General features: G+C 41.4%; 1 protein-coding gene across 4 annotated transcripts; it reads left to right on the top strand.

Moving 5' to 3' along the window:
• The first annotated feature begins 33008 nt into the window (after window positions 1–33008).
• On the top strand, window positions 33009–100923 carry CXXC4 (CXXC finger protein 4). Of its 4 annotated transcripts, XM_072118892.1 has the most exons (4): window positions 33010–33504; window positions 35274–36356; window positions 98125–98160; window positions 100700–100923. In XM_072118892.1, the coding sequence occupies exons 2-3, from the start codon at window positions 35529–35531 to the stop codon at window positions 98143–98145; spliced, it is 849 nt and encodes a 282-aa protein (XP_071974993.1). In that variant the 5' UTR covers window positions 33010–33504; window positions 35274–35528; the 3' UTR covers window positions 98146–98160; window positions 100700–100923. The 4 variants fall into 4 exon arrangements, with proteins under 4 accessions (XP_071974970.1, XP_071974993.1, XP_071974983.1 ...); XM_072118882.1 differs by lacking the exon at window positions 98125–98160 and having other exon boundaries at window positions 33011–33504; XM_072118869.1 differs by lacking the exons at window positions 98125–98160; window positions 100700–100923 and having other exon boundaries at window positions 33009–33504; window positions 35274–38537.
• Window positions 100924–144179: the final 43256 nt, after the last annotated feature.

Raw genomic sequence — 144179 nt, 5'->3', positions numbered from 1 at the left:
GTGTTTGTTATTTTTGTGCTATGACATCTATGTGCATATTATCCCTCTACTGTCTCATCTGTCTCATATGGAAGAAAACAGCAACACACCTTGGCTAGTAGTGAAGATAAAAGTCGCTCTGTTCACCTGGGATTGTAACATTGTTGTCTAAATGAGCCATTGGATCTAGGATCCCTGTAACCAGGATACACACTGAAGGGAACTGAACCATAAACACATGAGTATAATAAAAGTGCTGTCTTTTTCTTAAACGTTTATTCCAGTACTGTGACAAAACTGCGTTTGATATCCTTGTACTATGACATCACTATTAGCCTAGGATTGTGACATCACGGTCTGTTTTATCACTATACAGTGAGATCTCTGTGTCTATTATCTCTGTACTGTGACATCATTGTCTTTATCACCTATGTAATGTAAGGCTCACCTAAGCTGAAAGTGCCACGTGTGGCTTATTTTTTCCACAAGCAGATTAATCAGCACATGGGCAAAAAAACATTCCTTTTTGGCAACCCCTCTTACAATCAAGCATGACTTTTTCAGAAAGCCTAAGAACACACTCAGCGAAACACTACTGCCTACAGTTGAGAGTCTTTTCCTTATGCATAAGATATACTGGATGGGTTATTATTAGAGATAAGCGAACATACTCGTCCGAGCTTGATGCTCGTTCGAGCATTAGCGTACTCGAAACTGCTCGTTGCTCGAGAACTGCTCGTTCGCCCGCTCGAGAAAATGGCAGCTCCCGCCGTTTTGCTTTTTGGCGGCCAGAAACAGAGCCAATCACAAGCCAGGAGACTCTGCACTCCACCGAGCATGACGTGGTACCCTTACACGTCGATAGCAGTGGTTGGCTGGCCAGATCAGGTGACCCTGGAATAGACTAGCCCCTGCCTGCGCTGCTCGGATCATTCTGTGTCTGGATGCCGCTAGGGAGAGAGCTGCTGCTGGTCAGGGAAAGCGTTAGGCTGTTCAATTAGAATAGTGTTAGGCAGGAGTGATTCAACAAGAACCCAACAGCCCTTCTTAGGGCTACAATAACGTTATACTTTTTTTTTTTTTATTTGCAGCTAGTACCATATTGTGAGGAATTTGCAGGGGGACTTGCTACCGTTGTGTTTAGCTCTTAGTGACTCACATATCCACCTCAAACACCAAAGTGGGAAAATTTATTAGGGGTTTGATTTCAATTAGGCACAGTCTGCCATTTACTTTTTATTTTACGTTTATTTTTTCATAACTCAACGTCATCTCATCTGGCATAGCAGTGTGCTTTCATACTTGGCTAGAAAATAGCCATAGGAGAATCCAAACGGCTTACTTAGGCCTACAATAGCGTTATATATATTTTATTTCTGGTTGATCTGCTGGTGGCTGTCCTTGCTGTAGTGCATCTACTACCATATTGTGAGGAATTTGTAGTGAGACTTGCGACCGTTGTGTTTAGCGCTTAGTGACGCACATATCCATCGCAAAGACCGAAGTGGGAAAATTTATTAGGGGTTTGATTTCAATTAGGCACAGTCTGCCATTTACCGTATATACTCGAGTATAAGCCAACCCGAGTATAAGCCGAGGCCCCTAATTTTACCACAAAATACTGGGAAAACCTATTGACTCGAGTATAGGCTGAGGGTGGGAAATGCATTGGTCACAGCCTCCTGATATAGCCAGCCAGCCCCTGCCCCAGTGTATATAGCCAGCTTCTGCCCCAGTGTATATAGCCAGCCAGCCCCTGCCCCAGTGTATATAGCCAGCCAGCCCCTGCCCCAGTGTATATAGCCAGCCAGGCCCTGCCCCAGTGTATATAGCCTGCCAGGCCCTGCCCCAGTGTATATAGCCTGCCAGGCCCTGCCCCAGTGAAGATAGCCTGCCAGGCCCTGCCCCAGTGTATATAGCCTGCCAGGCCCTGCCCCAGTGTATATAGCCTGCCAGCCCCTGCCCCAGTGTATATAGCCTTCCGCCGCTGCCGGACAGATCGCACAGAAGATATACAGGGGTCGCCGGAAAGGTGAGTTTAGATATATTTAGTTTTTGACTCGAATATAAGCCGAGTTTGGGGTTTTCAGCACATTTCTTGTGCTGAAAAACTAGGCTTATACTCGAGTATATAAGGTACTTTTTATTTTACGTTTATTTTTTCATAACTCAGCGTCATCTCATCTGGCATAGCAGTGTGCTTTCATACTTGGCTAGAAAATAGCCATAGGAGAATCCAAACGGCTTACTTAGGCCTACAATAGCGTTATATATATTTTATTTCTGGTTGATCTGCTGGTGGCTGTCCTTGCTGCAGTGCATCTACTACCATATTGTGAGGAATTTGTAGTGAGACTTGCGACCGTTGTGTTTAGCGCTTAGTGACGCACATATCCATCGCAAAGACCGAAGTGGGAAAATTTATTAGGGGTTTGATTTCAATTAGGCACAGTCTGCCATTTACTTTTTATTTTATGTTTATTTTTTTGTAACTCAGCGTCATCTCATCTGGCATAGCAGTGTGCTTTCATACTTGGCTAGAAAATAGCCATAGCAATAGGATAGCATCGTTTGGTTTTAAAAACTAAAAAACACAAAAAACACAAAAAAAAGTTAAAAAAAAATTAAAGTTATAACTTTCATTTTCAAAATGTTTAACCCGAGGGCTAGGGGTAGAGGACGAGGGCGGGGACATGGGCGTCCAACTACTGCAGGGGTCAGAGGCCGTGGTCCTGGGCGGGGTGAGACACCACCTGCTGATGAGGGAGCAGGGGAACGCCGCAGAGCTACACTCCCTAGGTTCATGTCTGAAGTTACTGGGACTCGTGGTAGAGCACTGTTGAGGCCAGAACAGTGCGAACAGGTGATGTCGTGGATTGCCGACAATGCTTCGAGCAATTTGTCCACCAGTCAGTCTTCCACGCAGTCCACCCATGTCACCGAAATCGGCACTCCTCCAGCTCCTGCACCTCAGCCTCCTCCCCCCCCAATCTGCCCCCTCCCAGGAAAATTTTGCATTTGAACCGGCATACTCTGAGGAACTGTTTTCTGGACCCTTCCCACAGTCACAAACCACTTGTCCGGTTGCTGCTGAGCAATTTTCCGATGCCCAGGTTTTCCACCAGTCGCAGTCTGTGGGTGATGATGACCTTCTTGACGTAGTGGAAGAAGTGTGTAAAGAGGTGTCCGACGATGAGGAGACACGGTTGTCAGACAGTGGTGAAGTTGTTGTCAGGGCAGGAATTCCGAGGGGGGAGCAGACTGAGGGATCAGAGGATGATGAGGTGACAGACCCAAGCTGGGTTGAGAGGCCGGGTGAACACAGTGCTTCCGAGACGGAGGAGAGTCCTCGACCAGAACAGGTTGGAAGAGGCAGTGGTGGGGCCAGACGGAGAGGCAGGGCCAGAGCAGGTGCATCAGCGCCAAATGTGTCACGTAGTGAAGCTCCCGTGGCGAGGGCTCCCGCGGCGAGGGCTAGATTTTCAGAAGTCTGGAGGTTCTTTAAGGAAACACCGGATGACCGACGGACTGTGGTGTGCAACCTTTGCCAAACCAGGATCAGCAGGGGTTCCACTACTACTAGCTTAACTACCACCAGTATGCGCAGGCATATGAATGCTAAACACCCCACTCAGTGGCACCAAGCCCGTTCACCTCCGGCCGTGCACACCACTGCTCCTTCCCCTGTGTCAGCTGATAGTCAGCCCCCTGCCCAGGACCCTGGCACAAAAACCCCATCGTCGCCTCCACGATCCTCCACAGCATCCACCAGCGTTCAGCTCTCCATACCCCAGACGCTGGAGCGGAAACGGAAATATAGTGCAACCCACCCGCACGCCCAAGCCCTTAATGTCCACATCTCCAGATTGCTTAGCCTGGAGATGCTGCCCTATAGGCTAGTAGAGACCGAGGCTTTTCGCAACCTCATGGCGGCGGCCGCCCCTCGGTATTCGGTCCCCAGCCGCCACTACTTTTCCCGATGTGCCGTCCCAGCCCTGCACCAGCACGTGTCAGACAACATCATCCGTGCCCTGACCAACGCCGTTTCTGACAAGGTCCACCTGACCACGGACACGTGGACGAGTGCTGCCAGGCAGGGCCACTATATATCGCTGACGGCACATTGGGTTAACTTGGTGGAGGCTGGGACCGAGTCTGACCCTGCGGCTGGTCATATACTGCCGACGCCGAGGATTGCGGGGCCTACCTCGGTCCAGGTCTTTCAGGCCTACTATGCCTCCTCCTCCTCCCACCCCTCCTCCACCTCCTCCTCCGAACTACCATCCGTGGGCATGGCGCCATCAGTCGCTAGCTCTAGGCACAGCAGCAGTGCCGTCGCTAAGCGACAGCAGGCGGTGCTCAAACTGCTGAGCCTAGGCGATAAAAGGCACACCGCCCAAGAGCTATTACAGGGCATTCCACATCAAACTTGTTAACTTTGTCGCCACCCTGCTGTGTAATCCACAAAATATACTGGCAAACTTTTATCATTTACCGATATTATTTCAGCGCTTCTTGCGCATCTGTTTACATTCCCCTCACCCGCCATATCCCAAACTTATAAGAACGCTACTACACTTGATCTTATACAAAAGGTTCTTAGAAGTGCTGTTTGGGGAGTAGCCTAGAGACAGGGGCTTGGATTGGCGAAAGCTCGCCTGGAAGCGGAGCGCCAGCTCCATCCCAAGATCCAACTAACATAGTTTTAACTGCAGCACCTTTAATCTACTACTAGTTCACTGCCTCCATAATAATAATAATAATAATCTTTATTTATATAGCGCCATCATATTCCGTAGCGCTTTACAAATCATAGGAAACAAATACAAATGTAATGTAACAGAGCACAACATTTGTATGGAACAACAGGAGTAAGGTCCCTGCTCGCCAGAGCTTACGGTTTATGAAGATGATGGGGTAACACGAGGTAAAAGAATATTTAATGGTCAAGCAATTCTTCTTAGGGAATAGAACAAAATATAATAAATGGAATTGCTGTCGCTTGAACCACTCAGCCGTCATCTTATATACCAGGTCCAGGGTGAATGGGACTGCAGAGAAGTCTGGTGCCTGTTGGTTGCTGGATAACAGATGGGAGGACGACACAGGACGGGTTAGTAGAAGAGTTAAAACTTCATGCAGTTAATGAGTGTAATAGGCTTGCCTAAAGAAATGGGTTTTAAGAGCACGTTTGAAACTTTGGAGGTTAGGTATTAGTCTGATAGTCCGGGGCAGAGCATTCCATAGAATTGGTGCAGCTCTAGAGAAGTCTTGGAGACGCGAGTGGGAGGTCCGCACTAGGGTAGAGGTTAATCCAAGATCACTGGCGGATCTAAGAGCACGGGTTGGGCGATAGACTGAGATAAGAGAGGAGAGGTAGGGGGGTGCAGCATTATACAGAGCTTTATGGATGAGGGTTATTATTTTAAACTGTATTCGAAAGGAGACTGGCAGCCAGTGCAGCGACTGGCATGAACTGTAGGCATACATGGTCCCCTTATCAAACGAGCTGTGTCAGGCAGAATTTTGGGTTGTTTTCATGGCTTCCACAACAAACTTGTTAACTTTGTCGCCACCCTGCTGTGTAATCCACAAAATATACTGGCAAACTTTTATCATTTACCAATATTATTTCAGCGCTTCTTGCGCATCTGTTTACATTCCCCTCACCCGCAATATCCTAAACTTATAAGAACGCTACTACACTTGATCTTATACAAAAGGTTCTTAGAAGTGCTGTTTGGGGAGTAGCCTAGAGACAGGGGCTTGGATTGGCGAAAGCTCGCCTGGCAGCGGAGCGCCAGCTCCATCCCAAGATCCAACTAACATAGTTTTAACTGCAGCACCTTTAATCTACTACTAGTTCACTGCCTCCATACATGGTCCCCTTATCAAACGAGCTGTGTCAGGCAGAATTTTGGGTTGTTTTCATGGCTTCCACATCAAACTTGTTAACTTTGTCGCCACCCTGCTGTGTAATCCACAAAATATACTGGCAAACTTTTATCATTTACCGATATTATTTGAGCGCTTCTTGCTCACCTCCTTTGGTTCCTCTCTGCCACCCATTGGTTTTAAGCCTGAGTCCATTTGGGGTATGTTGCCAAGACACTCTCTAGCCTGCCGCTGCTGCCGCTGCCTCTGCATGCCGTCCCCTATAGTGTCAGGGTCAATTATTGGATGTTTTAGATGCTATCTAGCCTCATTCTGTCACTCTGTCATGGCCATGCTGTTGCCCATAATTTTGGCATAATGGTGCGTTTAAGCAGCCTCAGAGGCATCCATGCATGCTGCCCCTGCTGTTTCCTGTCCATTTCCGTGGTGTTTCCATCCTTTTCTGAGGTTTCCAGGTGTTTGGCCAAGCTTCCCTGTGCAGAGCCTTGGTCCCCTTGAAAAATGCTCGAGTCTCCCATTGACTTCAATGGGGCTCGTTATTCGAGACGAGCACTCGAGCATCGGGAAAAGTTCGTCTCGAATAACGAGTACCCGAGCATTTTAGTGCTCGCTCATCTCTAGTTATTATGCCACATCATGTCATTAGGTTTTATGAAAAAGTTGTGCTTGATGTTGAGTGGACTTCCTTATAAGGTAGCCAAGAGGCAATGGGGCTCATTTACTAAGAGCCCGATTTGTGTTTTCCCGACGTGTTACCCGAATATTTCCGATTTGCGCCGATTTTCCCTGTATTGCCCCGGGATTTTGGCGCACGCGATCGGATTGTGGCGCATCGGCGCCGGCATGCACGCGACGGAAAACGGGGGGTATGGCCAAACGAAAACCCTACGGATTCGGAAAAACCGCCGCATTTAAAAAAAAAATGTGTCGAGAAATTTGAACTTACCTTCAGCAGGTATAGGTCGATGAATTTCAGGGCATTCCAGCGGGCCTCGGGAACTTCAGCGCAGCAGCGACATCTGGTGGACAGCGGAGGAACTGCCTTAGTGAATCGCCGGAAGACCCGAATCCACTGCAGAGAATGCGCCGCTGGATCGCGAATGGGCTGGGTAAGTAAATCGGCCCCAATGTTTTGCTTATACCATCTGGGGAAAAAAAACTGCATACTTCCCAGAATCCCCCTGTGGAGCATCAATGGCTGTAAGTCTCCACACACCTGCAGAGGCAGCCTTTAATAGCAGAGTCTCTTTAACCTCTTGACGCTCCGCACTGTACGAGTAAGACATGGAGCTGGTAACGCTGCATGAAAAGGGGTCACGGGGTGAGCCCTCGTAATACAGAGGTGGGGCATTTAAAAGATGGCAGTGCGTGGGTGTCGCCATCTTTGATCTTCGCTCCCCATGACATCATCGGGGAGCAGAAATCAGTTACCAGGACAGCCTCAGGTTGTTTAAGACACAAGGCTGCACAGTTTCTGCAGATTGGTGGCTACTGTAATGAATCATGTGTAAAAACGCCATATACTCCAATACAGTTTTTTTTTAAATTAAAATAAAAATTCAAATCACTCCACTTTCTCTAGAACTGATATAAAAAGAGATAAAAAGTAAAAATCACAACATGTTAGGTATCGCTGCTTCCCAAAATGCCAGATCTATCACAATATAAATATGTTTATTCCTGGCAGTGAACAGGTCCCAAATGTCCAAAATACCACTTTCATGCCATATTACATCACATAAAAAATTGAATTTTAAGTGATCAAAAGGTCACACAGTCCTCATAATGGTAGCAATGAAAACGTCATCACATCTCGCAAAAAATCTTACACAGTTCCATACACTTAAGTATGAAAAAGTTATTTAGTGTCAGAAGATGGCGAAATGAAAAAAAAATTCATACACATTGTTTTAATTTTTGAAAATTTATTAAAACACAATAAAACCTATATAAATTTAGTTTCATCGTGATCGCACCGAACCAAAGAATAAAATAGATATATATATATATATACGTATATCAATTAAAAAAAAAGTTCAAGTCCCCCCTTTCCATAGAACGGATATAAAAATAATAGTTTTTTAAATCAAAATATAAAAACAATTATTCCTGATGGTGAACCCTGTGATAGAAATATCTGCATCAACACTTTTTCACCATTTAGCTAAACATAAAACTTGTGAATAAATAAATACAGGCAGTCCCCGGGTTACATACAAGATAGGTTCTGTAGGTTTGTTCTTAAGTTGAGTTTGTATGTAAGTCGGAACCGTATACTTTATTATTGTAACCCCATTCAAAATTTTTTTGGTCTCTGTGACAATTGGATTTTAAAAATGTTGGATTGTCATAAGAACGAGGATTAACAATAAATCTTAATTGCAAACACCTTTGATAACTGTTAAAGCTGTTTATTGTAGCCTAGGACTAAAGTACAGTAAATTACCAAAATCCTGAGGTCCGTTTGTAACTAGGGATCGTATGTAAGTCAGTTGTTCTTAAGTAGGGGACCGCCTGTAGTGATCAAAAGGTCATATAAACCTAAAATGGTATAATTGAATCAGCTGATCCCAATAAAAATGACGGCTCTACATACCATGGTGATGGTATGGTGATACAGAATATGGCTGTAGTATACTATCCTCCTGGTTCACCTTACCAGTTCCTTGACTACTTTACTCCTTGACTTTCCTATTTTCTATCCTGTGAGATGCCATCTTTCATTATGGGAGACTATACCATCCCTTTTAACACCCCCTTCTGCCTCTAATTTCCCTAGAACTTCTTTTCCTCCTGCCAACCATAACGTTCTCTCTTTTAGTGTCAACATTTTTGGCCTACCTATCACATATACCAGAACTCACGTGCTATTAATACAAACTCAGAGAAATGTTGTGGTTGGGCTGCATGTAAGTCTTTGCTGCATCAGGGCGCAACGGCATGACGTTGTCACGTCGGAACGGCATGACGTAGACACGTCGCGCTGCACAGCTGCCCCGCCAACCTACCTGCTCTCCCCTGCTGATCGGGTGGTTGCACGCCGGACAATGGAGGGTCTTGAGCCCTAACTTTTCAGCCTCCACGGCTTCTATGCCGGGAAGGGTCGACGTGTCTGCAGATGCGTCCCGGTGCACAGAGGTTTCTGGTTCCCCATTCCCGGCGCCGTTGTCTTTCCTCCGCTGCTGGTCGGCTGTCCGGGGAATCGTTTGAATGCAGCGCTGTATGCGTACATCTAACTTCACCAGATGGGCTCCTTGTTCCTTGCTCTGGGCTCATGAAAGTATATAGCTGGAGGTACATTGAGAAGGCAACTTCTGCGGCTGGATCGTGGCCGGAAGAGGCGCTGACTTGGGTTGACGTGACCCCAGGGTCTCGCTGCTGAGGTGGGGCGGCCTGGGTGTTCCCCGTGGTATCGGTGAGGTCAGGAGTCGGAGCCATCAGCCTTTTACTGCCTGGTCTGTTTTTTGCCCCGCTATGTGACTGCTGATTGCTGGAGTCTTCTGGAGCCTTTTCTACAGGATGGGTGAGATGTATCCGAGTTTGGTTTTCCCTTCTGCCGTTCTTCTGGTGCTACTAACATCTGCTACTAACTGGTACTAACTGTGTCTGGCTGTTTTGCTAATTTAATATTAGCTCTAAAAACTTTTTTTTTTCCTTCTCACTTCTAATCTAACTCCATCTACGAGGAACTGCATCACTCATTTGTTACTAACTAGTCTCCAACATATGGACATCTCATACTAACTCTTCAGTGTCTTAGACTGTCTTGGTATTAGTAGAGACTGTGCAGAAATTATCGTCAAAAGGTTTTTTTTTTTCTTTTTTTTCTTTTTCTTTTCTTTTTATTTTTTTTTTTATTATGCGACATGTGTTATCCTGTGGTTCAGTACCTTTAGAGACGTCTAGGTGCTATACTTCTATTGCCAGTAACTTGGTGTTATACACTGTTAAATTGTATTATTTGTTGTGTTAGTAATACAAGGGGCTGGCTGTCTTGGTTTCGGTTAAAAACCCTTTTATGATGCCACCTAAAAATGCATCAAGAAAATCCCTAGGTACAACATCTCCTAGGGAGAAAGAGAAAGGAGGGTCCAAAGTGGATAACTCCACGAAACTAGACAAATTATGGAAATCCCCCTCAGTGAAAACTCGTACCGGTCTGACAACACAGAAAAATCCTGAATATGAGTGTCAGGACCCCAAAAATAGACCACAGGGGTCGAGATTTGCAGTCCTTGAGGGGGAAGAACAGGAGAGCGATGAGGCAGGAGTTGGGGGAGAAAAAGCTATGCTCAGAGAGATTCTTGACTCTATAAAAACCTGCAACTCAGCCATTTTGGATCTCACAGATCAAGTGGGTGCCTTGAAAGGAGACGTCTCTCTTTTGAGAGAGGATTTGAATAAGGTCAGAGATAAGCAGAAAATTTTTGAGGATAAAATTGTCAATATTGAGAAAGAGATAAGTACTCTTAAAAAAGTTACGTCCTCATTAGAAAGTGAAAACAAGGGCCTTAAAGGAAAACTGGCCGATATGGAGGATCGCTCAAGGAGAGCTAATTTGAGGGTTATAGGGATACCAGAAAAGGCTGAAGGAGAAGACCCCGTTACCTTTATTAAAGAGTGGCTTTTGGAAAAAATAGGGAAGGAGTATCTCTCCCCTAGTTTTGACATAGAACGTGCTCATAGAATCCCTTCAGTATCGTACGTTCCTGGTAATAACCCCCGTACCTTCATTTGTAAAACAGTACTCTCTAGAGATCGGGACATTATATTACGAAGAGCACGCGATCTAAAAGATCTATCGATTCAAGGTGTAAAAATATCGCTCTATCCGGATTTCTCTAGGGATACCCTACAAAAAAGGAAAAGTTTTCTTGAGGTGAAAAAAAGGTTAAGAGATAAAGGTATTATTTATTCACTGATGTTCCCGGCAAAACTAAAAATTATTTTTCAAGGTCAGTCCCAGTTTTTTAGCACACCAGATCAAGTCTCTGACTGGTTAGATCTCAAGGGTCTATGAAGTGCATGACACAGATGGGCAATGCGTATCAGTTTCGGGGGAGCAGGGGTTGGATGGGGGTGGGTAAGTGGCCCAAGTAGGAAGAGTTCTACCATGGTAGGACATGTGATTGGGTTTGGGGGGGAGGGATGCCTCGTTGCTGGAGATTTCCCATTTCCCATTCACCTTATCCAATGGGCACTAGGTTTATATCCTGGAATATAAGGGGGCTGAAGGACCGTCTGAAGCGCTGTATCATTTTCGACTACATTATCAAGCAACTTCCTGCTATTGTGATATTGTTAGAGACACATCTTGACAAAGACTCCTTAGCCCTAGTAGACCGGAGGTGGGCCAGTCAGGTATATAATTCAGTCTACTCATCATTTTCTAGAGGGGTATCTATTCTGGTCCATAGAGCTATCAGTTTTCAAATCTCAGATGCCTTGTGCGATGGAGAGGGCAGATTTGTCTTTCTGTGTGGTATTTTAGAAGGCATTAAATGTGTAGTAGCAGGGATATATATTCCACCTCCCTTCAGATATGACGTTTTGATAAGTCTGATGCGGTTCCTGGAGAGGGTTGGTGACTGTCCCGTATTGGCTCTGGGGGACTTCAACTCTGTTATGTCAGAGAAGAAGGACCGACTAGGGAAAAGGAAGTTGGTAGGTACAACCGCGATGGACACCCCCTTCTCCAGATTCTGTCAGGAGGTGGGCTTGAAGGATGTGTGGAGGTCCTTAAATGGGGACTTATCAGTATTCTCATGTTACAATCGCTCTCATAACTCCTTCTCCAGGATCGATTTGGCATTGGCCAATGATTACGCCATCGGCTGGGTGCGGAAAATCCGTTACGATAATCGGTCCATTTCTGATCACTCACCATTGGTTCTCGAGCTGTCCGCCTCAACTAAACCTGCTATGAGGTTTTGGAAACTTAATGCGCACTGGTTGTCCCTATTAACAGATGAGGATAAAATTAAGAGAGAATTATGCAATTTTATATCCGCTAATAGGACCTCTGATAATGTGGGTTTGATCTGGGATGCCTTGAAATCCTTCCTTAGAGGGATAATAAATTCAGAAATTATATTTCTCCGTAAACAATGGGCCAGACAAGAGAAGAATTTAAAAGAGGAAGTGAAAAAAAGAGAAAGGGACTATCAGGCAAACAGTTCACTAGATTTATATGATAGATTTAATAAAGCACAAGAGGAGTATAACAGATTTATTACTAATAAGGCTTTGCAGAAGTTATTCTTCCTGGATCAGAAGTCACATTGCGAGAGTGGCTCCCCTTCAAAAGGGCTATTATACAAAGTTCAAAAACAACAGGAATCAAATAGAATTACTATGATTAAAAATGTTCATGGGGAAGCAACTGGCAACGCTCGGGAGATCAGTGGTATCTTTTTGCAGTTTTTCCAAAACATTTATTCCTCAGATCTGGAGGTGTCAGCGGAGGACATAGGCCACTATCTAGATAATATCCAGTTCCCTAGACCAGAGGTCCCCAACCTTTTTTGCACCAGGGACCGGCTTTAAGCTAGACCAGTTTTCCATGGCCCGGTGGGGGCGGGGCTTTGGTCATATGGGGTGGGGTTATGGAGGGGTGGAGCTTATAATATAAGATATCAGGGAGTGTCCGGACCAGATCCATCATATTGGTTTGGTGTAAAAATAAAGCAATGCAAAATGCATACAGCGTATCGCCATGTAGTATAAAATGCATGCAGCGTATCGCCATGTAGTATAAAATGCATACAGCGTATCACCATGTAGTATAAAATGCATGCAGAATACCGCCATGTAGTATAAAATGCATACAGAATACCGCCATGTAGTATAAAATGCATACAGCATACCGCCATGTAGTATAAAATGCATACAGGATACCGCCATGTAGTATAAAATGCATACAGAATACCGCCATGTAGTATAAAATGCATACAGAATACCGCCATGCAGTATAAAATGCATACAGAATACCGCCATGCAGTACAAAATGCATACAGAATACCGCCATGTAGTATAAAATGCATACAGAATACCGCCATGTAGTATAAAATGCATACAGAATACCGCCATGTAGTATAAAATGCACACAGCGTGCCACCAAGTAGTATAAAATAGATACAACGTACCGCCAAGTAGTATAAAATGCATACCGAGTACTGCCATGTAGTACAAAATAGAAGCCCTGATAAATATCACAAATGTTGCATATACATACAGCATATATACACATAAACAAACAGTAGATACAGCATATACACATATACACACACATATATACACACACACACACATATTACATATATTTACACATATATACACATATTACACATATATACACATATTACACATATATTTGCAAAGATAAAGTAACCTTACCTCTCTGCAGCGGTGGTGGCGCGGTGAGGTAGCCGGGAGCGGGTAGGTCTTGAGAGCCAGGAGGCTAGGGAGCCTGGAGCTTAAGCGTTGGCAGGGGGAGCCGGGAGCCGAGAGCCTGGAGGGGGGGGGGGACGTTAGCGGAGCCGGGTTGAGACGGGAGTGAAAGGGGAGCCGGGAGCAGAGAGCCGTAAGCGGGTAGGTCAAGAGCCGAGAACCGGGAGCGGGGTGGCAGAGGGAGCAGAGAGCGGAGAGCGGAGGGAGCGGTAGGGGAGCTTGAGCAGGGGCAGGGAGCCGAGAGAGGGGGGGGGGCGTTAGCAGAGACAGGTTGAGCCGGGAGCGGAGAGCCAGGAACCGGAGGGAGCGGAGAGCCGGGAACCGGAGGGAGCGGAGAGCCGGGAACCGGAGGGAGCGGAGAGCCGGGAACCGGAGGGAGCGAAGAGCCGGGAACCGGAGGGAGCGGAGAGCCGGGAGCAGGGAGGATGTTAGCGGAGGGAGCGGGAAAGGAGCCTGGAGCTTGAGCGGGGGCAGGGGGAGCAGGGAGCCGAGAGCCTGGAGGGGGGGAGCTCGGTGCCGACAGGGTCTGGGGGCCGTTGTAAGGTGCCGGCGGCATCGGGGGGTGGGCGCAAGGTGTTGGCAGCGTCGCGGAGCAAGGTGCCGGACACAGGGCTGCAACGTGGTCCCGTCCGGTGCGGGAGCTCAGTGCTGGCCGGTGCCGCCCCTGCACGGACCGGCTGGTGAACTCCAACGGCCCGGTCCTGGTCCGCGGACCGGCGGTTGGGGACCTCTGCCCTAGACTATTGACAGACAGAGCGGACAGGTTATCCCGTCCAATATCCATTTTGGAACTCGAGGAGTCTCTCTCATCCTCCAGACGTAACTCCTCACCAGGGTTGGACGGGCTACCTCTAGAAATTTACAATAGATTTGGTGCTATTCTCCTTCCCCTTATGGTGGAGATATGGGAGGCGGCACAGAGGGTGGGGAGACTACCCGAGTCTTGGTATGCATGTATAGTTTTATTACCCAAAAAAAATAAGGACCCTTTGGAGGCAGAATCCTACCGTCCGATCTCTATTCTTAATACTGATGCTAAATTGGTGGCCAAATTGCTTTCGAATAGATTAAAAGAATGTGCGTCAACCCTCATACATGAAGATCAATGCGGCTTTGTGGCCGGTCGCCAGGGTAAGACTAATGTAAAACGGTTGTTTGCGGGCCTTCAGCTGGGACTGGGGGAGTCCCGCTCCATCCTGTCATTGGACGCTTCTAAAGCCTTTGATAGGGTGGAGTGGGACTTCCTCTGGGAAGTTTTGCTGAGATTCGGGCTGGGCGGCAGATTCGTTGACTGGGTTAGACTCTTCTATCAGGCCCCCAGGGTTTGTATTAGAATAAATGGCGACTACTCTCCTTTCTTTAGTCTGTCTAGGGGTACTAGGCAGGGATGCCCCCTGTCTCCCCTATTATTTGCTTTTTTCATAGAACCATTGGCAATAAAAATTAGGTCAGATGGGGAGATTGGGGGCGGAGGACTGGCCGGTCCTACAGATAAGATAATGTTGTATGCCGACGATGTCTTGCTCTGCCTAAAGGACTCTAATACATCTGTTCCAAAAGCCCTGAAGGTGATTAGGGAGTTTGGGAGGTTTTCGGGTTTTCAGATCAATACTCACAAATCTATTTTGGTCCCACTCGATAGCGATTCTCGGCTTAATTTGATCCAGGTGGATCTAAAGATTTCATCTTCATGTGAATATTTGGGGTTAAAGATTACACCAAACGTAGGTGATTATATATCTCTGAATTTGGCCCCTCTATTAGCAAAGCTGAAAAATAAGGTGAATACATGGAATACGCTGCCATTAAATCGAGCAGAGAGAGTTGTTCTCACTAAGAGTATTTTGCTGCCTCAAATGTTATACGTACTATGCAACTCTCCCTGTTGGATTGGTAGGAAATGGTTTGGTTTTATCCGAGCGATTATAAATAAATTACTATGGGGGAGGAAAAGGGTACGCATTAAACAGGAAACACTAATGGTTAACAAGGAGAGGGGTGGTCTCTCAATCCCCTCCCTGTACCACTATTTTCTGTCGGCACAGATTCAGTATATCCTTGAGAATAAATGCTCCACAGTATTTCAGGTGATCAGTGATCGGGTGGGGTATAGATTTATGTCTATTCTCGCCCTATTGGAGTCAGGTATATTGAAATGCTGTGCTAGTAAAACATTTCCACTGGCAGTATTATTGGAAAACACCTGGAGAGACTTTAAGAGGTTGTAGGGGGGTTTCAAATTCACCCCGCTATGGGGCAATCGTAACTTTTTAGAACTATATAAAATGGAAGATGTCGGATTTTGGAAGAGAAAAGGGATTCATTCTCTGGAGCATTTGGGGGTACAGGGGGGGTTACCCTCCTTTCAGTTTTGGTGCACGAAGGGGATTCTGGAGGAGAAAGATTATTTTAGGTATTGTCAACTAGCACATGCATTTAGGAAAGAAATATATCACGATAAGTTTACGATACACGAAGGTGGTTATTGTTCTGAAATTTTAGGGTTAGAGACGTCACTTCTGAAAATGTCTAGGATCTATCATTTGATGAGATCGGACATAGATCAGAACTTCAGTCATATAAGTCAAGTAAAATGGATAAACCAGGTTGGTCTTATCACAGCAGCACAATGGCGAGATATTTATAAAAATGTGGTTTGATACACAATTAATTTAAATCACAGATGCACTCAACTTAATATTCTATATAGAATTTATTTTTCACCAGCTTTGATGTTTAAAATTGGGTTAAGTGAAAACTCCAATTGTAAGCGATGCAAAAGTGCACATGCCGACATCTTACACGTTTTATGGGATTGCCCTAAAATCAGTCTATATTGGGAGGAGGTTTATAAGATAATAGAGTCTCAGCTTCAATGCTCCCTGACACGAGATGCTACTTGCGGGATACTGGGCCTCCATCCGATTTTTATTGAATCTAAAGCAAAAAGTCATCTAGCGTTGAAGCTACTCTTTCTCGCCAGACTAATATTAGTGAAACATTGGAAAGATGACAAATCACCAGTGGTGAAAGAATGGAGCAACCTTGTGGTACGCACTAAAGCGTATGAATGCGCATACGAGAAACGCTATAGGAATGGTAGCAGATTGAGTGGGTTATGGGACCAGTGGAGAAATTGAAGAACTGGGTCCCTTTTTAGCCCCGGGGAGACCTTTGGATGGGTTGATAGGGATAAGTTAGTTAAATTTTTGGTTATCTTTCACATCTCCAGCACGGGCAGAGGGTGGTAGGGTGGGAGCGGGGGGTTTGGGAGGGAGGGGCGGGCATTTGTTTTTTGTATATGTTAGACATTTCTAGGGGGAATGGAGTCCTCATAAGGTGGTCATTTATGATATATATTCGCCTCGCCCCCTATATATGTTGTTTAGGTATTACTGCATTCTAAAAAAAAAAAAAAAAAAAAAAAAAAGATGGCTGCTCTTTTACCATCTCTAGCCATGTGTTGAGCTTGTTATTAAATGCCAAGCACGGGCCATTGGATGGTGCTGCCATGTTTTCTAATGATGGTGAAACCATTCAAACTGATCATGACTAAGACGCACAAGCGTTGAAACGCGTCAATCTTTTAAGCTGTAACTGCATGTTGTTCCGGAGATGTGAATAAAGAGGAAGAAACTTATTTGAACCAAAAAAAAAAAAGAGAAATGTTGTGGTAATAACTGTCCCCCATTTCCTCCTTCTCACGTCCTAAACTAACCATAATATTAATGTTCTCAAGAGTGCCCATTGGCTTCAGCATTCCTCTAGGTGTGTCGAATATCAATGAAGAAAATTGTGCACATATGTAGACTTTCTTCCTTTTTTAAATTTATGCTCAGAACATATAACTCTGCCTCTCATAATGTGAAATAGGCCTATTTAACAATAAGTAACCTGCTCTCTCTCTCTCTAATAATAAGACTTATTGATACTCTTCACTCCTTACTGACAGCCATGGTGCTGCCACCTGTCACAGGCCTCGGGGCTGAGGACCTGGTTACCTACTTTAAAGATAAAATTGATAGAATTTGACAGGAAATAATTTCAAAATCTACTAGCTCAGTGGATCCCTTCCATCCTGTACCACACGCTGTTCATTCTCTTCCTTTAATGGAAGAAGCAGTGTCCAGGCTCCTTACCTCAGCTTGCACCAGCTACCTGCATCAGGGACCCTATCCACTCAAATCTCTCTCCAGCAGTCACTTCACAATTCACAAAAATGTGAAGCTCTCTCTTTCTTCTGGTGTTTTTCAGACATGCTGTCGTAATCCCATTACTAGAGAAAAGACCCTCCTCGGACCCATCCATGGTGATCAACTACCGACATGTCTTCAATCTCCCCGGGAACTCTGGGAAACCCTGGTCTATTCTCAGCTAACAACAATTCAAAGGTGACCACTCTCTCCTCATTCTTCTGGATCTCTCTGCAGAATTTGATACTGTGGCCCACCAGTTACTCCACATGATGCTTTATTCCATTGGCCTGGAGGACACCGGGCTTCATGTTCCTGCCACATACACCATAACCACTTTAAGCTCTGTGTCGTATCTGTATGGCGCAGAGGTGCGGGTGTCAGTGGCTCATTACTGTGTAAAAGACCATAAACTGCAACACAGTAGTATTGCAGCTTATGGAAGGAACGATCAGGGGTTAAAGTACCCTAGAGGGTCTAAAAAATAGTAAAAAGTGTTTAAAAAATAATAAAAAATAAAAAAAATAAAATTCTCCTTTCCCTAGACCTGATATAAAACGCAATAAACAGTAAAAATGACTACATGTTAGGTATTGCCGCGTCTCAAAATGTCCAATCTATTAAAATAACCCCATAACGGAAAATAGCGCCCAAATGTTCGAAATGCTACTTTTATACCGAATTACATCACATAAAACATGTGATAAAAAGTCTGCAAAGTCCTCAAAATGGTAGCAATGAACACTTCAGCTCATTTCACAAAAAATTACACAGCTTTGTACATCATACTATGAAAAAGTTATTAGCATCTGAAGATGCACATTCGTATAATTTTTGAAAATGTATTAAAACACAATAAAACCTATATAAATGTGGTATCACTGTAATCGTACCAAAGCAACGAATAATGCAGAGGTGTTATATGGACCGCACAGTGAGTCTTAAAAACTGGGCCCACAAGAAAGTGACTTTTTTTTCCAATTTCACAACATTTGGAATTTTATTGCAGCTTCCCAATACACGGCATGGACTAATAAATAACGTCACTGAGAAGTCAAATTTGTTATGCACAAAATAAGCCATCACAGAGCTCTGTACTTGGAAAAATGGAAAAGTTATGGATTTTTGAAAGTTGAGACCGAAAAATGAATGAAAAAACCCTACGTCCTTAAGGCTAAACATATTTCCAGAATTCACCCATTTCTCACAATGGAAACCTCTAAAACTAAAATTGTTGCTCAGATTCACTCTTGTCTAGATCTATTCTTAAAGGGAACCTTCCATCAGAAATTGGTCCTATAAAGCACTACCGGTATGTTGTCAAGCAGCTGAGCAGCTTCTAGATGATTTTTATTATATGGCCTAGTGTGGTGGCATCATTCAGATGCCATCATTATTCAGTCAAGGAGGCTGAACACTGAAGTCAAGCTTTTCCAGTCTTAGAATGCTCCTTCACTGTAATTGATGGTCCTGTGTCCAGGGGCATCATTGATCAGATCTCCTGAAGTCCGGCACATGTTGTAAATTACGTGGTAGAAGGTGTTCAGAGGCAGTAAGAGCTTGAATTCAGTGTTAAACTCTCTGCCTCCCTGACTTTATACATCTAACTTCAAAGTTGATTTTCTGGATGATACCACCAAGCTGGGTCATGAAAGAAACATGATTTAGAAGCTGTTCAAATGATTGACAACATACTGGTAGTGTATTATAAGGCCAATTTCTGCTGCCAGGTTCACTTTGAAGTGCACAGTGAAAGTCGTAAATGTGAAGCCCTTAAGAAAATCATGCAAATAAAAAATTGAAATCTTTTAAAGCACATCAGGAATGTGGTTCTGTGAGCTACAGAACAAAAGATACAGGCAGTTAAAGACATAGGGGAGTATTTATCATACATAAGGCCTGTTGCCCCTCTAGCATTTTATTTCTATGCTAGTTCCTACCTGGCGTAAAAATAAGTGGAGCCAGCGACTTTTCGCATGTGAGAAATTGCTGGCTGCAGCAAGTGTGCCAGTACGGAGACAGGAACACCTCACGGTGGCCCATATTCCCTGGTGACCACCCCCTTGTGTGGAGGTGGTGGAAATTGGAAAATAATTGCATGTGCTAACGACCCGCTAGCAGTTTTTTCAGGGTTTCTACGTCACTTGACATAGAAGTCCTGATATATTCCCCCAGTGGCGTAACTAGGAATGAGTGGCCCCACAGCAAACTTTTGGCTGCCCCCCCACAACCACAGCACTTCCTCCCATCCCCTGCCCATTTTGAACATATACAGGGGTTTTATTATTGTAATTACCGTATACTGTTTTAAAATGAATTACAATAACGGGTTAGAAATGATACACCAAACACCTAAAAGGGCCTCTTCTCACTAATAACATGTCCAGTAGCGGCCTCCCCTCACTAATAATATGTCCAGCAGCGGCCTCCCCTCACTAATAACATGCATAAACCTACCTCCTCCTGCTGCTCCAGGCTTCACCCCGCGTTGCAGTTATAGCGACGTCGGGTTTGAATGACCAGGTATAACCAGGTGACGTCAGGTGATGTCAGGAGACCTTGGCTGGCAGATCCAATGGTGGCAGGATTGCAGAAGTCCTGGTAAACCCCAGAGGCAGGGACAAAGGACGGCCCGCCTCCTCTCTACCGCAGCAGAGGAGATGTGAGTCAGTTGCCCATTACAGCGAGGAAGGGAGGTTTTGGCTGGGAGGATGGACTTACGTACTGCTTGTGGGTAGCGTGCCGAGCACACAGGTGGTGGCTGCTGTTACACTATAGTTTTGCAGCATTGTGATTTGGCCATGCACATCTGGGCCCTTACGACTCATAATTGGAAATATGAGCTTCAGATAGCATCCAGTTCTCACCTATTTTTCAAACTGCCAATATGTCCAGATCTGTATCCTGGAACCACAAGTCTCAAGTGACCTGAAAGATGCGATTCTTATCTTCCAGACACCAAAAGCACGATTTTAGGTATTAAAGAACCAAAGATTTGATTACTCTCCGGCAAAATAAGACTCTTCTATGTTCGTTTTCACATGACTTTGAAGGTAATTTATTATAGGTAAAAAAGTGAGATTTACATAAAAGAGGGAAAAATAGATCCTTTCATACCCTGCCAGATTATGCTAGCAGTTTGATGGGGTAAAAGCTGGTGATAGTCCCTTTAATATACATCACAGACATACATTGAGAGGTGAAGTTCATGCAGGTGCTGGGAAAGATAACAGCTCAAGACCAGAAGAAATGTGGGGTTCAGATATTAAGAAAGTGTCATGATTTAAATGCTCTGAGCTGTCCACTACTTGATTCATTGATGATGATAGAGGTACAGTTACTATGGAAAACTACACCAGCAGAGATACTTTGAACATACAAAGGAGAAAATATTGAAGAGGTAGTAATTCTAACCAAAATTTTCAATAAAGGAGATCAGGCAAATGTATGCAGCTTATAATATACTATAAATGTAAGGGTCATCTAGTGAGCCAAGATTCCGGTAATCAAACAGGACTAAGATGTAGTGTAGTGAGAAATCCCAATGTGTAATCAGGGAAATTACGGTATGCTAAAGAGCCTGAGGGTTAACTCCCCCAAATGAGCCTTCCCCCTGCTCCCCCAGTATTTGTGCAGTGAGCAGGAGGGTGAAAATGCTGAGGAAGCAGGGGGTTAAGTGAGACAGTGTAAGAGCCTGTAAAGCACGATAACTCAGGGGCTAGGTACTCCCTCTGGCTTATTGGCATAAATGTAAAAGTTGATTTTAGAAAATAGTAGACCATGGATAACAAATATAAGATTACCACAGTCATGCTACCTGGATTGTTTATTTAGATTGTAGATTTCCTTTAAAAGAAATACAGCCACTTGCACACTGGTGTTTTCAGCTGGGCTCACTTACATATCGGTGTCTTAATGCTGATAAAGGATCTTTTCATTATCTCCAAAAAAGTGCCATTGCAGAGAAAAACACATTTTAAAATATCTAAAATAGTCTCTGGCACTCCAAGGTGTCTCATTTAGGTCTTTTGGCACTTCCTCATGAAAAACGTATGCACGTCTCTTGCGTGAGCTTCCTCCCTCCTATTCTGTCTCCCGAAAGCCTTGTACCTGTGCGGTTGAGTTATGTGATAAGGGAAAGCCAAACGCCTTATCTGAGACATTCTGGAGCGCCAGAGAAAATTTGAAGATTTTAAAAAAAGCCTTTCTGAGCCTAATAAAAATTAGCATTAAAAGGCTGAAATGTAAGTGATTTCACCTTGTTTCACAGGTTTCCATAGAGCACTGTGAACTAAATGCTACCATTTTACCTAAAAATTGTTTCCCTCACATCCCCATAAAAACAACTTTATGTTATACTACCTGGCTTCAGTGGGGGCATGTCCTACTTGGCCAGCCCCTCCCATCTCCTCCTCCCCACGCCATATGCCTTCTCACCATTTAGCACTTCATGTCATGTGACCAATATGATGGATTTACCCTGTAACATTTGAAAAGTCTACCCCATGTATGTATCTGATGACATGAAATCAAAATAAGCAAATGTTACTGTGTAAAGGACCTCACATGACATAAAGTGCTCAATGATGTAACAGAACTCTCTTTCTTAAGGCACTGTGTAAAACATTTGAGACAGCATTTTCTACCTCTCCTAATAAGTAAACAGATCTGTATTTGTCTGTAGTTAAATATGGACAGATGGTCCTTAAGTGCTAGTACCATACAACAGCATATTCTAGTAGTGAGGCCTATCCTTCAATCAGGAAGGAAACAGGACAGTGGAAGTAAAATTGATATGCAGAATTCCATAAATATCATTAGACTCACCTCAGATGAGTTGCATATAAGTTTATAAACTGATATTTTAATATTGCAGCCTTAAAATGTATTTTATTGATACTGTATGTGATAGAGCAGCATAAAATATGTTTTTGTGAAGTTTACATAAAACGATAAATGCGTTTGCTATTTTTTTTAATTCAAAAACTAGATACTTGGCAGTTGGTACTTGGTAGGACCACCACAGACATTCAATGGTATTTAGGTCTGTACAATCGGCTATTTCAACACATGAATATGCTTTAATAAAAACCATCCCATAGTGGGAATCCTTGTCCTGCTGGAAGGTGAACTTATGCCCCAGTCTCAAATCTTGTGCAGCCTCTTACAGGTTTTTCTCCAGGATTGCACTGTATATAGCCATTTATCCTTCCATTTGAGACGGTAGTTTAGGGGGCCAACCATGTCTTAGTAGGTTGGCAGTTGTGAAAAACGACTTCCACTTACAGAGGATACTTTTCATGATGATGTTTGTTCACTTATGTTCTTTAACAAACTTCTAAGGCCATCACCAAACTGCTGTTGTGATACTGAAAATAAATTACATATTGACATCAACTATTTATTAATTAATGTATGTGACTTACTGGATTTCATTCAGAGGAATCAGAGTACAGGGAGCTGAATATATATTCACACACTCAACATTCTAAATTAAATACAGTTTGGAAAATCACCTATCTTTTTGTTTACATTTTAAAAAAACATGATATTTTGTGTTGAACTTTTACATAAAATTTCAATAAAATACATTTAAGTTTGTGGCTGTAAAATGAGGAAAAGTTTTAAAGGGTATGAATAGTTTTGCAAGCCATTGTAAATCAAATTTATATTGTGTAGTTGCATAATTCAGGGCATGTCTTGCCTTACCTCGTTTAGAATTATACACATTAAAGTCAGAGGTTAAATTCTTAATGCAGGCAACTTGTAAATTCCTTCCCAATCCTTTACAAACCTAGTCACAAGAATTGTCTATTATCTTAGAATATAGAATTTTGGATTCTGAAAGAACTGAAAATGGAACAGCCCTTTGTTTGGGCCTGCTTGTTTCATTCTCAGCAGGTGCTGCATGTGGATGGATTTATATCTTGTCAAAACCCATACACCATGGCTGTACAGTGCAATGACTGCTCAGCCAGCATGCCCTGTGACCATACTCTCATTAAATAAAATACACTTTCCAGTTTATTTTTATCAGGTGACTCACTTTATTTTCACTCCTTCTTAGCCGAAGGAAATTGTTGGTAGCTGCATATAGAAAATATAACTGGTACAATTAAGGCAATGACCATATCATGTAAGGATTATTTTAAAAAAGTATGTTACTATGTATTTTAAATGTTGATTATTTGATGCAAATTGGATTGTTGTTCCACTCTCTCTGCAACATGCTGATCTTTGAGGTATGTGCCATTTGTTAAGGTATAGCTCTCTTGAAGATCCCACCATAGCATTTTAGCTGGATTTAAGTTGTAGATTTGGTGGTATGCTAAGGATCGTTCAACATGTCTCCACCGGAATTATGGAGTAATTTCCACTTGAAGTGTCACATGCCACATTTATTTCAAGTTTTAGAACATTTTCGGGTGTTTGCCAACTTGAAGCCTACTAAATGACCCAGTAAATTGAGACTGGAGCCCCTCAGGCTCATTTGCATAATTTGTAAAGCTTTTTTCTTAAAAACTAGGGTATTAAAGCTTAAAGAAGAGCAAATCCTGCCATAGGGGGTACACACCAGTATTTCACTGTGTTTGGTTTACAATCCTTCATCCTGCTGGTAGATGTCCTTTAAAATACAACTCCACAGTCGTGAACTACTCCAAATAAATCACCCAGCATTATTTATCTGGCGCATAATAAGAATGACTCTGTACTAACACTGTCTATTCACTTACACTTTTCATACATCTCCTTTGTTGTCCTACTGCATAGCAAAGTTTGAGTTAAGTATTAGCTGTTGGAAAGAGTACCTAACATTTCACTCTCTAATGCTTTGGTATTCAGAGAAGTTCAGATTCAACTTCATGATGCCCAGGTGCCATTTGGCTTCAAACCACATGAAAATCCCAACCTTTCTTTCTACAACCCTACTGGACAGTTGGTATGAGGTGCTGCTGTTCATTATGGCTAAATAGTTATTTCATTTTATTTCTCCAAGAACACTTCCAGAAATCTTCTGGTTTGTTAAGATGCACATTACAAACTTTTGGTGCTGCATGTTTTTTCCCGGCAACAAAGCAATACTTGTTCAGTCTTATATTATTAGAACTATAGTAAACCTTTCTTCCTTTTCTACTGAGATCTGTAGCGATTGTGATGACATTTGTTTTTTTGCACTGGCTCTGAGCAGTAAATAGTGCAACCTTGGTGTAGATTTGTAAGGACATCCACACCTGTGAACTGGCTCATTTTATCCACTGGTTAGGGAGTGCAGCCCCATGGGGTTCCCTCAGTAACACAGACACCCAATTACTTTATTACATTGCATTCATCCCCAAAAGGAGGAGTACACAATGTGGGAGTGTCGGAAAAGCAAGTGGTTTATTAACCGGTTCGCAACTGCCCGCCGTGTTTTCACCGCACGCGTCAGGTCCCGGTGCATGGAGAGGGCTCACGGGCTGAGCCCTCTTTAGAGCCGGTAAGTATTTGCTGCATATCGCATGGGCGCCGCCATCTTGCCGAGGATCGTCGCTCCCCGTGACGTCATTGGGGAGTGGCGATCCTTCGCCATGACAGCCTTGGGTCTTCTGAAGACCCGTGGCTGTCTCGTTTTAACCCTTTCATTACAATGCGCTATCATCAGCAAATTTATAAAAAGTGATCAAAAGGTCGTCCAGTCCTAAAAATTATATAATTGAAAACATAATAAAAAGTCGCAAAAAATTACATCACCCACAGCTCTGTACAAGGAAGTATGAAAAAGTTCTTAGTGCCAGAAGATGGCAAAATCAAACAAAAAAATTTTGTACAGGAGGTTTAAATTTTTGTAAATGTATGAAAACATTAAAAAACCCGTAATCGTACTGACCCAAACAATAAAGCAGACATGTCATTTGGGGCGCACAGTGAATGTTGTAAAATCCAAGCCCACAAAAAACGGTGCAAATGCTTTTTTTCACCATTTTCACTGGAGTTTGGAGTTTTTTCCCGCTTCCCAGTACATGGCATGGAATATTCAATACCATCACTATGAAGTGCAATTTGTTATGTAGAAAACAAGCCATCAAACAGCTCTTTATGTGTAAAATGTAAAAAGTTATAGATTTTTGAAGGTGGGGAGTGAAAAATGCAAATGAACTGGTCCTTAACCAGTAAATTTTCTAAGGTGGACACTGAATATTATTGGGGGACTTTAATATATACTTTGTATAAATGAAAATAAGGATTTTGTCACAGTCTATGGGAATAGTCAGTGGATTCCCTGGACCACCGTGGGGGGATAACAATATTAGCCGCAACCTGGGAACGGAGTCTAAGTAAACTCCTGGTTTTGCCAGAGTCACCAGGTCGCTCCACGGATGCGACTAGGCCCACGGTGGCAGCCAAGGTAGGGACACAGGGACCATGGGAAGGCAGGACCAAGGGGAGGCAGGCAGGACCTCGGATGGCTGGCAGGACCTCGGTTGGCTGGCAGGTCCTCGGAAGGCTACTGGATTACCGGACCGCCACAGGATACCAGGACTGCCACAGGATACCAGGACCACCACAGGATTCAGGAACACGGGAACACCACGGCACACGGGAACACCACGGAACACGGGAATCACATAATACACGGAGGCATCTGGAAATGCTCGGGAACACAGAGGGCTTTCTCTTCAGTAACAGGACATGAAGATCCGTCAGGGGATGCTGGGAGTCGCCAGGCTATATAGCAGAGCCTTGATGCCAGCACCAATAAGGAGGATGCTGGCCCTTTAAATTACTGAAGAGCCGGGCGCGCACGCCCTAGCATCGGGAGCACGCGGCCTCGGCAGGAAGCAGGAGTGCGGCCTCGGAGGAAGCCGTCGTGGGACCCGGACGGGATCGACGTGGAGTTCGGAGCCAGGTGAGGTGAGTATGGACCTGGGGGAGTGGGGACCGCGGCAACACAGAGGGACACGGGTGCCCCCGATTGACGAGTCATGGATTGCGGGGTCACCCGTGACAGGGATATCTATATATATATATATCTATAAATATGAAATAGTTTTGTATACTGAAGATACAGTCAGTATAGAAAGTATTCAGACCCTTTTACTTATTCACTCTTTTATTGCAGAAAATTGGTAAGTTCAAAAAAGTTCTTTTTTTTTGCTTATTAATGTACACTCTGCACCCCATCTTGACAGGAAAAAAAAACTAAGATGTAGATATTTTTTTTATTTATTAATCAAGAAAAACTTAAATATCACATTGCCATAAGTATTCAGACCCTTTGCTCAGTATTGATTAGAGGCACCTTTTGAGCTAGTACAGCCATGAGTCTTCTTGGGAATGATACAACAAGTTTTTCACACCTGGATTTGGGGATCCTCTGACATGCAGATCCTTGCAGATCCTCTCCAGTTTCCTCAGGTTGGATGGTGAATGTTGGTGGAAGCCATTTTCAATTCTCTCCAGAGATACTCAATTGGGTTTAGGTCTGGGTTCTGGCTAGAATGGTCATAGAGCAGTGCCTGGTTTTCTCCACACATAACGTTTAGAATTAACACCAAAAAGATCAATCTTCCTCTCATCAGAGAATCTTTTGTTTCATAGTCTGCGAATCCTTCATGTGCTATCTGCAGGTTTTGATATGTCTTGCACTGAGGAGAGGCTTCCATGGGCACACTCTGCCACAAAGCCCCAACTGGTGGAGGGGCTTGATAGTTGAGGTTGTGGAACATTCTCCCATCTCACTAATGCATCTCTGGAGCTCAGCCACAGTGATCTTAGTGTTCTTCTTTACTTCTCTCATCAAGGCTCTTCTCCCATGATTATGATTGGATTTATGGAGGAACCTCTTAGAAACCTTGAGTGCCTCAAAAATTATTTTGTAACCATAGCTAGATGTTTGCCTTTCCACAATCCTGTCTCTGAGCTCCTTGGGCAGTTCTTTAGACCTAATGATTCCAATGTGCTCTGACATGAACTTTGAGCTGTGAGGTCTTATATAGACAGGTGCGTGTCTTCCTTATCAAGTCCAATCTGTTAATTAAACAAAGTTGGACTCCAATGAAGGAGTAGACGCATCTCAAGGAGGATCATAATGAAAATGGACAGAATGTGAAATAATTATGAGTGTCACAGTTATGTGATATTTAAGTTTTGGTGCTTGGTTTGGTGCTATATTTATGTCTCTTTGTCTCTGCTCTCTGCACAGTAGCTCCGCCTCCTGCAGCACAGAGCTCACTCACTGATGCACAGTGATACATAGAATCTGAGTTCCTGCCGGCAGCATGGAGACAACTACAAGCTACATACAGCTAAGGAGGGCATAGCAGATGTAGTGTGTTGTGGAATAGCAGGGATGTAGGAGAGCTATATCATAGGCATCTAATGGATCTCATCATCTCTGATCTGTCGCATCTCTGTTTCTATGTGTCAGTGTGTTAGTACAATGTTCAGATGGTAAATGAAAGTGTCCATAAATCTGTACCCTGATAATCTAACCACGTTTTCTGCTCCCAGAACTAGATCATAATGGGGCACATTTACTTACCCGGTCCATTCGCGTTGCAGCGGCGGCTTCTCTGACGAGCGTTCGGGTCTTCCGGCGATTCATGAAGGTCCTGCGCCCGATGTCCACCAGGTGGCGCTGCTGCGCAGAAGTCCGCCGAGGTGCCCCGGAGTTCATCGTCTTCATCGTGGTGCATGTGAGTATGGCCCGTGCGACCAATTTTTTTTTTAAATGCGGCGGTTTTTCCAAATCCGTCGGGTTACCGTTCGGCCACGCCCCCCGATTTCCAGCGCGTGCATGCCAGCGCCGATGCGCCACAAACCGATCGTGTGCGCCAAAATCCTGGGGCAATTCAGGGAAAATCGGCGCAAATCGAAAATATTCGAGTAACACGTCGGGAAAACGCGAATCGGACCCTTAGTAAATGACCCCCAATGTGTCTGCTTAGAGAATCCCTGCCCACACCTTGGAATTTTGCACCGACTAGCCTAGGTAGTGATAGGAGCTAAAACAGCAATAAAACTGAGTAAAATTGTGAAGTAGTGGGTTACAAATGATCTTTATTGTGTTAGTATCACTAGGGGATTTAAATTTGAGAATTTTCTTTCATGGTAAAAAAAATGGGGATTTTCACATAATTTAATAAAAATAAATGTTATTGTTAATGTATTCCCTGCCCAGTGACGTTTGCACAGGTCACAGGACATGTCTAGATAACGCCAGTATACATGATCTATGCCATAAAAGGTTTATGGTTTGTCATTGAGGCGTTATGTCACATCAGTTTTATACCATTCACTTTTCAGGGTGTTATATCTGCAACCTGAAACCAAGACCAGTGATAAAATGGGCCCTATCATGACTGTGCTTATTTACAGAGGGAATATTAACAACGTAGTCCATAAGCTCCCAAATCACCTTACATGTCAAACAGAAGTTTAGAAACTTTCCTGGCATAAAGTATACTGTGATCTGTCATTTCAGAGAAGATTAAATTAAATCTTTATCTAAATGAACTTCTTGGTACTGAAATGGTGTACACATGATACTGGTGCACATGTTTTCTTCTCCCATCATTGCGCTGTACCGCCTTATACACAATGATTGACATCCTCTATAGAAAAGCATATCCAGAATAAAAAGGGCACAGCAGCAGTCGAGGCTTCATCCTTCATGCACTAGGAAACTCATTTGCATACACATAAAAACATACCTTTCAATTAAATGAGAGATCATTGCACACAGTATAGGTATGTCTGGGAATTGCCCTACACAATACTTTGTTATTTGTGGGGTGATTTGGAATCTGGTAGATTGGCTTTAACTAGTCATCAAATTGTAAGAAAACTCAGCAAAAGAACTGCTCTCCTGGCTGCCAGCTAAAGAACAAAACATAACCGGGCATTCATTGCTGAGAGGAAAAGACCAGACATTTTAGAGGAAAAGTCTGCCATGTGTCCTCAAATTGGAATGTGCATTAGCTGACCCATCGTTGCCACGGTCAGATTATTGCTATTATGTTTCCTGGGTGACTAATTTTCTGCTCCAGGTCAGTGCACAGAGTGTATGTCTATCACTGGAAAGACAGATCCAGTTCTGTCTAGAGAATACCGCTGATAAATGCAGGTTATTCACATGTTCAGTCATCTTGCCCATTTGCTTTATCATTTCATCTGGGCTTAGGTATGTTTTGGTGCTGGTACAAATGTAAGATTTTTTTAAAAAAAAAGATGAAAAGAATAATAAAAGAAAGCAAAACCTTATGTTTCATAATCTACAGGATTCAAAAGATTAAAAAAAAATAGGGCTACACTGAGAGCCAAATTATGTGGCTGTCACCGATCCAGGAAAGACATTGGGGAAGACTTATTAATCTGCCTACAGCACAATTCAGTGGTAATTTGTACTTAAAAACTGCCTTCACATTTATAAAGGGTTTTAGACAGTTTTCATCAGACTAGTTCGACTAAAGGGGTGTGGCCTATGAAAAGGGGGCGTGGTCTCACATGAAACAAGGTCCGTGCGCCAAAAATACTGCTGACCTGACAGAATTTTATCATCATTTTCTGGCGTAAAAGTATGACTAGACAGTCTTAAACTACGACGGTTTTATCATCCAGCATCAGACACTTATGATTCTGGTGCAGAATAAGACTGTCTTAGGACACTTTTTATAACTGCCCCATTCTGTGTGGCCGATGCATTTCCCAAAAAGTCTTCAGCTTAGGGTTCATTCACACACGTTATGCCCGCCGTGTGCTGTTTCCATAGGAAACAGCAGCGCACGGCCGCACACTAGGGAAAAGATAGAGCAGGTTCTATCTTCTCCCGGTGTCCGGCGTGGAACATTGCCGTCTATGGGGCAGACAGCTGTGTGAATGAACCCTTAGTTGAAATCAACTCATTACATCAATGTGTTTGATAATGCGAGTTGCAGCCTTTCACAGAACTACATTATTATACTCCAGTGATGATGTGAATGTGGGACAGAAGATTCCCAATCAGACTGACCCTCACAATGGATCATTATAATGTAGTAATTTGAGTTCAGCTGAACACGTGAGTTAGTGGGCTGAGGCCACTGTTTGGCTATAGTGGTTATGTATGTTGTTCTGTAGCACAATTTACAAATACTGGCATAGAGCACCGGAGCTAGAACCGGAATACAATTAATAGTTAATGGAGATTCAGCATTACAGAATAATAGAAAACTGTATAAGGCCCCTTTCACATGACATATATGGCAGTCATATGCTAGCCATACGAACGGCAGCTACCATAAAGCCGCACAAGTGCATTGTGCAATGCACAGGAAGGTGGGCACACATGTGTCACAATACTGTGCCGTCACAGGAAAAACGATAGAGCTTGTACGGCCTGGCAGCACAAATCCCTATTGAGAGGGGAGGAGTGAGGAGCGCTCCCCCATCCACCTTTTCATCCAAACATATGCCATGCCTGGGTCCTGGACGGGCATAACATATGTTAGTGTGAAAGCAGCCTAAAAATTACCAATGACAAGTCACAGACAGCGGCAACATATGATACAAGGATGTCCCCTCCTGGCTGAGTTGATGTTCCGTTGTCCAGGCACATCATCACAAGTCTAGGAGGCAGCTGGAGAAGATAGTTTCTGATGGTTTTTGCTTGACTCTTTCTGCCTCTGTGACTCGTTACTGGTGCTTTGTATGAAGTGTTCAAAGATCTGTTGCTGAATAGCTCAGAATATATAAGGACATTGGGGCAGATTTCGCGATCCAGTGGCGTGTTCTCTGCCCTGGATTCGGGTCCGGCCGGGATTTATTAAGGTAGTTCGTCCGCCGTCCACCAGGTGGCGCTTCTGCGCTGAAAAGCATCGGAACACGCTGAAGTTCACCGGCTCCGGCTGAGTGAAGGTAAGTGCAAGCTCTGCGACAGATTTTTTGTTTTAAATGCGGCGGTTTTACCAAATCCGTCGGGTTTTTCGTTCGGCCACGCCCCCCCGATTTCCGTTGCGTGCATGCCGGCGCCGATGCGCCACAATCCGATCGCGTGCGCCAAAATCCCGGGGCAATTCAGGGGAAATCGGCGCAAATCGGAAATATTCGGGTAACATGTCGGGAAAACGCGAATCGAGCCCTTAGTAAATTACCCCCATTGTTGTGATTGTGTCACTGGGTAGTAGGTTCCCTTTAAGTTGAAGAAGCGGAGAGCACAAAATCTTAAAAGCTGAGCATTGTTTCCAACATTAACCAATCATTGCGTTTAAAGGCCCTGCTGGTGTCAGCTCTGTACAGGTCACCTTGCTGCTCATCGCTAACATCAACAGTGACCTAGTGGCAGGTTGCTGCTAGTTGTGTGGGTCCAAAAGAAGCAGCCTGGCTTGGCAATGGAAGAGCAGGGAGAGGTGTGTAGACTTTTATAATTTTCTAAGCCCCCACTCTGTTGCACCTGAACAAGAAACAAAACTAGAGAGCCACTTTACAAAGGTTATCCAACCTCTGTACATTGAGCTTTTTCCATAGTATAGGACATACCTATCAGATTTAAGGCAGTTCCACATTCAGGACCTTCACCAAAAGAACAGCTCCACACTTTTGATGTGGCAGGCTGCCCTATAATGCCATATACCCTCTACAAAACCAAATATAAAAGGGGTTTACTGTGATAAGAAAAAAAGCTCATATGTAGAATCCCCATGACATTAGGGGTCATTTAAAGAACATGGAAAAAAACATGGAAGTGTGTTGGGGCAGCCACAGAGAGTGGGGGTGCTGTTTTTGGCTGCTCACTTCTTACATCTATTTGATAACAGATACCAATTCTCTATCAATTTTCTATTAGACATTAATAGAAAAACTATGAACACTATTTTAGCTGCCCTATTCCATGCGCTTCAGGACATCTTATATCTCGTGGTTTTACATTTCTGGTAATCTGTCAATCTGAAGAACATAAACATAAGAAATTATACAGAATTCTCAAATATGAGGTAATTGTAATTAGTGACTAGATAATGAGACGGATTTCTAATTAGAGCCGGGGAAATGTTGGATAGCCCTGACTGATATTGGATGGAAATGAGTTTTCTAGGCTGTGTATACAATATATATATACATAGACATCCATGTGTGTGTGTGTGGCAGTGAGTACATGTTCCTGAGGGGAGCTCCATGCAGCCGCCTCACACCTCGGGGATAAAGGAAAGGGAGGTCACATGAAATGTCGTGTCACCAGCAGCAGTACACAAGAAGGATGCTGCTGCCGCTGCTGCTGCTGAGAAGCGTGAAGTTTATTATCCCCCTTCCCCGCGTTATCAGCCGCCGTCCCCCCGCAGGACGAGCCAGTGTCACTCCCCTCACACCGACCCCCAGACAATAATAATAATAATGGCAGCCGTGTCCCTGCGGGGGGAGCAGGAGACGTGGCCGCCGCTGCTCCAGAGCTGAGCCGAGGATTTGCTGTGTGAGGGAGGTGGTGGGGGGTGTAATAGGAGGAGGAGGCGGGAGGGAGGGGGGACTACAGAGGGAGCAGAGCCCGTGTGTGCGCCTCTGATTCCCGGTGTAATTTGCAGCCAATCATCAGTAGGTGTCCACATCCCTGCATCCTCCTCACCTCGGCGCCAATAACTCTCCACCTCCCTCCTCCTTCCCTCTTCTCTCCCCCATCCCCCTCCTGCTTCCTCCCCCCGCAGCCCCCCCATGCCTCTCAGCCACACGCAGAGAAAGAGAGAGAGAGACTGACTGACTCCCAGGCTGCTCCCTCCCTCCCTCCTCACACACATCGACTGGAAACTGACTGGAGAGCAGCGCACAGGGAGAGCCAGCAGAGACACACACACACTGAGGGGAGAGCAGGGACCACCGAGAGTCTCGTCACCCTCCTCCCCCTGCACACGGCTACGTGCCTGCCCCCGGTGCCAGCCAGTAATAAAGTGTCCATGTCCTGGAGTGTGTCCCTCCTGCCCGAGGTGCAACGTGTGGGGGCAATTCAATGCAGACAGCAGCCCGTGCCACCCTCCATCCTGTGGTAAGTAGACAGGTTTTGTTGTTCCACCTTGTCACCCTTCCCCTCCTCCTCCTCCTCTCCTGCCATCACTGGAGGTGGCTTTGCCCTTTGCTGAAATGTGACTAATGATAAGTGCTGCTGGCTTCATTTATTAATTAATCCGCCCCTCCCCCCTGTGGATGGGAAATGTGACCTTTGATCTCCCTGGCATATTAACCCTCCCCTGGCATCCAGTATTTGTGGTATTGCTTTTGCCTCCCCTGGCAGAGCAGTCCTCCTTGTTGGCACTACTTTTATGTGACTTGATGGTGGGGCATCTGCTGGCACTATTGTTGGCATAACTAGTTTGGAGTATGTAAGTTTTCTGCTATTCCCGGCTGCTGCGTTTAGCCTGGAGCCTTTTGGGGCAGCCTTTGTACTGCCATCAGACCTGGGAGTCTGGGCTTTCCTTGATAGAGGGCACAGACAGTGGTGCTTCCTCTTGGCAGAAAGAGCAAGGTCTTTGTGGGATTTCTGATCCCTATCTGTATTCCCGGAGGATGCGTCTTGTAAATGGAGAAGAATGTGTTTCCTATCCCTTGCTATAGGCTGCAGGGGGATAATGCCACGTTCTAGTAAGTAAATGCTTCATTAATCTAATTATAGGTTTAATTAGTGGAACTGATAAGCATGCTGAACTTTGGGGATGTGCTTGGCTGAGCCTCTCCGGGTAGGAATCCCTGCAGTCTTAGGGGAATGGGGCTGATATGGTCCAGGCAGAGGTCACACTTGACTTTGCCACAATGTGATTCCCCCTGGGAGTCATGATGAGATGCTGAGCTCTATGCAGATGCAGGAAAAGTTGTAGTGTGGCTAATGCTGGCGGCCCCTGCGTGGGAGACAATGAAGCCCCGGTGGTGGTGTGCAGGTGCCTGGCATTGTCACTGTGTGCTGTCACCAGGGCTTAGGGATGCAGAGGGCTTCTCATTCTGATTGTAAAGAGCTCAGCCTCGCTCCAGCTGCTGGCTCTTAGATAACAGCACAAGAATATGAAATTGCCTGACTTATTTTTATCTGGCCCCTTTCTCATCTCTTCCTCCTCTCCTTGCTCTCCCTCCTTCACATTGCAGGGGCCCACCTCCCCACTCCCCATCATTTAAATGGCTGCTCCAATTGAGACCTGTCCTTGGTACATTGAATTAAGACCCGAGCAGAGCCAGCTGTGCTGGGATTCACACTAATGACCGTCAGACACAGAAGGACACTGTGGCAGCTGGTAGTGCCCATTTTGCCTGGCTTTTTAGTGGAGATTGTGTACAGGCGGCCTCTCGCTGGCATTGTGCTTATACTCTGATGCATTGTCGACTTTCCCAGCACTTAATTTGCTAATTTCCTGTTCATTTTTCTCTCCAAGCCCATTTTGCTCGCAGCCTTCCAGTATTTCCGTGCCTTGACAAGACTTTGTTCATGCATTTCATAGCGTTATCTGCCCTCTGGTTATAGAGGTACCATAACCCTTTCCATCTCTGATTTCCATGTCTTTTGATCTCTACTTTCTGTCTCCCTTGGCATTTGTCAACACCCCCAATTGCGCCCCCTCCCCTCTCCCCAGTCTCAGGTATTCCTTCCTTCCTTCCATCCAGCTATTAATGCTATTATGCAATTCAATTATGTTCGTGGGAGGAGGAGGGGGGTGTGTGGGGGATGATATTTATGAATGTGGTGGAAATGATTTTGACAGTGTATTTTTGTTTCTTTCTTTTTTCCCTTGCACCTTTTTGGAATGATTCTCTTTGTTTTACTTGGAACAGTTGGCGATTGTGATAATGCACAAGAAGATGCTCCGTGGCAAAGTGCTGTCTGCTGAAAAATCACCTACAAAGAAATAAAAGGCACTTCTCCCCAACCCCCACCCCCACCCCTTCTCCCCACCCGCCACCAGAATCGCAATAAAATCAGTTGCTTATTGAGGGTCTCACCCAAAAATAAAGGTGACTGAATTAAGCAGCTTCGGTGGTTTCCCCCCTCTCTCCCCTCCTACCCCCTTCCACCTACCCTCCTCAGAGATGTCCAATATGAACACTAATGTGTGTGTGGAGAATGGACAGAACCCTGAGGCTGCCGTGCTCCCCAAGGATAACCTGGTGGAGGGGGCGCTGAACAGCCTCATGGATTACAATTCGGAAATGGAGAGGTACAGGTCCTTTGCTACCTTTTACAAAACCAATGGTGCGTTCCCACAGGCTGCTAAGATTGCCAGGATCACCACCCCTATCTTCCCCAGTGCCCGGATTGGCATGTCTCCTTGGAACTGTGATAATGCAATGCTTTGGGGAAGGAAATCAGCAGCTATCAACCCTAATAGGACCAGCATGCACAGAAACGACTCCCAAAGGCTGGGGAAGCCTGGCGGAGCGCCAGAGTCGTTGCAAATGGCAAATAATAATTTCCTTTCCACCTTATCCCCTGAACACTGCAGACCTTTGGCAGGGGAATGCATGAACAAGCTCAAATGCGGCGCCGCTGAAGCAGAGATAATGAATCTCCCTGAACGCGTTGGAACTTTTTCCGCTATTCCGGCTCTAGGGGGCATCTCATTACCTCCAGGGGTCATCGTCATGACAGCCCTTCACTCCCCCGCAGCAGCCTCGGCAGCCGTCACAGACAGTGCGTTTCAAATTGCCAATCTGGCAGACTGCCCGCAGAATAATTCTTCGGGAGCTGGCGGGAACCCTGCCAAGAAGAAGAGGAAAAGGTGTGGGGTCTGTGTGCCCTGCAAGAGGCTCATCAACTGTGGAGTCTGCAGCAGTTGCAGGAACCGCAAAACAGGACACCAGATCTGCAAATTTAGGAAATGTGAAGAGCTTAAGAAAAAACCTGGCACTTCACTAGAGGTCAGAGGAGATGATTCTTTCTTTCCCTGCCTTCCCAGCTCCCTGCTTCCCCCCATCCCTCCACCCCTCCAGTGCTTCTTGTCTGGCTTCAAGACGCACTATCCCTTTTCTGATACCTCCTGCGGGTTGTGAACAGAGAGCTTATTGGTGTGTATGTGTGTGTGCCCATATGCAGCTTGACACTTTTACAACTTTTCCCTCACACATAGAGAGTATTAACCCTGCGCCGCCATGTCACGCAGCCAGGGAGGTACAGAATATCCTTGTGTGCGCCTGCAACATCATCATCTCAAAATATCTGAATTTCTTTTCAGTGTCTCATAAGATTGTCTTTGAAGAGCTGCTGTATCTGTACCCAGTCCTATTAAATTATACAGAAAATGTTTGTAAAATGTTATTTTTTGGTCCTGTAAAGTCCTAACCACTAAACTAATGATGAGTGAAATCTGCAATAAACTTTATCTGACACTCAAAACACTCATGTGCGTGCGTGTGTGTATGTGTGAATGAGTTGCTAGCAAACAGTTTTTTGTACAATAAGTTACAAAGTGCAATATCGCCTGCTAGATACTACAGGCAGTGTTTTTTTCCCTTTTGTTTGGACCATGGCATTGTGTTTTTCATGCATTTTTGTTTTAGTTCGAGTATGAAATAAGGTTTAACAAAAAAAAATTATTACTAAGCCAGAAAAAAACTACTTATTTAACCCCCCACTGCACCAGCGCTGCCATTGTGGTGGCCCCCATTGGTCTTGTTGACATGTGCGTCACATGGCTGCTGGGGGTGCCTGCATGCATGACGCACTACCACAGCTGCCAATGATTGGTGCATGGGTGGCACCAACAGGATAGATGTCATGGCGCTGTAGGGGTGGAGGATTAAATTTGTAGGCTATATTCTATTCTTTTTAAAAGCATGTTCCGCACTTAGAATCTTTTTTTTTAGTAAGATCTTGGGTAACCCCTTTAAGATATGAACAACTGATACACAGGTATGCACAGTGGGTGAGCAGAGGCTTAAAACTACACAGTACCGAAAAATATTTTGCATTACTTAGACCTGGCTTGCATGACCACTTTCAATTACACCCTTTGAAAAACTAGGTCTCTTAAGTTTTGACAATGTGTTTGCCACTCTAATAGTATTTACTTGTTATTTTTTCCCAATTTGTGCAAAAAAGCAGTTATACTTTTACATCTTTACCACTTTATCGACTTGAACTGATTTCAGGTGTATGACCTGTTGTTAATTCCTTCTCAATGGTTTGTGGATGAGATGGGAATAGCCTGTGGTGGTCAGGATTAGCAGAAACAGCAAAAAGCTGCTGTTCTACATTATTTCTGTAAATCCCATATAGATAAATAGGAGTTACAGTCACAGTGTAGCGCTTTGGGAGCAACAAGAATAAGAGCTAAAAGTTACAAAAACAGGGTAATTCTCCGCTGTAATGTTTCTGTAGATCATATATACTTCGATTGGACTTAAAAACCATGTAGAACAGTGATATTCTCCTTCTTGGCCAAACTTGTAAACCCTTTCAATGGTTATATTGACCGATTGTTTTTATTTTAAAAAACAGCTAAGCATCTTGGGAATGTGAGGAGACCATTTTAGGCTCCGGAAACGTAGTCATCTCTTGTGGGAAGTCCAGAAATATGTCTGCCCCATGATCAGGGCCCCCAGATATATTTGCATTTATATAATTGAATGAACAGTTTGTCCTATGAGTTTTACTATTTTAATATTTTTACCGTCCCTTTAAACCCTTTACATTACATTACTTTTGCAATATGGTCATGCAGGCAATACTGCTTTATAATATCCAGATTATGAGATTGATTTATGTAACTTTCTTTTCCTGGCTAGATGCATTGTGCTATTTCTGTTGTAAATGAGACACGGAAGGTTACTCCTTTCATTCATAAATTATCAGCCTCCGACTCATTCAGTAATGAGCTTTGTTTTACGTCTAGCATCACACACTTCCTGCAGCAATAAGTCGTCATCAGCATGGTCCATGTATGACCAGCCGGTGCCCGTAACCTCCACCATCTTTGTCTCCGTCGACTTTTTGTAGGGCCCTGGGCATCTAAAGATTTTTATATAAGTCCCTGCATTTAATGTTGTAAACGAAGTGAAGTGGTAATTGTTTTATTGATATTAATAAAGCCATTGAACTGCTGGAAGTTTCATCTTTTCCCCACCCCACAAAATCAATATTCAGTTGACAGAATGATTTATTGTGTTCTGCCCTTAGTTTATGTAGGTTTTTTATTCTAGTTTGTGCATTGCTGCCTTGGCTTGAAAATACCATGTCAGTGTACTCCGTGAAAAGTAAGATGTGGGTAACTTTACCTTTCCTAAATACAAGGGCCCATTGGCCTGATGAGCTTTCTTGCCTAGTAGGTTGCTGGTGTTTTTTCTATGAGAAATAAGGGTAATAGACACAGTTTTCTTTACATTTCATTCTTTATTGCAGTAAACTTTTATAGTTATGCACATTGTAGACAGTATACCTCAATATGAGCTAGTCACTGGTGGTGAACCTATAGCACAGGTGCCAGAGGTTGCACTCAGAGCCACCTCTGTGGGCACCCTGGCTGCACCCACCACACTTCCTTGGACTGTAGGAGGAGCGAGGAGATGTGGGCAGGGCTGGATTATGGTTGGAGCTTCTGCTCCGCGATTCTTATTGTTCAAGGGGACCCTGAAGGGAAGCTACAAGGATAATCCAAATTTTGCCTCCTTCTCTTGCCGTCCTCAAGAAGCAAATACGATTGATAGCTGTGGCAGAGCAGGGAGCAATAAGTTGCTGATTAAATTGCTATGTCGGCACTTTGTGATAAATAAGTGGATTTTTGGCTGTAGTTTGGGCTCTCGACCTCTAAAAGGTTTGCCATCTCTGCTCTAGGCCATCTATTTTTTTGAGCTTGTTTTTTTCTGGAGTTGTCTCATCATTGATAATACAACTGTAAAACATTGTGACATCAGTGCTAGAGATCTAAAGATTTTGTGTAAATGATAATTGCTGTATAATGAAGAGATGTAATATACTTTATTACATACTTTCGCACCTTTGGCATTTTCAGGGTATTTGCTTATTGTCTGTTAATGGATTTCCTAAAACTGTTTTGCACCTGCCCGTGGTTTGTGCAGGTATTGCAGCTGAGCTATATAGAAATGAATGGAGGTTATGTGTTATACTTTGTTCTACCCATGGTCAGGTGTGGAGCAATTTTTGGAAAGCTACTATGTTTTTAAGCCTGAACACTTCATTGTAATATGTCCTATGTTCTAGCTCTGAAAGGGTCTAAGGGCTGATTCACACAACTGACAATATTAGCTGTGTGCCCTCCTTCATCATTGAATAAATAGATCATTTTCTGTGTTCTCAACCATCAAGAACATGGCCAAGAATTGGTGTGATAATATGAAGGTAGCCTTAGAGGGAGTAATGCTATTTGAAGATATTTTTCAGTTCTGTTCATAATTAAAGAAATGTTCATTCTGTAAAAAAGCATTCAGAGGATTCAGCATCCACATGTAGCGTAGTAACCTGTAGTGACACATTAACTTTCATTGGAGATTATTCTAGACATGCTCTGTTACTTGTGCAGAGGTCATTGTACAGGGAGAGGGAAGTGATCACTACAGAACAGGAAGTGTTATTTTATTATAAGGCTGAATGAAAACTGAAATTTAATCTACACAATAAGGCATTTTGTGATATCAAAAATCTGTCATTAAACCCTGAATGTGTATACATTTGCAATTTTTATAATGGAAAAGTAAGATTTTAGTATATTGAGGAATTGAAAAGCATGGGGAAAAAAAGTGTAAATTGTCATCATGATTAGGCTGTGACCTGTGCTTGTTCTGGTTATTGATTGTGAAAAGTCAAATATGCAGCAAATATATATCTAGGGACTTGTTCATGTTAATATTTTATTTTGGTTTCAAAATATTATAATGGTTGTCAGAAAATAATTCCTGTTATATTTTCCAATATACCTTCTGTATAATTTCCTCATGGATTTCCACATCTCTGCTTGCTGTGATTCTACTGGATGAAAACTGGCCCATGATCATGTTATGTCACACTGGTGCACAGCTCGTTATATCAGAGAAAGTAATCAGAGCACCTGTGTGACATCACATGACCACTGGAAGTAAACAATGAAACTTCCTGTTGAGTGACAGCAAGCAGAGATCTAGAAAACCATGAAGAATTGATACAGAAGAATTGATACAGAAAGTAAACAATAACAGTTAATTGCTGAAAGTGGACAACCCCTTTAAAGGCCTCTTTAAAGGGAACCTGTCACCAGGAGACCCATTTTTAGCACTCCCCTAGTCCCCACAGAGCATAGTACATACACTGCCAAAGTGTTTTTGTATTAAAAATTGGTTTTACAGAAAAAAGATATGTTATATTGTACCTTTCATTAGCATCTGCTGTGTGACTAGGCAGTTGCCAATTGGGGGGGGCTGGAAAGGAGCAGCCCCCCCCCCACCCTTGGGAAACATGTGACCTTTTCAAATATATGAATAACTCCCCTCACTCGGGATTGGCTGTAGAGGAGCAGGGGGCGTCGCTAAGCCCAGTGATGGGTGTTTTCATATATTTGAAAAGGTCACATGAAGTAGCTGTTCCCCAAGGGTGGGGGGGGAACTGCTCCTTTCCAGACTACTCCTATTTGGCAACTGCCTAGTCACACAGCACATGCTAATGAAAGGTACAATATAACATATCTTTTTTTCTGTAAAACCAATTTTTAATAAAAAAAACACTTTGGCAGCGTATGTACTATGCTCTGTGGGGACTGGTGGAGTGCTAAAAATGGGTCTCCTGGTGACAGGTTCCCTTTAAGAGCTGCTCAGAATTTATGGGTTGCCATGAATTAGAATCTTAATTTATAGTCCATGTCTTCTGGTCGGATAGATATTATTGTACCATGAGTTCTGCCTATGAATAATTCTTTGTCCCTTATGGCTACATGGCAAAGGAGGAAAGCAATGTCTTTGCCTAATAACAATTTGGTTTTCCCTTTGTATTCTGATGGGTCAAAAAGAAAAAAATGTCTATCTTGCTTGTTGAAGTTGCAGGGGCTAATATAAAGAATTCCCGTAAGGGGAACCACGTTGCCACAGGTATACAGTCCATTCTGTAGGAAGTATGTTATAGAACAGAAGGAGCAGATTGGATTGTTGTGTAGGTTTGTGGTACAGATTCTATATCGTGTGTGTATTAATACAGCTGTCTGTGCACACATTGCCATTGGAGGTTGTCAAACACTGAGGGGATTTAAAGGGGTATTATGTAAATAAAAGGATGTATGTACCAGCCACATGGCCGAATGAAGTAATGTTTCAGTAACACCTATTTTCCTCTGAGAGCTGCAGAAATATTGTAAGCAATGCCATAACTCCATATACCATGCTGACTGCGAGAGGATAACCCTTTTAAATAAATGATAAGATTTACTGAATGATTTCCTATAAAGCAGTCTGCTCAGCACCTCCTTGCTCTGTAATATGATAAATGGAGATAGGACACTATCGTCTTAGCTCTTCCTGCTCTGTAACATGTGACTTACAGATTGGATTTACATGGTGACAATTTCCGGTGGCTCTGCTTAAATGCATCATCAGGGGAGGATAAAACTGGCATAGGTCCTCGGCTTTGTGAAAACTTGGGACTAATTTTTTTTTAATGGTTTAACATTTACTGCCTATATAGGGTACCGTAACCAATCTTCTTGGGAATGAAGGAAGGATCCCTTCTGTCCCCATTCAGTTCTGCTGGTCCCTGAAGGGCCTATGTAAACTCGTTATCGAGAGTTGACAAACATGTAGGATGATTTCAGGGCCAGAGGTCCATCTCTCTGTATTATTTTTACAGGGTATAAAACTTGGTGGGTTGTTTGGGTGGCTACGGGCCCTCTAGAAGCCTTGAGCCCTGGGTTGTGCCATTTTTATAATCCACCATTCATTATCATAGCATATTTGATTATATATTACAGCAATTGCTTATGGATCAACATTGGGGGGTTGTTACTTTCTGTGTTGTCCATAAAACTGATGCTGAATACATTTTTATACATTCAGTGTAGAATTTTTTGCGTTTGTCTTTAAGCGTCCTTCTGTGGAATATGGCGGCACTTGGTAAATAAAGCCAAATCCCAAAGGCCACTTTACGTAAACATGACATACCTTCCAGAAACTGACGGCCCATTAACTTCTAGGTAAATTTGGAGCATTTAGCCTAGCCACTGCAGTAAAAGAATGAATTAGGCTGTGTACTTGAGCCACTGCATGCCCAGCCTCCCCGGCCGTAATTCCTTATCCAGATGTTAGTGATGCCAGCATGGTGGTCCTTAGCTGTTCATGCTTTGCTCTTTAATAAAGCTACCGTTGCTTTAGAGGAATGTAGATTTCACTACAACTTTAATCATTCTGAGCAGAAGTTGTAGAAGTTCTGCTATTACTTGCAGGAGCACTAGCCTACATTTACAGGGTAAAATACAGATAGGCTTTATATTTGGCATATTGATCTGAGGAATTTTCCAATCTTAGCAGGACAGTCATTGGAAATTCTAGTGAATTTATCTGCATGTACATTGTTTTTCAAATCACGAAAGAATTGTTATTCATGCAATCCACCGGTATTGGCTAAGATTTTAGGATTGCTCCATAAAGTGTGTGTTTCATGGTTTGTTCTATGGTGGAGACTGATAAGGTCGTAGTTTCAACACATTAGTAGTTTTCATACAGCTATGCCTTTGACCCCTCCCTACGGACATTTGAGTTTGCCTAGCATGCATTTGATTTTGGATGAGAAGAAGGGAATAACAATGGCTTTAGCAATGCCGAGTACGGACCATGGACCCACTCCTAGAGACATGACTGAGCATTGTAGTGATATATGGTGTATGAAGTTCCTGCATATTAAGGAAGCAGGAGCTCTGTGCATAAAATATCAATATGGTGGTCGGAGTAGTGGGTTCAGTCCTTGATGCAGGACCCAGTATAATCCATGGTTCACAGATTCCGCAAGTGTGAAGCCGCTCTAGGCTGCAGCCAGACAAAAATGGCAGCTTTGTAAATCCAGCCTCAATTTTTATTTCCTTTGATATCTGCTGCTGCAGGAGGTTCACCCCAAATCACATTTACTGGTCTTTTTGATCTCTGGTATATTTGCCCATTCAGCTGTGGTCTGTGTGGGCAAAAGAAATGTTTTATGCAAACAGGCATACCGCTTTAAGTAGTGTTCTCTGTATATGCAATATAATTTTAACATGTAAGGATGCAGTTTCCTTGCCCTTGAAATTGTTCCCTCTCACCAAAAAAATGATGCGTTAAAGCTATGAATGATAGGACCTACCATCTGTGTAGTAAAACTCATCTAATAGCTGATTACATAATTCTTTCCGTAAAGCACCTGGTAGAAGGTAAGCATAAATTTTCCTTTGCATTATTACATCAGGCGGAGGAGACAGCATACCAATTTCAGCTGCCAGACTCATAACTTGTAAAGATGGTGCATGTAGGGGTGAAATATTCCTAGCCATAGTGGACCTGTATAGGGGAGATGCATGTATCCTCTATGGAGGGTAGGCACTGTTCTATTTATCTCTGTGTGCAGATAGGCTTCAGTATATTTCAGGACAGATAGATAGACTTGGATGTAAACGGATTGTGAAGGAGATTAATTAGGCTTGAAATATGCAAGTCTGCGTCCTATACGAATGAATGTGATTACCCCTCCTCCCCCTTCAATGTGTCTGACACCGAGTCAGTCACAGGACCGTTCTTTCAGCCGCAGTAAGCTCTGTCGCTGAGCTGACAACTATCTATTACATGGTCTGTCAACGCTATATTATAGAAATACAATTATGTTATTATTTATCCTATGAAGTTACAATACAGGGAGGTTGTACATGCATTTTCTTCTTATTCCTTTTACCCCATCGATGGATTAGTAGATTCAAAACATCATGGTGGAGGGAGGCGATGGCCCTTACAAGGTCCTTTTATAAATTCTTTTTTTTTTGTTGAATTCCTAAATAATTAATGCTTGGGGGGTTGTCGCAGTATTCAAAGAAGCATCCTATGCCAACAAGTCACTGTCTGTCCTTGTGATGTCAGTGTAGGAAGGAGGCAGTCACAGACAGGAAGGAAGAATGGGAAATTTTCTACCAGCAAGGCCAAGTTTTTAAATTGGCCTTGAACGTTACTAAATAAAGCAATAAACCCTTGTGAATCCATTATGGAGATGACTGTCTGACAACCTTTCACACACACTAAGATACTGTTCCACGAAAGAAAGTTTGATACAATGAGGGAGATTTACTGTATTATGGGGGGGGGGGGGGGCAGGAATATTTATTTGATGTCCTTTCCGCAGCTTTTCAGGGCGGTGGTAATGACCACATACCTTTATTGCAACTCGATTCCCATTCAGCTCAATCAGAAATGAGCTGCATTCTCATACAACCCGTTTAACGTGACGCTGTTCTTGTTCAGTTTGCACTGAAAAAAATGTATTACATTCCCCGTCTAAATTTACATAATTTATAATAAATCTCCCTATTATTGTAATTGTTAGCTATGATCCCACAATTCCTCATAATCACGTTACATTGCAGAGTTATGTCTCACACACTACAAAAGTATATTGTGAGATTATGAAACTGTCTAAAAGAAAAGCTGGCTACAGTCTTTCTTTTTATGCAGATTTGTTACAAATATTCTGTGCACTGGATAATTTGGAGCAAACATATTTATTTTCATCAATTACGAGGACTATAGTAATAGTACATATACTATACATAGAAAATTTTTACTGCTTGAATTAGAAATAAAGTTGTTCAGCAACTTCATACACTACCATAGTATTGAATTGAGCAGTAGGACACATCCTTGAACTGCTGCACCATAATTTATTGAGTTCAGGACCCCAGTTCTCCAGCAGTTGGGTCCCCACCGGCCAGATTGGTATAACCCCTTTATTCTGTAGGAGACCTGGTAGCAATTGTTCAGTATCCAACTTGAGCTGAAATCAGTGGCCTGTTTGTGTGTTGTGATGCAAGGCATTCTCTTTGTAGGGGGTTTGGCTAATAGACAAAGGATGTGATTGAAGGATTGTCAGGATTTTCTAAAAGAGGTTTTTAAAATTACTTAATTAATATTTAAAAGCATAGCTATTTCCATATCAGAAATAAATCGAACAGGCACATATAGTAAACTTTGTCATATACCATAGTTCATTAAGTAAAGCAACTTCTCTGTGATTTTTTTCTGTTTCTTTCTCCTGCAGAGAGTCCTGTATTTGAAAGTCTTCTAAAGTCTATCCACTTCAGACAGACAAGGAGGCTAATAATTAACTGTTTCCATTTAATTTCACTTGATGATTCACCCCCTGTAAGGAGATTACTCTATCCGGTGACTGTTATGAGTCAAGTCATTAGACACTTTATCAGGTTTCTTTATCTTGCAGCTGTTATGATGGTATAGAACAGGAAGCTGATTTACACAAACTGCGTAAGAAAAGAAGAAAGGAAGGGGGAAAATGACATAGGAACAGATTTCTTTAATAAAGTATATTACAATGATCTGCACTTTCCATTTACATAGTTTTCAGAAATTATTCCAGTTGTGTAGAAACTGAAATAAGATTTTTTTTTCTAATCTTAATCCCACTATATAGTTACTAAACATCCAGCTCATTATGGAAATGTAGAAAACATTGTAGTCTTTTGGTGTTTGTTAAAAGAGATTTGAAAAAATATAAATCCTAGAGAATTGTCATAGATGCAATGTCTGGGGTCCAAAACTACAGCTTGTTCTCAGAGACAGTCAGCAGTATACTGTTGGTGTGAGTTGGTGTTACCCTACCTATCTAGTCTCCAGTAATAGAATATTTTCTGTACAGATATATTGGTTCTATCTGCACATGATTTATGAGTGCACCCATAGAGAGGGCGTCTTGATCAGCATATGCATTGGTGTTGAGCCGTACAATGCAACTGCTGGTTTGTGGCTCGGGCAGTCGGCTCATACAGGGGACCATGGAAAGCATATTCTTGAATGTGAACTCATAGAAGTCATATCCTAGATATTGAAACATCGACTAGCACAGGTCTCCAAACTACACTTGTTACTGATGCCAAAAAACAGATGAAATAACTGAGATGTGAGCGGGCTGTAATTCAGTTGCTAGTTATAAGATGAGAGCCACCAATGGTGTTTCTTACTCTTTTACCTGTGACTTGGAGGAAGTCCAATACCCTGTTTTAATTGACCAGCAATTTTGATAGATTCTATGCCTTTCCATTTAATATTTCTAGGACTGATAAAGTTAATGGACTACAGCACCCAGTTATCTCCAGAAGACTTGCCTGTTTTCACTTCATACAGGAAACACAGGTGCACTATAGATATGGGCCCCAGCATAAGACCCCAAGGAATCAGAAAGTTATCATTTATCCAGTAGATAAATTCCAAAGCCTTATTGCCATACTGTTACTGTATCATAAATACATAAACAATGAATTTTTGTGTAAATATAGTTTGGCTAGCTCAGGCTTTGTCATTGGCCGGCTAATGCTGTCGGTGGGAGAAGGGTATTTATCCCTGATGACTGTTTTTATACATAATCTCAATCAGATGCTTGTTTGTTAGTGGCTTGTAAAGTTTTGTGTTGTACATGTGATTTTTTTAATACCAAATTTAAAAATCAGCCGTTGTTCCTGCCCTTGGTCCCATAGTCTTATTCAAAACTCATGGCCACATAGCCTTCCATTGGGAACATGTGCGGTGATGCATGGTGCCGTGCTTCAGTGCACCGGTAACATGCCGCCAATCACACTGCAAAAAATAGAGAAAGTCCTATTTCTGCCCTTCTGTACAATTAGGGCAATCCCAGTCTATGGACATCGGTGGGGTGAGTTGTGCTCACCTGTCGATGATAAAGGAACCCCAAGCGGTCCAGAAAATGCACACATGAGGCCTGAATCCGATTAGCTGCCATTTAGTGCGGGCATTAGAAAGTGATGTCAATGACAAGTGACATGGTGTAACCTAGCGCAATGACTGCATGACTACATATACTTTCTCTCCACCCTCTTGACTAGTTAAGGTTAATTTGTCAATATAAGGTTTTAAAGATTTTAACTTAACTGTTGAGGAAGAGAAATCTTAGTAAGTGCCCTCGTGATCTTGCACATGATGGAGCCAGTATGGAGTACAAAATCTAACCGACGGGTTCCATCTGATATCCATTAATATTCCTCTATTTCTTATATTTTTTGATCTTTAAAATAAAATGTTGCCGGTATTCATGTTATCATTGTATATGGCTTTGTATTTTCTACTCAATTAGCTACAAATCTGAAACCTGTGACTAGGGACGGAAGCTTTTTCCCTTCCTCCTGTAGTTTGCAGACAGCTGCTAATTGCTATGTTGTGACAATCTGCAGTCTTCATTAGGTATTTTTAACTGTATGAGCCACGACTTCAGGGAACTTACTGGAGAGGACTAGATATAGGGGATTATATAGTGTTGTGCAGCCTTTCCTTTCTTTTCCATATGAAATCTAGAATAGTTGTAATGCATTTTTACATAAGTTGCAGTTTTTTAATGTTTTCTCTATGCAGAAGGATTAAAAGATACTGGTGCAGATTTACTTACCCGGCCCTGACGCGATCCCGTGGTGCGTGTCCGACGAGGATTCGGGTCCAGCGTGATTCAGGTAGCTTGTGCGCCCGATTTCCTGCTTCCGTCGCTTCTGCACCGAGGTCCGCCGGAGTTCACCTGCTTCTTTCCAGTGCTTGTAAGTGTGTGTCTTGCGTCACATTTCTAATTGTTAAAAACTGCGCATTGTCCGAATCCATCGGGTTATCTGACGGCCCGCCCCCTGATTTCTGTCACGTGCAAAATCCCTGGGCAATTTGGCGCAAAATTTAAATTGTTGGGAAACCCGTCGAAAATGCGTCCGACAGACCCTTAGTAAATGAGCCCCACTGTTTTAATTTGGATACAACTATATAGAGTAGTCTCTACAGTCAACCCCTCTCAATTTCTCCCTCGCTGTCAGAACCCTTTGGGTCAAACCAATGGAAGACAATAATCGTCCCTTTATATTCCACAAAACAAAAAAAAAAAAAATAAACACATGTAAACATAAACAGCCAGCATGGCAGCAGGAGCTACTTTCTAAGGAACGTGGGTCTGCCACTATAAATAAACCATTCTCGATGAAATCTTATTAGTAAGTTACATATGTCTATAACAACAAAGAACTTTTTATGTCTCCAGATAACCCATTTAAAATACAATTTAACAACAGTAAAACAATATGATGACTTTTTAAAGTAAAAGCAACCAGCAAATCAGAAGCTAATGAATAACAGTTTATAGCTGTCAGGCTGATTAATTTAGTAGTATAATGGGACAAGTAAACCTTAAATAGGTACGTTTTTTATATCCATCCACTGGAAAATTCCCAAACTGGATTTGTGTGTGGGTGGGCTGCACCCAACTTTCTTTATGACCCCAAATTGGGTGCTGGAGCACTCTACAATTGAGCACTGCATCTTACACCATACACTTTATACAGCCAAGCGCTTGTCCATCCAACAGCTATTACATTGCTCGCCAACAAGTAAACACCTTAGGGTATAGGACACTTTACAAGCTTTCCAGAAATATGTCTCCCTTTTCCCAGTGATCTGTCATATTGGAGAAAATGCCATGTTAATCTTTATGCAATTACCTTATTGATGCACCAGGTCAGGATTGTCATTGGGCAAAGGGGAGCGTTGTTAAGGCTCAGGGTAGCATAAAAAAACGAAAACATCTGAACCAGCAACCTTTGACTTTCGTGCACTGAAAAGCACGATTTACGTAGAAATTCTAACCTGAATTTTTCTTAAATGATAAATCACAGAGAAACATTAAATGTTTATTAAATAAGTTCACAAAGTGCACTACAAAATGCTTTTTTTTCTTGTGGGCGTGTTGGGATGTGGGAGACTCCTTAATGGAAACAGATTACGCCCATTCATTCATGCACATTTTTTTTTTCTTTTTTGTTTTTTTAGTATCTTTTATATTATCCTCCACATAAGCAAAATATAAGTTTTAAATATGGTACTTAAATACTAATATCTCGTTTGGTAGATTTTGTAGAAAACAAAGGAGATTGTAGCATAACTAAATGTTTCTTTGATTAAATATTTTAAGGTGGTCAAAAGGCATGCACCTTTGTTTTCATTTTATAGATTTTCTTTTAAATTGTCCCTTAAATTTTGTCAGTTAATGTGAATATGCAAATTAGTTTCCCTCGATGGGACAAGGAAAAGCACGCCTCTTCTGCTACCTTGTATGTCAGCCCCTTATGATCAAGAATAACTTTCAGGAAGCCTAATGACATAAGGGCCTAAGTCACACAAGGGGGCTGCTTTACATGGTAGAAAGATAGGCATGGTTTTCCTTGACCCATATTTGAAAACCTATTTGCATATTTCCCAGAATCCACTAGTGGAGCATCAATGGCTATAAGTCTCTATGAGCCTGCAAGGCAGCCTCAATTGACAAAATCTCCATAATGAGAACTTTTACTCCCTGACTGTGAGTTAAGGTATGCAGAATTCTAGTAATCTTTAATTGGTGCCCATCCCCCACTGACTGCAGAGTGAGATATCACTAGTCTACTTGTGGAATAACAGGACTTCCCTTTAAATTGCTCTAATATAAAAGGAAATCTACCATCAAAATCAATATCAAGTATGCAGGCACTGTGCATGTAGTAATCCTGTGCATGTATTTGTTATCCTTCCTTATAAAATCACACCGGAAGAAGGTTTTTTCAAACATATTTTTCCCTTTAGGCCCCCTAGCATACTTGATCTCGTATATACAATACTGTAATACAATTAGATTGCAGAATATTGCTAATATATGGTGAAGGCTAATTGTCGGCAAGAGGCTCCCAGCGGTTAAGGCAACCGGTCATCGCCCCCCTATGACATGCTACACTAATCTGTCAGGATTTTTCAAAGAAATCTTCATTGAAACGTCCAAAATAGATGTGAATAGAGATGAGCGAGTATACTCGTCCGAGTATACTGCTCGGTCGAGTATTAGCATACTCTGACCGGCTCGTTACTCGGACGAGTATCTCGCCGGCTCGAGATCGAGCAGTAAATTAATAAAATAAATTGAATAAAAGTATCTTTATTGTAAAAAAAAAAAATATTACACATGTTTGCAGATGTTTTACTTGTAAGAACACATTGAAATAACACTATTCTTCACTTTGCAGGTGAAGAATATTGTTCTTTCAATGTGTTCTGCACTTAAATGGTCCTGTATTCACTGTTTTTAATGTTTTAATTCTATTCTTCACTTTGCAGCTGTGCGCGCGTATCTCCGAAACTATCGGGAGACACGCGCGCACCTGCAATGTGAAGAATAGAATTAAAACATTAAAAACAGTGAATACAGGACCATTTAAGAGCAGAACACATTGAAAGAACAATATTCTTCACATTCCAGATGTTCGTGCACATCTCCTAACTTAGCGGGAGACACGCGCGAACACCTGCAACGTGAAGAATAGTGTTATTTCAATGTGTTCTTACAAGTAAAACATCTGCAAACATCTGAAAATTTTTTTTTGCACTGTTCTTTTACTGTTCAGTTTTATTAAAAAAATGCTCGGGTCTCCCATTGACTTCAATGGGGCTCGTTATTCGAGACGAGAACTCGAGCATCTGGAAAGGTTTGTCTCGAATAACGAGCACCCGAGCATTTTAGTGATCGCTCATCTCTAGATGTGAACATGGGTGTTTTCATAAGGGTGTGATAATGGTGCATTTTAGCATCTGGACCTCCAACATTTCAACTAGATGGAAATAGATTAGTATGAGGATCCCAGAACTGTGTGAGGTGTGTGTTGTGGCTGTACATCGGATGCTAAGATACATCGCGTCTAAAAGTAAGACTATAAACGGGATGCTATAACCTGGCCGCCTACCAGATAATTGCTGATGTCATTCGTGTTGTCACTGAATTATGGGGTCAGGTATTTTTAATACAGAGTTGACAACAGACGGCCATGCTTACCACTCTGTCAAGATAAAGTCCAGCAGAAAGTAACTTCTCCTGAAGGAGGGGGGGAGGGGGTGGGTGTTGTTCAAAACATACAGATGTAGCAGAGCTGAGATTCTTTCCATACCTTAGAATCAGGAGGTGACGATTACTCAGTCTCTTAAGGTTCCTGTTAGGGTATGTCTAAACGCTTGCTCGTAAACCTCAGATGAGGATGTAGACTGATTAAAAAATGTGTAGGCAGTATAGCATGCCCAGCAGTTACACAGTGATTGCTGGCAATGTGCCACTCGTTTCCCAGACTGTATAAGAACTGTGGAATAATAGCTGCTGGTGTGAAATAATGAATGCAAACTAATGATCCTGATGTAGAATAAATCTATCCGGGTTTACCGTGCACTATGTCATCCAAATAGTTAATGTGCCGCAAATATTCCAAATAAATATACCTAATGAAAAGGGATTGTATGCTTACAGATCTAGCAGTGCAGCTGTTTTTAGCAATAAGCATGCAGGTCTCACAGCGACTGTGAGAGTAGTGTGAATACAGCGTTATTTGCGGTTTCACATGTAAAACCCCATTGGACTTGCCTAATGAATGCTTGGTTCCAGAGAGATGCACGTCTGCTGTCTTCTTGAGGGGATAAGATATGACATTATGATATGATTTTACAGTGTTTAGATTTCCATTCCATTCCTCTGTGTTTTTTTGTTTAGCTTTTTGTTAAAGGGCTACAAAATCCTGCATGCTTCTTACATAATCCCACCAATGCCTTAGGTTTCTAAACCTGTCCTTAAAGTAACCTGTCACCACAACCCCAATTTTTCACCGTGCACATGTTCCAAAAGCTCATAACATGACAATATAATTGCTTTTGTCATGTTTGTGAGTAGTACAGGTTTGCTATAATCATATAGTGTATTATACCTGGCTCCCTGCCAAGCTCCCACGCTTAGTCCCGGGTGCAGGAATTCAAAATCAAATGCTCCAGTCCCTCCCTCTGACATCACAGATGGGAGACAGCTAGAAACCAGGGGAGGGACGCCTGCCTCCTAGTTGCCACACATCCGGCTGTATATATACGTTCATGTGCAAGGATCCTTAGAGAGATGAGTTATATCTCTCTGTTCATTACAGAGAACTAACGGGAGATTAATTATACTGTATTAGGCTGCATTCACATCATGTGTGCCCGCCGTACCGTAGCACGGCGGGCACACATCGGCGCCAGGGAGAGGAGAAGGGGGTGAGCACTGCTCACCCCCACCCCTCACTATACTGATATATGACGCATGGCGCCGTATTCCGGAGGAAGATAGGACATGCCCAAACTTTCCCCCCCGATACCGTGTGCCCATTGCTGTCTATGGGGGACATATATACGTCAGCCTATATACGTCTCCCATACGTTTGTGTGAATATAGCCTTAGTAAAATAGTATTCATCTCCTAGCATGAGATAAAAAAAAACCACATACAATATTGGCACTGTGTGAAGCTTGCCGTGCCTGTGCTAGCCCGGATGTAATATAAGTACCACTCCTAGGCGTATTCATATTGTGCCTATTAAAGACTGCGCTAACTGATACCTATTGTAAAATGCCCTGCTAAACACAGGCTTGCCGTGACGGGTTGCTGTGGCAACTGCTGAATATTCTATTTATAAGCAAAAGTTACATTATTGTTTACCTGTCTGGAGGAATAATGGCCATTAAAAGTGAACAAATAATTTACAGGCCGGCCATGCAATATGTATATCACAACGCGTGCTGAGCATTTACAGTTTTGTAAGAACTTTATGAAATAACAAATGCTGGAAGACAAGGGCAGTCCTGTTACCATTGATAATAATAATTCCTTTATTTATATAGCGCACACAGATTACGCAGCGCTCCACAGAGTTTGCCAAATCTGTTCCTGTCCCCAATTGGGGCTCACAATCTAAACAACCTACCATTCATCAGGCGGGAGTTCACAGATCCATATTGATAAACTGCATTGTACAGCAGTGGTGAAAGATGTATGTCGAAGTACCCATCACAGAGATGATTGTGTTATGCATGGCAAGTGATAAAGCTTAAAGCGCAACTCTGATATATATATATATATATATATTTTCACAAATCAAGAAACACTTTACCAGTGGGCCCTGCTGAAAAATTAGGATCAGGGTCCCATATACGTAAACCCTCACTGCCATATTCTACACACGCCATTTATACCGAACACTCAAATAAAGATGCATATGCATATATAAATCTATCCCTATATATGATATCCAAATATCAATAATATACTTCATTAGAAGATACCTGAAATTGATATACTGCACACAGGAATATATACCAGCAGTAAATATGCATGACATGTAAAGGAAATAAATGTAAAATGTAAAGGAAATAAATCTACTGCACAGCAGGGCTTCCAACAGGCAGACTAAATAAATAAATATAAATCTGTCACAGCTGCTGCTGTTGCTGGCTTGGTCCTTGCTGGTCTTTGTTCTGGTGGACTCCTAACAGGTGACAATCCTACTCTGTCAGGTCCAGAGCAATGACTTCTCCTGGGCATGATTTATCGCTGCAGAGGTTGCCCCATTATGTCTCCAGCTACTTTCCGCATGTCTCCACACCGTGACCCTTAATATACTGCAGTCACTTCAAGCACTGTGTCATCTAGATAACGACTATTTCCTACATTGTGTTACTAAATACATAATGCTCAACAAGGACCATGCTATGTGCCTACATATACCAAATTTTGTACTGTGACCCCATCAATATATTATAGTATATACAATACTAACAGAGTTAAAGAGAACCCGTCATGCAAAATAACCCCCCTAAACTAAATATATTTTCATAAACTGCCATTAGAGAGCATTGCCTCTATCCCTTCATTGTCCCTCTACATGCTTGTAAACCTAAGCAATGAGGTCCTAAAGCTGTATGCAAATGACCTGTGAAATGTCCAATGAAGCATTAGCATATTCAAGCTGTCCACTCTATTCATGAGTGGGAGGCACAGCCACACCCCCAGTGCATGACTGACAGCCTGTATAATGATGTGAGGCTGTATAATGATGTGCTTCCTGGTGCTGGCGCCCCCTGCAGCCTGTGTGTGCATGTGTGTGTGTATAGGAGAGATACAGCAGCTCCAGGCAGCCATGTTACAGCAGAACATGTCAGATTCATGTGTAGCTGATGTCTGTGTCTCTCACCTGTATATTAGGAGGATGCAGCATGTCAGCAGATGACATACACACTAGCCATGCTTTACTATACATTACACACAGACATGAGCAGGGGGAGGAGAGGGGAGGGGTAACAGGGGTGACATCACTGCCTCTGACTATGTGACCAGCCTCATTTACATGCTAAAAAATAGATGATTTTACAATGAATAATGTATGAAATAACTAGATAAAGGCTGGGATGGGATCCTTGTGAGCTGCTCCAACAGGTAGTAGTGACAAGACTAGTGACAGAGACCTGATGACAGGTGTCCTTTAAGAAGGTGCTGCTCCATATTCACTCTGGAAAGTTGTATGGGAGGTCATGTGACAGTGCACTCTGTGTTTAGTTGAGAGCGGAGTGTTTGTAGATCTGTGAATGCAGAAGTCTCTTACACATAATAGTGAGGTAAAAGATTCTTTAATAACCTAAATAACTGGACTGCCTGTAAATGTTTATGCCGCAAACAGGCCTCATACAGGGTGATGACGTAGTGTCCTGAATCACCCTGCTAGGTTTCTTTCAAACATGGCAAGGTCCAGCTGAGATCTTAATATGGACCAAAGTGCCCACACCAAAGATTTACAGGTGCAATCCTCCATATTAATTTACAAAAGTTAAAAGGGAACATAATTGCATATTATAACATAGAAGGTAGACTCTTTGAAGCTCGACTGTGACCAGGCCCTGAGGTAAGCTATTGCACTCATTCAACTTTTCAACAAATTTTTTGTAAAGGCCATTAATATATTTATATAAACTAATTATGATGTCACTTTATTAAATACAACAAGCTAAGCATATAAAAGGAACCTGTCAGCAGAAAATGACCTAATAGACAACCACCACTATGTTGTCAAGCAGCATAACAACGGCCAGATCATGTTACTTTCATTCCCCAGTGTGGTGGTATCATGCATAAAATCATCTTTCAATTGAAATCAAATTAGTTGTATAAAATTATCTGAGCGGAGAACTGAAGTCAAGCTCTCTCCACCTAAGAATGTCCCCTCATTGTGATTAACATCCCAGTCTCCAGGTACATGGGTGAACGGCTCTACTGAAGTCTAGTACATGATGTCAATTACAGCACGGGGTCGTTCTGAGGTGGGGAGAGCTTGACTTTAGTGTTAAACTCTCCACCTCCCTGACTTTATGCAACCAATTTACATCTCAATTCAAAGTGTATTTTCTGGATGATGTCACCACACAGGACCATGAAGGAAACTTGATCTGGAATGTTTTAATTTACTTGACAATATAATGATAGTAGTTTATTAAGTCAATCCCTTTAATTAATAAGATATACAATATTTATATATAATGATATATATGTAATCAGTGTTTTGTATTTCAATTCCAATTGCAACATCTTCCACCGGGGCCTAGCCTTTTTCTCTTGGGGCCTGTAGACAGCTGGGGCCCCGGATACCGGAGTGGCTGGGGATTGCGGCCTAGGCATGCTAGTGTCACGGTGCTTGGTATGGGGACCGGAGGGCTGTCCTACAGCCTGGCAGGTATCCAGCAGGTGGTGTTGGCAAGAAATGATGAGGTGCTCTTATAGTGGTGCTCCCTGGGGCAACCCTTTGGTGTCTAGAGTACGAGTCCCTGTGTAATGGATAGGGTGCCCGTGATGGTGACAGCCGTAGTAGCAGGGATCAGACGGAGGCAAACGTTGTCTAAAAGTAACTTACAGTTCTTCATTGGAACCAACAGGAACAGTGGATAACGTGCCAAACGAATCTTGACAATGGTAACAGGCTGGGGATGCACTTGAAGAGGGAACCACAGGGATTGATCACCCGCCTGGATGCAGGGGCAGGCTGGGAGATAGCTGTGTCCTAGTAGAATGCTTCAGCTTGTCCTGGGTTACTTCAGATATCACCCTAGAAGGTAGGATGATATCCCTTTTCTCTCACTAACTCCTCAGAGCTGTTCAGGCAGCCAGCTAAACTCTCCTCTGTCTGACTAGACTGGTCTGATCTGGTTTACTGGCTGCACTGTACTGGTCTCTCTCAGACTAAGGCTATATTCACACTGCCGTTGCCCGCCCGTACCGTACCGTAGCGGGCAACGGCAGTGTACGGGGAGAGGAGGAGGAGGTGAGCGCAGCTCACCCCCGCCCCTCTCCATAGCAACCTATGGCGCACGGCCCCGTATTACGGGAAAAGATAGGACAGGTCCTATCTTTTTCCCGGGTACGGAACGGTACGGTGACGCACGTGTGCTGCACCGTACCGCTCCCGTAGTGTGCCGTGCGCCCATAGGAGTGTATGGAGGACGTATATCGGCCGTATATACATCGGCCGTATATACGTCCTCCATACGTTCGTGTGAATGTAGCCTAACTGAACTAGTCTGTCTGACTGACTCCTGTCAGACTAACCTGACTGGATTAACTCTTCTTCTGATTAACTAGTCTCACTCAGAGACTGACTAGATTCACTCTGTTCTCTATGTATGGAGAGCTGGGTCTCCCTCTCCCCAAAACTTTCCTGACCAGCGGTTTTATTACTCCCACTGGTCAGGTGGTGGTTACTCCTCCAATGGCATCCCAGCTTACAATACAATACAAGAACAAGTGTGATTGGCTGATGGAATGACATCACATTAAACAATTAACTCCTGCCTTACCAGGCAGGATCTACCGCTGCAGTGTTCCCCGTGTTGTGTAGTGACCTGCTGTGGGGTTGATCAGACTCCACTCAGGAGTCAAGCTACATATTGGGACTTATTCGCAACAACCCCTCTACCTTGTATCGGCAGGGGTGTTGCACAATCTTAACCACAAGTCTGAGGACTTGGTTACTCTGCTCCCTCTTTGTCTGTCCGTCTTAGTATATTCTTAGCATAGTCAGGCCCTGGGCTTATTCTAAGGTATGAACACTGACTTAAAGGATAGCTGGGTTGTGTTCAGCTTTCACCACGTGCACACGCCCAGTCCAGGAGAGCACGGACACTCAATCCAGCAGAGGTTCAACAGGTATACAAACAGGTGCGGTCCGGCTTCAATCCAAAGAAGACTTGGCTTGTTTGTTAAAACTTTTTCGTTTTATTTGAATCAAGTTAAAAGGTGGACATACATTGAAAATGGTCCAAATGGTTCAGACGCTACCGCATCTTTAGTCATGGAGGCGCCTGAAACGCATTGGACCATTTTTGATGTATGTCCACCTTTTAACTTTATTCAAATAAAATTAAAAAGTTTTAACAAACAAGCAAAGTCTTCTTTGGATTGAAGCCGGACCGCACCTGTTTGTATATATGAACACTGAATTGCATGTTAAAGACTAGTAACATAATCTTCTTCACTTTAAGGCCACTTTCCAACAAGCTTTGTGGGGATACATAGGCTTGGAACCCATTAATGTGAAAGACGCCTAAATCTGTATTTCTTTAAATATGGATCACAACCTAGGAGGAAACATATAGGGACTTTGAGGGACTTGCAATAAAAAAAATCCTAAATGAAAAGCAATAAAATTTAATACATTTAGGCAGTGTCTCACGTGGCATTTAATATGGTTCCAAAGGTGAATCTTCAGCTCTCGTCGGTGCCATTAAGTGATCAATCCACCTTTGTTTACTTGGCAAATATGCTGTAGTTCCTTTCCGCTATCTGTCAGAGCGTACCTAGCATCTGTGAGACTGAAGCATGCAGCCCTCTGTACACGCAGGCCCACCCACCATCTGCTTCATGATAGTAGTATAAAGTGAGAAGAGAGGACGCCTATTATGATACTGAAATTGTTAAAGAGGCCTAGTCATGTCTACATATAACTTCAGAAGTGGACTTATACAGCGGTCGCATGATATCAAGAGCATCACTTTGCCTATGTGTTTATATGTATATAGGGCAAAGTGTAATATGGGAATGGTTTGACATTAAAGAGTTTGCATTTTGAAAGAAATGTCTTTACTTTGTTATTGGTATGCCGCCAAGTGGACTTGATAGGATAGTCCTTATCCTAGTCTCTTTTCCTTAGGATCTAAGTAAGACCAAGGATGGCCATAGTCAATATGTAGATCACAGTTAAGGATTATACAGTGGAGAGCTTTCACTTCTGGAGGTCATCAATGATTTCCACTGATGGGATACTAATCCACTATCATCTATAGGCTTATTCAGACAGATTTTTTTTTCACGAACCATATATCAGTGAGCAAATTAATGCAGCATTCACTACTGTTTCACACATAGGGACCATGGACTACCATAGAAGTCATGAGGTCCATAAAACCATAGCGGACATTGATGTATTTCCTGTATGGGACTTTTTTTTTCACAGATAGCCATCTTGTTTTTGCAATATGGACATGTATGCTTAATGCTTCTTAGGGGGTTTGCGTTCTCCTATCGGACCCCCTTGCAGGCCAGACTTTCGGATGAAGTGTTTGAAAGGCGGTATAATAAAGTACAGAAGTATTTCAGTGTATTACACAAGGAATCAGACCGTTGCATGTAGCGGGACTAAAAATGTGTTTCCGTATACAAAATGCATTTTTTATTTGAGCACATTGTGAAAAAAGATCCACACAAACCATTCATCATTAAGGCCCAACGTGACTGATAACTAAGGGGATAAAATGGTCACAATGAAATGGGAAGCTGAAGGCCCTTCAAACAACTGAAAGCTGGACCGTAGGCCACCAATACTATACTCAAGAAACCAGGACGGTGTATGAGGCAAAAATCAGAAACCAGTATAAAGTTTGTCTTGCAATGAGGATGTGGTTTAGTGGTGATGGAGTGCATTTTTTTAATTAATGGGGCTAGCTACAGATGCAGCATCTAAAGTGTGCTTCTTATTATGCAACTTTGACAGCAATGCTCCATATTTATCATCTACACTCTCACTGGCCACTTTATTAGGTACACCTGTCCAACTGCTCGTTAACACTTAATTTCTAATCAGCCAATCACATGGCGGCAACTCAGTGCATTTAGGCATGTAGACATGGTCAAGACAATGGCACTCTTTGGGCCCCTTGGTACCAATTGAGCATCGTTGCAACACCACAGCCTACCTGAGTATTGTTGCTGACCATGTCCATCCCTTTATGACCACAATGTACCCAACATCTGATGGCTACTTTCAGCAGGATAATGCGCCATGTCATAAATCTGGAATCATCTCAGACTGGTTTCTTGAACATGACAATGAGTTCACTGTACTCAAATGGCCTCCATAGTCACCAGATCTCAATCCAATAGAGCATCTTTGGGATGTGGTGGAACGGGAGATTTGCATCATGGATGTGCAGCCGACAAATCTGCGGCAACTGTGTGATGCCATCATGTCAATATGGACCAAAATCTCTGAGGAATGCTTCCAGCACCTTGTTGAATCTATGCCACGAAAAATTGAGGCAGTTCTGAAGGCAAAAGGGGGTTCAACCCGTTACTAGCATGCTGTACCTAATAAAGTGGCCGGTGAGTGTAATCTCTACCAGGCTGATATGACTAGACCTGCTTAATAAATCTGCTCCTTAATTTTACTTTTAAACAACATGTCATTAGCATGGAATACTATTTAGTCTTCGTATGTGAATGTGTCGAGCATAGCTTTTTGGCATATGCCAGTAAGTGTTAGTATAGTTTTTTTTACTGTATAGAAATGCATGTCTGGGTTTACGTTCTATTATTTTAGCCTATTGGTGGTTTATTACACTGAATGCTTATACAGCAACATTCATCACTGCATTTTGAGGAATTCTTGTCGATGTATATCCTTGTCGGGAAAAGAAAACGCCTTAACTTATTAGCGTTTGCGCCATGCAGTAGTAGTTTGAAACAGTCTGCAAAAATTGATTCCATCAGCTATAAAAAATATTCCAGCATACTTATTAATATAGCTTGTATTAGAATAGACGCATTCTAAGACCACAGGAGAAGTTAATTTCCTCATTTCCCGAGCCTTGTTGCGGATAAGAGATTGGGATTACTTAGAAATAGGGAAGAGCTTATCATAAGGAGCATGGTGCAAAGTTTATAACAGGTGAATACCAATTATATAAAGAAACCCTACACGGCATGGAACAAGGTCAATATATTTTCCAAGGAAATAAATGTAAGGTATTTTTTACCATTTACAAAAAAAGTTACTTCTGAAATTAATTCACTGGTAAATACAGATCCTTGAGTTTCTTTTTCCTTGCCAGATTGTAAAACATTTCTATTCAAAGGTCTTTTAAAATTGACAATAGAAAATGGCCAGTAGTTCAGCTTCCATATGTGCTATCACTCAGGATTTGGAGATGGGTAGACGCAAACCACATAGATATATCTACAAAACCCAGACAATAGAATCAGCTGCTCGGTAGGGGTGTCGGGTGTCTTACTCATCAGTCACCTATTAATGAACTGTCCTATGAGTAGGTCATTAATACTATAGAGAGCCACAGTCATGCCGCCCCTTTTACTTCATTATTTACATTTACCATATATCTGCTTTATGTTGGTCTTTATGTTTTTAACATATTTTTGTAAACATATTTTGAAGGATGAAACAATTACTGTATATACTCATGTATATGCCAAGTTTTTACGAATAAAAAATGCGGCTGAAAACCCCCACCTTGGCTTGTACATGAGTGGATGAAAAAAAACTTACATACTCACCTTCCTATGCTCCCCGATGCTGCTCTTCCTTCTTCTCTTCCCTGGTAGCAGAGCAGGCAGAGACGCATCCATGCACTCTGCTTACCAGCGCACACTATGACATCAGCAGCGAGTGCATAGGTGCATCTCTGCCCGCTCTGTTACCGGTAAAGAGAAGAAGGAAGAGTAGCTGCAGGGAGCATCGGAAGGTGAGTATGTTAGTTTATTAATTTTTTACACGATGGGGCTGCAGAGAATTTCATTATTTGGGGGGCTGCAGGGCATTTACATACTCACTGCAGCAGTTAATTTCATTACTAGGGGAAGGCTGCATGGGGCATTTCATTACCGGGAGGGGCTGCAGGGTGGGAGTTTACCAATGCATTTTTTACCCTGGGCTTATACTCGAGTCAATACGTTTTCCCAGTTATTTGTGGTACAATTAGTAGCCTCAGCTCATACTCATTTCAGCTTGTACTTGAGTTAATAACTTTATTATGCCAAGTTTCCAGATTTTAGAAACACCCTACATGTGGCCCTAACCTTTTTATCTTGAAATGCAAAGGGGCGTGGAAATGTGAGAGAACTACTGTATATACTTTTTATGGGTAATTTTATGTTTACTTCAACACAGGGCATATATAAGGGTTTATTTATCTTACGCAGCGTAGAAATAAACGCAGCCAGCGAATGCTGACGTATGACAATTTACCAGCTGCAGTGAGTGCGCAGGCACGGGGACAGGAATCCTCCATGTTTCCCTGGCATGGCCCAGAAGCCCCGGTAAATAACCCCCATAAAATTTCTTAGAGAATGCAAAGACTCCACTCCACTCTTCCCCTCCAAAACCATTTGCAAGGCTAATAGTAATAATTTTGATCTCACTGAATTATTTACACAGGCATGTCCATTGCACGTGCAAAACGGATCCCTTTTTTTATCTGCATCCACTTTCTTCACCTCATGATTTAACATTAGTGAAAATCACAGATAGCACGCTGAGTGGGAAAAAAAAACGATGTGTGAGTACGTCCTTAATGTGACAACAGCAATCTGGAAATCTGGAATGAAAGTCAAGCATGATAAACCTGGGGCACTCGCTCATAGTTCCTGCATAGGAAGCGTGCTGTAATTTTTGGCGGGATGTAAGTTTGTGATGCAAGGGGTTAATGATTTGGCACACGGACAAAAAGGTTTTGAACTGTCTTCCCATTCATGAAGGTGAAATAGTACTCTGTAGAACAGCTTTTAGCAAGTTTAATCATGCGCCAAAAATTGCATCAAAAAACGAGTTGGAAACCTAGATGCGCCATAAAAGTGTCAAATTCATAAGCTTTGCCAAAATAAGAACAATTTGTCAGAAATTGTCAGAAAACTCCCACCTTACTTTTCCTCATGTAATCTCAGTGCAGCAGAGAACGTTTTGGCGCACAGTGGGGGGGGGGGGTGCTTTTGTACAGTGTAACAGTCTGTGAAGCTGCAGCACTGAGGGTCTCTGGTTCATTAGAATTATTTTAAAAGTTAATTTTAGAAGAAAGGAGGCCATGGATAACAAATATAGGAAGATTACCACAGTCACAATGCCTGGATGGAGTAAGTGTAAGATTTTCCCTAATATGCTCATTTCCTAAAGAGGCTAGTGGGCCGTGGAGTAGCCGGAGCTGAGGCTACACGGTATGGCTATTCCACGCCCCAGTAGTCCCTTTGATCCTCCTACCGACATATCTTTGGCGCGCAAAACTCCGGCTTCGCGGACGAGGGCGCACAGCTATGAGATATGCGGGTAGGAGGATCAAAGAGGATACTGGGGCGTAGAGTAGCCGCGCCGTGTAGCCTCAGCTCCGGCTTCTCCACGTCCCAGTAGCCTCTTTAAAAAATTAGCATATTAGGACAATAAAACTTAGTACAAGTTACAGGGGACGTGAGGATTAACCCTTAAAAGGGCTATCCTCATGTACAATAGAGGCACCTACCACCCGATCTAAGGTGGAAATAGGGGAAATTCCTGGACATATGCCTTGTACTCCAGAAAACTAACACACAAGCCATTATCTCCCCACACAGAGATAAGACATCATGGAAAGATTTTCACCTATTCTTTGTGTTTTGACTGCTTAAATAACCAAGCTGGCCCTTAATCACACCTCTTGTCTCTGGATTGGTTCTGCTTCTCTTCCCCTGTGGTCCTTCCTCCAAGTCTGCAACACATTAAAATGAAGCTAGTGCCCATCGTTCTTCTAATGCTGCCTTGTGAAATATCTAAGTTTTCAGGCTCTACTGAACTAGTCGGAGTGTAAAAGAAGCCTCGGAAGGTAAAACGTATTTTATACAATATTTACATGTAGAATTTCTTATAAGGCGATAAGGAAGGAGGATTTCACTTTAAGATACAGTTGCATATCATGGAAGCAGATGTCAGCCTCCTGTGACATAGTTTTTCAAGTAATCTGAAAAGATCATAAGCCGCCTCCTTCTGATGTATGTGGCGTGCACTCTAGCAGAGGCATGAAGAAACTTAACACAGTCCTAAGAGATTGTTGATGATTAGATGAAACCTTTTATTGTCACAAATTAATACCGAGGCTTTAGGGTAGCTGCAAAGGAGAATGTGTTACGTGTTGAGTAGCTACACTAAAAATATGAAAAATACTGTATGGAATGTTAATTGGGCCTCAAATGTCAGTGGTTATCAGCTGACATAAATTACCCAGCAATGGGGGTGGTCAAACCCAGCAGAAATAATTGATCGAAATTTGATCCAGATGGTTAAAGAGCAGATTTTTATCAAAAACATAGATATGTAATCAGAATGATAGATGGTTAGATCCAATGACCTGTGACCGTGTAGACCATTCTAAATATACACTCTTACGTACATGCCGTAATTGTAAAATGAAGCATTCTGGTTAGGTAACTTGTACTTCTTTATCTCAAAGCTGAGCTCCATGGTAAATCTTCATTACTAATAAATTCAGGGACATACACAGTATATACATATATATCTTATTATGTCAAACTACTCTGTTTCTCTGACTGTAATTACTTGCTATTGACTGCATGTTCACCTGAAATCCGTTTCCTTTTCAGGTAATTATTGATAATTTCCGGTCCAAAGTGAAATGGGGGCAGTTGAATAGAGCACAAATCCCTCAGTAACCAGTATGAGGGATAATATGAGGGGCATTTATTAATTTTGGCTCAGGATGGAGTTGGAACTGTGCTATACTTTTCAGATGTAAATTTGTGGCGCGAGGGATTAATGAATTGGGGCATGGATTAATAGATTAAGAACTCCCTAGACCAGTTTTAAGATGCTCTCTTTTTGTGCCTAAAAACGAGTCGGAAAATAGAAGCGCCAGAAAACTTGGATTCACAAGCGGCGCCAAAATTTTTCCGCCCATAAATAGAAGTCAAGAGTGTTGTAAAACAGCAATATTGTGGTGCCGACACTTCATTTATTAAGGCACGAGAGGGGCAGAAAGGAAAAAAAAAAAGAAACTTCCAGTTTTGCGTTTGAATGGAATAGTGGGCGGCCTGAGCGGAAGGTCCGTGCAGAGAAGGAAGTGAATTTGGACATCATACACAAGGTTACATAGGGGGACATGTATCAAACTTTTGCCTTGCTCTTTTCTTTAATTTTTGAGACTTTTCATTGTTCTAGTGCTCATTTGCGATTTTTTTTTTCCTTTCAAAGTTCGCCATTGTCTAGTTTTATGCAGTGTTCCCTGAGTTATCACCTTAATCCAGATGTGAAAGTTGCAACTTTTTAAAAAAGTTTAACGGACATCCAGGGCTGCCCCTGTTCAGGCATAGAATAAAGCTGGGGTTTGTAAATTTTGTTTCAAAAAGGTGCAAATTCACTACAGACCAAACGCCACATGTAACAATAAAGAAAAAGAAACCGCTAAGATACATGTGAACGGCAGGAAAGCCAAAAAAAGTCTCAAAAAACAGAAAAAGACAGACTTCATAGTATCATAGTATATAAGGCTGGAAAAAGACGCAAGTCCATCAAGTCCAACCTTTAAGAATTAAATAAATGTTTTATCCCCAACCTGTGATATTTTTGCTCTCCAGAAAGGTATCCAGGCCTCTCTTGAACATGTACATAGAGTCCGCCATAACAACCTCCAGCGGCCGACTTGTGATACATGTGCCCAATAGTGCAGTAACTTTTCTGTTATATTTGCTGCGCTCATAAAGGAAATGCGCTGTCAATATATCACTTTTTTCTTATTTTATTGTAAATTTTTTCAACTTTGACTATTGGAGTGGCCATCTTGCCTGAGCTCTAGTGACAGCATTTGTTAATTAACCGGTTAAGGACTGGGCCCTTTCCTGTTTTTTCATTTCCATTTTTCACTCCCCACATTCAAAAATCTATAACTTTTTATTTTTACACGTAAAGAGCTGTGTGATGGCTTGTTTTCTGCGTAACAAATTGCACTTCATAGTGATGGTATTGAATATTCCATGCCATGTACTAGGAAGCGGGAAAAAAATTCCAAATGCAGTGAAAATGGTGAAAAAATGCATTTGCGCCATTTTCTTGTGGGCTTGGATATTACGCCTTTCACTGAGCGCCCCAAATGACATGTCTACTTAATCTTTGGGTTGGTACGATTACGGGGATACCAAATTTGTATAGGTTTTATAATGTTTTCATACATTTACAAAAATTAAAACCTCCTGTACACACATTTTTCTTTTTCCATCTTCTGGCGCTAATACATTTTTTAGACTTTGTTGTACGGAGCTGTGGGTGTTGTCATTTTTTGCGAAATTTGATAATATTTCCAATGATATCATTTTTAGGACTGTACGACCTTTTGATCACTTTTTATAGATTTTTTAAATATTTTTCAAAATGGCAAAAAAGTGCGCTATTTTCCGTTAAGGGATTAAATGCTTTGAAAAACCTTTAATATATTTTGATAGATCGGGCATTTTCGGATGCGTCGATATTTGAATTTTTAGGTTTTTTTATTATAATTTTTTTTAACTTTTTTTTATTTTTACTATTTTTTACTATTTACTTCAACCCTAGGTTGTCTGATCGATCCTATCATATACTGCCATACTACAGTATGGCAGTATATGGGGATTTCCCTCCTCATTCATTACAATGTGCTATCGCCGCTCCCCGATGACGTCACAAGGCTTTGCCGTCAGCGATCGCTGTGATAACACCCGCGATCGGTGCCAGCACCGATCGCGCGTGTTACCGGTAAGTCTTTGTTGCAATATGCCGCAAAGACTTACCGGCTATGGAGAGGGCTCAGATAATTTTCTGGTGATAGCTTCCCCTTAAAAGAAAGGTACCGGTATACTGGCATTTGAGGAAAGAATGTCCTTTGTATATATAAAATTTTTTGAAAGTCTTACTTTTCAAAAGTTTCTTCTGTGGATGTTCTGTACTTTGCAGTGGGCAGGGATATTTAACAAAGCCGTGTAGGTTTACACTCCTTTCTGAGAGCTTGAGTAGTTGGTAATATAATGTAGAGCAATGTTTACCACTTAGCCACAAAACAGTTGGTAACTTAACACGTCAAAGCCTTTGAGCGTTTACATACAGACGGAGCAGACGTCATATCTACAGATGACTCAGGGTGTCATCTCCAGAGCACCGCATCACATTGCCCAGCTTCAAGGTATTGTGATATGTTTCTCCAAGGTTAATTAGTAAGTAGCATCATTTCCAAGATGATAATTGTCATGGAGATCCATCAACATAGAGGTGTGCAATAATAACATATGCCGGAGCAACATCAGTAAAAAAATCTCTTAATATAAATAAGGTTCTGTTATGTATTAACCAGATGGATCACTGACAGATATCTAATGGGTTTTGTCCTTTATCTGCCCAGTGTATTGACATATCTTCTTTCAACTGAATTAGAAATTGTAGTCACCAGTTTTTATACTACTTATGCAACTGTATATAATATAAATTGTCTTGTAAGCAAAAGAAACAGGTATTCCAGCACTCGCAATGTCTTCATTAAACCAAAAAATGTATACCATAATGTTTAAAAGCGCAAGGTCACATATTGCACAACCATGGCCACCACATCTACGCGTTTCGGACTGTAGTGTTTAGTCCTTAATCATATATATAAATATATACCAATTCAGATGTATACCACACATGACAATAACTGAAAATCTGTAAATTCCACCAATTTCAGTCAACTATTTAATGTATATGGGGCCTTCCAATTAATTCTCGACTCCTGTCTTATGACCTCTATGCAAAATATGCAAATATGTTTTCCAGGATGGGACAAGGAAAACAATGCCTCTTTTTGCTACTTGTAAGGCAGCTCCCTTAACAGCATTATGACTTTCAGAAATTACCTAATGTGGAATTAAAGCAAAACCAGTATATCTATTCCAGAAGGAACATACTCCCAACTGTAGGCAGCACTGTTTCTACATGGTTGCGTCTCTTCAGTACACTGTAGGGAAGTGGTTTGGCTGAGTGAGAGGCTATTGACTAGGATCAGGAGATAAATATCAGGCAAGTTAGAATTCAACTACCCAATACTTTTGTTTATAATTATGCTGTTAATAGTATACTCTCACATTGGGCCTCTCCATCTACCACACATATACTAATGGAAAAAGTGTATTTCAGTGCTGGAAGAGATTAGAGGGTTGATGGAAATTGGTCACCAGCTTTAATTCTACTAAAACAGAAAAATTCTTATGTAGTGTATAAAATGTCCTTTGTAGAAAGCCCCTCAGTAATACATATATACAGCCACCCAGAAATGAATATCTCAGTTCCCAGTACCACATATATACAGTCCCTCAGAAACACATATACACAGTCCCCCAAAAATGAATATATCAGTCCCCAGTAACATATATATACAGCCCCTCAATAACACAAATATACAGCCTCCCAGTAATAGATATATACAGCCACCCAGTAATAAATATATACAGCCCCCCCAGTAATATATATACATCCACTCAGTAATACATAATACGTATATACATTATAAAAAAATAATACAACTGTAATCTCCCACTTCCGATGTGCGTGGTGCTCCTCCTTTTCTCCTCTACATGTCCCCTGAGCTCCCCAGTCTATGGTAGAGCAAGGCCCATATTGTTCCCTCAGTCTGCCAGAGACAAAAGTATGTGGGGGGATCTGGGTCTGCCTCCTGTTACCACCCGGTTCTCTCGACCAGCTGCTTTTTTAAAGGGGTATTCCCACAAAGACAAGTTTATTAAATGTACTCAGGATAACAAAATAGTATCCAGTTAAAAGGGGCCTGGTGAGATGTTATGGGCGGGGTTAAGTGAGCCATCGTCTCACTTAGGTGAGCCAGCTCACTTCGTTCACAAACAAGAGCCGGCTCATTCGCGAACGAAACATCTCTAACAGACACACACACTTACTTCCTGCCAGCAAACACCTCACATAGTGAGGACAGAGAAGCTCCAGGCTACAGGCAAATAAGAATTATATGTTGCTGCTCAGTAACCAAAATAGAAATTGTTGGATGAATTCAGGATGGAAGTGTTTAAAGCTGGCCAGAGGTAATTCAAAGTGAAGCTCAAATCAAGGGGCTGATGACATTCTTCTAAAATGTTCTGTTTGGCCAATTTTCATTTGCAGGATGCCAAAGGCTTCATGTTAACATTTTGACAGAGTATTTGAATATTGTCTGTACTTACTTTCTACATTTATCAGTTAAAACCAAAATGCTATTAAGTAAGTACTGTATGGATCTAGTCTTTTCCGGAAGCTTATTTGTATGTATGCATACATTTTTTTTCCTAGTATAGTATTAAAGGGGTTGGCCACATTTTGATAAATCTCTTCCATTAGACTTATCTCTGCATGTACATGTACCGGTGTCATGCTCGGACACTTCTTATAAACATTTTATAAAAAGTTGGAGTGCCTTTTGTCTTTGACGTATGATAAGATATGCATGCCCAGAGTCTCTTCTTTTTTGCCTGATCTGCTGATCGTGACGTCAGATAAACAATCTGCTGATTGTGACCGGGCTAAAATGAAGAGACTGTGGGCATGCACATCTTATAACATGGCAGAGCCAAGAGGCACCCTGGCTACATCTGGCTCATTTCCATATTTTATAAAGTATTTCCTGAGCATTCTATTACATCACTAAAATGGGGCCGTCGAATTTGCAAAAGGACCAGCATGTAAGTTTGGACAGTAAATCTGAAGGTAGATGTCCTTTAATACAGAAGGCGAACAGGAAGTGTTCCTCTCATATTTTGTACCCCATAGGGTCAACTATCCGACTGGGAGCCATAGCATAGTAAGTGGGTTTTTTTTGTTAACCCCTGCATTGACTCAAGGGTTTTCCCAGAATACCCCTATTAAGGATTTTCCATTAAAGGACATCTACCACCAGAATGAAGGATTGTAAACCAAGCACACTTACATGCTGGTGTGGGCCCCCTCTTGCAGGATCCAGATCTTTTTTTAGCTGCTCATGCCCTTGTTTTTAAGATAAAAAAGGCTTTGAAGGTCTCCAGGCTTCGTAGATGTTAATGGGGCATGGAGCCCATCAGCCTAATTTTCATAATTTTTAAAGCCATTTTTTTTAAAAACCAGGACATCAGAAGCTAAAAGAAGAGCAGATCCTGCCAGAAGGGGCACGTACCAGCACAATCCTTCATCCTAGTGGTAGATGTCCCTTAACGAGTGAATACCTCTTAAATACATTTGCACTGATGGATTTTGTACCTTTTCAGCAAGTTTGTTCAATTGCAAACATTTTTGACATCCTAGATGTAGTGAGATGGTGTTATTTTATGCATCTAGTAGAGTGCTTGGAGTTTATGTCACTGACACTGTGCAACAAATGCATTGCTTTCCAGGTATGATTTCCAGATGTGCAGATGTCTCTATAAGAGTATGTATGGCAGAAATGGAAAGCAGAGTAACTACTTCTCAAATATATGATGTATTTTTATGTATAGAGAACACAATACATGTACAGTATACTGCAACCTGCTCACTAAATGTTCACCAAAATACATGTCTACAAAACAAAGTCATACAGACACAAAAGATTCCAATAGTTCACATGAAATCTTGGATGCCCCCATCTGTGATCTCTGGATATGTTGATGTCCTCCAGTTTAACACTTTATTATCCGGTCTTCTCACCAGTCATATCTTGTTCTGTCACACCTGTCCTGAAACCACATTATTCTGAAGGGTAATGTGAAGCCTCCCCTCCGCCCAGCCTCGTATGCTTTCCGTTGTTTATTGAGTTATGTTGCACCATACCTCAGATGCGACAGACATTTAATAATGTTGAAGTCTCAGCTCTGCAGGGGCTAAAAAGATCCCAGCAGGCTTGTTAACTTCTACTCTCGAATATTATGGGAATACTTTTTTCCCTCTTCCTAGACTTCTTCTTAATTTATTTCTTGGCTATAAAAAGCTCTGCTATGGTTTCAGTGTTTTGCATTTTTGCAATTTGTTCAGGGCTGTATTTCTCAAGTGAATGACACACAAGGTACCACTTGGAATCCATTCCAAGCTATTAACGTTGAGCCAGGCTCGGCTGTACTAAGGCTTCTACATATCTATATCTTATCTGTTTATCTACCTATGTATCTGTCTTCCTGTCTATCTATTTACCTAATTACCAGTAACTTTTCTGGATACGCTGTTATGTATACTGTAGATGGGAAATAGCAATATTCCTGACCATTACAGCTGTCATGTATCTGGCATTTATTAGCAGCTTTTCCTTTTTTAGGGTTTTTAAATATCTATCCCTGAGCTTTGAGCTAGAGAACTCCAACTCCTTACTATGCCTTTAATATACTCTAAAAACAGCAGCAACCTTGAAGACATAGAGAATAACTGAGCAGTGAAAGTGTTGGGTCTCCTTCTTCCTCTCTTACCCCTTCCTATCTCCTAAGATTTTATTACAGCATGTAGCCTATTCTGTGTATGAACATCTGTGTGTAGTAAAGGTATAAAAACAATTGCAAATTATTATCGCTTACACACCCTGTATCGATGAAAAAATGGAGTAATCTATCTTCCTTAAAGGGGATGTTCGTAAGTTTAACAACACAGCAGTTTTCTTCCAAAAACAGCTCCATAGACCATGGGTAGTGTGGGGTATGGAAACTAATCTCCATTCATCTCTTTAGAGCTGCGATGGAAAACTGACAGGATCCATGGTCAGATGTGGCACTGCATTTGAAAGAAAACAACCATATTTTTCAACATCTGGACAACCCCTTTAAACCTACTATTTGGCACCCATGGGGTTACTTACAAATAATAGTGATATTAAACTTATCTCTGTTTTAAGTATTAGGGCCCTAATGGGGCAAAAAAAATCAGCTTTTGCTCTGTATGTAGGTTAGTAGATCGTAGGACGTGTAAAGCTAAGAAGAAATGGAGGACATATCTGTACTATTGATTTTAAAGGAAAGCTGTCGGAAGAAATTGACTTTATAAACCACGATCAGTATGTTGTGCAGCTGATTAACAGCTTCCAGATCATGTTTCTTTCATGGCCTAGTGTGGTGGCATCATCCAGAAAATTAAAGTGATATGTGGTGGTATAATTGGTGGTATAAAGCCAAAGACATGGAGAATCTTCGCCCTCACATGCCCCCTTGGCTACAGTTATCACTAACTGCAGAGGGGGGCATTTAAAGTTGATTGTCTGGCAGATGCCACTGCGATGACCCATGTGAGAAACAAGATCTGGCAGGTGTTAATATGCTTGACAACAGACTGGTATTGGCCCAGTATGTCAGCTTCTGCTGACAGTTTCTCTTTAAGAAATAAAAATAATTAGTTTGTTTAAAAAAAACTGATGTGTTTTCATATTGCTTGCTTATAGAGATAGCAATTGTTCCACAGTTGAGGAATTTCTTATGTTTCCCATTCAGTTTGCCTGTCTCCCATTTTGGCTCTTCACTGAAATCACTGGCCAATCCAATTTGTTGCAGTAGACAATTGTTGGTTTCTGTGAGATGAACATGGATATTGTCACTACAGAGAGAATGACATCACAGTTATGTCATACTACAGGTAGCCCTAATATAACATCCTGTTTTAGAACCTAATTGTCCATAGGTTCCATAAGGAATTTGGGATGGGGAAACCTCCTTATTTACTCTTTATACTCTTTTGCTCTTATTTATTTGCTGCTTTTCAAAATTTTTGATTTATTTGGTGGATTGGTATTTTATTATACTGTATATAATTAATATATAATAATAATTAAATATAATTATTATTAGGCATGTGTGTTACAGGCCAGCTTTGTCAAATGATTGTTATTTTAAAGGGAACTTTTTAACAAATTTGAGACCCCTAAATCAGTCTTTATTACTCCAGTTTTGTCTATTGCTGTATTCTATAGAAATTTCACTCTGCTGAAGAAGAATCATGACCCTCGAGTAAGATTGGTCTGAAAAATTAGCTCCATGTGCTTTTAGGATTTCACCTCAGTGATACTAAATTCAATCCCTGCAAACACATTTGTAAGGCTCATTTACCAACGGTTGCACAGTGCACTTTTGTCAGACCGTGCACGTTCTTCGTGGCTAAAACGGCTTGCACAGGTACTTAAGAAGTGTCTGCGCGGAGATTGTGTCTACGGTAGCTTTCATGTGACATAAATTAGAGGGTGTGCCATGGGACGGTCTCACTGATTTGGACTGAGCGCCGTATTTAACTTTCAAATTGTGTTGCATGAGCTAAGTTAAAAGTGCACCCCAAAAATAGATGGTGAACTCTGTTGGACCAGTGCGGGGAAGCGGCAGATTAATGATTTCTGGCTCGAGATTTTAGCAAATCGCCGCATGCAGCATTCTCATGAACTGTCTGAATTTGTAAGTAAATGTGCCCCATGGGGTAAGTTTCTCAGACTCTACGTTGGCTTCACTTGTAGTTCGTTTTCAAGTTACATGTGTCATTGCCAATATTATTGCTATGTTTTTTGGCTATTAAAGGCATTTCCGCGATCATGTAACATAGAGTTATAATAAAAGAAATCCTGATTCTCAGGGACTTCTTATGAGGACACATCTCCATACGTAAACTGATGGTAGATTTCCTTTAATCTTAAAGTCCTAACAATTGTTATAATCATCATATCCCATAAAATGTATCACTGACTGAGGACTCATTTTTTATCTAACCTCAAACACAAGGTTCGAAGAACCTCTTTTTTTTCTTGTGCATGCATCCATCAAATTGTAGGTAGGTTGCATTATTATAGAAGTACATAGGGCTATGGCATCTGGTGGCTAACAAGTTGTTTTATTTGTGGAACAAGTATATACCTTAGATTTTAACTGATAAAGCCAGGTCTAATTATAAATACTTTTTTATCTAGCAATATACATGGCTCGTATAGTGTCCAGTATATAATATACACACTCTCTCTCTCTATAATATGCTCGGTAATAGCTCTATGGATGAGCTGAAACGTTGCACCTTATTTTGCTTTGGGTGAATAAAGACCACCTTTATACCTACCGTGGTGCTCGTTACATGTTTTTGGATATATATATATATATATATATATATATATATAGTGCAATGTAGTTGGCTTGTATAGCATCAGGTATACAATATACAGTATATATATATGTGTGTATATGTATAGTAATGTATGAATATATATATTCTAAGCCTTTTAGCGAATTACACCTACTCTTGCACCAAACAAAGTGCAAGATCTTTTGGATAGGAACAATTATTAATAATTGCAGGCTTGTGTTAATGTCTGGGAATGTGATAGGGCATTCATTATTTATCATGTGACACTTGTCGTATTAGAGTGTATGTGACAAATAATAGAAGCCTGAGCTTGACGCTGTACACACGTAGCCATTCTGACACGCTGGCTGTGGGTATGTATATGTGCGGCTGTCGGCACAGTTACGCTGGGCCCACACACAGCTGCTCAGCCCTTTACAGCTCCAGCTATGTAGGAGGTCTAGCCTCTGTGTAGCCACAGGCCATGCTTCAGAAACCAAAGTGCAAATCCTTCTGGTTGATTCCATCTCCCACTGACACAAAGCAAGCAGCGGGATTTCTACTGCTATATTTCCGTAAGCGTGTGAATTTTACCCACTAGACTACAGCCTGGTGTATGCTAATATATTTTTATTGGGTAGTTGTGTCCCTGTGCTGCAGCATATCATCAGCAGAGCATTACCGCTATTTCACTTTCCCCCATCTACAATTAGACTCCAATGTATGAAAAATAGTGCTTACAAAAGATAAAGCTGACAAGAACCTCAAGGCAGGCGTCCTTTTTTTTGCAGTACCTGCATCTTACAGAGATCAATTTTCAGCAGACACAAAATACATTCTATAATTTTAGACACATTTGTGTCCGCAATGGAGCCAAATATTTATACGGTATAATAAAATGCGTTATTATGCATCCTTTTAGTAAATACAGGCAGTTCCCGGGTAAAGTACAAGATAGGTTCCATAGGTTTGTTCTTAAGTTGAATTTGTATGCAAGTCAAAACTGTATATTTTATAATTGTAGTTCCAGAATTTTTTTTATTTTGCCTAAGTGACAATTGGAGTTTCAAAATTATTTGCTGTAATGGGACCAAGGATTATCAATAAAGCTCCATTACAGACAGCTTACATTGCAGTTTGGTAATATAGTAAAGAATTCAGAGAGCTTCACCAGAGGTCACAGGGGGCAGAGGGGTCCGTATTTAACTAGGGGTCGTCTGTAAGTCAGTTGTCCTTAAGTAGGGGACCTCTTGTAGCTATTAGTCCTGTAGCAAAGCCTATTAAACAGAATGCCACTGACCACAGACATGACTTAAAAAGCATCTAATGTGACGTAAAACACTGAGTTAGCCTCCATGTGTCCAGGGCCTAAAGTGGTTTTATGTGTAAATATTGTTTCTTCCTTCATTTGTGTTCTTTTGAAATTATTTGGAAGGTTTTTGCCTGCCATTATTCCTTAAATCTACCATCAAAACCCATCATGATAAACTTACTCTTTCCCCTGAAATAACTGTTACTGTTCCCCTGTTTTGCCTAACATAACACAAAAATGTATATATATCTTATATATCTTATTTTCAGGGAAACATGGGGTATATGCAGACCCTGCAACAGTGGTAATCTTCTTATATTTTATTTATAACCTCCTTCTTTCTAAAATCAACTTTTACAATTATGCCAGTTAACCTGAGAGGCTCTGGGGGAGTTACTAGAGCTCCTTAGTGCTGCAGATTCACAGGCTGTTGCAGTGAGGAGAACATGTTTCACCCAACCCCCTGCTCTCTCTCTCTCTCCTCCCTCTATCTATGTAATATAGCAGCAGCAGGAAATACAGGGGAAGGGGAGACCTTCTCTTTTCATTGTAACAGCTTGTGGAGCTACAGCACGGAGGGGCTCTGGAAACACTAACCAGAGCCCTTTAGGCTAATTGACATAATTATAAAAGAAGGAAAGAGGCCATTGATAACAAATATAAGAAGATTACCATTGTCACACTCTGTGTGTGTTATAGCTCAGATATAGCAATATAGCTGATAATGTTTGTTATAGCTCACATGTAGCAGGGCTGAAGTGTGTCACGGTGTGTTATATGCATCTCATGGATCTCATAATCTCTCACCTCTGATCTGTCTCATCTCTGTTTTTCTATATGTTAGATATTAGACGAAGGTTCAGAAGCTAAATAAAAGTGTAGGTAAACCCTGGACCCTGATACTCTAAACAGACTGTCAGCACAGAGAATCTCATTGAATGGAGGAATCATGAAGTGTCTGCTTACAATTTTACACTGCCGATCACTAAAACAAGTAAAATTGTTTAGTAAGGGGGTTAAAAATGAGCTTTATTGTATAAACATCAAATTTAAATTTGAGAACTTTCTTTCATGGGCAAAACCCTTCAAGAATATCTGTACAGAACTGGAGTACACCAAATGTAGAGCATCAGTGACCAAAAAATATCCAGCAGGACTGGATTCAGTCTCTATACAAGCAGGTATTTATTGATCTCTAAATGACAGCAAGCCGGTATTACATACAAAACATACAAAAGTGTGTTACAATGTAGCACTGTGTACATTTAAGTATTGTTTCACAATATCACCTTGTCAGATGTTTCCACCTTCAAATGGTCCAAGTCTGCAAGTCTGTCCTACATTTAGAAAAGGCTTTTCCTTTGGGGCCCCTTAATAAGTTTTCTATAAAAACAAGTATTAGCTCTTTTTACCATAATATTGAGATATGCATCTTAACTTTTCACAGGGGTGGGAGTGACTTCATCCAATCCTGCAGTTTTCTAGTTTTCTCATAACTTTACAGAAATTGATGAGCACCATCAGAAAGGTCATTAATGGTTGAAACCTGCACAAGTTTGGGTCAGTATTGGTTGAAAAAAACTATACAACTTGTTCCCTGTGGATCCTATTAACAGTAAAGGGAAATGCATTGCTGGTGATTCCTAATACTCATAGCTACATTGTTGTAATGTGCCTTATGGTAGCATCAATAATCGTATTATGTAAGCTACTACCAACTTTGTAAATAGAGAAGATATTCCACTGTGCAGTCTGCCACTGAGTATAAAAAAGCAAGGTTTTATACAGGAGCGTAACTAGGATAAGTAGGGCCTTATAGCTGACTACTGGCCTTATATGCACCATATACACACAAACAGCATAAACACAAACATACAGCATACACACATCACATACACACACATATAGACATATACACATCATATATACAGCATATACACATCACATATACATACTTACAGTATATACACATCACATATTCACATATACTCACTGTCTAGTTCTGATGTTCTGTTGTACAATGCTATACAATGTGCAGAATAATATGTATATAAATATTAATGTGGCAGGGTTGCTGGGCCCCCTGACACGAGGGGCCCATAGGAGCTGCTATGGCTGCTACCCCTGTAGTTACTCCACTGGTTTTATATCTTATTTTTTCTTTTTTTCGGTGGCAGCCCTCTGTATGAATGCAAATTGTTCATATTGTTAATGCATGCATACACTGGTTGAACAACACATTTATAAGGTATAAGGGAACAATTTGTACATATTAAATGTTGTTGACACACTCCATTTTTTGGATTACAATCACCAATGCAAATCACTGACTGCAACCATGAAAAGATATTGCATGTTGCTGTGTCCTTATATATATTAAAGTCCATGGAGACTGGTACTTAACAGAAGGTCAATTGGTCATATCAGTAAATAATTAGTGGTTTTCTGCTCCTACAACAGAACAACAGGAAACACAGGTGTGAATAATACCTCATTCTCTCTTAAAAGTGCACCACATACCACCACATATTTCACATAATAGGAAACCATATGGCGGCACATGTAGTTCCCGCAGGATAAAGGCTCATGCACACAGCTGTGTCATACACAGGAGATGTAGTCCATGTTATAATGTGCACAGCTGCAGGGGATGCTATCATAGCCACATATTGTGGATTTCTCTGCGGTTGTCAGCTGCAGTGCTCTATTCCGCTATACACAATCATACGTTGTTTCCGGGTTATAAATGCAGTAATTAATATCTGCAATGTACAGTAGACAGACGTGTGGTTTCTTAGTGCAGCCCCCATTAGTCCTAGTTTATGTACATCATCGCGTTTATCATCTTCATCATCACCTCCTGTCTTTCACAGCGAGGGAGGGTAATGGCAGCAGCACGCCAGCCTTTGCTTCCCTTTGTCTGGTCATGTGCTGCATCTCCTCATTGGAGGCGGTAACAGGCCAAAGGGGAGAGATATAATTTCTCCAGCGTATTCTGGTTCTGCCCTAGGGCTTCCTCTCCCTGGGATACGTCTGGAACAGCTCCAGCGGGAGCCTCCTAATAGGCTTCATTAGAATATTCGGAGCAGTTCTGGATCATTGTCTTTTTATTAGGTGTGTATTTATTTGTCTTTCCTCTCCTGTAACGTTACCTATTCGCACTTGGAGGTGGCTGGAAGACGTTGCTAAAATTTGTGTTTTGAGAAATAAATTTTACAAATTGAATTTCTTTTCATGTCTGTTTCTATTACTATAATCCCGCCAATCAAGCATGGTTTATTGTTACCTGTCACAGGTTTTGGGGGCTTTTCTTATAAAACACATTTGCTTTTGGGAACTGTAAATATTCTGAAGCGCTCAGGACCCTCAGGGTAACAGTAAAGGCAGAATGTTTAACTGTAGCTTTGAGAACTATTAAGGGGGTCGGTTAGTTTTTACTCTCATGCCTGTATTATATTGCACATAGCTTTGTTGCCTCTTTTGATCAGCTTTTAGAACATCAGAAGAACAGCGACGAAAATGTTTGGAGAAAAAATTGTTAATTTTCAACAATAATGAGTATTTTATCTACTTAAAGAGCTGTTTTTTTTACATTTCATAAGGAGATATAGAGGCACATATTGATATATATAGAAATGTGGGCACGTGCATGGCATAGAAAAGTTAGAGGCCTTCCTATCGGCTCTGTTTTTAAATACAGGCATTCATTCGAGTGTACAAAGATTATATGAAGGTCTGACTTCTAGGACCACCACCGATCAAGAGAATGGGATCCCCGGCAATCTGGAGAACAGGGGTGCTGCTCTTAGTAATGTGTAAGAGTTCTGCTGCTCCATTCAATAGTAACACAGTGGACAGTGCTTGGTTATCTGGCACCAGAGACGCATTAACGCCTCTACACGTGTAAAGGCATTTTTACTCTTGAAAAAAATTCCCAAGGGGATAAATCAGCGGAACTTTTCTCCCTTCTCCCCTTTCCTGCCCCCGTATACAGCGCTCATACTGACAGCCTGATCCTGTACTGTCACAGCAGCCCCTGTATACAGATCTCATACTGAGGGAATCCCTTGACTTCCTCGGGATTCCCACAACAGAGGGGTTTAATGTATGTCTATATATACAGATCTCTGATAATAGTGATCCTATGGGATGTTATCATCATATCACAGTTATCTGTGATCTGTATCATCCCCCCGCTCCAAAAAATAAATGAAATAAAACAGTTTAAATGGGTCAGCCTTCCACATTCGGGGATTGTGTTCAGCCGTGCGACCTGGAAATAATGCTGGATTGGTGGACGAACAGCCAATGCAGCAGATTGACAGCCCTTGAAACTAGCGATGGCCATGGTTGGCAGGATGACACACCTGGTCAATCATATCCATGGCTAGTTGCAAGGGGCGTCAGTTTGCTGGATTGGTTCTTCGGCCATCAATCTGGCATTATTTCCGGGTCGCATGGCCAAACATAGATGTCTTGTCCAACATCCATGGTCTGGTCTTGGGGGAACTGGGGGGACAGAACACATTGGTTGTAAATACTCATCTATTCACACTATATATACCTAGGAGGTATTTATATGTATTACTGAAAATGTCATACTCTTCGCTAAAAATACTCCTTAAAAATTGTGAAAGGAGTATTGCTACCCCTCTGGAAAAAATCTTGGTGTGACCTCTGTCTGGCACCCTATAGAAAGGGAATGGGAGTGCCAGGGATAGTCAAGCACTGTGCTCAGCAATTTTCAACACCCCTGTTTTATATATATATGATTGGATGTGGGGACACAATAGTCACAATGAAGAGACCCATAGTGCCCGACTAAGCTTGTTGCGACATCACCTTGAAAGCTCTCTCTTCCTAAAATGCTTTTCAATTAGGTTTTACTGACTGATGTATATCTCAGTGAAATGGGAGCAAGTAATGAGACAAGAAGCTCTGTTTCAAAGGAGCAATTGTAATTATACTGTAAGTATTGATGCAGTGCCGCATGGATGCATATAGATTTGCTGGAAAGTTTTTAGAGTTCTTCTAGTAAAGAATCACTTTTATTAAAGATATATATATTTAGGTTTGCATTTTTGTTGTTCTATTATTTTTTGGAAATTAGTACAGGTTTTTCAGAAATGCCAAGGTTTTGTTGCCATTGAGTTTACACTAAAAGGATGTCTTTGGAGCTTGTGCATATATGTATTTGAGCAGAGCCACAGTTCTGCCTGTGCCACAATTCTGCAACATGAAGCAAAGTGCACCAAAAAAAAAGGTGGAACTGTGTGCACATCCTGAAAATAGACCGGATTTACTAAGAGTGTGAGATACAGTTTTATTGGATTATCTGGCGCATACTGCACACTAGTGAGAAACACTGCACCAGTTTGCATTTATCTGGCCTTTGCCTTTTTGCATTTTAAATTGACATGGATAAAATAAAGTGGCAGGAAAGTGCACAAATTAGGAACATTCTGACAATGGATTACATTGTGTGTTGGAGAAGTTTTCTGATAAAGATTTGAACCTTATTTTGCAATTTTTCCAGTCGCCTAGCAAAGTTAGCCACTCAAGAATTTTTCAGTGTTGCACCTGATATATATCTTTAAAATCCAGATTCGGACTCAAATTTTGGCGCAAAGCGCTGTAAAATGGCGCCATCTTGGTGCACACAAACTTCAGTCTCAAGCGGGTGTAGGCAAATGTTAAGAATGGGATTTTAGAAGAATTAAAAAACAAGCGCAAAATAACAACACACTCCCATGTAAGATATATCACCCTATAAGATAAAAGACATGCGCAAATATCCTAAAGATAAATGACCCTGATCGGCTCTCTTGTATTTCTCATTAAATCATTCCACATGTAGCACATAATTTTCTTTTGATTATTATTCTAGACTGCCCACTGAGCTAAGGTACATGGAACACAGAGGAATTCGATGTCCCAGTCATTAAGTTAACTATTTCTATATGGGTGGCATAAGAATGTTTGTGAGTTGCTGTTTAAAGGTGGTTTCCAGGACTAAGATATTGAGACTGTTCTTTCAGATCAATTTTGTGCGGGACTGACCAGAGTCGACTCCAGGTTTTAGTAGGCCCCTGGGCAACAGAGCCTCAGTGGGCCCCTTTGCAGCTAACTCACGTGGCAAATATAATGCTGTACAAGATAAAGCGTGTGCAGCCAGTGGAAACGGACCCATGTTTTTGTTCAATCCAATGGACTGTACACATTGCACAGGACGGGAGTCCTTGCATCATATAGAAATACATATAGTGCCGGTACTGTAAGAATTGTTAAAGTGCTAGCCCACAGTCTGTGTTTCATGTGTCTACATGATCAAAAGACTCCGTGTGGTCCCATGGACCATGAGATCAGACCAACATCCAAGTCAGTTTCCACAGGCTACACACGCTCTTGTGCTTTTGTTTCTATGTTATATTAGTAGCCATTACTTATGGATAAGCTGATAGACTGCTGGTCAACCTTTGTTTTCATATCCTTTTGGAATGTGAGTTGATGGTAGAAGTGTTGATTTTCACTAGCAACAATGTCTAGGGTGATTTCATCAAAGCCAGCTCTTACCTTCATTTATCTATACCGTGAGATGTTTTTATTAGTCACTAAAGTCTCAATAGAGGAGCATTCTGATTTTTAGCAGTGTGTTTTGGTAATATTTGTGTAGATTATTAGTATGCTGGGCCACAAATATTTGCTCATTGTCCTTGTCAGACCACATTCCAGGTGCATTGTAGAAAATGGGCCTATCCAGCCACGGTCATGAATAATTATAGCATTTCAGTTTGGAAAATGCTTCCTTTTTAATATGTCTATACAACAGACCCACAACCGTACAGACAAAACCCATTCTGAATAAGTATCATTTGGTCTAAAATAACATTACTGTAATTGTTATATTGGTCCCATGTCTTTATTCCAATTTTCTGCATATTGACAAATTTTAAAGCCCACCACATTCTGATGATATTAAGGAATAGAGGACTCTACATGATGACATCATTGAATAATTTCTGGCCAGAAACATGTAGCAGCAGGTTTCCTCCAATGATCACATACGGTATGCTTCCAGTACTCACATGCATTATTTTGGTGTTTTTTAGATATATTTCTTGTTTTTTGGGGGAACATTGTGGGCAAAATCAATGTTACAAAGGAAACAAGTATCAATCCATCACTCCGGAACATCACTTGCATCATATTTATTAAGGTTTCAAGACCATTTTAGAGTGTTTTACAAATAATATGACAAAGGAAGGTGTTGTTTTGCAAGAAAAGTGCCTTGTGCCCAAAATAATAGAGAAGGGTCTTATTACTCCTGAGTTTGCGGCTTGGGCCATCTCTTTCTATTGTCATAGATGACATTTTGGCCACAGAACCATTGTTTGTGGTAGGTGGGCTTACTGTGATAAACTTTTACTAAATCTGGTCCTATTTTTACATTGGTGATCTGCAATCCATGACTCTCCAGCTTTATTGGTACTGTAAATCATAGTATCTAATGATAGCTTTTGGCTTTTAGTCCACTCGTAGCTTGTAGTTTTGGATTGCCAGAGTGAAATAGGTTGTTGACCACCCAGTAAAATGGTGCAGTGGAATCTTGGATTACAAATTACCTGTTCTGCAAGCATTTTGCAAGAATAGCTTTCATTTTACAATAAATGTTACTTGGTCTACAGGCAAAATTTCACAAATGACACAAGCACCCTGTACTGTATACCATACTGTACTGTACCCCCTCTCAAAAATTGTATAACGCAATATTGGAGAAGTGGAAGAAATAAATGGGTTAGATGTTGTCCTACTCATGACCCCATTCAACAATTTCCTATGGGAAAACGTACTTTTCTATATAAGCGATCTGGATTACGAGCATGAATTCTGCTTGTAATCCAAGGTGTTTGGTCATTGTGGAGCCAATCATCTGGGCTTCAATGAGATTTGGATTACAAGCATGTTCCCAGAACGCATAATGCTCATAGGATTTCTCCTATATTTCAAAAAGTATTTATATTGTCAAGTGCATTAAGTATTGATCAGGGACTTTATCTAACATTTAGAGCACAAGACGTCAGTGGCTGTCTGATTCTGGTAGACCCTTTAACAAATCAGCTGTTTGCCCCTGCATAGGCCTCTTCTTGCATTTTGTTGTGCTATGTATCATAACTCCAGAAGTTTCATGGCACTATTGATGAAAATGTATGTCTACTGTGTGCATATCTAAATGTTGAAATATTGAATAGTCTGATAATTTGAAAGTCTTATTGGGCATGACCCAATGATTGTACTGTATATGCTCTTGGACCAAATCTACGGGCCAAAATTTCTAAAACCTGAACTTGCTCTTTAATTCTTTGAAGATAACACATTGCGTTGTGTTGCTTTTGGAAATCAATGCATCCTTGTATGTTTTACCATAGGTTTATGCAAACAGAATTTTCATCAGCTTCACTCTCACAAGTTGATTGTAATTACATAGAAGGAATGATCTCCTCTGACATCAGATAGCTATAGGTTTATAGCATTGTTTTGACAAGAAATAGCATTTTATTAGCAACTGCGAAAAGATTGTGTCTGCATTTAACAGATGTCTCATCACTGATAGCATAGAAGTATCCAATGCTTTCAGATATTCTCAAAAATGTCTGATTTCTAGAATAAACTAAACATGGGAATTTTGTTATAATTAGCATTAACGGAATTGGAAATAACAGAACTAGCGCATTGCACTGTTACTGTTATTTCAAATTAAATTTGTACACAGGATTGGTGTATATTGGTATGTATAAATTGTAAACCTACTACGGTGTTATATTTTAGCTCCAACGCCAAAATCTACATAACAGCCAAAGCAGCCGTTTGTCCAGAGGGATTGATTCCACATGTAGTTTGGTGCTATTTTGTGGAGCATATAGGAATATTGGTTTGTCTTCCTTTTAAGGTGTATTTGTAGCCAATCAGAATACTTAAATGCAATCAGTAAGCAGTTCTCACAGTAGTAGATTGAAGGCCTGGAGAGATACCATTTTTTATTTTCGATTATGGCTGCTCCAATGACCTTGCACTGCTATGTGCTCTTATGGTTCTTCATTGAGCTGCTTCATAGCCTTACCCCTTGCTAAACGATGGCTGTACTATTTAACCAGAAGCCCACTACAGCCTTTGCAGGGAATAAAGGGAAGAAGTAGTTCAATGAGAAGAGCTAAATCAACTTTTGACAGCTGCAACTACGGTAACAACACACACAAAGATACGGTAACACAGATCTGTGGGACTGCTATTTAACACTGTCTGCAGCTTTGCAAGGTCAAAACTGGTGACATATTCGCTTTAACAAAAGGCTAAGGAAGGAGTAAAATAAGTCATTCTCACCTTACCAGTTGTAACTTTGTCATTTTGGTAGAACCGTACTTCCCTGTAAACTGACCTCATAAATATTAATCTTCTATTACATAGCATGTGATTGGTTTCTATAGGCAATCTCCCACTGACATACCATCCAGACAGCAATTGTGCTCATGATGGTCTGATTAAACTCCATAGACCAGCTTTTTGAAGCTCTAAGTGTGCACCAAAAACAGTGTGGGGAAACTAGCACAAGCACAGGAAAAGTGTCAGGATTTCAAACCTGCACCCAAATTGTGCGCAAATGGCATGAATTTCAGAAAAGGACGAATACTTTGGTGCCGACACTTTGTAAATAAGGAACATAAATGCCCCCTCATTACTTGGAGTTAGTACTTTTAATCCAGTCAATAGTTTCACTTCTTCATGTCACAGAATGCAGGGTATTATACAATCCTTCGATACAAAGCATCTAAAGCACCAGTTTTCCCTTTCAAATGAATGGGATAATTGGCAGAAGTTTTGAAAAAGGGCAATCCCCTAATAATAAGTTCTATATTATTTAGTTATAGTTCATAGGGAAAGGGTTTTTCTTAGGCTACATTCACATGACCGAAATGATTCTCGGTGTGAAAAACTGATGGAACATAAGTTGTATCAGGCCTGATCAAAGCAGGGGCTGGGTAGTGATAGGCCCTACCAACTTTGTGGGGACCAATATCCAGCGGCACAATTTGTGGATGGATATTGGTCCCCATAGATGCCTATGGTGTCAGGCCACAGTATGGTGAGCACACACGTCTTGACAGGAAAAAGATAGAGCTTGATCTATCTTTTCCCTTGCATACGGCCGGGCACCACGCATCCCTATGGAGAGAGGAGAGGTGAGCTACTCCTGTATGTTCAACCGGGCTCCTGCTCTGCCGTCCACAGATGAATGTGGCCATTTAACCATTTACATGACACTGTAAATGCTGCAGGGTCAGTTAAATGGAAAGGAGAAAGTGGGGGCTCCTTTTAGCTATCAGCACCCACACAATGTGGTCTCAGGGTCATGATGATGGTTGTCATCGAAGTAAGCCCATGAAGTAATGGCAATTGACCTTTTATAATGCATTTTTGTTCCACTAATATGGTGCCATTCAAAAAGGAAGCGGGTACTGCAAAACATTTCCCTCTTACAGTTATAAGCTTAGGAAGACAACAATAAAAAATGGAAAAAAATGCTCAATAAGGTAAAAATGTGGTATAAAATAAAGGGTTAAGAATTTTCAAAATAAAATATTGAGAGCACTAAATAAATAGAAATTTATAAATATTTTAATTAACACGCAATCCCAACTTAAAGGGAAGCGGTTAGGGCAATTAAGAACACTAAACCACCCAAAGGTCATATGGACCTGTGGTTTAGTGTAATAAATCGGCTATATAAGTTCCAAGTTGGAGGCAGTAGAAAACAAACAAACATTAACACTTACCTACCCATAGCTCTCGGCGCCTGCAGGGTGCAGTAATAAAGCCGGAAGAAGTACACCCTGTTTTCGATGCGCATATGCCGTGGTAATAGCTTATGCGCAATGAAGCCAGGGTCATCTCTCGGCTTCAACAAGCATCACGAGATGTGTCTCATCGGACTCAAATCTAGGCAAGTATAAATGTTTATTTTTTTATATTGCTTCCACCCTGAGAACTTTTGGGACCCTAAACCACAGCATTTACAGTGGCTGTAGTTGGTTGAAGGTCACAAAACTGGTGAATGGTGACTTTAAGAACACCCAACTTATAGACAAGCCCTAGTTACAAATGGACCTCTCTGTGATCTGAGGTGAAGCTCTCTGGATATTGGTAATTTATTGTACCCCAGGCTGCAACTGTAAGGTTTCTGCAATTAAGCTTTTTTGTCAATCCTTGATCCATTGTCAATTTCTTTTAAATCCAAGTGTTACAGGAACTAAAAAATGATTTGGCTGGAGTTACACATATAGAATATACATGTTCCTACTTATATACAAATTCAACATAAGAACAAATTTATAGAACCCATAGAATGTATATGATTTTGTTTACTACGGGTTGTTTCTGTTCGTTACTATTATGTGTACATTTCCGAGAAACTTGCATTGAATGATGTATATATGTGCCTGGCCCTGGAGCAGGTGCATAAATGCAATCAAGCCCCATAGACTACTGGGAGACAAGAGCTTGTGACATAAATATTGCTGATGGGAGCAGGGCATGTCACATAAATATAACTGTACAGTCGTTAAGGTGCTATAGTGGAGCCCTGGCCGTCTACAAGGGTGCAGCGTGCTCTTCTGTGGTAAATCCATCTGTGACCAGACATCCAGCCAGAGACCTGACATAACAGCACAGCCCACGCTCTCTGACTTATGCTCAGCTGGAAGCTTCTTAAATCAAATTCTGCCAATGCAGCCGTCACCTCTGACCCTTTTAACGCCAGTAGCTGAATTACAAATCAACCCTCCCCCCAAGTCGGTTTCTTACCTTGTGGTCTATGGACATAAACAAACAATTACATGTATGATCATGGAGCTGCATACATTAGGAAGAAGCGCTTACTGTCTATGGGAGGATGGGAGGCCTTGGTTTAAAGGAATTTGGGGATATCCTAGTAATAGTATTTATGTAAAATCTAATGATGATTGGATGTGTTAGCTTTAAAAAAATATGTTCTCCGTGGGAGTTATTTTTCATAAGGCTGGACAAAAAAAAAAAGAAAGAAAATGAATTTCCTAGCATAAAGTAGCAAAATACACAGAGAGGAGCCGGTATTCACACAACCTCCTGTTAAAATGTATGATTTAGAGTCCTTAAAAAAACTCTGCACCCTTAATAACCTCTCATCATATTCATGATCAATATCACCGGAGTAATATGCAATCCGTTGGTAACGTGCAAGGTTTTTAATTTTGGAGAAAAGCTGGTTATGTCTGTCAAGCCTGTGAAGGTCAATTCCGCTCAGGTTTTCAGAGCATAATATATTCATTGACCCTGCTTCACGGCATTGCCTCTTAGTGGGAGTCATGGCTGCAGGTTTCATGTGTTATCTCTCGAGGGAGCAGAGCTGCTGTAGCCTGTTTTTGCACCTGCGTGAGCAGCGAGGCAGCCTCAGACAATGGCGATCTGCCAGGATCCCCTAACGCCCCCTCCCCCGCTTTCATTTCCCAGGGAATCTGTCTTCCCTGTCACTCAGGATAATGATTCCCTGCAAGCATAACCGAGATCCAGAAATTCACCGTAATCTCATCAATAGCTTGATTCCCCAGCTGGGTCTCTTGAATTTATACCGCTTGAAAGGAAATGGCCAACACGTAGCAGCTAATGTGCTAGTGCTCAGTCTGGCAGCAAGATTTCTTATACGGATAACCTCTTCCATTTTGGTGAGAAAATACAAGAAATATTGGTCAGCACATTGTTATCCTCGTCCTCCACGTTCCTCATTCAAAGGTTCTTATTTTATTGAATAGAAACAAAATCAATAAAATGCAATTTTCAGCTATCTGTTTTATCACATTAAGGAAGAAGAGAAATAATGTCATATTAGCCCTGTCTTTACCCAGGAGAGACAAAGACCCTTGCAGTAATTTGGGAAAATCGTACACCGTTGCCTTCTAAATGTACAGCTATTTGGTGGGAAAAGCTGCCTTAATTTCTTTTTATAGGAACCTTTGTGTTTTATACAAATTATCTTCTTCATGTCCCTTATAAGAGGTTATGCGCTATAAAGGTCACCTTAAGTATGATCCCTCACATTCTTTAAAATTTAGCTATTATTATGTTTATGTTTTTGACTTCTAAAGGGAGTTTAGACAATAAATAGATGCAGATCTTAGTCTTAGTAGCAGCCTGTCAGCAATAGGTGTCCAGTCAGGGATAATTGTATAATTTGTGTTTGGACATGCATCCAAAAGGAAACCTTGTACTTAATTGGGGGCATATATGCGACAGCACATGATGAAGACCCTTCCCCTTCAGCACCGCTTAATATATTTGGTGACTTCAGCCTCATAACAGGCGGGTGATTGATCAGGCGTACAATTCTACGCCAGGTCCTGCCTGTCAGGGGTGCTCCTGCGACCTACATCTCCCATCGCAGGTGCACTAGTGCACCTCTCCATGGCGGCAGCCCTCCCTGGCCTCACTCATTTCTCCACGCTCATGCTCCCATCCCAGCTTCCCAGCACGTGTGTCCCTGTTTCTTAGGGTGCACACACACCACCGCTTGTAAATTTAATGGGCCAGCGCACCGCTGGTCACTTCCCAGATTCTGTTAAAATCCAGCTCCTCCCAGTATTCCCTGCTGGATCTTCATGCTTCATGTCTTGTGCTTTGTGCCTGTGATTGGATTCCCCCATTGTGACCCCGGACCTGTTCCCGTTTTGGCTCCTCCGCTGCTAGCCCTGACCTTCTGCTCCATTTCTGACCCTGAACCTTTGCCGCCTGTCTTGACCTCCAGCCTGTCCCCGACCACGAACTTTGTACTTCGTCCTTGGCTGCCACCATGGACAAGTCGCACCTGTGGAACGACCTGGTGGTACCACTCCACAGCAAGTCCAACCCTCTTTGTGATGGGCTCTGGTGAAAACCAGGTGCGACTTAGATTCTGGTCCAGATGTCGGCTTGTGTCATCATACGCGGTGGTCCAGGGGGTTCACTACCCCAGCAGCCTGACACTGTCTGTTGTAGAATTGCGCTATGCCCTGCAAACTTTCAGGTCTGAATGTTCACCCACTATACCGCACCCCCTTCATGCCCTCCCATGCCCATGTCTGCATTATTCAGCTACAGAATACATTTGCATCCTATCAGACTACACTATCCCTTATGGTATTTCATGATGAGTATATTTTCTTCTGAGCATTGATGACATTCTGAGCCTTAATCCTGCCCTATACCCAAATTGGTGAAATTCAGGCCCAATCTTGCATGGAACCATGGTGTCAGGGTACTGGCACAGTTTGTAGGGACAACTGTCACAGTCCAGGAGGGCACTAGGGAGTACTGGGAGGAGTGTCTCTTAGACTCTTAGGAGAGAGTCTGTGAACCCTCTGGACCACCACAGGAGATGATGGTACTAGCTGACACCTGGGACTAGAGTCTAAGTCGAACTCCGTGAGTCGAATTCTGTTAACTTGCATTGACTCCCCTGAAAGTAGTAGTAGGAGGTTGGAGTAACTCTTTGCAAGCCCGAGGCTGGAGTAGCTCTTGGCAAGCCAGAGGCTGGAGTGGCTCTTGGGAAAAAAGGAATAGACCTTGAAAGCTGTGGAAGCATGGCGGATGGCCTTCGGAACACCGGAGCCAAGCGAGGCAGACCTGGAAGCAGGACTTGAAACTACTGGGAGTCAAACAGCTGTGAGGCTTTAGGGAAAGCGGAACCTGCAGTTTCTGGGAGTCAAGCAGCTGTTGAAGCAGGGAGGCAACTCTGCCCAGTTGCTCTCCCAGGTAGGCAATGAGTTGATTCCGCTGGGCAACCACACTGGAAAAATCAGCCAGAAGCTGATGAGAATTCTTGGCAGAGTCCCCGATCTTGGCATAGTCCATGGCCGGATCTTACTGTCAGGGTTCTGCCACAATTCGTAGGGACAACTGTCACAGCCACAAAGGGTACTATGGAGTAACAGAAGGAGAGTTTCTTAGGGAAGAGTCTGTGGACCCTCTGGACCAATGCGGGAGATGATGGTACTAGTTGACACCCGGGACCGGAGTCTAAGTGGCACCTGGTCTTCACCAGAGCCCGGCGCAAAGCGGGATGGTCTTGCTGCAGCGGGTTCCACCAGGTCGTTCCACGGGTGCGACTAGGACTGCGGTGACAGGGAGCAGGAGTAGATGCTGGCCAAAGTCTGAGCCTGGGGGTGACAGCAGGAGTACGGCTTGGAAGCAGGAGCTGACACACGCCACAGGCAGACAGAAATGGACTGGCCCATGAAGGAGAGCTGGTAGCTTGAGGCATCTGGGAACGCTGGGAACACAGGAGCCACCAGGAGCATATGGACCGCTGAAGACACAGAGGACACAGGAGCGTCTGGGAGCGCTGGAGACACAGGAGCGTCTGGAAATGCTGGGAACACGGAGCGTCTGGGAACGCTGGGGACTATCTCACGACTCTTCTGGAACAGCTTAGGGAAGCTTGATATGGAAACCATGGAATTTCCTTAGGGCACAGAAGATAGGGCTTTCACTTACAGGAAACAATACTGTAGATCCCGCGAGGCAGGAAGGAAGGTTCCAGATTATAAGGGCCAATCAGGAGGACGCTGGCCCTTTAAGGCTAGGAGAGCCGGCGCGCGCACCCTTGTGAGTCGGGAAGCAGGAGTGTTGGAGAGGTGAGCCCGGGCCGGAGGGTTGCCCGCGATCCGTACCCAGGATTGCTGGTGCAGCCGTGACACATACTGTAGATCCATTTCAAGCATATATATTTATTTTTGTAGTATTTTGCAGCAGTTAAGTAAATTCTCTTCTGTGGCAAATATTTGACATTTTAACTCATTATTGAATAGCAGAAAAAGTGGGTGGAAGATGGGTTGACTTCAGGAAATGTGCCATAGCATCAGTGTTTACTGACTTAAAGGACACCTACCACCAGGATCAAGAATTGTAAACCAAGCACACTTACAAACTGGTGTATGTCTCTTCTGGCAGGATCTGCTCTTCTTTTAGCTTCTTCATGTTTTCACAAAAAAGCCTTTTAATTATGCAAATGAGCCGCCTGGGGGGCTTCAGGCTCCTTACGTGTTAAAGGAGCCTGAAACCCCTCAGACTCATTTCCATACTTTTTAATACCTTTTTTTTTCCTTAAAACCCAGGGCATAAGAAGCTTAAAGAAGAACAGATCCTGCCTGTGGGGGCACACACCAGCAGTGTGATTGGTTTACAATCCTTATCCTGGTGATGTCCTTTAAAGGGAACCATTCGGCAGAAATGTACCATATAAATTGCTATCAGTTTGTTGTAAAGTAATTCAACACCTTCCAGATTTTGGACCTGCGTGGTGGCATTTTCCTGAAACTCTACTTTGAAGTAAGATGTATATTGGTTGTATAAAATCACAGGCGTAGAATTTAGCACTGATGTCAAGTCACCTAGTCTCAGAATGCTCCTTCCACTGGAATTGATGCCCTTGTATACATGTAAATCAGCTGAACTGTACCTCCCTGACTTTATACAACCAATTTATATCTCACTTAAAAGGTGATTTTCTATACAATGCCACTTCACAGAGCCATGATCTGGAAAGTCAAGAGCTGCTTAATAACATAATGGTCATGGTTACTTTGTTCAGTTTCTTCTGACAGGTTCCTTTTAAACTAAGCAAGTTATACATGGTGTAAAGTTAGAGTAGGCAGTCTTATAAAAGAATGTAATAAATTTGGCAAATTTATAGATGGTCTGGCATGGTTTTCACTGTTTAAAGGAAATCTAAGTTTACCTCCAAGTCTTACCTATTTACCATTACTGCTATATTGTAGATGTCACCACCAAGATTGTAGGTATATATGTTATATATGGATATAGTGTGCCAGAGTGCAATTCCTGCAGCTGGGCCTAGGATGGCAACTGTGCACAATTGGTATTTTAAATGTCCCCATTTATTTGAACAAGTGCAAGTGGAAGAGAGTGAGGAAGAAAGTGAGATGGACAGAGGAGAGCATGATGCCGTTAGTAGTAGCAAAGTCAGTAGGTGTTTAGGCTTCTCTCCATTGTGTGTAAAGCAGTAAGCTCCGGGTTGAGGGGATACAACGGGCTGCAGAGGAAGAGTAGCATTGTCACCTCCCCCTCTGCCTACCTTCCTGCAGGTTCTAGGAAAAACTGTAAAAAACTGACACCACTACAGACTGCCACCGCACACTGTGGGTGTCATAGTGGCCAGCTTGTATGTGTACGGTAGTTTTAAAGGGGTATGCCAGGAATAAGCATACTTCATATACAAATGGGTGCTTAAAATATAAGCTCACATGTAATTAGTTATTATTTAAAATTTTGCTCCCCTTAGCAGAAAAATGTTGTGGACATACACTGCAATGAAGAATTAAAATGCTACTTTTAATCAGTCCATTGATTTTTCTCTGCGCGGAGCAGACACAGGGCAGAAGATGGCCGCTTTTCACGTGTCCACATCACATGTCCTGCACTTGCCTGGGCAGGTCATGTGATCACCACTAAGTTTGGTTGAAGTCGGTTGGTTGCAGTGAATTAACCAGTGAAGCCGCAGCCAGGAGGGGCTCCGATTTATTTACTTCATTTACATACATATAAAACTTTATTTTATAAGGAGAGGAGCGCAGTATTCTATATGAACAATCTTTGGGATGAGCTCTTCAAAGCAGCAGTAACGGTTAATAGAGATAAACTTAGGTAATAGATTTCCTTTAAATGGTGTGCAGTACTAGTAAAATGCCCTGTAATAAATCTGTATTTAATGGCAGACTAGATTTTAACCGCTTAAGGACCGTACAAGGTACATGCAGATTTAAATGCCTGGAGCAAATGAGTGGCGCCATCTTAGGCCGGATCGCCGTCCCCCATGATGTCATCTAAGGGTAGCAATCTGTTGCTGTGACAGCCAGGAGTCTATGTGAGGATTCTTATAGGGCAGGTCTTATGGTTATGGCGATACCCTATGTGTAGGGTTTGTGTGATGATTTTCACTTTTTCCACATTACATATAACTTTTATATTTTTTGAGAGGGCATTTTTTATTAATTCATTGGTTTATTTTTTACCTTTTTTCTTAGTCCCACTATGGGACATGAACAAACAATTGATCTTATTGCTTGTTCCCAGGCTTGTTCTGATTATGGACAGCCTTGAGGTCCTGATTAAACCTCAGAATTCTCCCCCAAAGGCGTCGCAGGGGGGTGATTGTTGTGTGAGAATCCCCCAGGAGGCATTTAAATGCTACAATCGTGCTGGTCATTCAGGGTAGATGCAGCAGCATCCAGGAAGCATCTCACAGTCAGCTTCCTACTGGTGATCATGCAGATACATTGGTAGTGCCAAGAAATTCCCACGATGTACATGTTCATCTCGGGTGCGATCTATCTTTTTATCAGGACCACAATTCCCATCCTGGGTCATCAGTTTATCAATTAAGCTCCTACCATCACAATGTTATCACCTATGTATTGGCCAGAGATTGACATGTGACATGTATCATGCATTTTCAATGTACAATGTAAAACAAGATAGTACAAAGAATATATTTCTACATGTGCCTGTCATCTAGCCTAAGTTAAAGTAATAGCAGCAATAGTCGAGAGCTGTCTCATTGAGGTCTATGGAGAGTTTTCTATACAGGCTGCTTTATGTATTAACTGAGCAGAGCCATGTGATCGAACAGAGTGCATAGCCCTCCCCATTACCCTTTGCTGACCCAGGAGTTTGTAGTCGGCATCTCCTGTTGCCTCCTGTTTCACTGTATGGCTTCTTCCTGGGGACCACAGTGCAGCGATGAAAGGAGAGGGCCGGAGACAGGATGAAAACATTAGCATACAAACAACTGCAATAAGGTTATGATTGTATATTGGAAAAAAATTTTGTTTTCAGCTATTACAGTTATAGAAAAAAACTGAATAAACTTTACAGTTACGCTGTCAGAGGGACATAGAGCCTGTGTAAGAAGTTACTACTCAGTGAAGAGATGAAGCTGACATTGAACTTCTGACATCAGAAAAAGTAGTGGGGTGGCTATTGAAGCGCAAGATTGTCTGGAGGCTGTGGCATGGATATCTCACCTTCTTACACATGCTTTTTGCCCCTTGACTTTATTCCTGGCTTTTAATATAACCTCTTATGTATTTGTCAACAAAGTGAGACAAGGCTAAAAGTTGATGAAGACACCTAGAAAGCCTACAACATGCATAAACAAGTCGTGATTTTTGTTAAACATTAAAATGTGTTTATTTATTCCCTTTACCAAATGTAATTTGGGGGGGGGGGAGATGTGGTTTATATTTGTCTGTGTTGATGGGTGTATGATAAGATTTTTTTTTTAATTGTGTTCAAAGGATTCCCAATCCAATCTTGTTTGGCTTTATTAATCCTTTTTATTGACTTTTTATCTCCACACATTCCCCCCCCTATTTAGCCTTTCAGTATGTTTCTTTATATTGACCTACCTGATGTATACTGTATGGGGCATATTTACTTGCCCGCTCCAGCGAGTTCTCAAAAGGTGCATTGTCCAATGATCATGCACTCTGGCGCGATTCACTAAGATCGTGCACCCGATATCCTGCATGTGTCGCTTCCCGCTCAGAACCGTCGGAGTTCACCTACTTTTTCCTGGTGTACGTAAGAACATTGTCCTGCGACACAATTTAAAAGTTAAATACCGCGCTCAGTCCGAATCAATCGGAACGTTCCACGGCCCGCCCCCCAATTTCTGTCACACGAAAGCCAGCGCAGCTGTGCCACAGTCTGATTGCGTGTAGCACAATCCCAGCGCAAGCCCCTGTTAACTACCTGTCAAAGCTGCGCACATCCCGAAAACGGCGAACAGTTGACAAAAGTGCGATCCGCCCTGATGTGGTTTTTTAGTTGATTTGCATAACCCTTAAACCACATTTTATTATATTATTTTGTTCCCGGTAGCCAAAGTGGCAACAAATTCTTAGCCTCTGTGCTTTTCTGGAAGAATGTAAATCTGGAGATATAGGAACTTCATTATGGGTCACGTGTGGCCTAGAAAACACGTATTTCGCACATATTGCCTGTTACGTGTCGGTACCCCGCTTCCATTACTTTTTGTCCTTGCCTCCACTGTAGATGTGGGTCATAGAGATACAAGCACTTATCAATAACACAACTAGCAGCTTTGTGTTTCTGTCCTTGAAGAGCGATAGTGTTCACTGCCACAATTATTCAACATAATACTGTTAGAGACTGCTATTCTACCAGTAGACAATAATGAAATATAAATACACAGCAACAATTCCTTATCTCTCTACAATGATGAAAAAAATTAAGTAGCCTATAAAAGTATGATAAATGTGCATTATATATTTATGGTCATTAAAATGGCTGCTATATTTAACTCTGAAGTTGCTAGGTGTTCTCTACAGTACCTATACCAAGTAAAGAGCCAATAGAGGCTTGTGTACAATAATGTAGATCCTCACTGTGTTGTGTTAGCATATGAAACTGCCTAGAACATTTATCCAGGTTCCAAAACTGATACTTCACCATTATATTATTGATAAAGTGAACCTGAGCAATAAACTATTACATATGGATCATATAAAGTTTAAGGATGCATTCACACGCTGTGTGCTGGAGAGGAGGAGGAGGTGACCCCTCCAAGAAACAGCGGCACACAGCTGGGAAAAGATAAAGCAGGCTCTATCTTTTCCAGGTGTACGGCGCAGAACGGTGCCACACAGGCCATCTATGGGGACGTACATGCAGCAGCAAATTTGAGACGGCCGCATGTACGTTCCCCCAGATGGTCGTCTGAATGAACCCTAATAATAGTGATTCCTTTACTTATATAGCGCACACAGATTACGCAGCGCTGCACAGAGCTTGCCAAATAGGTCCCTGTCTCCATGGGGCTCACAGTCTACTCAACTGACCAATAAGTTTTGGAGTGTGGGAGGAAACCCACGCAAACACGGAGAGAACATCTCCAGCGCTGCAAGGCTGTAATTCTAACCACCATGTCTATCACCTTGGCCTTTGGTGTGTGGTAGCACCTCTCAGTCTTCGTGTACTGAGCTAGAGAAATATCTTTAAATATTACCGTTGGAATATTCCTATTTTTCCATCTTGTTATTGTTGACAGCTATGTTTTAGAGTATACAGTTAAGTCACTGCCCTTTCCATAAGATTTGTGAAGTAGCATTGCCCGCAGTCAAGAATTCAGTGCTTCCATTGTATTTTGCAATAATACAAAACAAAGAAAGTGATAAAAGGCTACACAAGCATTCAAGCACTAGCGTGTCTACAGTGGGGGAGGTTGCACTTCTGACGTTTAAATATTAATAATCCCTTTGCCGCTGGAAGACTCTTAGTCTAATCTTAGAGTAGTAGTTTCTTTTTTCTCGCCATTAAAGGCATACTGTCACAGAGGAATCAGCAACATTGTAGATAGAAGCGTATACAGTAGTCACATATAAGATGCACTATGAACTTACAATTGTTTGTTGTTAAGGTAAATTCAAACATTTTGCACAGATTTTTGATGTCTCTATATGTCTAGTAATATACATGGGTGCTTCCCATTAATAACTCGCAGATGCCCTTCTAAGCTTTCTTAAATTTGCCAATATCAAATGAAGAATTGGTAGCTTCTTTGAACAGATGCTTTAAATTCCAGCATCTTCAGAAAAATTAATTCCTGACATTTTATAAATGTTACCTAAAAGCAACGAAGGAAGGAAGCCTCAGATTTAATAAAACTAGGATCAGCTTATTAAAATGGGATATTACCTTTTTGTGGAGAACATTTGGTTAGACACCTGGATTCATAGCACATAATGCTAATAAATTTAGCTCTCGTCAACATTTAAGAGGTTCTCTGAGATTATAGAAATGGATGCTATAGAACCGATCATATAACTTTTTCCAGTTTACGTTTATACCTTCATTTTTGCACTTGGGGTTTGTAGCAACAGTGATGGGTATATGTTAAATACGGTTTTCTAAGACTTTTCCATCAATGGTCAGATCTTAGATTAGGAGTAGAGTTAGAGATCAGGTTCCTTCTCCTATAATCTTTTTGAAGGGACCATTGTATTCTGGTATTCTCTTCATTACTAGACACAATATATTCTGTAGTGACTGATATTATAGACAACTGTGTCACATTCCCTTGTACCACACATAGTCATTGCACTGTGCACGGGTAGACTAGAGGGGTTGCCAGCAGCCACCAATAAGTATACATTTTCAATCCATGAAAATTAATTTTAGTATAGTGTGGGTTTTACTAAGGAATGTACGCTATATGGTTTGTTTAGTTTGTTTTTGTATTGATGGTTTACATCTGAAAATATTTAGTTTGCTCCAATTGTTTTATGTAGCATATCCTGGAATTTTTTAAGGATTTTTTTTGAAAGTGCCAGTGTCTTTTACATCTAAATGCTGTTAATTCTACAGCATATTTATGAATTTCTACAAGCCCCATTCACATGAATCTATTGCATACTACTATACCCTAAGTGTAAAGACAAGCTATGGCCAGTAAAGCAACTCCATGATCTTGTGCAATGTTGAGACTTTGGGTTGTTAGATTGAAACTGTATCTATCCAACCACTCATATCATTGTCTGGCCACCTACTAAAAACCTTCCTCTTAAATGACTTGTGATGACATTTACCACATGTAGGGTGATGATTTATTTTACAAGAAAGAATTATTTTTTACCATAGAAATCTAGGGATTTTCCAATAATCCACGATACATTTCAAATTTTGAATTCATGCTATATTTTTGTGAAAATTAGTGAAAGGAGATTGTTGGAGATATTTATTGAGCATCTTAATTAAAAGATAGAGCAATACTTGCAGAATGGAATTTTACTTTCTTGTAAAATTTGCTTGTCCTGCAGTTTGTTCGCCAAATGTGTTTTGTTCTGTTATTTAGCTCTGTGTTAATCTATACTTTCTTTTTTGTTTTCAGAATAACAGGCATTTACTATAGCATGCAATGTACAAGGTTAGCATGAATTTACTTTATTCTTCTAACACCATAAAATCTTAGAGAGAGAGCATAGGGTGAAATTAAAGAGCGATTTATAAATTGTATGAATGTGCAAAATGTAGAGATTGTATTCTTCAATGTTTTCATGAGTTAAAGTTTTCCAAACTTTTCAATATTTTTTTTTCTATATATTTACTTGTTAAAAGAAAGGTTTGTCTGGGCCTTAAAGTGGAACAAAACTTTTGATAAAAATTCAACGGTGCAAATGACAATTGTAAACTTTGTAATATACTTTATTAAAAAAAATATGTTCCTGTGTCCTTCTTTCTCCCCTGCCTTCCTTCCTTATATAAGCAGTTTGTATCCTGGACTCTGCTGACAGCTCAGATATAAAGGAACCTGATAAAGTGTTTAATAATTTAACTCTTTACAGACAGTCATTTGTTAGTCTTATCATTTCAGAGAGATATACTATCTAGGTTTGGATAGATTAATCCTAAGTTTCCTTATCTGTTTGAAAAGATGGACCTCAGAATTCTTTAAGATATAATGCTCAAAGCAGGAGGAAGAAGCAGAAAAGAGTCACAAAGAAGCTGCTTTTTTAATGAACTATATTGCAAAGTTTACTATAATTACCTGCTCTATCCATTCCTGAAAAAAAAAGTTTAGTTACACTTTTCTGTTAATGGCTTGTACTTAACTCTGCACCCCCACAAATCAGCTGATTAAAGGGGCCCACTACCCTGATCCAGACACAACTTCATGCATTTTGCTAAGGTTTGTATTGCAGCTCTTATCAGCTGAGTCCCCTTAAAGTGACCTTTTCAAACTGTACGAATTTGTGTCTGGCAAACGGTGAGCAACTTGACCTCTTTACCCACTGATTGGAGAGGATGCCTGGATATAGATTTACCTAAGTTTTATATTGGTGGTCTATTCTTAATGGAGACTGTTCATACTAGAGTCCCAGAAAACCCCCTTATATCAATGGAAATAAAATCTAAAGTTTTTTTATGTTTTATTCCATTGTGGCGAATGCATTCAAACACCGTACAGCAGTATTACCAACTTTATCTGTTTGCATCTGCATTATACAAGAGAATTAACAATAGTGGGGGGCCCAAGTACTAAGAACATCTATTTATTTTTTTGTTGGCTCTTGCCACATCTCCTGCCCAGTCTTACTGAAAGCCTGGTGCCTGGTCACCTTTTTGCATTTACTGTTCTTTTCCCATGTGGGAAAAAAAGAATATTTCCCTGTTTTATGATATAAACTCTTTTTTTCCTTCTTTTGAAGAAGACCACACTCTTTACAGGACAGGGAAATAAGTTCCTCTTAAGATGAGATCTTCTCTCAAACCATTAGGCGCCCATTTTGCTGTTTCTGTGGTAGACATATATTTGGTGTCAGTGTGACCAACCCACATAAAAATACTATTTTAAACCAACAGTTTTTTTTTACTGCTTTGCTTCTTAAAAGAGTGCCCCTCTTCAAATGGGTTATTTCAATATGAAGCTGGGCTTAACCTTAAAAGGGACACTATATTTGCAAATATTCTGATTATTTTTTTTGTTTTCAGTGCCATTTCATGCAATCCATTGTCTTTAAGCAAAAAAATTAGGTTAGGGAAAGTTTGACTGTAATATTAAATATTGTGACAAAATCTCAATTTGTTCATCCTATTTGTTCATATTTAGTTTAGAAAATATTCAGCAGTATTTACATACTTTTTTTTTATAAGTGTTAGGCCTAATGCACAAAGCAGACACCATACAGCTCTGTATGACAGAGCTGTAGGTATGTTCGGAGGAATGCCCTCATAATATGTCATATTATTTAAGAGCTTATATATTCTTCTAACTTATAATTGAGGCCTACAGTAGGGCCAAAACAACTAAGGGTGTTGCATCTCAGAGCTTGTACTGAGCTAAACCTTCATATTGGCAATGTAGTGCAATCTACAGACAGCATGTCATAGAACAGGTCAAGCTAAGCAGATTGATATAAAGTTTTGAATAAAGGTGAAAAACATTTTGTTCTATAAAATATAATATATCTTATCGATTTTATTTTCTTAAATTCGCTCCCCAATCCAGGTCCAGTGGGTGGTCCTACTTAGTGATTGACAGCCCTCACAGAGGTGACTGTAAATCAACCCCTCCCCCTTCTCTCCCTCAAACACATCTATGAATCTGCTCAGCTCATCATGCTGCCTGTAGACTGTATTATATTTTCACTATGGCAGGTGCCCTTTAATTTTTGTTAATTGCGGTCTCAATTCTATCTAATTTTAAGCATAGGTGCATTAATATTGTGCCATGCCTCAAAACATTTTAAGCTCTTGAGTTTTTACACTTTTAGTTCATAAATTATTTTAGTGATTAAATTGAAAACTCTTTGCAGTAGTTTTCAAACTGTAGGCAGTTTACCAAAATTTCCATATTTAAGTAGTTCATTTATAAGAAATTTGCCTAAAGTGATACATTCTAGAAATGATAAGATTTAAATTTTTTTTACAGTTGAATAACCTTTCTATTCTCTTATTATTTACAGAGAACTCCGGTCCCCAGCGCCGAAGCATTCCGATGGTTCTTTTAAGCAGATGTATATCATATTTTCAAGGCACTCTGAAGTGATTGACAAGCACTGGTCTTGTTTTGGGAACTGCTAAGTCCATGACTGAAGAATATGCTGAGACACTATTTTCATTTTGTGTGTACAGGGGTTTCCTCAAAAGAAAAAAATATGAATAATGTAAAAAAAAAAAATAAATAAATACATTTAAAAAAAAAAAGCAAAAAGAAAATAACTAAAAAGAAAAAAAAAACACCAGAGCCTGGCTGGTTTACTTACATTTAGTACACAGGTTCTTTCTTTAATGTACTTTAGCTATAATTAACAGTGAAATCGTTGTCTACTTTAAAGTGACTACAAAAGGAGAGATTTGGGTAAGCCCCTGCTGTAATATGATGTATCTTTGAGAAATTAACATATCTATACTTCATTTCCAAATATGTGTTTCAGTACTGTAAACTGTACAGATAGCAGCTTGTATTTTGTGTGTTTAGACACAAGGAGACAATCATGTCTGAGCATCTATATGAAGATTAACAGTTTGTAAGCAGCAGTGTGGTTCTGCAACTTAAATCCGGAGCAATAAATTCTAGCTTTAAACATTATTTCGCCAGCTGGATAGTCACAGCAGCAACAGCACTGTTTTTATATTTTCTTTTCTTTTAAGTGTTTTTTTTAAATTTTTTTTATTTTAAGTTGGCATTCATACTGTACATTCCCAGGATAAAAAACACCTGCAATTGTAATAAAAAAAAAAAGAAAAAGAAAAAAAGAAAAATTACAATCCACTACTGTCATATGTCAAACGTATGGAAAGTGTCTTGTATCTGTCATGGCAATATTTCCATGCTCCTGAGCCCTATTCATACCCAAGGAATAATCCCTGAAAACATTCTGACCTCTATGTGGGTGAGCACTGTTGTCATTATGAGGATATCCCCCAGAAGCACTTACCAGCGATGACCTACTTTTAACTGCGTAAAAGCAGCATATGGTATTGTAGTTTGTCCGATCAGACCAGTCTTTTGAATTATTTGTTCAGGGAAACAGAAGTGTCCTGTGACCATGTAACTGAGTACATGCCTTCTGGATAGGTTTTTCTATAGTAACTGTAAACACTGTAAAATATAAATGCATTCTCACTGTAATGACAAGAGTAAAACATGCATATAGATATATATATATAAATATATTTCTGTATATATAGATCATGTCCAATACAGCCAGGCAACTCCAGACTTGAAGGATTTACAAAAATTGTTCATTACGGGAATAGATTGAGTGGCTTAGCCTCCAGAGATGAGCAGGTAGCCTTCTTATCCATATTTCACTATTCACAAATAATAAATCTAGTGATCACTCTTGCCTAAATTGCTTTGTCCTTCATCAGTTGCTCAGTATCTTACATTAAATGGGTATTCTCACGTATAGTATGTTAAATACATGATAGATACACACCTTCAGGACTTCACACTTATGTCAGTATTTGAGAGTTGGCCCTACATGCAGCCACTCTCCATTTAGGTATATGGGAGCACTGAAAGTGTATGGTCAACTATTCATTGGGCCCAGCTACTGGAAGCAGGTCAGAAGACCCTTGTTTTCAAGTTAGGAGTTGGATCCCAGAAAATGGACATGCATCTATCATGTATTTCTTACTGATTTTTGAAAAATAGTGGACATCTGCTTTTTTCTTCTTTTTTGAATATGATACTAAATTGGGTGTCTTATCTCTAAATATAGACCCGTTCACAAATATATTTATCAAGTATTTCTTACATATCTGGTGGATATGTCATAAATTCTATAAATGAGAAATGACATCACTAGTTCTAGTCCATGACCTAAGTCCCAATCAGCCCCCAGTCTGATTCCCAACACAAAGCACTTTTATATCTCCCACATACTGTTATACCAAATAAAATCCTGAATTAAATAGATGTATACAGCAAAGCCTCACTGATATCTGTCAGGGGGTACCTTGTTTTATGACTCCAATTCTGGAATTGCCTATCTCATTTTGTTTTAGTTTCTACCATAATAAATTCGTTCCATATATTTGTGACATTTTCATATCTGTGTAGCAGTTTTATGGTACTCTTTTTGTTATAGACCTACTGAACAGCAACAGTCAAAAAGCCCCTATAGCAGATAAATATTTTTACCTAACGTTTTAGCTTTGTATGTATCTTATAAGTGAGTCTTGAATGTTTTCATTTTGTGGGCTTTTTTTTGTATTAAATGTTTTAAAATTACACGGAGTAGATCTTAAATGCTTAGGTAGCTTTAAGGACATCCAAGAAATGACTTTATCCAATTAGCCACTTTTTACCAATCGAAATAGGACTTCTTTTACATCATTGTTTATCCAATACAAGATACTGTTGGAAAGTATCAATGCGCTAATAGTGATCAGACGCGAGTAACACCTTGTTTACACTTTTGCTGGTACATTTTCAAAGCCTTCTGAAAGTCAGTTCAAGCTACATTAGGTGTACAATATCTACAGTTCTTCTTGCCAATGTACTCACTGTCTGATACCCCAATGTTGCATGTCTTTGTGTGCTTTCTGTTTTTAAAATCTGGTTGATCTATATATTGTAATTGTGCTGCTTACATGTCCAATCCAATTAAAGCTATACATTACAGAGAATGAAGAAAAGTTTACTGCAGTGCTAATCCTGTCATTCTTATATATAATTTTACTTTTAAATCACATTTACAATCTGGAATATATGTTTAACAGGCTATATTTTTGTGTTTTTTTGGCATTTAAAATGTGTTTTGTAGCTGAAGTTTTAAAGTAATATTCCACTCTTGTGAAGCTCCACTATGATGAACGTTACATGGCACAGGATTCATGAGCTGTATGCAGTGTAATCCTCTGGGAGAAATGGTCCACATGACTCCGTGACGGAGATCTGGAGTAGTCATGCCTGCTGTTGATACAGCTTTTACTTCCTTGCCAGTAACTTATAACTTTAAGAGGTTGGCATGTCCTGTAGGCAAAAGTAATTGAATTAAATGAAGAAAAAATGTTTTTCTTGGAATAAAAGCAAAGAGGGTATTTAATAAGGACTGGCGCATTTTGCATGAGCACTTAATGTTAACCCCGCACCCCATCATGCTGGCTCCTAACATTTAGGCCCCTTCCACACTTGCGTTGCAGATCACGTCAGGGTGCAATGTGTGAAAAACTGAAGTTTTTTGCTTCGTTTTTGGTCCCTTGTTCTTTGGAATAATTATTTTTCGTTTTTCACGCGCGTGTTGTTTGCGTTTTTCACACGCGTTTTTTAAATCACACGGTTCTTAAATTGCCACTTCCTGACTTTTTTTCACAACACCTAGCAACCCATCCATTTAAAAAGCATTCTACTCACATTGCACTTGCAATTCTCGCAAGTGCAATGCGTTTTTGATGCGTCTCCATAGACTTCAACGTCTAAAGACTTGACGTCAAAAGCACGGCCAGAACACGCTGGGGAACCAGGTAATATGCTTTGTTATGAATGTAAACCTTCAGTTCTTTTAGCGAATGTGAAAAACAGAACAATGGATTCAAAATGTATGTAAAAAGGAACAAATTAAGTCAAAACATTTGGAAACAATGGACAAGCCCTTTATTTGTAATAGTGGAGTATGGCCATATGGCGTGGCTAACAGAGTTCCTTTAGCCTCTGTGCCTTAGACTCCAGTACATGTGACTTTTGCAAAGACAAAATTACAGGTGGACTTATGTATTTCTTCTTTGTGTTATTTTTTTTTTTTTTTTGGTATAATTGTTTTTCCTTTATCTCCCATGGCTTACAGATGTTTTCTGCTGTTAGCCTCATGGTCCAACAGGTAAAAAGTGACTAATAGTAGAAGCATAAAGGCACTTTGCTAATACATATTATGTGAGAGCTTATTTTATTCACCATATTATGAGTAAACAAATAATAATAACTTTAAAGGACACCTGTCAGCTCAATAAAGCAAACTAGCTGCACATACTAATGAAAGAATCCCCCTAGACCTCTAACAGATGTGTTAATGTAAAAATCCTAGCTTTATTGGAACATAATAAAAAGTTGTGCCATACTGTGGCACGCAGCGGTCCGATCGACAGACATATCTTCTAGCTGTTCTGCATATTCACAAGGGGCACTCCCCTCTCATCTGCTTCTACCCCGGACCACCACACCCACATCAGATGCCGTCGGTGACTGTCAGGCTTGATGTTACAGTAACTGCTTCTTCAGACGGCCCCATCAAGAATATGCCATAGCCTTGGAAGATAGGTCCGTCAATTGGACTGCTACATGCTACAGTAAGGGCTAGGGAGATTTTTCATAAGAATGTGCAGCTAGTTTGTTTTATTCAGCTGTTCTTTAAGTTTCTGTTATTGTGTTCTTTACAGTTGGGTACAGACAATACTAAAATACAATTCTCAACACATACTAGAATGTGTAAAATCTTCATCTTACATTGTGAAGTAGGCAAGGAAGCTTATTTGTGTTCCAGAATTTTGGCATGTAACTCTTACAATTAATTCAAAAGAATAACAATATTTAAATTGGTTACATCTGTAATCTGTTAATGAGGAAATAAATGTGTTAAATGAACATATCATTTAGGGTTGAATATCTTCAGCAAAATAACAGTAGTAGGTCTTTGATCATGGCTAGATGCACAGTGATTTCAAACAGTTGGTTCCATGTAGCAACTAAATGTTCCAGATTTTGTTTGTCATTAAATTTGGCAGTTTCACACTGAGATCTACTATGTTTCTAGCTAATATAAGACAGCTCCTAGTGGTTAGAATGACTATGCTATATTTAAATTTAAAAAAAGGGAACAGCTTTTTTTTTTACTTTTTATTTAAGGCCCACTAATGTGTACTTCTTTCACGATGTTCTCCTATTTCTGAACTGTGCTGTAATCTATGACATTTTCTAACAGATATATGTGTAAGGTGTATGTATGCTTGTGCAGTTATGGAAAAAGCAGTTTTGGAAAACAGTGTATTTATGAGAAAAAAAATCACCTATGGGGCATGTAAAAAACTGTAAAAAATACACATTAATTTGCCCGGTAAAGTTGTTTTTGTGACATTTCTGTGTTGTTAAATAAAGGACTTTAGTATTCAAAATATCTGCTTTTATCTATAAAAATTACTTTGTCTAAATGATTTTTCTTTTTTGCAAAAATACTTACATACACTGATGGTGGAGTTTTGCAATGTGCAAATATACATAAAATGCTGTGTCTGTTAATTTCATATGTTTCACACAAACATGATTTAAACATTCATAAAAAAGCTTTTTTATCTAAATAATTTGATTTAATACAGCATATCATGGAAAATAAAATTTATTGCTCACTGTGCAATAGAATACTTTTTTAAAAGATTCTTTTAAATAATGAAGCTATTGTAAAATATATTCCTACTATAAATGGAAAGATTGAAAAAATATAGTCTATGTATATTTAAAATAATAACTTTCCTTTTTAAACATTTAAAACATGTTAAAAAATCACTTCACTTAAAAAAAAAAAAAACTTAAAACATTTATTCTGCCAATAGTGTCCCAACCTAAGCAGCTATATGCTAGAGTTACTTAAAGGAAATCACCACAAGGTTGAAGAAATGTAAACCAAGCACACTTACATACATATGCTCCCCCTGGCAGTATCTGCTCTTCTTTTATCTCCTTACACTATTGTTTTTATTAAAAAAGGGCTGTAAAAATGTTTGCAAATGACCCTGCGGAGCTATAGCCTCAATTAAAAGCTATGGAGACTGGAGCCCATCAGGTTCATTTGCATAATAATTAAAGCCTTTTTTGTAAAAACAAAGGGAATAAAAAGCTAAAAGAAGAGCTGTCAGAAAGGAAACCTGCATGTAAGTGTACTTGATTTACAGTCCTTCTTCCTTTCTTGTAGATTTCCTTTAAAGCAATTTTCAGTTAAAATGGCCATCTTGTAAAGAGAATTTCACTGCAAAGTGTCTTTAATGAAGCTTTATTGATAATCTTTGGTCCCATTTCAGCAAAAAATGTTTAAACTCCAATTGTCACAGGTGCCAAATTTTTTTTGTCTTGATCTACAATTATTAAATATACAGTTTCGACTTACATACAAATTCAACTTAAGAACAAACCTCCGTACCCTGCCTCTATACAGATATTAACGCCCTCTAAGCCACACACCACTGACAGAGGACGATGCTGGCATGGATATTACAGTCACATAGGTCAACTCCCTTTAAGAGCAAGAACATCCCATTAGAAGTGGCTTCCACCAGCAATAGGCAATCTGCAAAAGGCAATTCATCATATTTGGCTATAAACAACAAAATAAATGTTATAACTATATTTCCTAGGTTATAAATCATTTTTGAATGAGCTGGGCTTTGGGCTTGGATAGCTCTTTTTACATTTTTGCATATCTATTTCTCATCTTCCAAAAGTTATAACAATAAATATTTTTAAATGATTTACTGTATATATACTGGGGGGCAGAGGGCTGGCTATATACTGGGGGCTCGCTGTCTATATACTGGGGGCTGGTTGGCTGTGTACTGGGGACTGGCTGGCTATATACTGAGGGGCAGGGGGCTGACTAGCTATATACTGGGTGGAGGCTGAGAGCATTGCATTTCCCACCCTATGCTTGTACTCGAGTCAATAGGTTTTCCCAATTTTTTTGTAATAAAATTTTGTACCTCTGCTTATATTCAGGTTGGCTTATACTTGAGTATATAAGGTAACCCTATGGATAAATTGTACATGTGCACATGGTGGAACCGATTAAAAAAAAAAAAAAGCAGTTGCACCATTTTGTAATGTGTATTTCACAGATTTCTTACTCATGGTCTAAAAGGTATGTACACAAACCTCGATTTAAAAAAGCATATAACAAGAAAGTCACTATCACGGAAAAGGCATATTCTATAAACATCATATATTTGTTTATATGATGCGCTGGAAGTTGGTCTCATCAGACACTGTGCGTTTGCGCCAATCATTAAGCTAACCATTCACCTGTTATATGCTTTTTTAAATTGAGGTTTGTGTTCATACCTTTTAGACCATGAGTAAGAAATAATGCCTATGTTCGAAACGCATACGTCCTTTGGATTATGCACTTGGAGTGCCGGTCTTAACCTTTTTTTCTCCCTTTGGATGTTACTTGGTTGTTCCAACAAGCCTCTACAAGACTTGTGCACTGGACTACACAGAAGGTGCTGGTTTCCTGCTTTTTGGGGTCCACATGAGTGAGCAGTTGCTAAGAATATTTTTCTTTACTAGTGCAAAGACTTACTCCACAAGCTACATAAAAATAAGATATTTATATCAGAGGAAGGAGATACAGCAGAGCTGACTCTGTGTGTGTTACAGCTTAGATGTAACAGAGCTGGAGTGTGTCATTGTGTATTATATCCATCTCATGGATCTCATCATCTCTCATCTCTGATCTGTCTCATTTCTCTTTTGTGTCAGATACTAGAGAATGTTCAGAAGCTAAATAAAAGTGTAGATGAACCTATACCCTGATAATCTAAACAGATTTATCAAGGTGTGTGAAAGTCAATATATTTCTAGTTCCCCATGGCAACCAATCACAGCTCCCCTCTAAAATATTCATAAGCACTGGTAAAATAAAAGCTGAGCTGTGATTGGTTGCCATGGGCAACTAGAAATATTCTGACTTTCAGACAGCTTGATAAATGTGTCCCATTGTCAGCACACAGCATCTCAGAAGAATCGTGAAGTATCTGCTGAGAGAGTCGTCGCCCACACTCTGTTATTTTACACTGACCGTCACTTGTTATAGTTAGAGTTATAGGAGCTAAAACATCAATAAAACTGGGTAAAATTGTAAAGTAAGGGGGTTAAAAATTAGCTTTATTGTGTAAACATCACCAGGAGATTAAAATTTGAGAACTTCATGGACAAACTCCTTTAATCTTGATTTCTTGACATAAATGTGACTGGCAGTGAAATTATCACTCACATTTGGGAAACGTATCTATACCCTATGTCCTAGTAATATGTATCATCAATAAAATTCTATTTTTAATAATAAGTTTGTAATTAACATGAAAATTTTGCAAATTGTGTGTTATACGTTTTTACCTTAATGGTATCATTACCTGCTACTTGTTTCCCTTAGTGTCTGCTACCACTTATCCTGGCTGTAATTGAATTCCAGGAATCAGCATAATTTATATACAAATGGGTCCTAATTAGTTGTTATCTAAAATTTTGCTCCCATTAGAAAAATGCTGATGACATAGACTGTAATGGAGAATTAAAATGCTACTGGCCCTTTAATCAGTCTGTTAATTTCCTCCACGCGGTCTGTTGCAGAGCATACACAGGACAGAAGATGGCATGACCGCTGGTCACATGTCAACACCACATGTCATGTACCTGCCTGGGCAGGTCATGTGATCACCACTACGTTTGGCTGTAGTCGGTTGGTTGCACTGCATCCAGTATGGCCAGTGTTTTGGTGATGGCAGTTACACATCATTACTATGGTAACAGTGCAAGAAAACCTGTTACATCATCACTAGGTGCAAAGCATAAGAGGGAGGAGGAGTTATTGAGAACTAGAGGATCATGGGTCTTGTAGTTTCCAGTGGCGGCCATCTTGGTGATAACTTTAGAGAGGCCATAAAATTTTGTGAATCATAAAATCAAACTATTTAAGCTCCATTTTGTAACTAATGACATTAAGTTTTGTTACATTCATTTATTTATAGCATTATGGATTTTTGTATCAGACGTTCATATTCCCGGAATACCCCTTTAAGTAAGAGGGGGGAATTTATCAGGACTGAGAATATAGTACAGCAGTCGTAATACTCCCCCTATTGGTGCACTATATACCCAGTATACTAAGAGACTCTGGCCTCTTTGAATTTTGGGAGTATGATCAGGCCCGCTCCCCGCCCACTTGACATTGAAGTGGTGTGGGCCGAAACTGCAATTCCTGTTAAGAAATCTAGTAAGCCACAGTGTCTACTGCCCCATCAGCTTTACGACACTTCCTCCTATACATATGCCCTTCAATTTGGCTACCTTGTGTGAACGCATGCATACCACAGACTCACCAGAAGTCAGTTAACCCCTTAAGGACGCAGCCATTTTACAGCTTAAGCTCAGCCCGATTTTTTGGATTCTGACTTGCGTCGCTTGATATGGTTATAACTTTTGAACACTGTTACTTATCTAAACGATTCTGAGATAGTTTTTTCCCCACATGTTGTACTTCATTTTAGTGGTAAATTTTGGCTGATAAGTTTTGCGTTTATTTACAAAAAAAAGAAAAAAATGATGAATTTTTTGAAAAATTTGCCATTTTCGAAATCATTGCATTTTCAGGCAGATAGATTTACCAGCTAAATATATTGCTGAATATCATTTCCCAAATGTCTACTTTACATTTTCATCATTTTTGAAATGTCTGCATAATTTATTTTGACGTCACGCGGTTTACAAATTGAATATCGCTTTTCCGGATTTTCAGAATTGACTATTTTGGGGATAAATACAGTTTTGAATGAAATTTTACATATTTAGCATCAAAACCCCCCTATATAACTAACCATTTTCAAATCTGCACCCCTCAAGCTATCAGAAATAGCTTTTACGAAGATTGTTAACCCCTTGAGATCTTCATAGTAATTGATCAAAATGGAAGTGAAATTTAGAATGGTCAAATAGGGCGTTCATTTAGCCCTAAAATTGACACATTTCCAAACATAAAAAGAGAAAACCCACCATACATTTTGTTCTATAATTTCTCCTGAGTACAGAGACCCCCGACATGTGGACGTTACTTGTTTTATTGGCGCACAGTGAGCCGCAGAAGGGAAGGAGCGCCCTGCAACTGCCAGGATTTTAGTTTCCTCATGGGCCCTTTTGCAGGCTATAAAATTTTCGCTTTTTCGTTATTGGGGCCATGTGATGGCATTTTTTTTGCAGGATGAGATGCTTTTTCCAGTGTTACCATTTTGGGGTTGATATCCCCTATTGTTGAAAATTTAGAAACTTTTTTTTGAGGGCAGGAGTAGAAAAGCATCAATTCCTTACTGGATTTTTTACTTTTTTTTTTTTTTGGTGTTCACGGTTTAGCCTAATAATCATGTTATCTTTATTTTACAGATCGATGCAATTACGGGGAGACCATACATGAATATTTTTTCTTACGTTTTACTAAATTTGTCAAATAAAACCCTAATGTGGGGAAGAATCTATCATTTTTGTATTGCCGTCTTCCAAGTGGCATAACATTGTTAATTTTTTGGCTACGGAGCTGGTTGATGGCTTGGTTTTTGCAGGCCATGTTGTAATTTGCACCAGTATAATTCTGGAGTACATATTACTTTTTGATCACTTTTTATAGCATTTTTTGTGGGATTGAATAGGTAAAAATCATAATTTTTGGAGGGTTTATAACAGTTTTTTTACAGCGTTTATCGTGCGGGTTCAATAATTATTTACTGTTATTCTCCATGTTGTGATTTAAACTCTTTTTTTGAGTTATATGTCTCTTTATATGTTTTGGGGCTTTTGGGCATTTTTATTGATTTCTTTCTTTATTTTTTATTGAATAACTTTTTTTTTTTTACTTTTTCACTTCTTCTACCATGGGACATGAACAAGCAATCATCTGATTGCTTGTTCATGATAATATTCTACAATACTCATGTATTGCAGAGCATTAGCAGTGTTAGCCTATGCACTTGCATAGGCTGGCACTGCACCAGTAAGATGACGTCATAGACACCATCTTACTGGTAGTTCTTGCAGGCAACACTGGGGTCCAGATCGGACCCCAGTGATGCCACAGCAATGATCGGCGCCCCCTGAAAACGGTTAAACACCTGCGATCGGAGCTCACTCCGATCGCGGTTGTTACACTGGGGTGACGGGTATATGTTACAACCGGCACCCTGTGTTTCCCGATGCTGGTTCGGCTCAGATCTTGAGCTGAACCGGCATTGGCTCAGCATCCGATATATTGGATGCTAAGCGCTAAGTCCCCACGCTCAGCGTCCAATATATCGGACGCTGAGCGTTAAGAGGTTAATGGACTGTCTCCTACTACAGAAATGGAAACATTATTAGAATAATTAACCACCAAGTGAGAACTGAGGCAAATAAACCTTAGTAAGGAGGAAAGGGGAGGGTCACTTTAACTCTCTTATACCCCAATTGTAAGACTTCTGTGTGGGTATTTATTACCTAACTTTGAAAATGAAATACTTATGAAAAAACCTTAATCTTCAGAATCCTATAATTATACATAGGCCTTTTCCCAAGGAGGTAATTCAATTACACTTCAGACTCCTTTAATTAATTTGTCAACATTGCTTCCCTCTGTAGCAGGCACCAGGTTCTGCGGAAAGGCATTTTGGCTGCCTTTGTTGAATAAAAAAAATGGAATCCAAAGTGCTTGCAAGTATAGCAGTATATACCATGCTGGAAGGTTAAGATGAAGGAGTCCAGATGCAAAGATTCGTGGTGACGTTTTAAAATAGTTATCACTTTTTATTTTTCAGTAAAATGCGAGTGAAAGCATTTTTAAATGCATATTTTCACATGGTCTGAATTAGTTAAATTAAGCCTTTATAAGAACAAACTTGCGTGTCTCCATGATCAAAGAGGGGAATGTACCATGTAATTTGTACTAGAATGTTGATGTGCTTTCAGCCTTTTTTAAATGCTAGGCAGAATTCTTAAACATCTTCATAATTTTTAAGAAATTTTACATCTAATCCATTGTTTACTCTTAAATAAGAAATAAAAAAAACAAAAAAAAATATCCTGACTTTAAGTGGGTAAAAAATGGAATTAGTACCGTAATTATTTGTTGGCAATATTGTACTGTCACGTTACACTATGAAAATGTATGTCAAATCTAACAAACTAATATTGACAGCCTAAAATATCATAAGCCCTTCATTTTTTCTTTAAAATGTCCGTAAAACCACCAAGCACATCCTAAATGTAAAACATTAGAAAGGTGGTAGGCATTGCTTTTTTCCTCGACTAACTCCCACTTTTCTGCCCTCTGCATTTACACTCAGGGGGAGATTTATCAGTAGTCCTATGTAGCTTCTTGGCGTATAATTGCCGTAAATTTTTTGCTCAAACATGTTTTTGCAAGTTTTTTTTAGCAAGAAGGAAACGCAACCCTAAAGTCACACAATGGCAGAAAAAATACACCACAGAGTGTGCAACACCACATTTATCAACTGAGAATTTTCAAAAGAACACAAATTTAATAGCAAAACTACACCACATAGGATGTGGTGTATGTGGGTCCATTGCTACTACAGGGGGGGGGGGGGAGATTTATCTCAAACTTGCTCAATTTTGAAGTTTTTGCTCAATTTTGAAGTTTTTGCTCAATTTTGAAGTTTTTGCTCAATTTTTGAAGTTTTTGCTCAGACTATAAAACCCCAAACCTGCCAGTTTAACACATAGTCAACTGCTCAAAATCCTGCCAAATGATAAATCAGTCTTTTTAGTCAGAGTTTGCTCAGTGTTACAAGTTTCAGACAATAACCTCCTTTCTTTTACTTTAATAATCCTTCACATATCAGAATCCATCCACCCATCATTAATACCAAAACCCAAGTGCCATTGATACTCACCAACTCACAGAAACTCACAGGACACTGTACTGTCTTGGTTTTGTTCCTATATCTATGACCGCACTTTCAGTGTCTCCTTTTCTGGATCTCTCTTCTTATTTTCCTCTCATTTTTGGGGTTCCTCAGGGCTCAATCCTAGGTCCTCTTCTCTTTTCCCTCTATACTGCCCCATTGGACGAACCATCAGCAGATTTAATTTCCAGTATTATCTGTATAGTGTGATGCCCAGCTATATACTTTTGCATGTAACATCACCCCTGCCTTATTGCAGAACAATAGCGATTGTCTCTCTGCAGTCTCTAACATCATGTTCTCTCTCTTTTTGAAGCTTAATTTTCCTAAGACTGAAGTTTTTTTATTTCAACCATCTACTAAGTGACCCGACCCTGACCTCTCCATCTCAGTCTGTGAGATCACTATAAGGCTGGATTCACACTGCTGCGACACGACAGCACTTGGGGAGAGGAGGTGAGCGCTGCCCTGCCCCTCTCCATAGGGATATATGGCACACGGCGCCGTATGCCGTGAAAAGGTAGGACATGTCCTATCTTTTCATGGGGTATGGAGCTGTACAGTGCCGCACATGTGCTGCACTGTACCGCTCCCGTAGGGCGCTGTACGCCCATTGCCGTCTACGGGGGACGTATACCACCCGTATATACATCGGCCGAATATACATCCCCCATACAGCAGTGTAAATTTAGCGGAACACTGAGGCAGCAGGCCCACTGTCTTGGTGTTGTGATGGACTCTGACCTCTTCTTTGTACGGTATATTTAATCTCTTGCTCACTCTTGCTGCATGCATATCAGAAACATCTCCAGAATCTGCCCATTTTTTTACAAATGAAACCTCTAAAATGCTAATTGTTGCTCTGATTTACTCTCAAATAGACTGCTGTCTACTAATCAGTCTCCCACTCACTAAACTCTCTCCACTTCAATCTATTCTTAATGCAGAAGCCAGGCTTGTCCCCTCATCGACCCAACCTCTGCTCTTCAATCTGGCTATGATGTTAAATTAATCTCTACCTTAATTCAAATCTCTCAAGCACAGGAAGCTGTACCAATTCTCTGGAATGCCCTTTCCCGGCCCTATCAAACTAATACTCAACCTCCAAAAACCTCTGGCAAACACCAGATGCCAAGCTATAGGCTTCTCTGCAGTCCCATTGACCTTGGACTTTGTACAGTGGGTACAGAAAGTGTACCCCTTTATATTTTTTACTATTTGTTTTATAACAGCCAATTGGTAACTTCAAAAAGTTCATCTTTTTGGTAATTAATGTACACTCTGCATCCTATCTTGACAGAAATAAAACATAAATGTAGATATTTTTGCTAATTTAAAAACTGAAAAATTAAAATATCACATGGTCATAACAATTTAGCCCCTTTGCTATCACACTAATATTTAACTCATATGCTGTCCATTTCCTTCTGATCCTCCTTGAGATTCTTCTACTTCTTAATTGAATCCCAGCTGTGTTTAATTAAACTGATTGGACTTGATTAGAAAAGGCACACACCAGTCTATATAACCTTACAGCTCACAGTGCATGTCAGAGCACATGAGAATCATGAGGTCTAAGGAAATAACCAAGGATCTCAAAAACAGAATTTTGGCAAGGCACAGATCTGGCCAAGAGTACAAAAAAATTTCTGCAGCTCTCAAGGTTTCTAAGAGCACAGTATAATCCATAATCCATAAAGGGATGAAGTCTTGGCCGTCCAGCCAAACAAAGAAATTATGTGAGATGAGCCCCAACATCACTGTGGCCGAGCTCCAGAGACGCAGTAGGGAGTTTGGAGACAGTTACACAAAGTCAACTATCATTGCAACCTTCCACCAGTTGGGGCTCTATGGCAGAGTGTGGCGATGGAAGCCTCTCCTCAGTGCAAGACTGTGCAAGACTGTATACAGCAAGGGTCCCAAAACTTTTTACATAGGGGGCCGTTCACTATCCCTCTCAGACCGTTGGAGGGCCAGACTAATAATTTTTAAAATTTAAAATTTAAAAATAAGTTTAAAAATAAATAGCGGTACATGCGACCGCATTCGTAATACGCTGGGCCACCCCTCAATTAATTATTTAATATACTGCACCCCCTTGTGTACTATTTTATATATTGGCCCAAGAAATTAATTAATTGGGTCGATTGATTATTAAATATACTGGAACCCCTCTGCATTAACTATTTCCTATGCGCCCCCCCCACCATTAATTATTTTCTATGCTGCCAATCCACCATTAATTATTTCCTATGCTTCCCCCCACCATTAATTATTTCATATGCTGCCCCTCACCATTAATTATTTCCTATGCTGCCCCCTCCACCATTAATTATTTCCTATGCTGCCCCCTACATCATTAATTATTTCATATGCTGACCCCCCACCATTAATTATTTCCTAAGCTGCCCCTCATAATTATTTTATCTGCTGCCCCCCACCATTAATTATTTCATATGCTGCCCCTCACCATTAATTATTTCCTATGCTGCCCTTCCCCATTCATTATTTCATATGCTGACCCTCACAATTAATTACTTCCTATGCTGCCCCTCATAATTAATTATTTCCTACGCTGCCCCTCATAATTAATTATTTCCTATGCTGCCCCTCATAATTATTTCATATGCAACCCCCCACCATTAGTTATTTCATATGCTGCCCCTCATAATTAATTACTTCCTATGCTGTCTCTCATAATTAATTACTTCCTAAGCTGCCCCTCATAATTAATTACTTCCTATGCTGCCCCTCAATTAATTACTTCCTATGCTGCCCCTCATAATTACTTTCTTCCTATGCTACCCCTCATAATTAATTACTTCCTATGCTTCCCCTCAATTAATTACTTCCTATGCTGCCCCTCATAATTAATTTCTTCCTATGCTTCCCCTCTTAATTACTTTCTATGCTGCCCCTAATAATTAATTACTTACTATTCTGCCCCTCATAATTATTTCCTATGCTGCCCCTCATAATTAATTATTCCATATATGACCCCCTTCCATTAGTTATTTCATATGCTCCCATAGTGAATGGTTTTATATGCTGCTCCCATAATGAATTTTTTTTATGCTGCTCCCATAATGAATTGTTTCATATGTTGGGCCCCAGGCCACCACAATCTTTTTACTGCCCCTGTACTCACCTCTGGCTCCTTCCTTTCCGGCTGCATCGAGCACTATACAGTGACGGGCAGGAGCTTCCTGTCCAGACGGATGGAGGCCCCTGCCCGACTGCCGAAGGCCGCAGCCTAATTTTAGGCCCCAGCCTAATCATTGGCGCTAGATAGAAATGGTCCGCGGGACGCATGTGGCCCACTGGCCATAGTTTGGAGACCCCTGTTTTAGGCCATCTACGTCTGGTCTGATCGTTCCTACCATATACTGCAATACTACTTTATAAATGTTTTAAAAGCAGTTATTTATGGCTTGTATAAATAATCTCTCTATATATCACTCATACAAATAAATTAGTAGAATACCGTATTTTGCTATGCTGAGCTGTAATGGAAAACATGATAATGTATTTATGTTAGAGTCACTGATAGAGGTTTCCCTAGTGAAGATGCAATTGCATCCTGCAATCCATCACCCGCTCGTCTCAAAGTCACCCACAGGAAATCTTTGCAGCTTTGCAAGGCCATCAAGCCACATTTCAATGTATTCAGGGAAAAGAACATCTCATACCCCTGGGGGCACCCTTTCCATCTTATCACCTACCTTCCCGGAAAGACTGCAATTTTCCATTCATTCATTAGGGGACCTCCCAAATTTCCTGGGTACACTGTAACCCCAATGCTTTCCATGCCTGATTGGTTTAAACTGCCTACATTGTCTGTCCAGCCACCGAGGCCTGAGTGGAAAAGAGTGGAACCAAAGCCGAGAAGGGTGCCAAAACGCCCGAAACTCACACACTCCGATCTCTTGGGAGACCTGATGGGGATGTCCTCTACATAGTCTCATTACATTCCCCTACTCCACCCCACCTGGATCTAATAGCTCATATGTCCTGTGGCTACTCGACCACCCCAAATCGTCAAGATTGGTCTCCGCTAGGGGGCCCTCTTGGCCACTGACATTCTCCACCCTGTTTAGGGACCGTGGCCCTTTTGGCTACCTTAATTTTTTTTCTATTATAATAGTTAGTAGCGACTTAGCAGGGGAGTCCTGCTTGTCACAGTTTTCTATTTCCCTGCCTACTGCTACTTGTTTAGTGTTTATAGTCTTTGTGTAACCCCCACACCATTGTCCTTCCCTCCTGTGTTTTCCCTTTTGTTACCTCTCGTTTTTTACACATACATTGGAGGGTCAAGAACCCAGTCACTGACCATTTCCTCCTTTTCAATCTGTACATTTAATGCTAAAGACCTCAATGCGCCAAATTTAAAACCAAATGCACCTTGAACAGAGAATGATAGTTCTAACCCAAGAAATGCATTTCTGCTCCCTAAATATGCCAAAATGCCCAACCACCCATTATTCAGTCTGGCAGTTTGGGTATCTATTGCCTTACACAAATCATTCCAACACACACTTCTCAATTTTAAGACAGAGGCAACTCTCACAAATCGGAGCTTCTTAACATGACTCTACCCATAGATTAACAGTCACACTTGAAATCCATTTTCACCTTTAAATTGGCAAGTTCTGCCAATACCCGCAGATTCAAAAACATTTGTTTAGCTTAAATTATACACCCCTGTTGCAGGCTATTGAATTAATATTTAACATATTAACAATTAACATATTATCCTGTCTCCTCTATCAGTTTCAAACTGTCCTCATTACTCTTCCGAGTTCTTTCTTCGATTAGCTCAAACGTGTGACACAATCCTTTGTCTGGCACACATTGAGGCCAAGCATTAAGCGATCTGTACTGGTTCTAAATAAAACAGATGGGGGCACAGGGCTACCTGACTTTCTCTCATACCTTCATAGTTGACCTGGTCCATAAACCTGCCTCCAAACTGTTGGTTGAGATGGAGCTGGAGTTTAACAACATACACGCACTGGGAACCTTTTGTGGTCTCTGAGTGTACAGAATTTGAACTTTTCACATCTCCCGATTATGCTGTTTAAATCCTGTCACAAGTAAGTGCTACGTGATGTTGTTGACAAGAATGGGGTTTGCCCGATGACTGACATATCGGTGGTTCTGGGTATAGCCCCCTCTAGATGGCTTCAGTTCTTCCAAAATCTGTAGAATTGTCAGTACCCTGCACTATCTACTTAACTAATTTGATTGTGTTTGCCTACATATTCTCCTGTTCATACAATCTCCTTGGTCTATGCTATGCTGATAAGGGAGGGAGTAGGGGATATGCTGCCTCTGTTTGCCAGTGCCTGGTAGGGGGACCTAGATAAATACTTTTCACATTAACAATGGTAAAGGGCACTCATCTTAACTCACAAAGCTTCAGCGTCTTGCCACCTTCAAGAACTGAATTAAAAAAATCCTATCTCAGTAGTATAGAACTCCCACCAAATTACACAGGATGTTCTCTGGGGTCTCTTCTGTGTGCTGGAGGTGCGGGGATTTTGAGGGCAACATGTTCCACATATGGTTGGAATGCCACCTGATACACAATCTTTGTGAGGAGATTTCCAAGCGGTATAATGACACATGCCCACCAGGCATTCAAACCTCACCTGAATTGGCATTACTATCGATGCTCCTAGGAATTATCTCTAAATTTAGACTACTTTGACAATTCCTTATGGCAATGAGACAGATAATACCGTGGTTGTGGTGATCCCTGTCCTTCCTTCTAAAACACAGTCGGTGGGGACTCTCAACCAAATACTATGCTTGGAAGAGCTGAAAGCTAGTGACTGTGGCAAGTATGACCTCTTCCATAAATACAGGCAGCCCCCGGGTTACATACAAGATAGGGTCTGTAGGTTTGTTCTTAAGTTGAATTTGTATGTAAGTCGGAACTGTATACTTTATCATTGTAACCCCAGCCAATTTTTTTTTGGTCTCTGTGACAATTGGATTTTAAAAATGTTGGATTGTCATCAGAACCAGAATTAACAATAAAGCTTCATTACAGACACCTGTGATAACTGTTACAGCTGTTTATTGTAGCCTAGGACTAAAGTACAGTAAATTACCAACATCCAGAGGTCCGTTTGTAACTAGGGGTTGTATGTAAGTCAGGTGTTCTTAAGTAGGGGACCGCCTGTACTTGAAAGCTCAATTTCAGAACCCTTCTGGCCATGGACGATTAGGGGACGCTGACGACCCTCCGCCCCAAAATGTCATCTAGCCCAAAGGTGTGTGTCTGTTTGTCCTGCGCTCTACATTTATCACCCCCTTCCCTCTGGCCTGTCCAGACGCAGGACCGCGGAGCTAGCGGACCGGCGGTTGGGAACCTCTGATTTAAGTTACTTGACCTGTATGTTATATTACATTTAATACCATCATGCATTTAATGTTATTGACTTAATTGCATTAACTCTAAATCTAATATCTAATATCTTAAGTTTGATAGGTATGTTTGTCAATGTACATATTTCAATAAACATTATTGAACCAAAAAATGTACCATACACTTATGTAATCATACACTCCCATATGCATACCTATATATAGATATTATCTCTTATGCAGTTTTACACAATATAAATAAACAAAAGCCTAATATATACCTTCATATTCACACATAAACATGCATACAGTGGGGCAGATTTATCAAGTGTCTGAAAGTCAGAATATTTCCAGTTGCTCATAGCAACCAATCACAGCTCCCCTTTAAAATATTCATGAGCTCTGGTAAAATCAAAGCTGAGCTGTGATTGGTTGCCATGGGCAACTAGAAATATTCTGACTTTCAGACACTTGATAAATCTGCCCCAGTATGTACATTCCCACAGACAAACTTTCGATTCAGTAAGGAAAAAGTTGCCAGCAGAGCCTTATGTGATATTTTTTGCGCAGAGTCAGCAGGGTTGAGAAAATCCTACATGTTTTCTGATAAAAGATTAATAGGTTTGATGAGGTCCCTACCAACCACCCATTACTCAGACTTTGAACTCTGCATGGACATCACGGTTGCTGTATGGACCATAAGTGCTAGTGACACTACAGAGCACATACACAATAGTATGCTTAGACCCTGTTCCTCATCTCAGAAAATGTGTAATTCACAAATGATAGTTAGCAGTCTGCAGGCCCACAGTGTGGCTTACAGTGCAGCTTACCGAGAATATGCCACTCCATGCACTTCTCCGGCAGGTGCACCAGCTGAGGCAAGTGGCTCATCTCGCCTCATGGCATGGCAGGTCTCAAAAATGTTTAAGCATGTGTCCAATGCTGGTTTTGACAATTTTAGAATGTAATGAATAACATAATCTTTAAAGCTTTTGAGGGTATCATGCTTTCAATCTGCAGAAGACTAAGCATCACAAAATAAGCATCTTTGTGTCTCACAAAGCAGAAGACAAGTTTTCTCCTTGCAATATCTGTTGTCCGACATCAGTAAAAAGGAAAATGGCAGCCCTTTATTCAAGGAAAGTTCCAAAGGGAAAACTCCAGCATCCACACCAAGCAGTAGAAATATATTAAAAGTCCACTTTTTATGGACATCTACTCCATGGATTACAGTAACCCAACGTATCAAGTATTTTTGAAATGTAAATTATACATTCTTTTGCAAATTAAAATCTGAAAAGTGTGGTGTGCATACCGTATATACTCTAGTATAAGCTGACCCGAGTATAAGCCGAAACCCCTAATTTTACCACCAAAGACTGGGAAAACCTATTGACTCGAGTATAAGCCGAGGGTGGGAAATGCATTGGTCACAGACCCCCCAGTATATAGCCAGCAAGACCCCAGTAGTATATAGCCTGCCCCCTGTAGTATACAGCCAGCCCAGCCTGCCCCCAGTAGTATACAGCCAGCCCAGCCTGCCCCTTGTAGTATACAGCCAGCCCAGCCTGCCCCCTGTAGTATACAGCCAGCCCAGCATGCCCCCAGTAGTATACAGCCAACCCAGCACGCCCCCAGTAGTATACAGCCAGCCCAGCCTGCCCTTAGTAGTATACAGCCAGCCCAGCATGCCCCCAGTAGTTTACAGCCAGCCCAGCCATCCCAGCCAGCCCCTAGTAGTATGCAGCCAGCCCAGCCTGCCCCCAGTAGTATACAGCCAGCCCATCATGCCCCAGTAGTATACAGCCAGCCCAGCCTGCTCCCTGCAGTATACAGCCAGCCCAGCATGCCCCCAGTAGTATACAGCCAGCCCAGCCTGGCCCTGCAGTATACAGCCAGCCCATTCTGCCCCCAGTAGTATACAGCCAGCCCAACACTAAAAAAAAACAACTTATATACTCTCCTTCCGGTGCCCCCGATGCACAGCGTGGCAAACCCAATGCGCGGGTCCTCTTCTGTCTTCTTTCTTCGGTAATATCATGCAGGGCGCGGCCATGTTTTCTCCTGGCTGGCACATAGTATGACGTCGGCAGCGGCCGCGTCATAGTATGCACCAGCCGGCCAAGTGAGAGTATGGCTGCGCCCTGCAGGATGTTACCGGAGAAAGAAGACAGGCGCGGAAGCCAGAAGAGGAGCTGTGCTGACATCGGGGAGTCACGCTGGGCATCGGGCCGCCAGAGTATAAAAGTTTATTTTTTTTAAGTGCTGTATTGACTCGTGTATAAGCCCAGGTAAGGATTTTCAGCACATTTTTGTGCGAGTATATTCGGTATGTATTATGTATTCTGTACTCTGTACTGAGACACAGTGACCCACATTTATCAATAGTGAGACATACTACACTTTGCGCCTCACTAATGTGCGGATTATTCAATAATTTGGCACTGCCTGCATTTGCCGACAGGGCTTAAACTATTGTGTCCCGGCTGCTCTGTGTCCGCTGCATCACAAAATCCTGTACAGAGTCAGACGGTGCACCACATTTATTACTGTGACTTGACAAAATTGTGTTCCACGCTCTATGTTAAAAGTGCAACAAAAGAAAGTTGGTGACACTTCCCCAAGCACACTCCACAGGCAAACTGCACTTTTGCACTACTTTTGATAAATGTGGCCGACAGTGTTTTGGGCATGTGTTTGGAAGTATGCGTAAGAATGCATGTGTTTTTCATGTTACCATGTGTTTGGCTGCTTCAACAGTGTTTTCTTATATCACTGGACATGCATGCAGCTGTGAAAATGGTAACACAGCTGCTTACACTTTCATAAAAAAAAGGCTTTAAAAGCAGCTTAACACATGGTGACATGAAAAACCCATGGTAGGGTAAGAAGAGGGGTGCAAAAGTGGGGCCATAGGGCACTTTCTCTGACTCACAATTAGGGAGGTATAGCAAAGGGGCCTGCTGAGGCTCTGTCACCCAGGGGCCTTCTTAAACTGCATTTTTTTTAACTGCATCCATATTTTTCTTAATAGCTGTTCCATGTTCAATAGATCCAATTATTCCTAAAGTGTGGTTACAGTGCTAATTACATTGATATCCTCATATGGTCAGGATAGAGCTAAGGAGAGGATGCTACTAAAAATAAAGTAAGTCAGGGATAATTAACCCCTTCCGACTTGGGTTGTACTAGTATGGCGCACACAAGAAAAGGGCAAAAAGCATTTTTCGGCAAGCTTAAAAAATGGGAGCCAAAAATGGAAATGCAAAAATGAAGAAATGAAAAGGTCAGCAGCTGGAAAGGGTAGACACCATTTTTATTTGGTTTCATTTTTTAATATTTCTTTAATTTTTTTTATCTTTCGTTATTATTATAAGTGCTTTGCCTAGCCTGTTTTGGCAGGACAACTACCCTGTTATTACCCCCACTTTGCAGACCTCTATCCCTTACTAGAATTTTACAGACATTTTTGAGTGTTAAAATTCAGATCATCTTTGATTTCAATGGGGTTCTGGGCCAAGTTTGGATCAAGTACAGGTACGCAAATCAAATATTTCACTGGAGCTTGTTAGAACTTGACGAACCCAAATTTGACAGACCTGCTCATCATTAGTGTATTACTACACCATTCTCACCAGCATGGTTCCAGGTTTACTAAAGATAGAAGTTGTCAGACTAACCTGATCTGTATATCCTGTGTCCATCATGGAAGGGTTGCAAGAATAAAGCTTTTTTTTTAAAGCAAGACATTTGTTTGTACATAGCAAAAAGCTATTTAGGTGATAGAGTAAGCTTATGGAAGGAAACATCTCAGAAATCTACAGCTGGGTCTCTTGGGTGCATCACTAATTAGTGTTTTCCTTGTCTTGGCTGTCAATTTAGGTTGACGGCCATGTCTTGGTAGGTTATCAGTTGTGGCTTTTAAGGGAAACAATTCAATATTATAACATTCATATGCACCATCAATGTTATTTTTTGGTGCCCAGAAAAAGATGGCATATTTCAGGTGAGGCCGAACCAATTCCTTGTACAACGGTTATATCATATCCCTATACTTAGAGTCCATACCTCTTTTGATACATGACAAGATCCTGCTGGCTTTAGAGGCAGCTTATTGACATTGCATGCTGTTATTTAATTAACTACTAGCTGTAGCTCCCAGCTTTGCCAGGGATAATAAATAACTATTGTTAGCTATAACAAAATAAAATGGGTTAACAAAAATTATTTTATTTGTATCTCTCTCTCTCTCTCTCTCGACTGTCTCAGTGTCTCATTCTCTTTGACTGTCTCTGTGTGTCTCTCTCTCCGACTGTCGCTGTGTGTGTCTCTCTCTAACAGTGTCTGCATGTGTCTTTCCCTCTGACAGTCTCTGCATGTCTCTCTTGCTGACAGTGTCTCTCTCTGGAACCGTTTTACCTCATTTATGATAAATCTATCCCTATCTCTGTATCCCTATCCATATTACCTCACACATAAGTGTCTTATACTAGTTGTCTAGAGTAACAGCACAACATATGATTAGAAGATTAGTCGCAGAGGCATACATCAAGAGGTGGAAGCATCAATATGTGCTCTGAGCTTTGATTGGTTACTATAGACAACTAGTATAAGACGCTTATGTGTGAGGTAATATGAATAGGGATACAGAGATAGGGCGAGATTTATCAGAAATGAGGCAAAATGGTTCCAGTTGCCCATGGAAACCAATCATAGATCATCTGTAATTTTAAAAACGGCTGTGGGACCTCTGATTGGTTGCCATGGTCAACTAGAGCAGTTAAGCTCGCAGATACTTCTGATAAATCTCCCCATCCCCCCATCAAGGTCTTTAAAGGGTTCAACCATGCAGGGTATGATTGCTGATACTATGTACTGTAATACAACTGCACAGAACCTTGGGTTACACAACTTATAACTGGTGACCATTCTGAGTAGGAGTCATTGACCACAACTCTCTAGACATGATCCTTCAGCCAGTTTTCAACCCAATTGCTAACAATTCCTGCCATACCGGTAGACCTCATATTACCCATCAGGCATCTATGAGGGACAGTGTCAAATACCTTTGCAAAGTCCAAAAACACAATATCCACAGCAGACCCTCTGTCCAGGCATCACCTCTGCTCATGTCATCATAAAAGCAGATCAGGTTAGTCTGACAACTTCTATCTTTAGTAAACCTGGAACCATGCTGGTGAGAATCCCCTCTTTCAAATAGAAACATAATGTTGGACTATAAGCTATAGAACTGGAGATATAGGTCATTAAAGACATAATTGGATATATAAGCTGCAGGTAAAGAACCGCATGCCCAAGGGCAGCACATAATCAGGTCTCAGACAGAAAGAGGCACACTATCTGAAGGCACAATTTGCCATTTGTTACAAATAAAAACTTGGCACTCCTTCTTTATGATGAAACTGTTTAAATTTATTAAGTGATAAGCCATCCAAAAATTAATTCATCAGACCTTCATCAGACATGGATTGCAGGGGGATCGAAGGCTGAAGAAACACAGAGCTGACTGCTAATAGAAGGTTGGATATAGGAATGGTGGAAACCTTCCACCATCAGTGGAAAAGGGGAGATCACCATAACAATAGAGTAGATGTCCTGTTACATTATCAGGGTCCAGGTTTATATACACTTTTATTTAGCTTCTGAACATTCACTAATATCTGACACATAGAAAAACAGAGGTGACAGATCAGAGGTGAGTTAGGATAGGAACCATTAGATGCATATAACAAACAATGACACTCTCCATCTTTGCTAACGCAGCTATATCACACACAGTCATCTCTGATGTACCTCCTTCCCCTGATATAAAGATCTTATCTTGACTGTAGCTTGGAGATTTAGTTTTCTCAAGCTGCTGTTCGCTGGCAGGAAGTGTGTGTGAGCTACACTTGGAATGCAGGGGGGAGGGGCGATGCAGAGACACTGCAGTGTGAGAAAGGAGAAAAAGGAGAAAAATCTGTCCTGCCCAACCCTAAGATTAATGGTCATATCTTGGAGCAAGCAATATTGTGTACAGCATGACTGATAGAGAAAGGTTGGAATTATATCTCTGAAAAGCTACATCTTTAAAAACAGTAAATTAGAGAATGTGTTACTTTGTTATCCTGAGTATATTTAAGAATTTTGTCTTTGTGGAAATACCTCTTTAATTTAAAATCTAGGGCCTCTGGCTTGATTTTCAGCCTTCTGCTGAACATAGAACATTCTCCTGAAGGCATACCTTATATTGTTTTTTTTAACAGTGTTGAGTGCTGATTGTGTTATACTATTTCATTTGACTGCATTTAAATGCTCATTCACATCTACTACGTAGGACATATTTCTCATTAATGTGCTAATCGACATACTGGAATATCCCCCTAACCCTTATTCTTTAGTTGCCCTCTTTCTCAACCCCTATAATCCCCTCTCCTTCTCCACTCTCCTTTCCCTACACATTGATTGCGTAATATCTATAGCACTATATGATGTTTCAATAATTAAAGTTAAAAAAGGATCATTGCAGTCCACAAACTGAAATAATAAACATTATAGGCTGGTAAAATCATCAAAAACACACTGCTATCACTCTGTTTTTAGTCTTGTTTGCTTGTATGAAAGACTCTCCTATAATTCCGTGAGGGCTGTATCATGCTGTAAAGCCCTCACGGATGTGTCAAAGATGTGTCAATCATTAAAGGGGTATTCCATTTCAGAAAATTAATGTTATTTTTTATCAAATTTTCAAACATACTTTTCTGTATCCATTTTTCATTGTTTTCTAGATCTCTGCTTGCTATGATTATATTGGAAGCTTCATTGTTTAATTCCAGTGGACAAAAATTTGAACAATGTCACATAGGTTACAGTACAACCAAAGTCTTGATTCAAGATAAAAAATCATAAGTCAAAAAGTGCCAGACAAGTAAATTTTATTATACACAGAATAAATGGCAACACAACAGAGACAATACATATAAAAACAGTGAGTACCATGTAATCACAGAAGCAGCAACCAATTAGGAGAAACAGACATGGTACAGAAAGTGTAGTGCAGGTCAGGGCCGGTTCTAGACAAAGTGGGGCCCTGGGCAAAACTAAAAGTGGGGCCCCAAAATAAAACTATTTTATGACCAGTCACAGTCAGCAAGAGGCTCCTTTAGTATGGTAAAACAAACTGTAATATGGGAGAATTTTATAGGAGATAGATAGATGATAGGGATATTTATGGGCAGCATGGTGGCTCCGTGATTAGCACTACAGCCTTGCAGCGCTGGTCAACATCTGCAAAGATTTTGTATGTTCTCTCTGTGTCTGCGTGGGTTTCCTCCGGGTCCTCCGGTTTCCTCCCACACTCCAAAAAATTTGGGGAGGGGGACCGATATTTTCTGAAAGCAGACACTTGCCCCATTTTCAAAATTGCATCAAAGATTTTATAGACATAGGCGCCTTCATGCAATTTTGATTCAAATTGAAACAATTTATTAAAAATACTTAAAATTTGACTTTGATGGCAAAAAATTTGATCCAATCAGAAAATATTTACCTTCACATCTCCTAAATGTAATACATGGACATAAATCCACATAATATCACTAAAACTGTAATAACTAGATATCTGCTTTTCAGCTAGACATTTTTAGACAGTCACAACCTGCAAAATATATCAATAAAACAGAATAAAAAGTAAAGGCGCCATAAAACCTATAGAATTTTGAAAGCAGACAACTAGGCCATGCATTTGGCAATTAACATTCAAAATTTCCTCTAAAATATGTACAAATCCAGAATACTTATATAAAGAAAATCTACTTTCCTAAAAAAGTAAGATGTGAGGAGATCATACAGACCCCACATGTGTATATTCACCAAAACATGCAGCAAAGGGAACTGCAAAAAATTCACACAGATGTATCATTGTCTGTTCCTTAGACAATGGTAACCCAAATAAATAACTATATATCCATAAACCTCTCTAATGAGATAATAAAAGTCACGTTTAGATGTGCGCCATTGTATTATCACAATAACAGAACCCTCCCCGCTTCATAAGAATGAAAGTGAGAATGTCATAACATAGATGTAAATAATGGAGGATGATGGGAAATAAAAACTTTATACCAGGACATGTGTGTGTTTTTGGTGTTACATATAACTTTATGGACATGTTCTGGTCGTGGTGTAGTCACATTAGGCGAAGAGGATTGAATGTTCATCATATCAGTCAATTTTCCCAACAAAAAATAACTATCACAAAATAAAAGGGAATAAGAGAGAAAGGGCCACATTTATCACTTTTGTGCGCATAGGTGTAGTAGTTGTGCCTAAATTCTGGTGCACTGTTTTCCAGAATTATCACAAGCTTTTACAGAATTAGCACAACCATCTGTGATAAGTTAATTTCCTGCCTCTTATTAATCACTTTACTTTAACACAGTTTAGGCGCAATGTTGGCGCAATTTTGGCGCAGTTTCGGCGTAATGTTAGATTCAGGCACTTACATGTGATCCTGCTACAAGCTCCTCTCTGCTTTTCCCACAGCCCAGAATGAAGATAACACTCACAGCAGCACCCAGGTGTGTGACACCCTGCACCCAGTGACCTGGAGGGGATCCCCCAGTGCTGATCTCCTGCTGCACCCCTGTAATTCTGCACAGTATCCCCCTCAGAAACACTGGTGATACTGTGCAGAATTACATGGGGGACACCTGTCAGTACTATGTGCAACATTCTGTAACGTTCTCTTCTCTCTTGCTTTGAGCTCAGGATTCTGCAGAATGTTTTGTAAATAGAAGGTGATGAAGTGTAAATAGAGTCTGCAGCTCCTGTCTGCAGAGTATCTAATGACTGTATTATCTGTACTAGTGTCTGCAGAGTATCTCATGTCTGTATGATCTGTTCTAGTGTCTGCAGTGTCTGGATGAGCTTTTCTGCTAGAAATGAGCTGTTCTGCAAAGGGGCTCAGTGCTTTCTTCTCAGTTAACGCCAGCTCCGGGCTGGAGTGTTTTTGCGCCCGTTTTTGCGCCTAAATGAAATGTCGCAAGTGATGAATATCATTAGGCGCATCAAAACATCTGGATTGCTAGGATAAATGAGGGAAAGCTGGTTATTTTTTGCTGCACAGCTAGCATTTAGTCACATTTAGTCGCAAAAATGGCACAAAAAATGGTGCGCCTGAATGAAAAGGCGCAAAAACAACAGAAAAAACGATTGATACATGTGGCCCAAAGTGTGTTCTTAGATTTGCATAGAGAAGGGTTAAAAACATGAATATTAGTTGATATTATCCCTTCTCAAAATGTAGTAACATATAAAGTGATTATTTCCATTATCTGTGAGGTGCAGCAGCTCCTGTGTGCAGCAAATGCTCCCTGCAGCCTAATGGCTAAGAATCTGGAGATGGGGGGGACACTTCAGGGGGCTGTATCTCTGGTTCTGTGACTCATAGAACCTCACTTCTTTTTTCCTATGAAAGAAGAGAGTCTCCTCTTTTATATGAATCTAAAATTGTGTTTCTAAAATGCAGAAAAACGGAGATATTAACTGTTAAACTGCCGTCGGAAGTGATATTTATATATAAAAATGGCACCTGATATTCTCACTTTAAACCTGAATATCTCTGGATCCAGGGCACCTAGAAACAAAATTCAAGATTCATTTGAAAGAAGAGATTCTCCCCTTTCTCCCTGGGGGCCCTGGGCAATTGCCACCTTTGCCTACCCATAGCGCCGGCCCTGGTGCAGGTCAGAACCAGAGTAAAACCTCATAGGCAAAGAGAAAATGTATAAGTATTAGGGAGCTGACCCTAAGACATAGTTACCCATACCAATAAAACAGGCACAAGCTGTACACATAGGTGCAAGGCTCATTAGTATCATAGAGCTGTGTGCTATAGCGAGCTTTGCACCTGTGTGACTGTTCTGTTAGTTGACTCTCCTGAACAGATATCTGTCCACTGGAAATAAACATAGAAGTTTCCTCTAGAAGGACAGGAAGCAGACATCTAGAAAACCTTGAGTAATTGATACAGAAAGTATATTGGAGATTTGTATAACTTTTTAGTATTCAAACAAAATCAATTACTTGCTGAAATGGGAATATCCCTTTAAACCTGTCAAATTAAAGCTGGACAACTTTTTATTTTGACTTTTAATATTGTGTTACCAAATCATATCCTATATATTTCTTTGTGTGTTCTTTAAGTGGTAATTATGTGAATTGAAGACTATTTAGGATTTCGTTAACATGTTGTCATTATTTCAATAGTTTCAATGAGAACATTTTGTCCTAAATTAAATGAAAGTGGATGCATAGATATTTTGAAAAGCTGAAACCATTTGCAAACTATAAAATGCCGATACCTTTATGTGCCATATTTGAGGAATTTTATCTATCATTACATTTTTGAATAACATATGAACAGCATATTAATTGTATAGCCTTAGTACAAATACAACAAGCCATATGTAGATGGACACATTCTTTTAATTATCCCCTGAAATATGAGTCAGAATAACAGATTTTCAGGACAGCAATTAGAACATTTTGAAATGGACTCATATCCTGTAACCGTCAGACAGCAATAAATATTACGCATTATTCAAAACTTGGTGTCGGAAATATTTCATTAATAACGTACATGAGTACATTAACATCTTTATAGGAGACTTGAGAAAAATAATTTAAACACCATTTATTTTTTAGACATCTTGAAAATAAAAAATGAATTGCATGACCAGAGGCATTATAATAAAACATAACCTTATGTTGTACATCATTAAATCTCAATCATAGCTTTTGAAATTTATCAAATTGGTAAGCCTAAATCAGTGTTCTTACTCTTGTAATATGTCTTTTAAACGTAATGGGGGTCATTTACTAAGGGCCGATTCGCGTTTTAAAACGGAAAATGTGTCGCAGAGCTTGCACTTACCTTCACTCAGCCGGCCTCGGTGAACTCCAGAGCGTTCCGATCCCAGCCGGACCCGAATCCACCGCAGAGAAGGATCGCGAACGGATCGGGTAAGTAAATCTGCCCCATTGTTTTAAAAGGACCTTAGGTCCTCTAGTATGAGCTACTTCACATATTAACTTTTGGATATCATATTTTTTTAACTGTTGGAAGGAATGTGAAAAAATAAGCACCAAATTGAACAAGGACATGTGGGGAAATAAAATAAGCTAAGATATATAGGATTTTGTAATAGGATGTCCTATTTAAGATGTACTTTGCTTTAATTTGATATATTTTGAAGTATAATAATTTTTTATTGGTCTTTTATTAACTAACAGATTCAATTGAGTCCATCTCAGTTATCTATTGGGTCTGTGATGGAAGGACTCGACACTGGAAAAAAAACACAAATAGTGAGCCCTTATTTTGAACCCACCAGACTCACCCTACGTACTTACTCAATCCACCCTAGGTGCTAACCATTAACTAGACAGTGATCAATCCCTGTGCCAAAGTCCTAAGCATGGAGACAGAGACAAAACTGTACAAACAGAAAAGAATAGTCACCAGAGCTAGGTCACATTGAAGAGGAAAAATGCATAACAAAAACACAAGATGGTGGAATAGTCTGAACACAAGCCAAAGATCAAAATGAAAGGTATGAAGCTAGCTAACAAGTAACCTCCCCAGCTAGCACTAAGGAGCACGTGAGTTGTGTGAGAAGCTGTCAATGACAATGAGTTAACTAATGATGAACCAAAGCTAAGCCAGCTAACCACATAGCAAGCTTAAACCCGTGTTCACACTTCAGTTGTTCCAGAAAAGCACAAAGACACAATCAGTTCCTCTTCAGCCACATGCCATGAACATAGGATGACGCCAACACAGATATTACAGGGTATTTATTAATATAATGAACACATGCTATAAGCAATAGAATAAACATTGAAAAGCAACAACCACAATAGCAAAATATTCAACCAAGGAAGTACCAGAGGGTTTGAAGACAGTCTCTAGAAGCAATGATGTCTACATATTAAACATAAACCTGTCTAGACAGTAGCTCCATGAATGCTTTCCTGGTGACATTTGGTTCCTTCATACTAAAGAATGATTAAACTGCCATTGAGACTCAATGCCACAGGTAATTTACTAGATAATGGTAGCCAAGTAATTATAAGCATTCGTGACAAATTTAAGCTCACTCTTTATCTCTTTGACTCAATTATCTACAATGTCAGCTTTTAACGTGTACATAATTATGGATAAGGTAAGGCATCTAAAGACCCTAATGGTTTCAATTCATTGAGCATAATGGTATGAAGGAATGCAGGGAACAAAGAAATAAAACAGAAAACATAGAAAACACTGGTCTGTAGCTGAACTCACATTTGAGTTTTGTGTTTCTTTATAAGGAGTATACTCATGTATACATAACATACAACTTTGCTGTACAGTTCATGCTCTGCCATGTTTTGTAAGTATGCAGTTATTCTCCAATTTCTAAATGTAAAATACGGGGCATTAAGACCACATTTAAGGAACCTGTAATGTCTATGTACAAAACCAGATAACAATACAGCTGTATACATGAGACCTTAGTTTCTTAATATCACCATACTCTGCTGAAGTCCTTAAAATAATTCCCACAAAACAGAGAGAATGGGGGTTATTTTTCATTAGATGTCTATGTCTATTTTTGGAGCTGTGCTGCCCGTCAGATTTACTAAAGTGGCTTTGTCCCTTTAATAAATGTTCTTATGCTGTATTTCCTGTCTAAGATTTTTTTTAAAAGTCCCCAAAAATTCTCAAAATGCGTAAAAAGTCTCAGCACATACAACAGCGGGGGACTCGAGTGACCATGATACTTTTTTTTTGCAAAAGCCTCAAGTCATAAATATGGCTTTGCACGGTGTTGCACTAGCAGTAGTTCTATGTTTAGTCCAGATTAATGAAGTGGTGGAAATCGTCCTGTGAGACTTTTTAGCAGTGAAAAGTCACAAAAAATGCTCAATGTGACTACTTTGAGACTTTTTATGCCAAAAAGCCCAGGAAACCAATGATAAATAATTCCCAATTACTTTATGTCCACACAAAAGAGTCAAAGTTGGTCACATAACTCCACAAGGACCGGAAAAGGGATAAACATTTTAGTACTAGTTAGGCGCAGTACAATAGTGAAATTTGTTATGAACTGTGGCATCCGTCATGGTTTCTCACCTCATAGTATTCTAGAAATGCATAGAAATTTTTCTTTTATGATCAAGAGAAAGGATACCATTAACCCTTTGTCAGCTCTCTGAAATAGAGACGCTGAAATGAATGAAACTGTGCAAACAGGAAGCATGGCTCAAACTCCTATAAACTCCTATTACACCTCATTGCTTTCTTTCTAAATCTAGGATCAGAAGATCCTGGTGGAAGTATTTGCCACCTATCAGACATTTAAAGATAATCTTCTTATATTTGTTATACAGGGCCTCAGACCTTCTAAAATGATCATTTAAAATTATGCTAATGAGCCTAAAAGGTTACTGGGGCGGTTCCCAGAGCCCCTCCGTGCCCCAGATGTACAGGCTGTACCCCTCTCACAGGGTGCTGAAACTTCCTTTGTTGCAGTGAGATTACATCAGGTAGAAGGAGGGAGTAGTGCAGAGCAGAGGGGAGGATGAAACAGTCTAACAGCACTAAGGATTTCTCTGAACCTAGTAGCCTTTCAGGCTCATAAGCATAAATTCTAAAGTTGATCTAGAAGGAAAGTGGCCATGGATAACAAATATAAGAAGATTACCACGTCACAATGTCTTGGTCTATGGGAAGGGGGGCTTGCTTGATAACCAAGGACACTGCTGTCACTACTTAATTTTTTTAAATATGGGAATATGTCTTTCCTTATACGGTGGTATATTCCACCAAGGGGCCCTTGAATCAAAATAGTTTGTGCACACCTACTTTGCACTCATACAAATACATCATCAGCTACTGATGTAATCTCTGCCAACATTACTGCTGGCAAGGTTCTGATGTTACACTCTAAGGTTCCATAAAAAACATCAACGTAATAACCTCTTGTCATGTGTGACCACTGCTATACAGGAAGTCCCCAGGTCACGAAGAAGATAGGTTCTTTAGTTTGTTATATTTGTATGTAAGTCAGAACAGGTATATTTTATAACTGTAACCCCAGACAAAATTTTTGTGCTGTCATGAGAACAAGGATTAACAATAAAGCTTCATTACAGACATCACTGCTGTCTGGGACTAAAGTAAAGCATCCAAAGAGCTTCACCAGAGGTCACAGTGGACAAAGAGGTCTGTCTGTAACTAGAGGTCATCTGTAAATCGGGTGTCCCCTTCCACTGGTCCGACAGAGTGCACCACTTTTTTTTTGGTGCACCTTAAACATAGGGCGTACAACACATTTCTGTGTGGCTTTGTATGTTACGACTGAACAGCGGACCCCCTCAGTGCAGAAATTTGTGTCGCTTGAAGCATATTGTAGCTGCACCACAAAATGGTTGCGTGTGACACAAATGTGGCACTTTTTAAATACCTGTGCAAGCAGTTTTCAACTAAAAGAATGTGCAAAGTCCGCTAGAAAGCTGGCACATGGCCCTTAGTAAATGTGCCCCATTGTCTTTATTTTATAAGTAACGTTTCATCAGGAAACATATCACAGATCGCAATATAAATCCATTGTTAAGCCACAAAGCTATAGAAAGTTACTCCATGTGGCATTGTGTAGGGTCCATGTGTGTGGTGAATGTATGTCTTTATGTATATGTGTCTGCCTGTATTTGTGCCTGCTTATCGACTAAAATATTCATCACCTCCAAATGTATGTGAGAAGGAGATAGGATTCCCCCATAGATGTAGTTAGGAACATGACAGGGTCACATTGCATGAACAATTTATATCTGCATGTATGTCTTTACATGAAATATGTGTATTTGTATATATTAATGAGTTTACATGTCTCTGCATATGTTTTATTATTTAATTGTACTGAATAGATGAATTATCTGTGTAAAGATTATATAGGTTATATTGTATAATTCTATTATTTATATGTGTAAGGCTATGTTTCTGTCATGCCCTACCGTTATTTAAAAGGAATCTGTTTCCTTTCCCCCCAAAAAAACAGCAGTACCTTCTGTTTTTTAATGGTGTCCAAATCCACCTTTTTTTTCTATGGTTTTCTGCTGCAACATTTGTGTAAAAATCTACCTTTATTTGTTCTATAACAATGGAAACATAGGGGGAGATTTGTCAAGTTGCCTAAGAGTAAGAATTTGCTTAGTTGTCCATGGCAACAAATTGCAGCTCCCATTTAAAAATATACATGTGCACTGGTAAAATGAAAGCTGAGCTGTGATTGGTTGCCATGGGCAACTAAGCACATTCTTACTCTTAGGCAGCTTGATAAATCTCCCCCCACAAAGTCAAGGAGGCTAGAAGCTCATCCATGCAGTTAAGCTTCCTATGCCTTCAATATGAAGGCTCTGCACTGAAACCAATGCCTCATTCTCCCCAGCTTTTGAATATTCACAGCTTTTGAGTCCTGGAACTCCTCTTCTTCTGCTTTTAGCGTCCGGCACATGAGCCATTTTACTGCACACTTCAGATGCAAGGTTCTGCAACCTGCCTGTGATGAAACATACGTGCACCCGCCATTCAGGAACATCAGAGTGTCTACAACAGCCGCAGAAAAACAATCATATGAGGTGGATTTTCGCAGCAGAAATCAAATGGTAAATCTGTGGGAAATCCACAAATGGGGTGTGTATTATCATAGTATATAAGGTTACAAAAAGACACAGGTACTTTAAGTCCAACCTGTATGATTAAACAATTTTTATTTCTCTTGCTATTTTTGTTCTCATTATAGGTATCCAGGCCTCTATTGCACTTGTACAAAGTATCCGCCATAACCTCCTGCGGCAAAGAGTTCCATAGTCTCACTGCTCTTACAGTAAAGAACCTTTGTCTATGTTGATGGTAAAATCGCCTCTCCTCTAGGTGTAGAGGATGCCCCCTTGTCCTAGTCACAGGCCTAGGTATAAAAAGATTTTTGGAGAGATCCTTGTACTCCCCATTCAGGTATTTGTACTTTGTAATGAGGTATCCCCTTAGTCTCTTTTCCAAACTAAATAACCCCAAGTTTTGTAATCTGTCATTGTATTCTGCCATTTCCTTAATTGCTTAATGTTTTGTGTCACATATCACATGTCTGTTAAGGGAGTATGGGGAGGGCTCATGGGCTGAGGTCTCTCCAGACAAGCAGGGCGTTTGCTGCATATTCCATACTGACCAGTGAAAGCCACAAGCGTCAGTCAAAAGTTGGTGGTGCATGTTCAAACCACTCCCCTTTCCCTAAAACTGATATAAAAATAAACAAATAAAATCATAAACATGTTTGGTATTGCTGCTCAGAAAATAGCACCAAAGGGTCCAAATCACCACTTTTTTCCATTTTGCAACACCAAAAAATGTTAGGAAAATTGATAAAAAAGGTTGTATTAGGCTTAAAAATGGTAACAATGAAAATGTCAGCTCACCTTCCAAAAAATTATACCTTACACAGCTCTGTACACTGAAGTATGAATATGTTTTTTTGTACAGAATGTTTTAATTTTTTAAAAATGAATCAAATCACAATAAAACCTGGATAGTGAAAGCTGTATAAAAAGGCCCAGAAGAAAATGGCACATATGTGATTTTTCACCAATTTCACAGCATTTGGAATTTTTTTTTCACTTCCCATGGCATGGAATAATAAATAATGTCACTAGGGAGTACAATTTGTTATGCAGAAAACAAACCCTCACACAGCTCTGTACACAGTTAAATAAAAATAATTTTTGAAGGGAGTGAAAAATGGAAACACAATAACAAAAAAGGTCAAGCCATTAAGTGGTTAGTAAACTTGGTTCCTCACCTCTGCTCCCATTCCAGTTCTACTATGTCCTTTTTATACACTGGTGCCCAAAACTGTACACAATATTCCATATGACGTCTGACCAAGGATTTGTATAAGGGCAAAACTATGTCCTTATTGTCACGGTGCTCCCAGCGCACCCGTGTGTCTCCCTGTGCCCTCTCTTCTCCTCGCACCCCCGTGCGCGTCCCTGCCTTCTAGGGCACACGCTGGCGTTCTGAGATTTAAAGAGCCAGCGTGCCGATAATTGGCACTGGCTGTCCATTCTGTTAAATTCCCCAACCCATCCTGAGTCCCCTTCCAGATCTTTATGCTCTATGCCTCTGAGAAAGCGGTTTCCTACTGCCTGTGGGATTTCCGTTGTGACCTTGATCCTTTGTCACCTGCCCAGACCTTCTGCTACATCCCTGAATCTGATCCTGTGTTGCCTCTACTGCCCTTCTGCCTGTCCCCGACTACGATTCTACTCAGCAACTTTGACAGGTCCCCGCGATTGCAGCAATTGATGGCTACTCAGCAGCAGCATCAAGTTTCTGCAGTCTAATCTGCTACTACAGTTTGTCTACCTACCGCAGAACCTAGGCTGAAACTCTCCTTGCCTTCCAAGTTTGATGGGGACCCTAAGTCGTGCACATTGAACTTATGTCAACCCAGTTAATCTCTGAATGGTCTAAAGTGGCTTTCATCATCAGTCTGCTTTCCGGGAAGGCCCTGGCATGGGTTACTCCCCTCTGGGAAAGGAAAGACCCAGTCACGGGCAACATCACCACCTTCTTTACTGAATTCCGGTACGGCTGAGACAGCTCTGCTGAACAGGGCCGATTCTAGCCTTTTTGCTGCCTGATGCGAAACTTGAAGATCTTCCGCTCTTCAGCTATATAAATAAAGAATTATTATTAATATTATTATTACACAGCCTGCCCCCCATACACAGTATACACAGCCTGCCCTCATAGACAGTATACAAAGCCTGCCCCCCATAGACAGTACACACAGCCTGCCCCAAAAATAAAAATAATAAATCAGCTACTTACCTCCGGTTACGTTCCCACGCACCCTCTGCTGCCTCCTCTTCACCCGCTGAGTCCTCCAGAGCAACAGAGCAGTGCAGCCAAACAGGCCTGCGCCGATCTGTATATGAATCGCACCTGTGTTCTTAAAGAAACATCCATCATCAATTTCATGATGGGCGCCCGAATCACCCTAATTTCATTCACCGAGGATGCCGCTCCCATTAGGGCATAGACATTAGATACGGCCATGGTGCTGAATCTATGGCAAGGGGACTCCTCAGTTGCTACTTTTAAAAAAGGGCTGTCTAGTCAGATCAAAGATGCTCTTTCTGCACAGAACGTGCCGTCTATCCTGAGGGGTTTGATCTCTCTGGCTACCCGGATTGACATCTGCTTCTCTGAGTGCTTGGAGGAACTGCAAGCTGAACTAATGCAATCCAGAGTTTGACAACTACCCCGTTTGGCTCCAGTCTTCAAAAGGTGCGCTCTGCTGTCCTCTGTTTCTACTACCAAGGAACCCATGCAGGTGGATAAAACGCGGCTAACACCCCAAGAGCGCTCTAGATGAAGACAGGAGAACCTTTGCATCTATTGTGCGAGCCCGGAACACTTTCTCCAGACTTGTCCAGTTCCTCAACATCCGGGAAATGCTCACACATAGGGAGAAGCGTCCATGCCTGAACATAGCTGTTCTACTCAGATCTGGGACAGGTAATCAGTTTCAAGCCTCTGCCTGGATTCTGGCTCTGCAGGAAACTTCGTGGATGCGGCCCTGGTCTCTCAGTATCATCTTCCTGTCGTCTCGAGAGGCCGCTGATCCTCTCGTCTGTCAGTTGGCAGATTCTATATCTGCAAGTAGGGGTGTTGCATAAGGAGAGACTTTCATTTTATGTGCTACCCGGGTCCACATCTTCGGTTCTTCTGGGTCTTCCATTGTTGCAGTGCCATGCACCTGTGCTCAACTGGCAGACCAGGAAATTTCTATGTTGGGGACCTGAATGCCAGTCTCGTGGTCTGGTGGAACTTCTATCTGTGACCCCCGTTTCTTGCCTCTGCCACTGCCACTGCACGATCCCTACGACTGTCCTATTGACCTGCTGCTGGGCTCATCTCCTCCAAGTGGTCTGGTTTACCCACTGTATGTGCCTGAAACTGCAGCGATGTCGGCCTACATCAAGGAGAATTTGCAGAAAGGGTTAATCAAAAAAGATGCTTTTCCACCCCTGCATTGACTACCAGGCTCTTAATAAGGTTACAGTGAAGAACCGGTATCCGCTACCACTGATCACAGAACTCTTTGACCGCCTCCAGGGAGCCAAGGTCTTCTATAAATTGGACCTTTGGGTGCATATAATCTTATCTGTATCAATGAGGGTGATGAGTGGAAGACCGCCTTTAAAGGGAACCCGTCACCACTATTTTCACAAATACAGGTAGTGACAGGTTCCTATAGAGCTCTAATAACTATTTGACACCCTGCTTGTAGCTAAAAATTATGCTCCTGAGATTTCCATATATTCAACTTTATAGTTTTATCTGGTAACTAAGCATGTGCAACATCCCCCACCGGGGTCTAGCCCTTGAGGTGAGGCCTGGAGACAGCCGGGGCCCGCGGTACCGGAGTGGCTGGCGGTTGCGGCCTAAGCACGCTATTGTCACGGTGCTTGGTACGGGGGAACCGGAGGGCTGTCCTACAGCCTGGCAGGTCTCCAGCAGGGTGGTGTTGGCAAGAAATGATGAGGGAGCGGCTGCTATAGCGGATCTCCCTGGGGCAACCCCTTAATGTCCCGAGTGTGAGTCTCTGTGTGGTGGACAGGGTGCCGGTGATGAAGGCAGCCGTATTAGCAGGGACCAGACGGAGACAGAAGTTGAAGAAAACAACTTACAGTTCTTTATTTGAACCGCAGGAACCGCAGCAAACGTGCCTTTAACAGGTAGATGGAGTGCCGAGATGTGAGTTGGAGGGAGCCTCAGGAGATAGTTCACCAGCCTGGATGTAGAGGGCAGGCTGGGAGGCAGCTGTGTCCTGGTAGGAAGCTTCAGCTTGTCCTGTAGGGCTTCAGGTATCACCTTTAAAGGTAAGATGATACCCCTTTCCTCACTACACTAACTCTAATCTAATACTCCACTCTTCAGAGGCAGGGGCTAAGCTCTTCCTGCTCTGGTATGGGCTAGACAGAGATTGCTCACTCACTCACTGATTCTCCTAGGATTCCACACTAGAATAATCCTCTAATGTTCTCTTCTCTCTCCTGAGAGAGACTTCTCTAGAACATTCCTGGCCAGAGGTTTTATTACCTTCCTTTGGTCAGGTGGTGGCTGCTCCTCCAATCACATCTCAGCTTACAGAGCACAGGATGTAACACATATCATTGGATAACAGCATCTGGCATTATACAAAATACTTAACTCCTGCCTTGCCAGGCAGGATTCACCACTGCAATACCGCTATGTCCTATCAGGACCATGTAGTGTAAGGTGATTACATGCAGGTGGGACGTATTCGCAAACCCTACCTCGCCATTGCATCGGCGAGGGTGTTGCATACCCTGGGGGCAATTGAAAGAGCCGCCCTCGGCTCGACTACAGATGGTTTGGGGCACAGAGGGGGCTAAGGGCACTTCTGGAAAGTGCAGGCTATGTGAGGTGTAGGGACAAACCGCCCATGGTCCTGGAGACAGGCACCTGGGTTGGTGTCGGACTAAGACAAAAACATGTAGCTGTATGACAGTTGGTCGCTGACGCCATTAAACCGAACTGTACAGTAGGAAAGGTGTGGTGTCATGTCCTGTAATCCACTCCTTGCACCAAGGCCTGTATATTTGTTTTATCAACACTTCTTCCCTGGCGGCAATTATATAGTGTATGTATGCATACATTGGCATATGTGACACAATAAAACATTGTACTACATAGAGACGGTCCGACACAGCCACTCTACAACCTGAAAAGCCTATGAAAGGGTTAATGCAGACTACTGGCATATATGACAGTGTGCAAACAGGTTAATTCACATTGGCTTAGGAGCCCAATGGGTACACCTCTTGAACGTTACAAACGTTACAGAGGTGGATAGGCTACTCAGGGTAGCACGGTAGTAAATGTCTCTTTTCCTGCAAAGGAAAGGCATAAAAAGTGCAAACAGAATGTCCGTACCTAAAAGGAAGGCATTAAGTGCAAAATAGTAGTCAATGGCCACTTTTCCCTTGTAGTATCTGGCAAAAGTCTCTCAGAAGGTCTCTAATGACAAAGTCCATCTTCTGGGTACAGCCCTTGATGTGGGGGAAAAGTGCAATGAAGAAGCAAAGGGTCTCCTCTTTTTTTTTTGAGAGGGACAGAGTCCTTTGAAGAAATCTCTGCTGTGGCAGAGGAAGAGGTGCTATCATAGTACATGACAATAATCAGTTCAAGGTATGTCTCTTGACTGAGATAAATAGGGGTGAGAGTCTCAGGAAAGTCTCTGGCTCTTTGGGGTAAGGACAGAAATATACAATATGTACATAGTACAGTACCTGAAGCGGGCTACAGCCCTTCAGGGGTTACTCTGCATCTTCCTCGGTGGTAAGTACTTTGGTGTCAGAAAAACGTACCTGCCTCCTGCTTCTGCGTGTCACCAGCTGGTACTCCTGCAGGTACGCAGGAGCTTTACCTTTTGTCTCCCTTTGAGACCTTCGAAGTTCCGGCCTGGAGAAGATAACAACCTCCTCATCGTCCTCCTCTGAGTCAAGCGCTGGAGTCGTAGTCTCAGCTGCCTCTGATGCTTCAGGGGTTGCAGACACTGGAGCCGGATCATCCTCCACAGGCAGCAGTATTGGAGACTGCGGTGGGGATGATGGTCTCTCCGAGGTACCTCTTACTGGAGTGGAAACAAAACAGAATTGAGGCACAGTCACAAGTTCCAAGAAACTGGGGGTAGGCGAACACAAGGAGGTCTGTAAGTTGGGGGTCGAGGTGAGAGGTGTAGACATAGGGGCAAAAGGACGAAGACATCTCTTCAGCCGGTTCCTATGTACCCGGAGTGGTGGACGGTCTCCTCTTGAAATCTCGTAGACTTCAGGGGAGAGACTGTCCCTAACTAGGTATGGCTCACGCTCCCAACGCCCATCTAGCTTACTGGTAGGATGGTTGTTGCGCAGCCACACTCGATCTCCTGGGGCAAAAGGCTCAGCACAGGCATTACGATCGAAGTCCCTTTTTTGTTTCTCTCGGGCCTCTTCCAACCGCAGATCCACAACTTCTCTGGCATCCGCCAGGCGCCTCTGGTGTTCGTGAACCCAGTCAGTCTGAGGGAGTAAAGACTGGGAATCAGGGGACTCCATGTCCCAGGTCATATCAGCAGGGAGATGGCCGTGTCTCCCGAACATCAGATAATACGGGGTGTATCCTGTGGAGCAATGAGTGGTATTGTTGTAGAGGTACACTAATTCGGGCAATAGTTTTGGCCAGTCAGCCCTTTTTGCAGGGGTCAGAGTCCTCAGCATATTGATTAGAGTCTGATTCATCTTTTCACAAAGCCCGTTGCCTTGGGGATGATAGGCTGTGGTCCTCAGCTTCTTGCAGCCATATAGAGTGCACAGCTCCTGGAAGACTTGGGACTCAAATGCTGTTCCTTGGTCTGTAAGGATCTGGTCCGGACAGCCATAGGGGAGGATGAAGCTCTTCCACAGGGCCGCTGCGGTAGTCCTTGCAGACAGATCTCTGACAGGTACTGCAACCACAAATTTGGTATAGTGGTCGATGATCGTAAGAGCATAACTGTGACCGGATCTGCTGGGCTCCAACTTCACGTGGTCCAATGCCAGGATCTCCAAGGGCCGTTGGCTCACAATGGGACGTAGAGGGGCCCTTTGATTGTGTCGCTCTCCTCGAGCGATGGCGCAGGCTGGGCATTCTCGACACCAGGCTTCAATGTCGGACTTCATGTTGACCCAGAAGAATCGCCTTCGGAGGGTGGCTTCAGTCTTCTGAGCGCCAAAGTGTCCAGACTGGTCATGGTACATTTCCAGTACTATCTTGGCGTCCCTCCTGGGAATCAGAATCTGGTATATCCGATCATAAGTGATAGGGTCCAGAGTTCTTCTCTTGAGCAGACCTTGGTGCATGCTCAGAGTCTTTCTCTGGCGCCACAATTGAGACAGTTCTCCATCAGCTCTTCTGCGCCGGATTCTTTCAGGCACTCGCCCACTAGAGAGAGAGTCCATTACTTCTCCTATGGCACGGCTATCAGCCTGAAGACTCATCCAGAGGTCCTTTTCCGCAGGGGGCTCTGACTCTTCTTGAGGAGTAGCTGGCTCTGCCTCTGTCGGTAGGGAGTAAACTCTCTGGGCATCTTGACGCACAAACCGGGCATAGAACGCTGGCATTTCCACATCTTCCCACTGAGCATCCGTGGAGGGTCCCTCCCACTGGTCAGGGAGACGGGACAGAGCGTCGGCAATGTCATTGGTCTTACCAGCCCGGTACTTGATGGTAAAGCTGAAATTGGCAAGTCTGGAGGCCCACCGTTGTTCCAGTGCTCCAAGACGTGCGGTGTTCAGATGCGCCAACGGATTATTGTCTGTGAAGACAGTGAAAGATGATGCAGCTAGGTAGTCCTTGAACTTTTCGGTCACAGCCCAGACTAACGCCAGAAACTCCAACTTGAAGGAACTGTAGTTCTGGTCGTTTTGCTCCGGTTCTCGGAGGGAACGGCTGGCGTAGGCTATGACCCTTTCAGTTCCGTTTTGGAGCTGGGATAATACAGCCCCTAGACCTTGCTTGCTGGCATCAGTGTATAGGGTGAAAGGCAGACTGTAGTCTGGATATCCCAACACCGGAGGTTCAGTCAGCCGTTGCTTGAGCATCTGGAAGGCAGCTTCTCGTTCGGCCGTCCACTCAATGGATACTCGGGAACGTTGGCTCTCTTTTGGCAGGCCCCTTAGGAGCTCTTGCAGGGGAGCCGCCAGCTGGGCAAACTTCGGGATGAAACGCCTGTAATAACTGGCAAATCCCAGGAAGCTTTTGATGTCCCGTACGGTGGATGGGGTAGGCCAGTCGTAGACAGCTGCAATCTTCTCTGGATCTGGCTCAATTCCATGAGCGCTCACCACATGTCCCAGGTACTTGACACTAGGTTGTAGCAGGTGGCACTTGGATGGCTTGACCTTCAACCCATGTTGGGTCAGGATTTGGAAGACTTCAGCCAGATGGTGGAGGTGGTCTTCATAAGTCTTGGAGTAGATGATGATGTCGTCCAAATATAGCAGGACGGTCTCGAAGTTGCGATGACCCAAACATCTCTCCATCAGCCGTTGAAATGTGCCTGGGGCGTTGCATAGCCCAAACGGCATGTTGTTGAACTCGAACAAGCCCATTGGGGTGGTGAAAGCCGTCTTCTCTCTGTCTTCCGGCGCCATGGCCACTTGCCAGTAGCCACTGGTCAGGTCCAGGGTAGAGAAGTAGGCAGCTGACCCTAGGGCTGCGAGGGATTCCTCGATTCGAGGCAGAGGATAGGCGTCCTTGTGGGTGAT

The sequence above is a fragment of the Engystomops pustulosus genome, chromosome 1 (genome assembly GCF_040894005.1).
Source record: "Engystomops pustulosus chromosome 1, aEngPut4.maternal, whole genome shotgun sequence".
NCBI classification, from domain to species: Eukaryota; Metazoa; Chordata; class Amphibia; order Anura; family Leptodactylidae; genus Engystomops; species Engystomops pustulosus.
The sequence above is the reverse complement of the archived record's forward strand: the minus strand, read 5'-3'. Positions and strand labels throughout refer to the sequence as shown.

Bases quoted from the DNA above. Each gene is read 5' to 3' on its own strand.
- CXXC4 (XM_072118869.1), top strand. From the start codon at position 35,529: ATGTCCAATATGAACACTAATGTGTGTGTGGAGAATGGACAGAACCCT.